The following is a 144,179-nucleotide window of genomic DNA, read 5'->3' as shown; positions in this document are numbered from 1 at the left end:
CCAAGGCTGGAGCCGGCATTTACCCATCATTTTTTTCAAGTACTTTTTCATCCCCATGCTCTTTCTTGTCTCTTTCTGGGACTCACATCTAATGTTGTAGTCCTATATATCCCTGAGGCTGTTTTGTGTGTGTGTGTTTTCTCTCTGTTGCCAGACTGACAATTTCTATTGTTTTATCTTTAAGTCATCTGATCTCGTCCTTCTCAATTCTTCTGTTGATCCCATCTGTTCAGTTTTCTGTTTAGGTTGTTATGTATTTTGGTTATAAAATTTCCATTTGGCTCTTTTTTATGCTTTATATTTCTTTGCTGAAGTGTTCTCTTGCTTCATTAAATGTTTTATGTTCTTGGTATGATAAATGATATCTTACTGAAACCAAAGCATTTTGGATATCATGATATAATACTGTATCTTATTTAGATCCTCTAACACCACTCTGGTGAGGGAAGAGGGTGTCACTTCATTTATGCCACATGGATGGGCTTGGAAGCTCTAACTTCTCCACTCAGCCTCAGTGTAAGCTGGAGGCCAGGAGAAGGGCTCCTCATTCCTGCTGAGGGGGAGTGGGAGTTGAGGCTCCCATTACACTTTCCCTAACACTATTGTAGCAAAACAGCACGGCATTGTTGCTTCCCATGTGGCCTCCACTCAGATCATGGGGAGGGGTTTGTTGGCCTTGTTAAGCACTGAATGATGATGAACATCCTGACTCTCCAGGCGGCCTCTCCTGACCTCACCTGGCTGGGCCATTAGGGCATCCTGTTATAACCCGGCAATGATGGAAGTCTGACCTCTCTCCTTTGTCTTTCCTGGACACTGCCAGATGTAGCCACAGTTTTTTCTATACTGTTTGGCTGGTGAGAACCTCTGTAGTATGAAAGTTTTTGGTCTTGCAGGACTGCACCTTTCCCAGTTCATGGCTGGAGAGAACAGCCATTTGTTGGGGTCTTTTTTTGTCTGCACCAGTTAAGTGTTCTGCATTACGAGTTTCTTCAGTTCCAAGTTTGGGACATATCAAGCAAGAAAGGAAATTCAGAGGATTCACAGCAATGTTGTTCCTAGGATCTTGATGTCCCTAGCCAGCCCACCTTCTCTTCACTTTTGAAAGTCTTCTCCTATTTCTTTTCTAGAGACTATTCAGGATTTTTAGTTGTACTTAGCAGGAGGAATAGGAAAATATATATCTGCTCCAGCTTCCTGGAAGTAGATCTCAAAACTACAATAATTTAAAAGTATAAGATGTGGAAGTGTTAACTGTTGTCACAGGAGTGGACAAAACAGTCAAACAGATGAAAACACACTTTAGAAAATCAGTACAAATTTCAACAAATGTTGAAAAATTACCTAACTAACTAGAAAAATATTGAACCAGAATAAGATCTCTGGACATATAGTATTTCAAAATAAACTCCAGATTATTTGTATCATTAATCATATAATTAATAATTATATAAAGGATTATAGAATTAATTGTTTGATTTTTTAAAAATTCTCAGCTGAAGATATGTTTATTATTATTTTTTAAAATTTTATCCTTTACTCCCAGCTCAGCCCACCCACCCATTCCTACCCACCTACCTCCCATTTCCACCCCCCCCAGTTTTTGTCCATGTGTCCTTTATATTTGATCCTGTAAACCCTTCTCTTCTTCCCATGAAATTCCCTCCCCTCTCCTCTCTGCTCACTGTCAGTCTGTTCTCTATTTCAGTGTCTTAGGTTATGTTTTGCTTGTTTGTTTGTTTTGTTGTTTAGGTTCCTATTAAAGGGGAGATCATATGTCTTTTTCCACCTGGCTTATTTCACTTAGCATAATGCTTTCCAGTTCCATCCATGCTTTTGCAAAGGGTAGGAGCTCCTTCTTTCTTTCTGCTGCATAGAATTCCATTGTGTAAATGTACCATAGTTTTTTGATCCATTCATTTACTGATGGGCACTTAGGTTTCTTCCAGCACTTGGCTATTGTAAATTGTGCTGCTATGAACATTGGGGTGCATAGGTTCTTTTGGATTGGTGTTTCAGGGTTTTCTTAGGATATAATCCCAGCAGCGGAATTGCTGGGTCAAAAGGCAGATCCATTTTTAGTTTTCTGAGAAAATTCCATACTGTTTTCCATAGTGGTTGTACCAGTCTGCAATCCCACCAACAGTGCACTAGGGTCCCCTTTTCTCCACAACCTCTCCAACACTTGTTGTTTGTTGTTTTGTTTATGATGACAATTCTGACTGGTGTGAAGTGGTATCCCATTGTGGTTTTAATTTGCATCTCTTTGATAGCTAGCAATATTGAGCATCATTTCATGTGTCTCTGGATCCTCTGTGAAGGTATGTTTATTGATTTGAGAGAAAGAGAGGAAGGGAGGAGAGAGACAGAGAGAGAAGAGAAAGAAAGAGAGAGAGAAACATCGATCAGTTGCTTCCTGTACATGCCCTGATCAGGGATGGAACCCACAACCTACATACGTGCCCTGACCGGGGATCAAACCTGCAAACTTTTGGTGTATGTGATGACACTACAACCAATGGAGCCACCAGCCAAGGCTGTATAATTAATTTTAAAACAAAACTATAGAAGTGGATATAAGCTGACTATATAATCAAGGTATGAATAAATTTGTAACATTCTATTCATAAATGTATCTGTCTTTAAAATATAAATAACTCTAATAAATTATTAAAAGATATATGAGAACTATATGTTAAAAATGATTAGGGAAAGGCCCAAAAACATCATTTGCACAAGGAATACAAGTAGCTAACAAATATGCTTGTTGGTTCACAGTTACAAGATGGCTATTGCACTGCCAAGCATTATACCAACATGCCAGGCCAATGAAAGGAGAAAGAGAGCCCACATTCTGCATTTAGACCCCCTTCTCCTCAGGACTGTTTCCCAGAAACCTCCTTCAACAGATGCACTTTGGCTCACATGGCCAACCAAAGGGAAGCCGAGGAATAAGTATTCAATTTTCCAGGCTCCAGAGTAGACGATGCAAAGAAAGAAGAGCCTGTGAATGTATGCCAAGTGAGCCAACTGCAGTTTTACATAGTATTTTTATGTAGAAAATTAAAAGCATATTTTGTAGAGTGTATTTTGATTGAATGTAGTGACAACCAAAATATGCAAGAACTGTGTTCTGCAGGCTCTCTAAAAAGTATCTGTGCCATCTGATCATTAAAAGGAATTAGGAGATGTACTCACAAACTATTCAGGCTCTGATCCCTACGTTGCAGGGGTGTGACACTATAAATTCTATGTCTCTATACTGAGGAAAGATTAGAAGGCTGATATCCAGCGCACATATCTCTGCCATAAAGTCTTTGGCAGGCACTTTGTTGTATGCGACAGGGAAGAGCACTTTCAAGCTGGTTTGGTTACATGAAACCCGAGTCAGCTATCCAGTGACTGAAAAGGAAAAAATCATCCAAAAGCAGGATTGGTCATACATGTGGAGGCAGCTGTTGGACCAAGAGCAAAGTGTGGTGAGTCAGGAGATCTGAGGGTTCCATCACACTTGCTACCAATCAGCTATATGCCCTTGGACGTTTAGTTAACCCTGAGCAACTTTGGTTTTCTCATTCATATATGAGAAAGGGGAGAAGTCATTTAAGAACCTTGAACTCAAGATGATTATGTCCTGTTATAACTGACATCTTCTGAAAATTAACAATGTAATGAATCACACTAAACCTCTCACTGTGAGCCAACAGCAAGGAACACAGAGAGATCTGAAGGAACAAAGATAATGGCTCTTTCTCAGCTGCCATCATTCATGGTAGATGGTACAATCCACAGGAAATATAACAGATATAAACCCTTAGAACCCAGTAAAATTCTGGCAATGTTATTTCTGTACAACTGGAAAAATGACTTAGCAATGTAATTTATTGGGCCCACAATCCATCTCAAGGCTTGGAGTCATTGCTGATTTCCTTTCACAAACTAGAAACAATACAGCTCAAAAGTGAAATGAATCACTGGTCAGGAAGTTATCATGATACTAAAATCTTTCAGCTCAGGAAGCAGAGGCCACATGAGGAACCCTATATTGGTACCACTGAAATGTATCAGCCTTCAGGTGCAGGTCAAAGTGATGACTTTACCAAAGCACAGACTGTAGTAAAGATAGAAATCTGTACAACGGGAGACAATAATAGTACCCACTCCTTCGAACTGGGTGAAATTTAAAAATTTGAGTCCAGTGCCTAGTCTCTAGATAGTTATTATCAGAGGTAAATTTAATTCTTCAAATAAATCAATGAATTTGCAACTAAGTTTGTAAACTGTTATGTACCTAGTAATTTGTGGTGGATTTCTTAATTAGGGAAATAGAGTTTCTCTACGCAAAAATGTACGTCAGTAGCAAAAGTTGCAAGTTTACCATAAAGCTTGTGGAAACTTTTAAGGAAACACATTCCAGAGGATTTGCGCAGTTCTGCTAATAATTGTTGCAGCTTGGGTCCCTCTGCTCCTGGGAAGAAGGCAGAGAACAAGAGAGATACAAGGCCTGGGCAGAAATGCACCTGTGCAGGAGTAGAAATGCATCTTTGTCTTTCAGCGAAGACTGACAACTTAACTGTGGTCATGGAAACAGAGCCAGGAGCATTTTCAGTTAGTGCTGATTCCCATTTCTCTTGTTGGAAACTTCTCCTTGGTCCTTCCAGTCCTCAATATGAGGTGTTAAAACAGATTTTCAATCAGTGGGGAAAGGCCAATTCAGTTGCTCATTAAATTATGTTGTGACAGCTGGCTAACTATTTAGAAAAACAAAGTTATGACCCTATCTCAAACCAAAATAAACCATAAATGGGTTAAATATGGAAAGTAATAAAAAGACATGAAAATAAGCCCTGGCTGGCATAGCTCAGTGGATTGAGCGCAGGCTGTGAACCAAAGTGTCACAGGTTCGATTCCCAGCCAGGGTACATGCCTGGGTTGCAGGCCATAACCCCCAGCAACCCCACATTGATGTTTCTCTCTCTATCTCCTTCCCTTCCCTCTCTAAAAATAAGTATAAATAAAATCTTAAAAAAAAAGACATGAAAATATCAGAAGACAATACAGGTGAATAGTGATAGAACAATGTTATGGGGAAAAGCTTTATGACTAAAATGCTTGGAGCAGAAATTATAATGGGAAATGTGACTGCATTTAACATTTTTAAAGTGTCCTTTTATAAAAAAAACATAAAAAATAAGGAGAACAATAACTTAAGAAAAATAACTTTGATATATCAGATTAAAGAGTTAATTCTTCTCAGTACAGAAAAAGCTTTAATAAATGACTTAGGAAAGGATGACCTGTCCCTTCTTCTCCCCTGCCCTAATGTGGCCATGACCATTAACAAGATGCTTTACAAAGAAGAGAGATGTGTTGCTAATAGATATGAAGGAAGTTCAGCCTGGGATGGGGAAAGGGGGCCGGTTGAGGGGCTGGGTGGGGGTATGGTAGAGGGATTCAGCAAAAAAAGAGAGAATCATGGACACAGACAACACTGTGGTGATTGCTGGGAGGAGAGGCCTGGGGAGAGGTGGGAGCAGGCATGGAGGGATAAATGGTGATGGACCAAGACTTGACATGGGAAGGCAAAATGCAGTACAGTGTACAGATGATATGTTGTAAAATTGTGCGCCTGAAACCTATATAATTTTGTTCACCTGTGTCACCCCAATACACTCAATAAAAAGGAAAAAAAAGAAAGGTCAGCCTCACATGTAATCAACTGCTTTTCACTGATCAAGTTGTCAAAGATAAAAAACACGAATGCTCCATGTAAGAAAGCCCTGGGTAGGCAACACGCAACGTGTGTGTGCTCTGGCAGCGTGACCACACAAAAACTTTCTGGAGAACTATGGGCCATTAGACAATATTTTAGTGAAATGTCTTTGAAGACTTCTGACATATATTGTTGGGAACTGCCCTGCCTGGTTTCAGAATCTGTAACCGCCCCCCCCCCCCCCCACCACCAAGGTTAAGGCTAAGTGAGTGACCTTCAGACCATAAGCCACTAAGGAGACAAAGCTTATCTCCCTGGCAGAGGCACTGGCCACCTCTGCCTCTTTTACTTCACCCTGCCTAGCCTCCAGTGCTTGATCAGTTAGCCAATGATGGGTAAGGTTCCTCATGGGAGGGACAATCTAAGATAGGCAGGATCATGTGGGAGGGCCCCAGGGAAGGACTTGGGGGCTACAGAAAAGGGGCGATGGTCCCTCACCCCTTGGCTCTGACATAGTCTGAGTCCTCATTCTGTCTGTGAGAAGTCTCCTAATCTCCTGGCTGCCTTACTTCCCCTGCCTGACTTAAGCCTGAAACAATGCTGGTGGTGGGGGCAGCCCTGTGCTGGAGAGCGCAGGTTCCCTAGGGTGGTCAGGCCTAAGAAAGAATATGTAAAATCCTGTGAAATCTGCTTTGTTTAGAATGCTCTCAATTAAATGATAAGGGTCCAAGCAGGGAGTGAGTTTGTTCCCCAAAGTTTTATGGCCCTTTAACTATCTGACCCTGACTCAAAATAGGCCCTCTGAGTTCTTTGTATGTTATCTATTATTTGATCCTTACTGCCTGATAATGATTAATGAGCTTTATGTATACACCCCGTATTCCTCTGCAAATTGAATCCAATAAAAGCTTCTCAAGGCAAGGGTTGGGGCACTCTCCTCTTGAGAGGGTGGCCAAGGAGCTCAGAGGTTTGCTTTCCCCTTGAGAGAAAAATCACGCCATCCCTTTTCCTTCACAGGACTTAGTAGTCTTGTGAATTTATTTAGTCTCATCCATAACACCGAGGATACTGCAGGCCAGTGTCCATGTCAATTTATCCTTTGAAAACTATTGACAACATGCCTGGGTATTTAGATCAAGGCTGTTCATTGCTGCATAGTTTAGCATTTCAATATCCAAAGTTAAGGAGACATCTATCATCTGAGCTTGGTTAATAATTAAGGTGTTTCCACAATGGAATACTATGAAACTGTTTTTCTAAGTAATGTGCCACTGACAAATGACATTGCAATTAAAAAAATTACCCTGGCTGGCATAGCTCAGTGGATTGAGTGCGGGCTGGGAACCAAAGTGTCTAAGGTTTGATTCCCAGTCAGGGTACATGCCTGGGTTGCAGGCCATGACCCCCAGCAACCACACATTGGTGTTTCTCTCTCTCTCTCTCTCTCTCTCTCTCTCTCTCTCTCTCTCTCTCTCTCTCTCCCCCTCTCCCCCCTTGCTTCCCTCCCTAAAAATAAATAAATAAAATATTTAAAAAAAAGAAAGAAAGAAAACATCAGTACAATTTAAAACAAAATTATAAGACAGGAGTAAAGTATAAGTCACATTTATATAAAAATTCTGTATCTTGTTATGTTTAGCATGTGAGCACCCATACATGGGAAAATTAATAAAAGGTTAAAAACAAGCACCCTGAGGCCAGTCCTCCTTGGGACTGTCACGACCGTGAAAAACAAGAGATGACTGAAAAGCTGCCACAGGCTGAGGAGCTCAAGATGATGTGACATGTAAATGCAACATGTTATCTGGGACTGGATGCTGGGACAGAAAGAGGACGTGAATGGAACACTGATGACATGCAAATGAAGTTTGGAATTTAGTCAAGAGTAATCTATCAATGTCAATTTCTTGGCTCTGAGAAACGTGCTGCAGTAAAGTAAGCTGTGACAATGGAGGTTGCTGAGGGACATGTGGGAACTTACTGTACCATCCCTATAGCTTTTATGAAAATCCACAATATTCTAGAATAAGAAGTTTATTAAAAGTATCAAAACAGTTTCAACAAGAGTGTATACCTGAGCAATTCAATTAAGATGTGAGACATAAAGACTTCCAGACTCCATGAGTATAATGTTTATAATGACTATGCATACTATATAGTGAAGGATAAGCTGGTTTAAAAATGAAATGGTGCACTTCTATAAAGAGGTATATTTGTGAGCATGGTCTAATAAGAAAAAACAAATCAGTGTGATTCTATCTAAATGTCTTTTAAGTTGGTGATTTGTTTGCTTATTTTTATATTGTAATTTATAAATCAAACATATATTAATTATAAGATAAAAAATAATTAAAGATTAAAACATCCCCAAAGGTGAGTGTGGGGCAGGTGCAGTTCTCCAGTCTCTGGTCTTAAGAGTTGTGTTAGGGATTTCTGGGCCACGTGCCTGCCCCTGGAAACTTTGGGGCCACAGAAACTTTGTGCCTTCTTCTGGTAATTAATTTTAATAAATATTTTTTAAATTATGATTCAACATGTCTTGCCATTGCTTAGGTAAGTCCATTCAAGATAGAAGGGTAAAGATGAGAGTTTTGATGTAAATAAATAAAGAGAATAGTTTAACAGCATGAAACATAACTTCCTGCCAAACTGGTTATTTGTAACATGATTTTCAGAGGAAATGACAGTCAGCTGATGAGAGAAAACAATAAAATCACTCAACTTAAACACTGCTTTTGGAAAACTGAAGACAAAATATAAATAACCATTTTGTCTTGTTCATGTTTATCACACAATCACAGCTCCACCATATTTGGGATGAAGAGACTAATAACTGATTGCAAATGTGACTGATGTTTATTGTAATGCTTTGGACATGTATCCAAGTAATGCAATCTTCTCACATGTTTGTCTTGCCCAGAAATGAATTTGCTGGATGGTTTCCAAGCTGTAATTATACTTACAAAAATATAAATATCACATTCTCATGGATGTGCCAGTGGTTTTCAGCTTGTGGTGATCGGGCGATGTCCAGAGGAGGCATTGTGATATAGCTGCACACATCACTTATCCCAAGGGTCTCCTGCCCTCAGGCGCTTTGTTGAAAAATATACAAGAGGGGACTTCAAAGATGGAATTTATTTATAAAAAATTGTATGTTTATTATTATATGTTTAAACTTCAGTCACCTTCAAAATACTCCCATTTGATGCATCACACCTGTGAGACATTTCTTCCACTGCTCAAAATAGTCTTTGAACTTGTTAATTTTGATGTCCTTTAGTGCTTCTGCCTTTTTGTTTTGTTTTGTTTTACCTCTTCCACATGGGCAAAACGTTTCCCTATGAGAAATTGTTTTTATCCAAGAATCAAAAAAAGAGTTGTTTGGGGTGAGATCAGGAGAATAAGCAGGGTGAGGCACAGGGGTCATGCTGTTTTTGGTCAAAAACTGCTGAGCACTCAGCGCAGGGTGGGCAGGTGTACTTATAAATCATGCATCCTGAAATGGGCAAGCGCATTGAAAGGGTCTTTAAAAAAATTCACTGAGGCTGAACACAGCCTCTCACAACAATGCCAGCTGGTACGCTGATACAGATAGGTTCCTAGAACATTCACTTAGTGGGTGAAGTCTGTACTATAAGGGCCTTTCAGAAGATAATTCAGGTTTCAATGATTTATACCAGATTACAGTTACCAACAAGTCAACTGGTAATGATAACATAATATGTGAAGTACTGTAATTGGTGAAATTATAAGGGTTCATAGGAAATCAAAAGAGAGGCACCTCAGAACATGGATAGCTGGGTGCACAACAGGTAAGGTAAGTGGTACACCTAAAGTGAGGTTTGAAGGATGAGGAGTCATATCTTGGGTGAACACCAGATCAGGGAGAAGGAACAGTGTTCTGGGCCAAGACAGCTGCATGTGCAAAGGCCAGGCAGGCTAGAGAAAGCATGTGGGGGCCAGCATGATAGGGGAAGATCCCTGGGGTCTAGAGTGCCCACTGAGGGGTGAGAGCTGGGGCCACAGAGGAGGAATGGTCCATTATGAGGGGCCCTGAAAGCCAGAGTGAGGAGGTTGAATTTTATCCTGAGAGTGTTAGGGGCTGAATTGTGTCCTCCACCTTCTAATATGCATAGGTTGAAGCCCTAACCCCACAGTACCCCAAAACATGACTGCATTGGGAGATAGGGAACTTAACAAAGCAATTAACTCAAAATGAAGTCATTAGGATGAGGCCTAAGCCAATATGGCTGCAATCCTTAAGAGTGGCAATGAGGACACACAGTGGAAGACCATATGAAGACACAAAGAGGCCATGTGCCAGCCAAGGAGAGAGGCCTCAGAAGAACTCAGGCCTGCTGTGTGAGAAAATCACCTTCTGATATTCAAGTAACCCAGTCCCTGGTACTTGGTTGTAGAAGCCCTAGCAAACTCATACTAAGGGCAAGGAAGTGTTTTTGAACGGACAAAAAGGCAGGAGGAGGATGGTTAGACTTATCTTTCTGAAGAAGCACTCTGGCTGATGGACACAGGGATGGATAATGGTTGTGGCTGCTCTGAGGGTCAGTGCAGGCCATGCCTAGCACAGTCAGGAGGGGCAGCTTCCAAACAGATGATGTGCCCTCATGTTGTATACTACAAACTTCACAGTGCACAGTAGACAGGTAAATGAGTTGGAAATAAGTGAATAGATTCTAGAGAGATTTAGAAAATAGACTCAGTGGTTTTTTGAAGATTGGTTGGAAACCAGTAATAAGAGAAGAGAAGAGGTAAAGGACAAAGATATTTTTCAGCAAGTCGGTGGGGGGGGGGTCAGGGGAGCACCTACCAAAGACATAAGAAAACCAGAGGAAGAGTTAAATTAGGGAGAATGAGTGAGTCCATTTGGCTCAAGTTTGAGAAACCAAAGGGAGGTGTCCAAGTAGAGATTTTTCAAATAGGGAGTGGAAACATGAAGATATAGACTTTTATAATATATGGTTCACAATTTTGAAGGCCACTCTTTTAAACCACAGAGGTTGATAACAAGTTGATAATAGCACAGATGCTGATAAGAAATAATGTGTAAAATAAGAAATCAGTGTAGGAGAAATAAAAATAAGCATTGCTTTTAGGATCCAAACTACTCAGCTGAAAGCTTATTATAGGAGTGTAGTGCAAAGTAAGAAAAATACTGTCAATCACTCCCCTCTCCTTTTCTCCCCCTGCCCCCCTATCCTGCTCATGGTTCCAGGCACAGCTAGGGATCCTGGCCAGCTCCCTGAGGCTCAGGAGTGCCCTGAGTATGGAGACTGTGCATGGATGGGATTCCCTGTTTGTTCAGCAAACATTAGGGAACCTATAGTATGTCACATACTTTGCTAGGCTTCTGTTGATCCATGAAAACTGTCATGTTGCTCCCCATTCTCAGAATAATCCAGATATCTCATCTGTTGCGGGGCCCCCTGGAATTGTACTTCCAGTGACAGCATTTGGAAGAGCAAGGCTAAGCCTTTGCTGAATGCCCAGCTGAAGTTGTTTCAAGAATACATGTAGCTCTGGAAAAGAAAAAAACAAACACACTGCCCTTCCTCCTTTATTGTCTCACTTAATCAAGGATTAGCCATAAGGTACTGAGGTACCTTATGGTGTGCCATAAGGTGCATAAGGTACTTGGCATTTGGCAGTATCTGAGCTGAAGTTCAGACAGAACTACCTATAACATACTCCCCAAATATCTTTTTAAAACTTCATTAATATGTCTAAATCCTTTGGTCTAGTTATTAAAGAAGTTGGGTTTATGCATTATGCTTTGCAACAGGAAAAACTAGAATAGAAGAGGCTGCATAGAAACCACAGCTGACTGCCCAGTTTCTCTGTTCCTAGGAGGAGCCCTTTTAGGACCACAAGAAAGTAAGTGATGGACAACAGGACAGGAGACTTTTTTCTTGCTTGAGCTCGAAGTATTACGATTTGAGGACAGATGTAAATGTAACCCTTTACCAGCCCCAGACTGTGAGGCCCAGAAACACTTGGGCAATGTGAACTAAGCAAACATGTATTCAAATCCTTCTGAGATCTTGGGATAAGACTGCCTTGCTTTTTAAAAAAAGAATACTTATAATATGAAATAATCATTTATGTTGATCTTTCACTTTAAGATGAAAGTTTGTTCAGCTTAGCAACTCCAGCAAGAGCAAAAAATTCATATGCAGGAGATTACAGAAAAGCAGGAAGCTTTCTTTTGGCAGAAGAAATGGGAAATAGCCAGCCATAAGCATAATCGAGTAGTAAAATCTAGTCTGGAAGCAATGGGGAAATCCACAATCAGCTGCCCAACCACGTCTTTGTGATGGGTGGTGACACCAAAGGAGGAACTGGACTTGAACGGAGAAAAGGTTTAAAGTGATCTCTCCCAACTCAGGTAGAGTTACACCATCAAGCAACCATGGGACCATTTCAAGTCCTTTTATTATTTTGATTTCAGTCCAAATGGGAAGTCATCTGGGGCTGGAAGTTTTTGGTTATAGAGATATGAGAGATGTAACAAAATTTTATCTAGAAGAAAAATCCACAAACTGAAATTAATTCTCAGAAATATAGTCTGCATAGATGGATGCACCACTACCCAGTGTTCCTTGCCCTTGTCTTCCCGTCATATTCAACATAGACAAGCCGCCTGAAAAACAGCCAGATGTCTTTTTGAGTGAACTGAGATTCTGCATCCAGTTCTTACAAATCAGCTATGAGGAGGGCAAAACTGACGGTCAGAAACCCACTGATAACAGGCAAATTCTTCTGAACCCTTTTGAACAGTGTTCTTAAAGGGGATGTGCATACAGACAGTCCAGGACATGTAGGTAAAATGCAGATTCTGATTCAGAATATCTGAGGTGGGGCCTGAGGTTTTCTATTTCCAAATGATGCCAATGCCATTGGCCTATGTCACACTTTAGGGAGTTGACATTTCCTATAACACCCCATAAATATCATCACCTTTTCCACCCAGAAATGCAAGAGAAGACTATCAGCCACAGGGCAGTGGTTTTCCTGGGGTTGGGCATGGGTTTAATTTTAGGCTGCCTATACACCATGGTTGAGCTTTAGAGATAATTACCAATTTAAAGTAAAAAAAGATCAGTGTCAATTGTTGTAATCCCAGCTATCGTGAGTTTTAAAAACATCATGTTTTAAAATACCAACTTTTCTTAGGACTCTACAATTATTATTAGGACAAAGCCTGGTGTGTGAAAAGTATTGTCAATACATCACACAACAACAATAGGAAGAGCAACAACAATAATAAAGTTTGGTGTGTTCTAAACCTTGAGGCATTGGGCAAGGTTTAGACATCATACATAAATGGTTTATGTATGAATATACATACCTAAATACATATAAGGTTTATCACACATACATAAATTTAGAAAGAAAACATCCTTTCTTCCGGAATGAAAGTCAGAAGACTAAGCATTTAGATAAGACACATTAATATGGACAAAGGTGGATCAGGAAACCACTATCTTTGCCCCACATGCTGTGTATTGCAGAAACCAAGAGAAAGAAAGTATATAGTGGTGAGCATGTGACAGAAGTCCCTGCTATCACTGGCCTGGAAGAATGTTCAGATCTTGAAACATAAGGAAAATGTCAGCATCTCTAAGGAGGTTCGAGTTGGAGTTATTTGTAAAGTTAAAATATGAGAATCAAATTATGAACCTGGGAGACTTGTTTCTTTTTCTCCATAAAAGCACCAGACAAGAAGTTAGGTTAAGACTAAACTGGAATGAAAATCAAGCTAAAGAATGAAAAAAGATGCTCTTTTTTATCTTAATAAAAATAACTGGGATTTTTCTATACTGTTAGTCTCATATATGAAACACCTTTAAATTGTGGTTAAATTTGGAATTCATTTGAATCCAGTCTTTTCTTGGCCACTCAAGAATGATTCAATTGGTTACTGTTTCTCATTTCTTTGAACTTCTGATCATGCCACAGTACTGTTTTAAAGAATATTCATGGATTTCTCCTGCCTAAGAGATAAAGCCCAAAGTCTTCACATTAAAGGCTTTCATATCATAGGGCTACTTTCTCTTCAGTCTCATATCTTTATGATCTAGAAGCTCCAGATTGTCCACTAGTTGCTAAGCACACCCTTTACCTTCTACCTACTGTCCATTTATTTACCCTCAATACTACCTTCTTCATGAACTTTCCGAAGAGCATAGCCCCAGGCAGAATGAATCACCTTCTTCTGCTCCCAAATCCTCTGCTCCCAGAATCATTTGCTCCCATTACTGGCCCAGCATGGATCCCACTTCCCCTCATAAGCTGTATGTGTGACTTGCTGTGTAGACCATGAGAAGCGTAAGAACAGGAACTGTGCCTATTCATTTTTATACCTCTGACAGCTAACATAGAGCCTAGCACATGGTAGATATTCCAGAAATCTTAGTAGAAAAATTTTGTTTAAATGAATGAATTTTTAATGGCATCTACAAATTAAATGACTAAGCAGCCCTCTAAATGGTGGATGCTTTTTTGTCTGTTTTATATGTGTAAGCTTATTTAACAGGTCACAAATAAAGAATTTTATACATTTTTTAAACCTAAGTCTTTCCAGGTTAGGCTGACTGATTAGGCATATGTTTTTAATATCCTCCCCTTCCAACTATCCATACACCACCATTCTCCCACAGAGAAAAATTAGCAATAAATAAATAAATAAATAAATAAATAAATAAATCTGCATCAGGTTTATAAAAGGGGAAGGGACTTATCTTCAGGAAAACAACTGTGAAGGATTTCTGCTAAACATAATGCAGATATAAGGGGTTAAATGGAAGCCACCCACAATTTAAGAGACATGCAATGCAGCTCCCACCTGAGCAAAAACTGGAAAAGCACCTTGAAGTGAGCATCAAAGGCTCCCTGTACAAGGCCTTAGTGGACTACTCTATAAAGGGTGCTAAAAGGGTGCTGGAAGAAATGAGAAAGTTGAGACCAGTTGATAAAGTTGACAATATCTTTAAATAGTGATTCAAATAAACAAACTACATGTAAAACAAGAATCATGAGACAGGGAAATTTGAACATGGACTGGATACTTAATAATTTCAAGTAATTACTGTTAGAGGGACTTTGGTTATGATTTTTTAGAACAAGTTTTCATTTTTCAGAGGCACATGCTGAAATACAGTTCTCATCACTCCATCTTTGCAGATTTCACTACTGGCTGCACCTATCACTCATGGTGCTCCCACTGTCATCAAGGATGGGAGCAGAGTGGTGAGAGCTTGGAGCCACCCAATACCCATGGTCCCACCTGAGGTCCACACAGTGATGTTCTGTCTTCTTGTTTGACCTCTTGTAATGTAACAAGTGCCCCTTTCAGTGTTTAGTGTCATGTTTTTGCATTGTGCTCTTTGCTGGTGACTTTCTTCTTTAAAAAGGCCCTCAAGTATAGTGCTGAAGGACTATCTGGTGTCCCTCAGCACAGGAAAGCTGTCAGGCACCTTATGGAAAAACAAGTGTGTTAGATAAGGCTCATTCAGTTATGAATTATAGTGCTTTTGACCATGAGATTGATGTTTATAAATCAACAATTTATGATAAATAAGGTGTCATTAAACAGACACATACGTAAAAGAGTTGTGTGTTAATTGGTTGACAAAAATCTTGTGACCAGAGCCTCCCAGGAACTTAACCCTGTATTTTCCCAAGAGCAATGATTCAGTGCTCATGAGACTTTAAGAACATAGCTACCATTAATAATAAGAATCAGTCATAAACATGGATGAAATAAGACGAGTTTGAAATTTGCTTCAAAATAATTTGAAGTACTGAAAGTGAAAATATAAATGAAATAGATTGGCCATAAATAAATTGTTGAAGGTGTGTAAAAGGTATATGAGTGTTCATTATACTATTCTCTGAAGTCTGTATATATTTGAAATTTCTCATAACAAAAAGGTTTTATTTTTAAAAGAGGGAGAGAGAATAGCATAGCAGAAACATAAGTTTGGCTTTTCTTCAGACACTAAGAAAATCATTTAGTGCATTATATAAAGAAATATAATTATTTAGAAGTGGAATAAATTAAATTTCACATTAAGTATAAACGATCAAGTGCCATGTAAAGTTAAGTATATACAAACCTGCAAAGATAGTGAACGAGTGTGGGCTTTATAAATTGTAAGGTAATATGGAAACCTACATGTTGTTTTTAGAAAGTAAAAAGAGAGGCAAGAGACATCTAAATAGAAGACTATGTTCTGCCATTTAATTCTAATAAAGCTCAGTTTCTAACCTTCCCTCTTATTTATCCCATTAATAAACCTGTTTCAAGCCCCTGGGGCAGCTGTGCTCCCACCTGCCCCCACTCGGTCTCTGAGAGTTCATACCAGACAAATGCAAACACTAATGCCCCATGTTATCAGTGCCTATTTCCACTACAGTGCCTCCTTACCTTGCTCTTAAGCCCTCTGACACTAATTCAACAGTTACTTTTGCCAAACTAAAACCTCTGCATCATTCTGTTCTCCCTCACTGCCTACAATGGTGTTTTCCAAATGCATTCTGAGGGGAAGTTCCAGAGAGATTTGCCAAGACATCCAAGGGCAAGATGAGCTAAAGGACCCAGAGCTGCCACAGCAGCATAGAGCAGCACCACTTCTAGGATTTGGGTTTGTAAAAGATTTTGCAAGGAGGAAAAAAAAGTCCTGCTTCTCAGGGAAAAAATAATTCAAGGAAGGTAAGCTTCTGAGACTCATTTTATAATGGGTGAATGTGAGGGCTTGATATATACATGTCACAGCTGTTCGTGATGAGCCCAGCTCACTCAGGTGAAAGACACATGTTTCATTAGGTTTTCTTCAGAAACTAGGCCCTTCTGCAGCCAAAATCAACAGTTTTCTCCGAAATGTTTAGCACTGGCCAGATTTTTTTCACAGAGGTCTGTGTTGTTTAAGAGTCTTCAACTTGAGAAAAATTTGGAGAACCCTAAGAGATCTTTGAATCATCATCCTCATTACTCTTTCTTGAGAGCCTTGTGTATACCAGTCATGCATGAATTACTTTGTATTATTGTTTTATTAAGCCCTCTCAATAAACTTGCAAACCAAACGGGAGCATCCTCATGTGTTAGCCCACTTTCACAGGCAAGTGGCAGAGGTCCAGCTCTAATTAGCTTAACCCACATTTGCCAGGTGAAGAAATTCAGGGAGGATCCCATCTCCAGAAAAAGGAAAACCCAGGGCTCCAAAGCCCATAGAGTATTAATTGCCTTCTCTCCTCTTGGCTTCCATCTTTACTTTAGCTTATACCCTCTAGAGATGGTTGCTTTCCACGCTCTCCATGAAAGCAGGGACCTTGCTTTTTTATTGCAACATTCCCAGCAGTTAAAGCAATGCCTTGCGCATGGAAGGTGCTAAAAATATGTCTGTTGAATGAATGGATGGGATACAATCATTAAGTCCCATGACTCTCTGCTCATGGCAAAGACACTGTGTGGTTTCCTGGTGTACAGTGTATCACTTCGAGCACTGAGCAGGCCCACCTCCACAGCCTCCCTCTAGCCAGCTTCAGAATGGCCTCCATTATCACACCATTACTGTTGGGAACTGCCCTGCCTGGTTTCAGAAGCTGTAATTCCCCCAGGGCTAAGGTTGAGTGAGAGACCTTGGGACATAAGTCACTAAGGAGACAAAGCTTATCTCCCTGGCAGGGGAGCCAACTCTGTCCCTTTTACTTTACCCTGCAATGCGTGATCGATTCACCAATGATGGGTAAGATTTCTCAAGAGAAGGACAACTTAAGATAGGCATGATCACAGGGAACCCCAGAGAAGGACTTGGGATGATGTAGCAAAAGGGGGTGATGGACCCTCACCCTTCGGCTTTGACATAGCCTGAGTCTTCATTTTGTCTGCAAGGAGTTTCCTAATCTCTTGGCTGCCTTACTTCCCCTGCCTGACTTAAGCCTGAAACAATGAGAGGGCAATGCAGCCCTGTGCTGGAAAGGGTGGGTTCCTGGGGGATCAGGCCTGAGAAAGAATACATAAAATCCTGTGAAACCTGCTTTGCTAAGAATGCTTTCAATTAAATGATAAGGGTCTGAGCAGGAAATGAGTTTGTTTCCCAGTTTTGTAGCCCCTTAGCTAACAGACCCTGACTCAAAATAAGCCCTTGTAGTTCTTTGTTATCCATTGTTTGATCCTTACTGCCTGACAATGATTAATGAACTTTATCTGTATTTCTGTGCAAAATGAACCCAATAAAAGCCCATTAAGGAAAAGGATCTTGGTCCTTCTCCTTTGAGAGAATGTCCACTTTCCTCCCCAAGCAGATCATGTCTTGGTAGACTTATTCTCATCTGAGGCAGGTGGGGGGGCTCTGCGGGCAAAGCTCCCCCACATATTACATCTTCTTTCTCACTTGCAGCTATCACTCCAAAAGTTCTTTGTTTGTTTGTTTGTTTGTTTTTGATGTGGTATTTGTGAATCTAAAGGTAAAATGAGAGAACATTATCTCTCCGTGAACTGCATGGGCAGGTATGCACATAGAACTGTCCTGACTTTTGGTGATCACAGAGGCCCTTCCGCTTAGTTAGTGGCAGTCCCCTTAGTCGCAGTCCACTGAGGAATCTCACCACACATCTATAATTTTCACTTGAAAAAGAAGCATCCTCCCATGGGCTGGGTCCTGAAGAAATTCAAGTACTTAACCTTGGACTGCCCAGATAAAATGAAAGGTTTGGACAAAAAAAAATTAACGCATCATCTGGTTTATTATAAACTTCTGATTACCTATTTTTATTGCTCATCTTCACTGACTCCCAGCACTGTCAGTATTTGTTCACTGCTGGGGGCCAAATCCAGGGTGTTCCTCTACGTTGGTCTCAGGAAAGCATTCCAATACTGCTCTTAAGAAACTATAAGACCCCAGCAGGCTTTCTAGAGAAGAAAACAAACAATAAATAATATCTAATATTTATATTGTATAATGTAGAACTTATTAAAATATGTAATGCCAGGTAGAAAAAAGGAATAGAAATAGAGCAATGTTGTCCAGTAGATGTTTTTAATTTCTTTTTTTTTTAAGATTTTATTTATTTATTTTTAGAGAGGGAAGGGAGGGAGAAGGAGAGAGAGAGAGAAACATCAATGTGCGGTTGCTGGGGGCCATGGCCTGCAACCCAGGCATGTACCCTGACTGGGAATTGAACCTGCAATGCTTTGGTTCGCAGCCCACACTCAATCCGCTGGGCTGTGCCAGCCAGGGCCTTAATTTGTAATAGTTACCTTTAAAATGTAAAAATAAAATGGTGGCCCTGGCTGGTATGGCTCAGTTGGTTGGGTGTCATCCTGCAAACTGAAAGTTTGTGGGTTTGATTCCCGGTCAGGGCTTAAGCCTGGGTTGTGAGTTTGGTCTATAGTTTGGGTGCATGTAAAAGGTAAACAACCAATGTTTCTCTCTCTCATTGATGGTTTCTCTCCTTCTCTTTCTCCCTTCCTTTCCCTCTCTCTAAAATCAATAAAAGAAAAAAAATTTAAAAAAAGAAGTGGTGAAATTAATTTTAATAATACATTTGATAAAAAACAAATACATACAAAAATAGCCAATGTGTAGTGAATATAAACAGTGAGATATTTTACACTATTTTTCATAATAAATCTTCACAATCCACTAAAAAAGTTTTGAAACCAAAGTGTGTTTTACATTTACAGCATATTTCATGTTAGAGTAATACTAAATTTTCAGCAAAGTGAAATGTAGTCCCACCAAACAATAAAGTTGTTCAACAGGACAACTTTTCACATGCCTTTAGTCTTTAAATTTAAATTAAAAACAATTAAAAATTCAGCGGCAGTAGTCACATATATCAAGTACCCTATGACCACATGTGACTAATGGTCAGCACATTAAATGGGGAGCTCTGGGGCCAAGGGGGACACTGTCATGATGAAGTCAGGATGGCCTTGTGTGACAATGACACACTCAGCAGACCCATGAATGGAATGAGAGAGGGTGTCTGCCGAGAGGCGAGGAGGCAGCATTCCAGGAAAAGAGATTAAAATCTGCCAAGGTCCTAGGAGTAGGATGGTGAACATCAAACCACGTGGAAACTTTATTGTCACGACCTTGGGAGGCTAACGACTGGTTCTAAGGACGCCATCATTGGGCAGTATCTTTTTGGTGTTTGGGACACAAGGTTCCTGAAATATGCCTTGCTTCCCCTTCCTGCTGTTCACTACAACAAAGCATGAGACTCATCTCTGTTTGAGAAATAAGTAAGAAGTTAAAGGCTCTGGGTCTGGTCTTAGGGCAGAGCCAGTTGCCTCCTGATGGCTTTGTGGTGTGCTCCACTAGTGAGACATTAAACGGACACAGTTTCTGTATGACACCTGGCAGATAGGTGCTGCTTGCTCGCTCTCACCCCGTCCCTACCCTCCCCCCCAGCCCCTGCCCTTGAGAAGGGTTCATGGTGGCCGGCCATCTGCATTTAGCTAATCTCAGTGGTATTTTTCTCTTGGCAGGCTTCTAGACAGCTGACACCTTTGACAGCGATATCAGAAGTAGGTTCCCAAACAGCACTGTCCAGAGTCCACTCAGAGAATCTGAGCAAATGGATGAAAGCCTTTCTTATCTTTGCTCTTTCTTAGGCAAGTTAGACAGAGGTGTGTAAGCTGCTGAGTAATCTCAACCAGGGACAAAAAGTCTAGAGGAACCAGATGACCAGGAGCTGAAAGGCCTCTCAAGTGAGCCCTGAGGCAGGGAGCACACAGAGCACGGGTGACAAGTCGGGGCACAAATGATACCAACTTCATGTATATGGAAGGCCTTCTATACCCCAAAATACCTAAGAGTGTCCGGTATTGCTGCAATGAAGAAGGAAGATCCAAGGATGTAACATAACAAAAATAGATTTTGTTAGGGTATTTGGTTGAAAGCTTTTTTACCTTTTATCAAAATTATCTTTGATTATTTATGTTAGTTAAAAGTTGCAGAATAATAAAAAGAGGCTTAATATCACTAAACATCAGAAAATGCAAATCAGAGCCAGAGTAAGATATCACCTCACACCTGTTAGAATGGCTTTCTTCAAAAAGCCAAAACAAACAAACAAACAAAAAAACAACAATAAAAAAACAGGTACTGGCAAGGATGAGGAGAAAGGGAACTCTGGTGCACTGTTGGTGGGAGTGCAGCCACTATGGAAAAGAGTGTGGAAGTTTCTCAAAAAATAAAAAATAATACTACCGTAAACAATTCCACTTCTGGGTATTACCTCAAGAAGATAAAAATCTCCATCTTAAAGAGATATCTGCATTTCCAAGTTTATTGCAGTGTTAGTTACAATAGCTAAAACATGGAAATAAATGGTGTCCGTTGACGGATGAATGGGTAAAGAAAATGTGCCCTGGCTGGTGTGGCTCAGTGGATTGAGCACTGGCCTGCAGACTAAAGGGTTGCCAGTTTGATTCCCAGTCAGGTCACATGCCTGTGTTGTGGGCCAGGTCCCAGTTGGGGGTGTGTGAGAGGCAACCACACATTGATGTTTCTCTCCCTCTCCTTCTCCTTCACCCTCCTTTCCCCTCTCTCTAGAAATAAAAAATAAAAGAAAGAAAATATGATACACAGAGGAGTAGGCAAAAGTAGGTTGACAGTTGTGAGTACATGAGAGTTTAATCTTGTATTATTATTTATAATTATTGTATTATTTTTCATACAAACAGCTGTATCAAATCAATACATTATATACTTTAATACAATGTTACATGTCAATTATATCTCAATAAAGTTTGGGAGAAAGTTGTAAAACCAAAAAGCTTGTAATTTTTAAAGTTTAACAGTAGTACTGCCCCACCTCTCAGTCCTCATTAGCCTTGATGAAGATGGATCCAGAGATGGTTTGAGCAGGCCTGACCCCAACCCACCCCCATTAATTAAAGCCCTGCGAAAGTGAGCATGTGCCTGTCTTGTTCGCCAGCTAGTCCCCCAAACCTCAAAAATGTTTGTTGAATATTGAAGGGTCAGTGTCATGTAAGAAGTCTTTGCCCAACTACTGGACGGAAGAAGAAATGCAGAAAACAGAACCACGTGCCTCAGAGAGAAGAAAAGGCCTTTACAAAATGAGACCCTGGAGGCATTTCTGGAGTCGCCTGAGGAAGGAGGTTCTGGGCAGTATAGAAAGCTACTTTGCAGTACCTCCAGGGACACAAGGGACGGGGGAGTGTAATAGCACCTGCCTTTGTAGGTTGGAGATGCTTTAACCAGCAGATAAGTCCACCTTGAGGTTTGAGAAGTTAGACAAACCAAGCACTGGACTCAGCCCTGTGCCCTCCTTGACCATTTAGCACTAAAGGTGATCACTAGACATTCCCCTCCAGGACAAGCGGCTGCAGGCTGGGAAGAGAGCTCAGAGCCACACCTCCTCTCTGCCCTCAGGGGACAACTGCAAAGGTGGGAAGCAAATGGTTTCCCTTGACCCTCCAGTCCAATAGTGTGTTTCTCTCTTCTGACCTCCCAGGATAATATCCAACTGCTGTCGGGTAAGAGGGTGAGCAGACTACCTGCGCCCCTGTGAGAGGAAGATTTCCCCTCCAGCTTAGGAAGAACTTGTTAACCTCCATAGATTTGCATGCCACAGGCAGCCTCCTGAAGTGAGGTCCACGACCAAGCCTGAGGGACCCTGTCCACAGCCTCATAGAGGGAAAATCACCTGGGGAGAATTCCAGCTCAATGCTCTACCTCTCTGTTAAGAACACACCTTTGTGGCAGAGCCAGCATCTCTGGCCAGAGGCAAATGGCCTGGGCACAGGGCACTCATGGCCCACTCGAACCTGTAAACTGAGTCCAGACCACAGGGCCTGGGGTTCCCCTGCAAGTAGGGTATTCATATAACTTACCATGCAAACTAGGACACTTTTACAAGTGAAAGGGAACCATTACGATAATGGGCACAACAGGGCTGATAGGCAGTTGTGCTCCCTAACTAGCATACACCATTAGTAAAAATGACCAGCCTTATAGAAGAATCTATAATTCTAAACAATAACATTTATTAATGGGCTTGATATCTGCCTGGAGCTATAAAAGGATGGCCAAGGACTCTAGCAAGATATGTAACAATGTGCTGTCACATAGAGACCCTAGGCTGGAACTCCAGTGCATAGAGAACACCTGATGGGGGTTGTGGTTAAGGGAGGCTCAGGGTGGAAGAGAGAGGTGAAGTACCAAGAAAGTGAGGGTAGGAGGAGGCATGTTTCAAAACTGCATTTCCATGCACACTTTCAAACACCCTTAAAAATAAGACTAAGAAAGTCTCAACTGCCATAGCAAATTCTGTAATTTTCTTTTATATGGAGTGATTTGGGGAGTGTCTGGAGTAGATGTATGGATCCCCTGCCTCCACAGCACCATCACTAAGCCACACCTCCGTGCTGGCACAGCCAAGATTGACAGACATCTGGATCTCAAGTCCTCATCTGTAAAGCCAAGCAGACAGGCCTCTGCCACTGGGTTTCCATCCAGCTTGGGTCTCTGTGACTTCACTCTTCTCCTGACCTACAGCAAAGCAGCTGGCATCATGCCAAGCCTTTGCAGCCTACCAGAGTGATTCATTTAGTAATATTTGTAATCTTTGAAAGATGAGGTTGCCCCATAAAAAGGAGTTAGAAAATAACCATGACTTTAGTAATGTGTTAGCACGCATACCTAGGAGTCTGTCCTGTCCAAACAATTTTATGATCGCCTGCCTTCTTACTTTCTTCCACTGGCTCCCTATACCCCCCTTCTGGGGCTCCTAAAGTCAGACTCACCCTGGAATAGTTTGCAAGTTCTGTCCTTTCTGATTGGGCCCATCTGAATGGAGCCGTCACTACTGTCTTTACAAATGGCATTTCCATTAACATTTCTATTTCTGTCCATTTGGGGCACCTAAAGATTTCCCACCAAGATTTACATCAACTATTTTAAGAAAGTGCTTTTAAAAAGCCAATGCATTGGCTAAGTTTAAATCTGACTTTCTCAAGGGATGTTTAAAAGAAATACACAAGGTTTTTTTTTTTAAAGAACCTTGTAAGTTCAAAATAACATTCCAAAAAGAGTCACTAGAAAAACATTCAGAGTAAGAGGAAAAAAATCTTTTTTTTTGCATTTGTGGCAGGCAGACCTAGCTTCATCCTAATGTTCTATGTTTGCTTTTTGACACAGAAAAGTCAAATAGCCATAAGAGTCCGATAATAATTGAAAGAAAAATGGGTTGTGCTTCTTGTATCTAGAATACTTACAACAGAGGGAGGAGTTAAGCTTTTCTAGACCCATTCAATAGGCTAGGAGATTTTGACAAACAGCAGAATGAAGGCAGAGCTTTGGAGATTCTCTTAGATCTTACAGGAGCAGTGTTAGGGCTATTATTTGTTTTCCGATCCTCACTCAAGGACATTTTTTCATTGCTTTTTTAAAGAGAGGAAGGGAGAGAGAGAAACATCGATGAAGAGAGAAGCACTGGTCAGTTGCCTCCCCCGTTACATGCCCAGACCAGGGATAGAACCCACAACCTAGGTATGTGCACTGATTGGGAACCATACCTGAAGGATGCTTCAGGTATGGGATGATGCTCCAACCAACTGAGGCACACCAGCCAGGGCAGAGCCATTCTTAAACTATGCACACTGGAACTCTCCATCAGGCTGATGACCCACAGGCTTCTGATGCCAAAGACTGATGGAGTGACTGATAGGATTGGACAGCTGCCAATCAGGAAGATAAGCTGTGGGTGATTACATCACTGATGTGGTTGCTGCCCTGGGCATAGAGACAGATCTCTGTGGGCAGAGCAAGGTGAGTGGTACAACAAGGAGAATTAGGTCTTGCTGCTAAGACTAAAAAACCCTCATAATAGTGGGCTAATCATAAAGAATCCAGGGGGAGCCTCAGGGGTAGTATGATGGGGCTATAGTGTCATCAGGGACCTTGGCTCTTTACTATCTCCTGTGCTGCCTTGAGCACATGACTTTTATTCTGCAGGTGATCTCATGATCTTAGACAGCTGCCAGGCTTCTTACTTTTGGCATTCCAAAGTAGATGGAGAGCGGAACGAGGGAAAGTATGCCCCCCTCTCTGTTAGATGTCCCAGGAGTCTTGTGCAACATGGCATTATGCCTCATTGGTCATAGTTTGGTCACCTGCTAGCTGCTTAACTACTAGCTGCAATGGAGGTTGGGAGTTGCTAGTTCAGAAGCATCCCCAGCAGTCTCTTTCACAAACAGAGACTGCAGTGGGCCTTTCATATCTTCCAGAAGTACCCACTTGTCTAAAATTAGCATTTTAGACTGCAAAAGGCTCTGTTTGCTCACCATGGAACATTAAAAAATAATCTGGAAGGTTGAAAAGAATACCATTTTCCCAGAACTATAATAAATAGTGAGTGTTTAATCCTTAAAATAGTAAGCAAGAGTATCTTTTGTGCTTTCCCTGGAAATGAATGAGAAAAGAAGGCCCACGTTATAATGTACTAACTATGCGATGTCCTAAATTCACATCTGAAGCACAATGAGAAAACCACTGGCTTCTAGAGAACCTATGGCCAGTGCTTCAAGCACTCATACTAGAAATCCCCAGTTGCTATAATCCTACCCAGAATGTCGGCAGTGGTGTGGGTCTGGCTGGGAGGGGTAGATGCTAAGGGGGAGGTGATGGTGGTAAAACTTGTCTTCAAGATACATTTCCATAACAATATGATGTCCAGGATTTGTTCAAAATCTAGCGAGTTCTAGTTTAGTAACCCGTACTCCCATGATGAGGCAATGTTGTCATATGAGGCGGTCCAGTGCTGGAAACATTTTTAATTTTCCTGCACAACCAGTGCTTACAGAGCAGGTGCCACCCACAGGATTTGGCTGTATTCACGCAGCATTCCACATGGGGCTGCTGCCCAGGGGGCCTGAGGTCTTGACTGCAAGGGTTCAGTGGGTCTTTCAGCTTAAGTGTTCCTTTCCATTTTAACAGATGACATGGAGAGGGGTTCTTTCACACCAAAATATATCCTGATGAAAATGAAGAAGCTATTTGAGAATGACTATGTCTGTTATTTATATGCAATGGAAGAAAATACATGCTGGTCACAAAACCATTGACCAAAATCATCAGAAGAGACTCCAATGATCAGGCATTGGTGGGGTTTTATAAATTGTTTCTCCAGCTTTATCATGGACAAATAAAATTAGAAGATGCGTAAAGTGTACAGCATGATGATTTGATATCTGTATACATTGTGAAAGGGTTCCCCCCATTGGGTTAATTAACATATTGAACATCTCACATTTACCTTTCCTTTTTTTGTGTGGGGTAGTGGTTGGTGAGAACATTTAAGTTCCACACTCATAGCAAGATTCAGTTATATGACACAGTGTTATCAACTACAGCCACCATGCTGTGCATTAGATCCTCGGACCTTATTCATCTTATAACTGAAAGTTTTACCCTTTTTCCAAACTCTCCTTATTTCCCCCACTCCCAAGTCCTGGCAGCCACCTCTCCACTCACTGCTTGAATTTGAGCCCACATATTTCACACTCTCTTCAGTAGGTAGGTTGTTGATGTGATTAACAGGGAAAACCATCTCGGTCTTTTCTCATTCCTAAGACACAACCTGATGCACACAAATAGGTTCAGGGACCTCCTGAAATTTCACATCTAGTTGTGTATTTGCCATGGGAACAGGAAGCTCATCAGATTCTCAGACAGGTCTGTGGTCCTGAAAACCACACCCCTGTGTTTTATACTTCAGCAATGCAGGTCTCCCAAAGGCCAGACCCATGAGGTTCCCTCCTCCCTCCACACCTGCCAGAGAACAGAGCAAAGAGGCATTCCAGGTGGAGAGAGCAGTGCTGTGACCCTGTAAACTCCTGCTGAGTCTTAATATTCCAGCCTTAATATTCTCTAAGACAAAGCCTGTCTTAGAGAAGACAAAACCTTCTGAGTCCTTTAAGCAGATGTAGGCCGCCTTCCCCCAGGTTGTGCTGTTGGAACCTTATTTTGTCATATCATGCTGTAATTGTGTGTATGATTGTTCCCCACTTGTCTGTGAAGCCTCAGAGGCTCAGACTGCATGTCTGTATTGCCTAGTACTGCCACTAGCACATTACAGACAAATGGATAGACTTCTTTCATTGTCATCCACTTCTGCCCCCTATAAGATTATTCATTGCTTTAACCTAGAACTAATATTAATTGCAATGCCTAAAACTGTTGAATGTTAGGCTCTAAAATAAATAATCTCGATTAACTGAACTCTAGTCTATCTATTTCAGTTTTCTCTGGATAACTTCTAGAGCTGCAACTATATTCTGTTAGTGGGCCTCACTTGGTTTGTGAGTAACAGTGCTTTCTCTTTGATGGGGGCTATTTTGTGCTTTGGCCTTATTGTAGAAAGAAAACTTCCGGTCTCAGACTTCTCTGAACCTGGCCCTACTTCTCACAAGTTGTTTTGCTCCCGCTCCTTTACTTGGCCTTCTGTCAATTGCAGATCCCCATGCTCAACAGTAACTAGATTTAAAAAACTGTTTGGTCTCCTTGGGATTTTACTAATTTTGACTTCACAATGCTGACTTGCATGTTTTAAATTTGTGTGTCTCTAAGCATACTCCCAAGAGCTGATAACCCTCCTTTGCCATGCTGACAGGTCATCAAAGAGGGAAGAGTGGGGAGAGGAAAGAGTTACTGTCCCACATGCTGTGGGTTTGCCTGCCCAGATCAGTATTTTGGATGAGGCTCATTATTTGTGGAAATGGTGTGTTCCACAGACAAAAATAACTTTTTTAAAAAAAGAACATCTCTGTACCCTCTTGAAATCATCTCAGAGTGAATTCAAGATTTCTCATGAAACAGAGAAACCTTTAGTATGGCTCAAAGGGGTCCTTATGTACTTGGCCATGGCACATTAAGTCTAATCTAGGCCACTTGAGGGTCCAGAAAAAAACTGGTAGATGCTTAATGGAGAGGTATTGAGAATGCAGGTCGAAGAGGGAAACAGGTTTTCTGTTTGGAGTCATACAGCCATGGGAAATTCTCCCTTAAGGACCATAAACAACCAAAAAGAAATAATTGAAAGAGAAGATTATGAGACCTTTCCCTTACCTGATTTTAAGCTACATAAAAAGGATAGCACATTTTACATAATAAATCAAAACACATGTCAACATCCCATGAAATTCAGTTAAGGGAAAGAGAAAGAGAAGAAGAAAAAGAAAGAAAAGGGAGGGATGAAGAGAAAACAGCAGAGAAAAAGGGAGAGAGAACAGACATCTGGGAAAAATAAGCAGCCCTTACTTTGTGCTGGACACTATTCTAAATGATTTAAATACGTCGATTGCTTTAATCGTTATAACAATGCACAAGGTCCATGTTGTTACCCTCTCTGAAGAAGGGGAGCACAAAGAGATTAAGTAACTTGCCCAAAGTCAAGACAGCCTATGGGTAGAGAAAATGGAATTGGAACCCAAGTAGCCAGACTCCAGGGCTGACGATGGGATAATGTGACTGTCGGCAGGTGTGAATGAGGGATTGGGAAAGCTGAGCTATCCTGACCTATGCTGTAGACTGACTATTTACATTTCCTCAGAATTCATATGTTAAAACATAACCCCCAGGGTAATGGTATTAGAAATTGGGGCCTTGGGGAAGTGATGAGATCATGAAGGTGGTCCCTTATATAAGGGGTCCTTTATATAAGAGACCCCATAGAGCTCTCTTACCACACCCCACATGTGATGTAACAGCCAGAAGACAGGACCTATGAACCAGGAAGTGGGCCTTCACCAAATATCAAATTTGTTGGTGCTCTTGGACTTGCTCTTGGACTTCCCAGCCTCCAGAACTGTGAGAAATAGATTTTGTTGTTTGTAAGCTACACAGTCTGTGGTATTCTATGACAGCAGCCCCAAGTGAGCTAAGACACCAAGGATGACCTATCACAAATCCCATTCAGAATTCAACCACCTGCAGCCCTGCTCTATACTTTCCACCTCTCTGCTCACGCTCATGGGCTCTTCATAAAACATTTCTGAATGCCCAACTCAGCCAATCATCCTTCACCCAGGTACAACCCCTGCCTAAGCCTTCTAATCCATGTGACCCTATATCATGTCCCCATGGGACCTGATACTCTTGAGGAGGCAAGCTCCACAGCCCAGCTAAGGGGTTCTCCATTCCCCTGATCATACCTACTATTGAGAGTTCGTTTCTGTTTCTGATCAGTTCATCTCCACGGTTTGGTTCTGATGGAGTCCCAGGCAGGACATAGCGAGGGGAACATGTCTGAACTTTGATTGCAGTGCCAGGGGTTCAACAGAACCTACTCTGAGAGAGCTTGGAGAAAATTGAGCAAAACTGACTTCGCTATCAGCAGGGATGTGCATGGTGCAGTTGGAGGTGAATGCTGAATGGATTCAGACACTTCTGATCCTGTCACTGTTGAAAACTAGAAGTTTCAGCTAAGCCGGTAAACTCTGTGGAGCAGATAGTCTACCTTATGGCAATGATCTTTGCCCATGGAAACAGCAACACAAAATATTTTCTTAAATAGATGTATTAATATTTCCAACCCTGAACATCTAATTTGACAAAATCATAGTGTAATGATACATTTTATTTTGTGGACAATATAGCTTTAAATAAAATTCCTTCCCTAAGAGTTCTAGTTCAGAGGACACAGTAGGAACAGCCCTGGACTTGAGGCAAGTTGCACTGAGGAGTGTAGAGAACACAGCAATGTGGCCCGCAGAACCCCAGCTGCAGGAATTGCTGGGTTTGGTGGCTGTCAGCTGAATCACATTAGAAGATTTCTTCCCATCCAAAGAGATTTACCCAAGGAACATAATCTCCCCAGGGGCAGATCTACCCAATGAATGGTCCACAGCACGGTGGATAAACAGGACCAGCCTCTTTACCCAAAGGCAGGACAACTCTGAAGGACCATTCCAACTTCTGAGCTGCTTAGGATTCAGGGCCAGAACCTGGTTGAACAGGAACGGCTCTTGCCCTGCCCAGGCACAACATTTAAGGGGGCACCAAAAACCTCAGTAATTACAACAGAGAAAATTTTAATGCAATATATTTTTAAAAATAATGCAAAAATATCGAAGTCTTAAACAAAGACAGACCTCAAAGGTTGAGTAAGGTGAGGAGAGCAAGGTGAGTAGGCAAGTGTAGGGTTGGATTTCATCTTTATTTAAATTGTTGATATGTGGTTCATCATGCATTTTTTTGGATTAGTTCAAATTTTCTTTAATGTCACCTTAAATTAGTACATGTTTTGACTACTTTGTTTTCTGGCACCCCTAAAATTGTGCCTCAAGGCAAGACTTGCTTCACCTTGGTCCTAGCATGACAGGAGTGTGCTGAGGCTTCTCTTCCAGACATAGCATAGTTGAACTTCACCCCTTCTTCAGTGCTGCCTAGTTTTTCACTCCCTTTCAGGAATTATCCCCAAGCCATTCCCAGTAAACCTTCTATACAAAAACCTAAGAATGTCAATCTGCTTCCTAGCTGACCTAGGGCAGGCAGACAACCTGGTAATATGTAGGAGATTTGCATGGTGGGTCTGCCAGAGATGGCCCGTAGCTTACTGTAGATGTGAGCCTGGACCAGAGGCTGCAGCCTCCACAGCTCAATCTTCCTCCAGTGTAAAATGGGAACAGCAATGCCTCTCATTCATTTAACTCTGGTTTCTGTGAGGAGTCAATGAGCTAATCTAGGTAAAAACTTTAATGTCTAGCAAATAATAGGATTGAGGGAGGTGCCCCCTGTCCTTGAGCCCTTAAACAGACTGAAATAAGCACCCTGTCCTATCACAATAAGACCAGAGGCCACAAGAAAAGACATGAGACCCTGTTACATCAGTTTTGCCAAATCAGTCAGGGTTCATCCTCTTATAGTGGACTCTTTATCAGTGGGCTGCTGATAATCTGACCCACTGCTTCCTGGTAAATTGTGTAATGTGTAAGGTCTTCCTCCTTGGTTGTTTCTAAACGTCTGTGATTAGGGACAATTAGGGACTGCTGTGTCTGCCATTCTTCTCTTTTCAGCTGAGGAGGAAATCTTGACACACCATTATCACCAGGAGACATCACCTGTCAGCCTCAGTCTCAGGAGTCCACAGGCTCACTCAGACCCACACCAATCTCACTTGTTTTATCTTTAATCCCCAAATGCCTCAGACTGTTTGCTGCTCACTGATAGAGGAATCTGGCATCTTATTTCCTCAATGACCAGAACGAGGTTCTTAAATAGCAAGAACTAAGATATGTGTCGTGGATTTCAAGGAAACCAAGAAAACCAAAGAGAATATACAGTCCTCTCCTCTAAGAAGCTTCCAGCATTCCAGTAGAAAGAGAGAACAAACACATGCTCATAAGCACGGACTTCTGGGGGGATGCACCCATCTCCTACTGCCCCCTGTCAAATCCTGTCAGGGCCCGTGTGACAGCTTCTTCATTAGGCATTCCTCTCTCCTACATCCCCACACCCCGCCAGAAGGGACCTCTTTACTCTCTTCCCATAGTTTGAAATGCTATTCTGATTTCTAGATGTTTGGCTTTAAATTTGCATGGCTGCAACCACTCTTGTACATTTTTAAGATTTCTGTCTTTTCTATAATATTTTGTGCAAAACAAACAAGGTGCTTAATAAACACTTGGAAAGGAGTGGCTGTGCTAGAAAAGGTCAGGAACCACAAGGAAGGAAAGAACAGGTTTCCAGGTGAGGTGTTCTTCATGAAGCAGCTTTTGAAGGAATGAAAAACAAGGTCATCTGGAGTAGGAGTTGCGAAATGGAGCTCCAAGGGCCACCCTCCACCAAATCACATGTTTGCTGGGCTGCCACGGGGGTCGGGGGTTAACAACAGTATAGGAAATGGAGAAGCAAAAAACTTACAAGTATGATCCATGGACATGAACTAAGGGTGGGAGAGACACCGGAGGGAGGGGCCATGCTGGGCAGAGGGAAAGGGGAGAAAAAAAATGGGAAAACTGAAATAGAATAATCAATAAAATATACTTAAAAAATCAGAATGCCTGTGGCTAGCATATACATTCCCTACTGCACTGCATCTTCCATCACTTCTGGTCTACTTACAACACTACAGTGCACACTTGGTCCCCGAGGCCACTTCAGTGTGTCTTCTGTTCTGCAGGTACTTGTTTGTAGCCACTTTCATCTCTAGAGTTAGATGGTCCTGGACAAAATGCATGCAGATTAAGGTAATGTGTGTGCTTTACTCCATTTCACAGCCATCTCCCTTAAATGTAGATTAAGACCTTTTCTTTCAGGGCCAAAAACAGATCTGGAACGATAAGGGACAGAGCAGCTATTAAGTGCCTACCATATAGCAAGGCTTTATTCCATTTAGTCTCTACAAGCACCTTAAAATTAGGTGTTACTTATCCCCATTTTACACATGAGCAAACAGGCTCAGTGAGATTAAATAACTTGCCCAAAGCTACAGAACTGCAAAGTAGCGGGGTCAGAATTCAGACCTAGGTCTTTGTGTGCCCCACACACTCCATCTGCCAGGTAGGGGCAGGTAACCAGGACCTGCATTTCCATGGGCAGAACTGTGGGAGAAAGGGTGAGGCATGTTCCAGGCAGCACAGGGGTTTGCTTGCAAGTAATTCCTGTTTATCTGCAGTAAGGCCAGCGAGTCATGTGCAGATAATCCAAAAATAGTTTCTAATTTTTCTTGGGATAAATATAAATTTTTGGCAATAGACACCCTTTCAAAGTGTGTTTTGATTAGAGTTACATAAAAGGCGTTTGTATTCTCTGAGGATTTGCCAACTAAAGAGCAAAAGGTAACAAAGGAGCGTGCCAGCCTGACCAACCTCCTGCCACCACAGGACTATGTTCTGTCCACAGAGCTGTCGGCAAAACAACCCTGGTGGTGGTGGGACGCCCAGGCTCTGCCGAGGTGCCCACCACCCTTAAGCGTGAAACCCAACTCAACTGTCCTCATTTCACAAACACATTTTAGGAAACTATGATCTGCTTGTGTCTTAGCCAACCAAGGACACAAGCCAAGTTAATAGAAAATTGGGATTCAGAATCTACAGCCCTTGACATCATCTCTTTTCAGTAGTGACTGCTTGCCCTGATCCTAATACTGGACTGTTGCAGAGTCAGGAATAAGCAGGAATTGAGATCAAAAGATGTTTGCATATGATTCAAAGTATAAGCCCAAAAGATGAGGGGAGAAAACAGTGGGTGAGCAATGCTCTGCTCTGGGCCCAGAAACTAGGGTTCCATGAATAATCTACTTCTGAAAATTGATGAGGAGCTCAGGGATGATAGTGAGGCAATTTGAATAGAGTAGTCAGAGCTGAAGTGCGAAGTCAGGCAGATTCATGTGATTTGGGGTATTTAAACCTCTCTTGGCGTTTCCTTAACTTAAAAATTACTGTGGGGACTCACAGAAGCACCTGGCATTTAGAAAAGATTCAATTAATGCAAATGAGTAGTCTTATTGAGGTTGAAGGGCTAGTCTTTCCAGGTGAATCTGACTTCTGTTGACTGATTTATTGTTTAGTTTATTGGCTTAGTGATTTGCTGGTGGGTCTCTTTCTTCCAAATGTCTGTAATAGATGAAAGAGAAGTTAATAAATTTCCATGCAAATAAAAACAAGATCTATATTTCCTGCTCCTCAGACTCAAATCTATGTCCTTCTGTCCCACAATTAGTTGAAGATGGCAGAATCTGTTGCCCAATGGGTCAGGGCCGTGGGAGGGGGAGAAGCAAGAAGTGAAGCAACCCTAGACCATCCTCTCCTGGGTACACAGGCTCCAATAGACCAAGGCTGACCCAAACTGTCTAGTGTAAACCTGAAGGCCATTCTGGCTGGAAGAGCCAGACCAGTGAGTACCTAAGCTTCTGTCTCTAAGATGAGACCTGAGAAGGCCTGAGAGGTAGTTTACCATTAACATTGTCCTTAATGTTCCCATAACTCAGCCTATAACAAGAGGGTTGTGTTGATACTTGGGAATAACTCAGGAATAGAAACTCAAGAATGGTCAGACAGAATTTAGTAATCCCATTTTATAGATAAGAGAATTGAGACTTGGAAAAGTTAAATGTCTCCTTCAAGTGTACACAGTATATAGCAATGGGCTGCTATATTAGAAGTGTAAGGGGGGATTGTTTCTATGCCTTGAAACTGCTTGAGGACAGAAGCTATAAATCATTTACCTTTATGTCTTCAGTGCCTAGCAGACAATAAAGCTTCTTCAGTAAGCATGTGTTGAAGGAATGAATTTCCTCTATGTTATGCTACTATGCATGTATTTGAAGAAATCTAGTGTTATGAATCATCATGCCATCTCATCCCAAAGAGCACATGACTTCTAAAAGTCTCTGTGATCAGAAACTAAAGCATGCATAAGGTAGTGAGACAAATATTTATTTAGCCATGTTAAAGAATCTTTTAGTACAAAGTTTTTTTGCAAAATCGTAATTCATCAATCATTTAAAAATCTACTACTTTCCAACTTTCTAAATATAATCAATAGGACTGAATTACCATTCTTTATAAGACATTGGAGTAGCATCACCCAGTGATCATTTTGGCTAAGTGATGCAATTTGATATAATTATATGGAAATAGGATAAGGAGCTGAGACAACTGATCGTGCCGTTGGAATTAAAGATGCCAATTTTAGCATGTCCTCTGTGAGAAGCTCTGAGCCCACCATTTCATAGTCCCCTAGACAGTCTATTTTGAAAGAAGTTTCTTTCAGCCAAAAAAGAAAAAATCCTTTGTTTCTCATATTAAAATAATTGTATGTGTCCATTATCTTTGACCCCACACCCCTGGATGTTTCACTTGCATTTTCATTCCTGTGTGATGTTTCACAGTGTTCCATCCATTCCCTTGCCTGGCTCTCTGTAGACAAAAACTCTAGGGCCAAGTGTAGGAAGTCAAGGGGAAAGGAGAGGCCAGTTGTTTTGCACTATAAAGGAGGACTAATCTGACCTTCCTTAGAACTGGAATCTTTACCACCATCAACTGAACATGTGAACTGACCAATAGGAGCGGCTTCATTCCAGAATCCTCTGCTATTCTCTAAGGAATTACAAGAGACCCTGACCAACATTGTAGCAGGACAGAGGCAAACGTGGAATATGAGATGGTGTGGGATGACCCGAGGGAGTGGATTGGTTTGCCAGGGCTGCCATTACAAAGTGCCACAGACTGGTGGCTTACACAGCAGGTATTTATTTCTCACAGGTTTGAAGGCTAGAAGTCCAAGACCAAAATGTCGACAGAGTGTTTTTTTCTGACAACTCTCTCCATGGCATATAGGTAGCTGTCTTCTCCCTGCATCTTCACTTGGTCTTTCCTCTGTACATCCTTGATATCTCTGGTGTGTCCTATCTCTTCTTATCAGGACTTCAGTGAGATTGAATTAGGGCCCACAGTCACAGTCTTGCTTTAATTTAATCACCTTTTTAAAGGCTTATCTCTAAAGACAATCTTATTCTAAAGTGCTTAGTATAATGGCTTCAACATATGAATTTGGGGAGGATATAATTAAGCCTATAAGAAGAGGAATGTGTAAAAGAACCAAAATCATTTTTTGTTTTCATCACAAATTTTCTCAAGGCAAATTTAGACATTTGGGGCAGGAAAATGAAAAATGAATATGTTTACTAAGAACATTTGTATTCTGATAAATATTTAACAACCATCTGTCAGAGAGGGAGGAAGCCATGATTTACAGTGTTTGCCAATTTCTGTGGTGTATATATTCCCACCATCTATTTCAGGTTAGCCCTGCAGTGTCACTGAGCATGGAGTTGGGAAAAGAATCAGTCAAACCTCATAAGCCAGTGTGAGCTGGCGCCTGTACACATGCAAACAATGGGAAGGTATAGGGATGTTGTGCTAGCAAGACTCCTCCTTGCCATACTTGTGTCTAGTTTGAATTCCTCCTTACTCCCCACAAACTACTGGATTTCTAATCTGGCAAGCTAAGGATCTGAAAAATCTAAACATTTCCCTTTTCCTTTCACCTAGACCTGAAATATTTTAGTACAAATACACATAGAACCATTTCAAATATATGTATTAGGCAAATCATTCATAAGAGTGATCTGGGGGAAAAGCAGTAGAAATGTGAAAATATTCAACAATCTTCAAAAAAGGAATTGATCTGGTAAATCAAGGTAGATATCCCTACTTCAAATAATCCTAGGCAACCTGATTTCTAATATGTATTTTTCAATGTTCTTCAGGAGGATTTTACACTTCAGAAGCTGCTCCTAAGAAGAAAGCCATCTGACATATGAAAATACTTATTGGTGATTTTAAAAATGACAGAGATACTTTTAAAAGTACAACAAGTGCAGTACATAGCAAAAGGATTCTGTATGAAAACTGGATAATTTAATTACAGTTCAAGTTTAAGAAGTTTCTCCATAACTTGGAGCATAAGACATTAAAACAATGAAACATTTAAAAGATGAAAACATGAGAGGAATGATCCAGAAGTTCTAGTATTTTTATAGAACAATAATTCCAGAAAGAGAGATCAGAGTAGTCAAAGATAATAAAAGTATTTTCAATAATAAAAGTATTAATGTGAAATTATTTCTGAACTAAAAAATGTCATGAGTACTTTCACTATGTACCACATCCATTAAATGACTAAGACACATATCAAGGCATATCTTGTTTGCATTTTTTAAAATTCAAATATTGGGGAGTTGGGAAATCTCATTAGCATCCAAAGGTTTTTTTAAAAATTACCTACAAAATAAAAAAGTCAATTCTACATCAAACTTTTCCTTTGCAGCACTAAAAATCAGAAGACAAATCTACATATTTTAAATGAGAAAATATTGCAACATACAGAAATGTTCTTCAACATGCAGACTTTAAAACTATACCAGGACACTTATTCCTGAAATAAAGACCAGAGAAAGTGACTTCACAAAAACAAGTAAATAAAATTGAAATAGATAATGCAAGTAAATAAAATTGAAAGAGATAATGCAAGATTGAAGAGGGCAGGATACAAATAAATGGTGATGAGGAATTAAAACAGTAATATTTTGACTAGAGTTAAGTTTAATACTTTGGTTTAAAAGGGTTTTAAATTGCATGTAAATGTAAGAATAATTCTTTTCAAAAATACTTTATAGTGAAAAAATAAATTATTTAAGTCTGATTATTAAGTTTTCTGCATTTATTATTCTTGGCCATTTCAACAAAAACTAGAAAGGGGAGAGTACAGAGATTAAATTAGACTCTAGTTTGAAAGAATCAGAGAAGGTATCCCAAAAGACGTGCCAATTAACTAAGTCCTGGAGAATGTCAAGGTGAGGAGAAGGAGAATATTGTCCCCAACAGAGGGAACATGTAAATGAAAGATCATGGCATGAATAGAAAAACATATGTTCAACTTGTTTTAAAAGATACAATGTAATATTAAAAGATTAAAAAAACTAAGATATAGAATTTGAAAATCACTATTGAAAAGAAAAATAGAAACAGAAAATTAAGAACTATGGGACATAGAAAATCAGAAAACAAACAAGATGAGAGAAATAATACTAACCAAAAATTTACTACAATAAATATTAATGGGTTTAACCTCTCCCATTCAATGACTCTGGAACTGAATCAGATTGAAAATCCAAATTGTGTTTTTTATTAGATAAATATTGAAACAAAATGACTTAAAAATTAAAATAAATTGATATACAAACAAAAAATGTAGGGATAGTAATACTAGCATTAATCAAAGAAGAATTCAAGGCAAGAAGTGTTTAATGACACAAATTTATGTACCTGTTACTGTTCCTTCAGCTGTAAAATGATGAAAATTATAAGGTATAATGAGAAAACAATGGAAAAAATAATAAAAATAAGTCCTGTATGACTATAAAGTGAGATGATGCTTAAAAGTATTTTGACAATGCTGCCTAGCACATAGAAAAGGCTAAATAAATGGTAGTTATGTAAAACTTATGAGGTATCATTAACCAATACATCAAATTTTTCCTCAAAGCCCTCCTTTGATTTCCATTCTCATTTCTACAGTCCTAGCACAGTCTCTCATTGTTTTTCCACTGGATTACAAAGATATGCCCCTAACAGCTCTCCCTGTCTTTGGTTATATACACTTCCAACCACCCTGCCCAAATTAAATGTCTCAGAACACTGTTCTTAGTATGTTACTCTTGGGTTTAAAATGTATATACAAGATGAAATCCAAACTTCCCAGCTTGTTATTCAAAGTCTCTAAAATCTGCCATGACCCTACCTTTATTTACAGCCTTCTGCTGGACTCCTCCCAATGTGAACTTTTTGTTGCAGGAATATCTACCTTTTCAATAGCCCTGAAATGTGTTTCTGTCACTCTGTCCCTGTGTCTTTGTTCACACTTGAAACTTCCTTCCACCTGTTTATTTCAATGTTGACTGTTGACCTTCTGCTTCCACCATCAGGCCCCAAAATATCTTCCTTCACCTCCTTAAGTGTAGCCTAGCTTGGTCCAAAAACAAAAATAACAACAACAACAAACTTTCTTCTTCTGGCATCCAAGGATTTAGGTGTCATACTTTAATATTTAAATAAATCCTCTTTTGTGTCATTATTGATCATATACCACCCAATTTCAGTGTTGATTGTAAGATAAAGCATTATTTATGAACTATTAAGAAAAAATGCCAATTACAATGGAAATTTCACTGATTTTTAAGAAGCATTACTTTTTGGGTGATAGTAAAAGATGGAAAATTGTCCATAAGATCAATAAAATACAGTAGGCATTCCAATATTCATTCATTGATTGATTCAATAAATGTTTCCCTATTGCCCACCATCTGCTCAGCACTGCACAGATAGTATCACCAAACAATATCAACACCGACAAGGCAGTTACATTCTAGTTCCCAAGGGGGGAACCCCAAAAATCAGAATTATCTTCTGAAGGATGGGCCCTTTTAGTACAGTCTTCCCCCACTAGTTGAGTTTCTGGAACGCATCTGTATCAGTGTACCAGCTGGTGTTGTGAGAGGCTGCATTCATTTCAGTGAATTTTTCTTGCAAACTCTTTCAAGGTATTTACCTATTTCATGATGGGTGATTTACGAGCACACCTGCCCACACCACTCTGAGTGTTCAGCAGTTTTTGACCAAAAACGGCATGACCCCTGTGCTCCACTCTCCTTATTCACCCGATCTCAACCTGAGGGACTTTATTTTGTTTCCTTGGATGAAAAAAGTCCTTAAAAAAACATTTTGCTGATGTGGAAGAGTTAAAACAAACAAACAAATAAAAAAAAATACAGCAGAAGCAGTAAGCAGCATCATAATCAATGAGTTCCAAAACTGTTTTGAGCAGTGGAAAAAATGTCTCCATAGGTGTATTGCATCAAATGGGAAGTACTTTGAAGATGACTCAAGTTTAAGCTACTAAGAATAAATACACAATTTTTTATAAGTAAATTCTGGTTTAGGGGGGGTCCCCCATCTATAACTCTGCTGCACACATGACTTTTACCTTCCCCACCCTCACCATACCCCTGCCTGAACAAAAGGATGGGAAGGTCTTTAAAGGTATAAATTAATGTCTCATATTTCACCTTGCATAGGAGGTAGCATTTTTCATATTTTGCACATAGTAGGCACTCTAAATATTCAGTGAGAGTGGGGATAAGTGAAAGGAGGGAGCACATAGTGTAATAAAATCAGTTCTAAGTTCAGACACAAGAGAATATACGGTCTGTTGTAACTAGCTAGATGTCAGCCTCTCAATGTGAACACCTTTTCACTACCTCACAAAACATAGGGAAAACATTCACGAAGTGTGGAATGAAGCAATCCCTCTATGTAGATGTGACTGAGAGCTGTCCCAAGCACACTCCTAGTGAAACAAATGAGCACAGAGGACTATAATGAATGCATTATTCACACTGCTTTATAAAATTATTTTCTTGCCAATTATTTAAAACAACAAATCTGCAGATCTTTGTCATTTACTCATTAAGATTCCTGGTTTCAGAAATGAGGTTACCCTAGAATCCACAATGTCTAGAAATTTGCCATTTTCCTAAGAATTCCATTCCTTGGGGTGTTACCAGGCAAAAGAGAGTCACCAAGCAAGGAGTGAGCACTGTCTGCCAGCCAGCATTTCTGCATCACAGCACAGCTGTGCCCTTTTCCACTTCACCATCATTCCAGAAGTCGAGGATTCTTGAGACTGCAGGGTGCAGCCCTGGAGAATACCAAAGGTCCATTGTGGCTTTGATGAGCAGGGGTTCCTCACTCTTGGAAGTCCATCCTCTTTGCCTCCTTGGAGAACTGAATGGGGAGAGACAGGTGCCCAAGCTGCTCATTCATTCAATCCATCAACAAGCTTGTAAGAGATTTACAATGGATCAGGCTTGGTGTTAGACATTGGAGCACATACAGCATGGCATACACTCTGAAGTGAATGCAATGCTCCCTTCAACTTGAACCATGTTTCATATGACTTTTATATTTTTAATTGTTCTATCTTGTTTACATTTTGATCCTCACAACCACCCAGTATAACAGCCAGGAAACTTGTTGGTCCCATTTTACCAATGATGAAAGTGAGGCCCAGGAAGATTAAGAGAATTGCCTACATTCAGATGGCTAGGAAGGTCTCCCACTTTTAGTCCTCTGGGCTATAAATCTAATGCTCTTTGCAGATTATACATGTAGAGAGTCAGGAATATTAATAGGGTGGATGGAATTCCAGAGTAATCCACATAAGTCCTGGATGATATTCCAGAAACAGCAGTCAGCTCTCCCCCGCTCCAAATACAAAAATCAAAGGATCACACCAAAGATAGCTGACTGAGTTGAACATTTAAAGATCAAAATATAAAAGATATGGCGAAGCTTCTGTGCAAACTGAATTAGCAATGGAAAGTGATGGGGAAATTTTAACAGTCCCTGCACCTTCTACCTAACCCTCGGCTCTTGTCCATGGCTCAGCACTGACCATGAAGCACCAGCTGGAACGAAGAGGGTCTGGGGCCAGCTCAGGGCTGTGTTTTGACTGCAAGTTGGCAACCCTCAAGGCTGGGCCCTCAATCTGTCCTCCCTTATGACGCTGGCCCACTTCAGCTGGCTGAATCATTTAAATATTGTACAATACTAGTTAATAGACACAACATATTGAAAGTTTTACAATCAAATATTTATGCTGCTAGAAAACATTTTACATGATTTTTAAACAGCCATGTCATCTATTTATTTTCATTCTCTGATCTTTCTGTTTTGTATCAGAATAGGAGAATTTTGCCTATTTACCCAGAAGTAAATATTATGATGGAAACATTGGGCAGCTCAGAAGTAGACTTAGTAAAGTGCAGAAGTGTTTTTTGTTAGTGTCAATTGCACAACAGCCCCTGCAGGGTAATAAATTAAGAAACTCCTTCAGGATGCTTGAAGCATGAAGATTAATATTTCATGGCTAGACACTGCCTCTACCTGCTTTGGTTTCCTTGATAGGCCAGCCTAATCATTCTTTCTGGCCATTGATTCCTTCTCTGAAGTAGAGGGAGTTCTGGGGCAATGTGAGCATGGGCAGGTGGCTTCCATCGAGGGAGTACATTTAGTACTGAACCCTGGGCTGCAAGTAAAAATTGACACTTGATGGTCTAAAGTCTCACATTTGGCAGTCAAAGAGCACCCAGCCCTCCGATTGGCCTCCTCTGTTTTTGCCAGACACTCTGAACTTCTGAGCACTTTTCCCCACCTCTGTTCTGTGTTGGTGCTTTATTAGGCCTCAGAAGCTACTGAAAAGCACAACTTATCTCTAGTCTATAAAGGGTCCCACCAACATCTTCTCTTATCACTCATTCAGAGAGAAAGACCCTCCTTGAATATCAGCAGGGTTTTCCATGTCATTTCCAAAGAATACTCTTAAAGGCATAGGGAAGATGCCAGAACATCCAAGGCCCAGAAAGCACCATCTTTATGATAAGCCTTGACCCCATTTTCTGACTCCAGAGCTCAAGATCTAATGCATGCCCTTCAATTTCAGTTGGCTCTTCTGTGCTCTTTATCCCTTGAATTTCATTTCTTCACTCAGATACAGTTTTTCAAACTCTGGCTGAACTCTTGATCAAGATCGTACTTCTGTCTCATTCCTCACTTTGGAAGCTGAATAACCTGCAGCTCCCTGCCCTCACTAAGTACAGAGTGAGTATTCATCAATTAAGTATGGTAACTGAATTATTATTTTACTTAATTATTATTTTTACTACTTGTAGTACAGTGCCCTGACTTCTCAACTACCTCTCAGTTCTTGATTTTCCCAGTTGCTCTCCAAGACCAGCTTGGTTGTTGCCCAGTCATTATCCTACCATTCCCCCTTAATCAGTGATTCACAGCTACAGGAAGTCAGGGGAAGTAAGATATGTGAATGGATGAGAAAGAGAGAATAAAGAGAGATTGAGGGAAATGCAGGTTAGAAAATCCATGTCCATGCTTTTGAAGAAATTACTCATAGTATTAAAAATGCATATCCAGTAAATAGGCTGCAAAGAAAAAGGTTTTTCTCTAACCACCCCCCAAAAAACATGATAAAAATGAGATGGAAATTTGAAAACTGGAAAAAGCAGCTCTGCCTGGGTCACAGAAGCCTTGGTTCAAGTCCCAGTATGAGGACCTAGACACAGTCCATTTCCACAGGTCTCAGCCTCCTTGTCTGCAAAACGAGATGGTCCAACAGACTCATTCAACAAATACTCAGCAACCACTTCTTGAGCACCTACTATGTTCAAGGAATAGTTCCAGGCACTGGAATTAAGGAGGAACCTGGGAGAGGCAAGATCCCAGTTCACACTGCAATCATGGAGACCAAAAAATAAATAAATAAATAAATAAATAAATAAATAAAAGACAAGTACATGACTTAGATGAAATCAATTCTTTTCATAGGGAACTTTAAGAAAACAAAATGTAGAAACTGATTGTTTTTAAAAAAGTGTTTTGGAGGAGTGGGGTACCTAAGGTAAAAACGTCAGAGAAGGCTTTTCTGTGCAGGTGTCCATGTTTGAGAATGGAGCCCAGGTGTGCAGAGGCCTGGACTGAGGCAAAGAGCACAGCAAGGGAGCTGAGCATAGGGTATGTGTGGAAAGAAGAGGTCAGTGTGACTGGAGGTCACTAAACAAGGAGAGCCTGGGACAGGCAGGGGCCAGTCTTGGGGAGCTTTAAGCCCAGAGAGGAGCACATGGCACATGAAAATTGGGCAAGTTGAAATTTCATTAAGAGCAATATTTACCAAGATGTGGGTGGGGCAGGAAAACTGCAAAGCACAACACTATACCCCCAGGGCTAGAAAGAGCAGGACACCTTGATCACTCCTCCTACTTCAGGGAGAGGATGGAGTGATCCCCAGGAGTCACAGGGAGGGAGCTGAATGGGGAAGACTGGTGAGATCATGGGACCCTGGGAAACAAATGCCCTGGCCTCACTGTCCCACCTCACGCTAACCCATGCCAGATCCCCACAGGCTGACCATTGTGGCCAACCTCCCCATCACCTCCCATATCACCACCCTCAAGTGAAGGGTAGGATAGAGGAAGAAGGAGAAAAAAGGAAAAGAAGTTATCAGAAGAGACCCAGAGTGGCCATAATATGTTTGGTTTAATTCTGAAGGCATTGGCTAGCCACTTGAGTTTTGAGCAAGAGAGTACTTTAAACCAATTTATGTTAAAAGAGTCAATCTAGCCCTGGCTGGTGTGGCTGAGTTGGTTGGAGTGGTGTCCGGTAACTGAAAGGTGGTGGTTTGATCCCCAGTTGGAGTTAGACCCCCAGTTGCGGTGTGTACACTTCCTGGTCTGGGCGCTTATGGGAGGCAACCAGTCAATGTTTCTCTCTCACATCAGTGTTTCTCTCTCTCTTCCTTTCTCTCTAAAATGCAATGAAAAAATGTCCTCTGGTGAGAATTTTTTTTTAAAGAGTCAACCTGGCTTCTGTGTAGAGAATGGATTTTAGAGGGATAAGGGCAAAAGTTGGGAGAATATTTAGGAGGTTATCACACCAACTAAGTAAGAAATGCATGCTGCTGTGGGCCAGCATGCTGGCTAAAGATACAGAAAAATGCATGAATTTAAGATAGACATTGGAAAAATGATATTTTAAGTTCTGTCGTTGCCATGGGCTTAACAAATCCTTTCTACAAACCTGGTGGAAAATAAGAACATTGATGCCGCACCCTCTGGAACATTGCTGCACCAGTGCCAACTAGTGCTGCTTTTATAGGGCCGAGTGCACGGAGATAAACTCACCATCTCTGTGCTTGTTTTCATTTACAAGAAGGGAAGAGAAAATCAAGTTTTTCAAGCTCGCATGTAGGAAAATGATTTGTTCAGTCAACCTGATAAATAACAAAGAGTAAAGTCTTCTAGTTTTATTGTTGGCATTATCATAAAGAACATGCTGTGCTTGTTATCTGGTTAAGGGGTTTTTATTCTTTGCGGTGTTGAAGTGAGTTATAATCTTTAGTAAACAAATAACGTCAGTAATTTTTAAATTCCACAGCCATGAATGTGGATTATTGTTGTTTTTCACTCTCTCTCTCTTTGGTGATACTTTTGTCAGACATCAAAAAAGCTTTTGTTGTGTTCCCACATGTGGTATCATTTCTAGCTAAAGAGTTGAGGCTGTTTCTAAAAATCCACCAATGTCTCTTTAAAAGTCAGCCTACACCATTGATGAGGGGCTTGAAGGATGGTGTCATAATACCAATCCCAAATTGTTACTTCAATCCTGGGAAGCACCAGTGTCCCATAAATAAACCTGGGTAGATTATTAAATTCATATTCTTATCTATGGTGGGCCTAGCATGGAAGGTGGTCACAGACAAAATTTTGGAAGAGTTGTTTGTCATTATGCACAAAAATGACTTAATAAATATTATTGAGGGGATTGATAATTTTGCAAAATGTATATATAAGGATAACAACTCCTCACATTTTTTAAAATAAAGAACAAGTATGTGAGTACTTCACACCTGATGCCAGGTAACAGCCCTGCCACTTAAGCTAGAAGATATTGATTGAATAGCTCCACCTCTCTAAACAGGGCTGCTGAGAGCAGGGGATTTGGGAAATATTCTTCAGGACACTTGTCTATATAAATAATTTGAGTAATTGAAAATCAGGATGTGAACACAATCTGGCAGCCCAATAACACACCTGTCAGAGGAAGTTACCCACTCCTGAGGCAGCCCTCCTGCAACCAGCACTGGTCGTGAGGCCTCAGGGCAGCCCCTCAGGCTCCAGTTCTGGAGCTCCTTTAGGCATCTGGTCAACCCCATCACAGGCATTGGAGAACAACCCAAAGGGGAGAAACAAAGACCAGGAAGTATGTCCCACACTATCGGACTTGGGTTTGGAGCACCTAGCCCAGATGGCACAGTTGACCTCCACAGTTCCCAGGTACCACAAGAAAACTTAGATAATTTCAAGGGAGACACTCCAGAGCACAGGAGGTCCCTGAGAGGTGGCATCTGGGGTGATGCCCCTTATCCAAGGATGGCACTTTCTCTTATAGTTCCCTATCTGTAAGATGGGAATAAAACTGTGCCTACTTCCTGAGGCTATTGTGAATATCACATGAAATAATGAAACCATTCAGATCCTTAGTCTAGCGTAAGTATTCACTTAATATCAGCTAATGTGGTGCATACATCGATGTATGTACAAACATGTACACATTAACATGTCTACTGCAAGAAATTTTTGACAATTGATGTGTGTATTAGCATTTAACACTTGGCTCTACTCTCTGTCTTCAAGATCACGAATCATCAAACTCTACAGAGCAAAAACAAACAAACAAATAATCAAACAAAACCAAAAGAGGACACAAAACCTTTAGAATCATTAGATCTAACTTCACAAAGCTCTACCTAAGTAGATATCAGTTTACAGAGTTTTATCTTTTCAAATAGGGCAAAAACAAAACTTCCAAAATCTAAATGCCTCAAAACCAAATATTACTGTTCTCATTATTATGATCAACCTAAGCATGGGTCATCACACACTTACATTTCCAGTGGGATCTTAAGAAAACCTCAGATGCCCGCCCATCCAAACCTGCATTCAAGGGTCTGACTGCGGCGTCTCTGGTGTTTTGCCCCTCCTGTGGCTCCATGTCCATTCTCCAGGCACAGATTTCACACAGGGACAACCAGGTCTGATATACCTAGAGACTGTTTAAAGCATGCTGACTTTTTCCCCCACACTTGCTTTGGAATCACCCTGGCTATTCCCACCACAGCAAATAGTCATTTCCCAGAGGACTCTAATATGTAGCACATATAGAGCACTTTAAAATATACAAGGTGCTTCTCTGCACTTTGGCTCTGTCTGTAAATGGATTTGTCAAGGGACACTCACGATCATCATTGCTGCCATCACCACCACCTTGCATTCATCACCACAGATGTCCTTCAGTGGGAGCTTCCCAGGCACCAGGCTCTGTTCTGAGGGCTTCCTAAGGATTTATTGACTCCCTGAATCTTCACTAAAACTTTATGAACTAGATACCCTCACCTTACAGTTGAGGAAACAAAAGCACAAAGAACAGAGCAGTTAAATAACTTGCCCAGGGCCACAGGTAACAGCAGGTGGGCATCTGGACAGAACCCACATCCTTTGCATAGCCAGCCCCAGTGCTGCCCTGTCCCTGCAGGCCAGAAGAAGGATTAACCACCAACAGCGCCACATTCAGTAAGCTTCTTTCTAAACTCAACCCATCTGCTGACATGTACATTTTATTGGATCTTCTAGGATTCCCCTCTGGTCATGTTTAATAAGTGTTCTGTTAAGCATGCTGGAAGGTACCCCAGTTTCATGTGTTGAAAAGATTAGACACACAGTTACCATTCTTTAGCTTTAAATGACAATGTAACAAAATCCTGGTTCTTGTGGTTTCATTTTTTTTATGGCATGGGTCAGTACCAAGGTCAGTTTGTAATAAAGAATTTTCCAGAAGAAAAACAAAAATTGGCCATGTACTGTAAGAAAATACTGCATGTGCCAGGAAGCAACGTAGAGATGTTTAAATTTTCCCTGACATGAATACTGACCGGAGAGAAATAAAAAAAAAAACACCAGTTGAAGGCAGTGTATACCCAGAGACAGAAACCTGAGCAGGCCCGGAGTCACCTGTCAAATGAGAGGCTGCATGAGCTTGTGCAAATGATAATCACCCAGAAGCCTTGAGATGCGAGCCTGGTCTCACCTCTACCTAGAGGGACAACTCCCCACAAATCAGTGATCCTCTATCTCACATCAGATACTTCGGCTGTCAAAAGTGTCTCAAATGCTGCATGGGACTGCTCTGAGGGTCACAGAGGAACATATGCACAATGGGGCTTAAAAAGCTAAAAGGGCATATGCCATTGGAGAAAAGAAGCATGACAATAGTGCAAGTGTAGAACAAGAAAGTCTCCTGGGGCTGGGGGATGAGTAAGTGGAGCGCGGAGCATTTTAGGGTAGTGACAGGACTATTTGGGACACTGTAGTGATGGGCCCACATCATTACACATTGATCCAAAGCCACAGAATGTTCATCACCAAGAGTGAGCCCTACTGGAAACTGTGGACTGCATGTGATTATGGTGTGTTAGTGTAGTCTCATCAATTGTAATAAGCGTACCTCTCTGGTGAGCTGTTGATAATGGGGAGGCTGTGCCTGTGAGGGGCACAGGTTATATGGGAACTCTGCCTTCCTATCAATTTTCCTGTGAAGCTAAAAGTGGCCTAAATTTTTTTAATAAAAACAAATCTTTTAAGAAGAGGCATACCAAAGTTTGCAGCCCCTGACTGGATAGCATATGGGTTTAAGTCTGAGAGGTGCTGGGTCAATTTCTATAAAACTGGCATATCCATTCAAACCATATCCATAAAAAGAAATTTTGCTGTAGAAACATTCATTGGATCTGAATGGCTCTTGGCCATTTGGTAAACTGAATGATTTTTTTTTTAAGTTACCTTTTGCTGAGCACTGGGTTCCAGAGACCACTGAGAGTATTGGTGCTTAACAAGCCCCCACCAGGAATCTTCTTTATTGTTATCATAGCTGGATTTAATAGCACTTGGAATTCTCCCTTTTCAGACATTCTCACTTGGAATGTACTAACTTTAACAGTCAGATGTCAGTTTTAGCTAAGCTGTTCTAATTCCCTGAGAGAGCCATGTTGTTTTCAGAGTGAGAGAAGTACTCTTCCCAGACAGAATCCTCCAGAGCTGAAAACTCTCCTCTCTGACTCACAGCCCTGGAAATTTGGGCTGAGGTGAAGAGGCAGTTTGGAAAGCTGTTGAGCAATTGTGGTCCACTAAGTAGTGGCGGTGGCCCTCCCCCACTCCCAGCCCCTACCGCACTCTGGGGTAGCACTCTACCATTCCTTAGCCATAATAGGCATGCCGGGTTAATGAGACAAGACATGCATGATTTGTAAGGTCACCTGAAGCAGGTCAGGGATTTATGGGCCTCCATTCTGTTTTCTGGGGAGCGGGGGAGATGGCAGGCATGCTCAGTGAAGGGAGGAGTTAGGAAACAGAATGTGACCAGTTGCACACACACACACAGGTTTGGAAGAGAAAGCAGACTCCCAGATCTGCTCACACTTTATGAACCACAAGTGGTTTCATCATCATTTCTGGAAAGTGTATAATATTGTAGCAGGCCCTGAATGGAGTGAATCTAAACAAACCAATCCCTGCACCCCAGGCACCATCCAACAGCCCCCGTTGCATCTAGTCTTTGGAAGCCACATGTATGATGCCTTGGTAAATGTAAAGAATGTAAGACACAGGCAAAGCCCTCAAAAGGGTTATACTCTATTTGCAGATGAAAAGATCAAAACCAAGAAACACTATTTGATATGTAATAATTTGAACACAAGTTACATCAAAGGCCAGCTTATTATATGATGAGTAATATAAAAAATTAGCAAAGTAGACTTAAAAGAAAAAAATAGATAATGAGGTAGAGACATAGATGAAAACAATATGTTTGTCTCCCAGTAGCCCATAAACTAGTGGAACGATTTTCATATTAAGAAGCCATCAAGCTCTGGCCAATGTGGCTCAATTTTGGAGCATCATCCCATAAACCAAAGGGCTGCAGGTTCAATTCCTGGTCAGGACACAGGCCTAGGTTGCAGGTTCAATCCCCAGACAGGGCATGTACAGGAGGCAACCAAACGATGTTTCCTTCTTACATTGATGTTTCCCTCCCTTCCTTCTCCTCTATCTAAAACAAGCATGTCCTCTGGTGAGGATAAAAAGCAAAGTAATTGATAATACCCCTCAACAAATGCAGTAACAGCACCTACCAGATACTTTCAGTGGGAAAGCAAGGGCAGTGTGTTGAACTCTGCCTGGGCTGTCAGGGAAGGTTTTCTGAATAAAGTGAAGTCTGAGCCACGTTTTGAAGTATGGCAAGACAGAGAAAGGCAAGAATGGAGCTGGGACAACTGGTATAATTGATTCAAACCCTATCAGAATGTACACTCCTTGTTTCTGATCTTTGCTCCTCCCCACTGTTACAGTCTCAGAAAGACACAGAGAGAGATTGAAGAGGCAATACATGGATGCACGACTTTTTAACACAGTGACCCTGCCCTCCGGCACATGTGGCCCAACCCAACAGCTTTAACCCCGGAAGTATCAAGTGGTATTCTCTTTTATTGAGCGGGAGTGAGAACAAGGACACTCAAAGAGAAGAGGAAAGGTGAGAGGAGCTGCTGGCAGGCAAGGGAAGAAGGAGCTGGTCAGATACTTTCAACTGAAACTACTTTCTTTACATTTGTTTGATGTCAGTCTTTGTTTAGATTAGGCAAAAGTCCTTTTATACTCATTTTCATTAAAAAACAAAAAAAACCCAGGTTGTATGAGGGTGACTCCCATGAGTTCCGTGTGAGGTTTCGTTGTGTCACTAGTGTAATGATGGCACTGGGTGTCTGGTTTTCTAGGAGTGTGGGGGTGCCTGTCACTGTATTCATAGCCCCTCAAGGTCCATCCAGGATTGTATCTCCTATATCTTTGTAAACCCTGCAGTGCTAGGATACCTTCTGTGACTGATAAACTTTTCCAGAATTGAAACAAGCTGATAGACTGAGGTTGCATTCCTTAACTAGGTAATTCCCTAACAAGCGACCTGGAAGTACTTATTTCACCCTTGCTCCTGGAGTCTAGATGATGCTTCTTGGAGACCAGAGCACAGATGTCATAGCAGGGGTCGCAAAACAGAGCTGTATGAGTCTCCCTCGGTTTGCATACATTTTCTTAACACCAGAGATGGATTTAGATTTACCCTGATGTTAATGAAAATTTAGCTTCAGGGTTCCCTCCAACCCCTCCCTCTGGTACTGGCACTGTGGGTGCTGGGAATAGCTTGGAGTTCTAGTGAGTTCCAGGTGGGAAGAGGAAGCCAGAATGTAATTAGGAGACATGTCTGCATTCTCATTTCTGGACAGTTGACTGAAGGATCTTATGAGAAAGGGAATGAATCATCCATGCTCCAGTTCATTGTACTTCGATTTATCATTCTAAGTCAGTGGTCACACTTATACTACCCATCACATTTCTAATTTTGCACTTGTTTTATGAAAGGCCCCCAACTGTATAAGGCTCAGGTCCCAAAACCTGGATCTTCTCCTGATTTACTGATACTGTGTCTTAAAAGTTACTTTTAAATTATGGATAGTTGCTCATATCTTTTAAAATCAATACATTGAACATTATAACCTGGATTTCCAGTGTGTTTGGACAACTGGAGGGAACAGTGAATGTCTGTTGTCACTCCCAAAAAGGTACAGTCAGCTGGAGCCAGGTTGTGGCTGGCCCACGTGGATGGGCTGTGTGCTAAGAGTTTGCTGCATACACCCTCTCCCCACCAAGTTTTCTCTAACTCTGCTCCTCTCATCTGCATTTGCAAACTTATCTCTTTATTTTATGTCTACCAGGGCACTTGCCAAAGTGGTTTACAAAGATCCCTCAGTACGTTACCAATGAACGGGTGAAAGAGAAACAAATGTTCCCCTGAACACATGAAGACATGAAGCAAAAAGAGAAGAAATGCTCATCATGACATGTGAAAGAAAAAAGAGAAACAGGTGAGAGGTAATACCAGGAACAGGCACTTAGGACTGGAAGATGGAGAGACCCAAGAAGATGGTGATGACCTTGGGCAGGGTGAGCATCTTGTGCTCAGAAAGGGATAGCTGGAGGCTCTGAGGGCAACAGAGGTGAGCTGTCTGTCCCTCAGCTCACTGTGCCCTGCTCTGTCACCTCATAGCTCACCTCATGCTGACCCCTAAGGAAGTCCACAGGAGGTCAGAGTGCAAGCTGAGAACCCTGAGCTGTGCTACATACACACCTCCATACAGCATCACTCTCAGTTGGTGGGGAGTGACAGCTGTGGAAGTCACCCTCAATGAGTTACACTCTTGTATAATCCTTCAGCATGGGATGGACTGCTGAAGGAGGCACACGACACTGTCCTGACTAGGTGGTGTTACCTGGCTGAAGTAAAGAGATTTTGCAGTTATCACTAGGGTTCCTAATTAGCATGATTTTGAATTAATCAAAAGAGAGCTAATCCTGGGCGGGTCTGACTAATCAGACAAGCCCTTTAAAAGAGACTTTCTTGAGGCAGATTATCTAGCTGGCCCTGAGGAAGCATCCATGGTGGGCTTTAGAGCTGCAAGGAACCAAATTCTTCCAACAGCTAGTGAGCTGGGAAGAGGACCCTAAGCCTCTGATGGTGTTACAGGGTGCAGCCAAGAGGGGGGACCCCAAATGGGCATTTGAAATGCTGTCCAGAACTTAAAGTGTCCAGGAGATTTTAAGATGTCTCCATCCCCCACCCCAGGGTATGGGTTGGGGGAAGGGACAAATGGAGCAAGGCCATTGAGGGCTGTTTAGCATAGCAACAGCCTTGCAGCTAAGCTCTGGCATGGTCATTTAACATATCTATAGCCTTTGACTGGTTGCATAGATATGTTAAGTAGCTGTGATCGGGCTCTAAGCCAGGGGAATGGAAGTAACTTCCCCACCCAGATGTAACTGGGGGTGGGGGGCAGGTCCCCTGAGTTACAGCGCCTGCATGGGAGCTCAGAGAGGATTGGCACCAGGACATGGGGCCACACCTGCCCAGACTTAGGGTGGCAGCCCAGTAAAGCTGGAAAGATACGAGTTCTGGCTGTGAAGCTGAGTGTGGGAGGAGTCGGAAATGGGGCTGCAGAGGAAGATTGGCCGCGGGGATTTAAAACCCAGACTTGGTGGCCATTGAGGAAGGAGAGCCATGCGCAGCCCTGAGAAGGAGAAGAGCCATGCGCAGCCATTGAGAAGGAGAACCACTCGGACTTGACAGAGTGGAGACTCCTGCAGCCCTGAGGGAGGGAGAACCACGCGGCAGCCCTGAGGGAGAGAACCATGCGTCTTTAGCAGAGTGGGGACCCCCACAGCTTTAGAAGGGGGAACCACCACCTGGTTTTAGCAGAGATCCCGGCGACTCAGCTGAAGGTGCCGGGAACCCAGGGAGGTCTCCCAGTCGAGATGGAGTACTAACTGGGAGGAACCAGAGGACTGTCTAAGCCATGGACTTCTATTTTCTTTCTTGAGATACGGTACTCTGGACTGGGCAAAGGGGGAAGGAAGGAAGGACTGTGTGTTTGTGGGTGTTTTTAGGGACTTTAGGATTTTTTTGATAAAGACATTAGGTCACTACTTTAAGTTAGTATAGCATTAAATAAACATTTCCTTTCCTTTTCACGAATCTCTGGCATTGAGAGACGTCTTTCCTAGGGCAGCGGACATAACGGACCCGGGGCCTTTTTTCAATAATAGTATATCATCCCAGGCCCCCCTTGTTGTGTTCTGTAACAATGGGACCACAGCCCCAGCCAACACCTTGATTGCAACTTTGTGAGATACTGAGAAGAGGACCAGCTAAGTCAAGCCTGGAACCCGGGCCCATGGGAAAATAAGCGTGTGTGCTGTCTTAGGCTGGTAATTTGTTAGACAGCCAGAGATAACTGATGGCAAAGGAAAGGAAAGCCATAACAAAAGAGAAGGTGCCAGGATTGCTTGAAATCAGTAAGAACAGTTGGAGGCGAGAAGAGGGTAAAGAAAGGAGCTTTAATTGTGCCAAGAATTGTTCTGGGTGCTCCAAATGTGTTATTTCATTGAAACTTTCCAAGTTTTCTGGAGAGCATTTCTAACTCCAACTTACATGAAGATGCTCAGTGTCTCACAGGACTTTAATAACTCACTCCAGGTCATGGTGGTAGCGGAGACTCAAATGAAACTCTCCCTGCTGCTAGGAGCTCCTGTGTCTCCCTACATCACATCCAGGCTCACTCCAGACCTCAGGAGAGAAGGTCACAGGGTAGCGAGGCAGATAAGTGATGCTGAGGTGATCGATCTGATGTAGGACAGAGCCTGGCGGCCTGCTCTTGCACTGGCCTGCTGCTCCCAATGCACTGCAGGCCATGCTGCTCCCCTTGGAAACATCCTCATGAAATCCCACTAATTTTTTTTCTCAAAAAATGCCTACATAGAGAGGGAGAAGGATGAACTTCTATATGAGCATATTTATATCCATGGATATTCCATGCCATAGGGGGTATAAATCCCAGGGGGCAGCTCCACAGTATGATGGGAAAATTGAGGAAGGCTATGATTACCAGCATTTCCCAAATGCACTGAAAAAAGAAACTTGCTTCCCTTTACACACACACACTTGCACACATGCAGGCCATCAGAGGAAAAACAATTAACTCCTGTCCAACTCATCTAGGTCATGCAGACCCTCATATTCAATGCTGTCTTCAGCTGTTTTTATCACAACTTTCACTAAGAAAACAATTCTCTGCCAAGCTGCCTTCTTCTCATCTCCACAGTCCTCAGGATAACAATCTGTTTGTATTTCTTTTGTTTTTAAAGTTTCTCAGAATAGTTTTTTTCTCTACTCAGATAATTCAGCAATGTTCCTTATCCCACCAATCTCTTCCCCACCCAAGACCTCCCTACCACAGGCATCTCCAAGCTTGCCAGGGTTCCTTCAGGCTCCTGTGCATCCCCATGGCCAAACCTCCTTCCATTTGACCTGTTTTCATTGAAGACCAGGAGTCTGGGGATTGACTGAGGACAAGAACATTCTGGTTTGAAAGACGGGTCATGCTGTCTCACGGGCAGAATAAAGCCCCCTCTTCCCATGTTAACATCTTAATCCCAGGAGTCTGTGACCATGCTAAAGTACATGGCAAAAGGAAATAAAGTAACAGATGGGAGTGATTAAGGTTGTTCATCAGCTGACCTTGCACCAGAGTTTATCCAGGTGAGCCCAAGGTACTCACTCATGAGGGTCCTTAAGTGTGTAGGAGGAGGTAGAGGGGTAGAAGTGAGAGCCATGCTACACGGCAAGAACTTGACCCGCTGCTGCTGGCTTTGAAGATGGAGGAAGGCTGTGAGCCAGGACACATAGACGGACTCTAGAAGCTGGAAAAGGGCAAGAAAACAACTGTCTTCTAGATCCTTCTAGACAGGACCCAGCCCTGCAAACACCTTGATTCCAGCCCATTGAGACCCATCTCAGACTTCTGACTTTCCAGACTGCAGAATAACTAATTTGTACTGTTTTAAGCCCCTTGGCCTGTTGCATACAGCAGGACTAAGAAAGTAATACAGCCTGAATGGGAATGCTGTACAACGATTGGAACACTTGTGCACACGACATCAGCCTCCACACAGGCTCCACCGCCAGGCCACTCTTCCCAAAGGGAACATGGGTGGGCTTGCGCTGCCTCCTTTCTGACACATCCGGAATAGTGGTCTCTCCCAGAAGACCTTAGTTAAATGAATGTCTGCTCAGATCCAAAGAGTGGACTCAAGAATCAGAGAATTCGGGCAGAGGCCCAGACTTGGGACATTAAAAGTTGTACCATGAGTTATTGTTATATCAGGTCTTCACCTGTCACCCACTGATCTTTTAAGGGTTTAGGGGCCTCTTAAGACACAAGCAGTTGCGTATGTAACGGATGATACCTGGAGGCCCACGCCCATGTAAGAGTGCAAAGAAAATTCAGCCCTACTTTACATACATACATAGCCTGGTTTTGTTTTAATTTTCTGTGCTGCTAACTTAATGCCAACATAAGCAGCTTCTTGAGAGCAGGGTCTTTATTTTATTTTTTGATGAGCTGATAACCCCTGGCACATTCTGGGTGTGCAATGTTCTGTCTTCAATTTGGAATGGATTTTGCCCTTAGGGGGGCCTCACTCCCTCCTAGGAAAAGCCCTCGAGCCTCTCCACCCTAAGCCCAGAGAACCCCTGCTCGGACTTGCCCCTGTTCCAGACACCCCCGTCCTCGAATCTCACCCTACTGAGAGTACAAAAGGGCGTTCAATTCGTGCGTCTTCTCCAGATGGAGAGCACTGTGTCCCGCTGGATGTGCAGACACTCTGAGTCAGGTTGTCCAGAAAGGGCACATCCCGAAAAATGAAAGGCTTTTCCTTTTCTCCGTGGACATGTATCCAAGTCTGATAGTTGAGCTGCGAGATGTATAAAGTCTGTAACTGTGACCCTCAAACGGGGAAAGAAAGTGGGCACTTCGCGCTATTAGAAGCTTTGTTAATCGGCAAGTGGTCCAGTTTATCTGCAAAGCGCGGTGAACTGCGAGTCCCGCAGGCGCGCGCGCCCCATCTCTGGTAGGAGATTCCCGTCTCGCCTGCCTCCCAGGCAGCGGCTCAGCGGCGGGGAAGCCCCGCGGCTCCAATCTACCCAGGCCCAAGCCCTCTACGTGCACCATCTGAGAGCCCAGGTGCTTTGCAACCCTCCTGTCTGTCCTTCCGGCTTCTTAACTTTGCCCCTCGCCAGTGCCGGACCTTCACCCAGCCTCCAGTCTCTGCGCCTCGGTGTTCTCTCAGCCAGCTGCAAAGAGTTAAGACCCGGCTCAGAAGACGCTTCTGGCTGCTCCAAGTCCCTGGCCCCCGCTCGCCGCTCCTGATTGGCTGAGCTCCTGTCAGTAGTAAAAAGTATCAGATAGCAAACTTCGGACCTTGATAAAGGCGTGGTGGTAATACTCCGCAAACGCTAGCAGCCTATGACATCAGCCAAGAACGCCTGGGATGCCGCTGCTCCTGGCCAGACGCAGGAGGAGGAGGGTCCTGCCGGCTAAGAGTTAACCAGCCCCGCACAGCGAGGGGGGAGACAACCAGTTTTCTGGGGACACTGGTTTCGGTCACAGACTGCCACTGTACTCCTACCCAGGGGAGCTCCCAGAGAGTTGGATGAATTCTGGGTTGTTAGCTGCTGTCAGCTGGGCTCCCAAAAGCCTGTTCCTGGTGGAAAGCAGGGGGCGTCTGGCCAAGGGACCAGCGGCTCGCTGAGACAACATGACCCTCCTGGGGGCTGAGCACTCTTTGCTGATTAGGAGCAAGTTCAGATCAGGTAGGGCTGAGGCATTTAGCATTCCTTCCTAAACTTTCCTCTTCTGCACTTCTCAACTCTAGATTGCTTTCCAGTAAATGTCTCAAAGCCTGCTGTGGCTGCTTCAACCTTGTTCCCCAAGAGCACATTTTGGAGGTGAAAATTTTATTTGACTTTGGGGGCCTTTCCTGTCTTCCGTTTTTAAGTCCTTTGAGTGCTTGAATGTGGTTTTGTTTATGAAAAGGCCAATCCTTTCATTTTATTTTTTCTCTGTATTTGTGAATAAAAACTTTGGAGATTCGCCCAAAAGGAACAAGTTTTAAAATGAACAAATAAGGGATTTCAAGATTATGAGCTGCATAATATTAGTTATAATTGCTGAGAAGATGAACCTGATGCTGCGTATCAGATTACAGGGGTCACTTAAAATGTAGCTAATCCAAACAATGTATTTCCCAAAAAAAGTCACTTGGGGAAAGTAAAAATAGCAAATTTGGAGCACAACAAGTATTTAAAATGACATCACTGTAGAGGGAAAAAAAAGTCCAGTGCCACAAATATTTTTTCCCAAACCATCTGATATTTATAAATGGAGAATTTTCCCCCAAATTTCTGTGTCAGTAGCGCATAGAGAAACTTCTCAAAGGACGCTGAGTAAAGGTGAGTGAGAGAGATGGGAACGCTGAGCGCTGCTCACGAAGGGTTGATACAGGCACCCATGGCGGCTTTGAATGTGTGGGGTTCCACATTTAGACCCTTGCCTTCTCAAGTTCTTTCTCCATAACTCTGTGTGTAATATTGGTTTTATAAAATCAGTAACAAGACTCTCAATAAATGGCAGAACTTTTAGTTAGAAGATGAATTCATCTGTGAGAACTCTGATGTGAACATTCCTTAGAGCAGGTACTGGAAGGATGCTGGCCTAATTTGCTGAGTGTTCTTTCCCCTTCTAATAGGACCACTCAGTGTTTCACTCGGGATGGATGTTTCAGGAATGAGAAAAGTGGATGCAGGAAAGTAAGGGTTATCTGTGATTGCCTTAGATGTTCCTGGCTTTGAGATGTCTCTGGTTCCATTGGAGATTTCCTTAGTCTCTGTACTGTTGGAACAAGATGAAAACTCGAGCTTAGCCGGCCATAATACTCAGGGCCCTGGCACTCTGGGGCCCGTCTGCCAGCCATTGGGTTCAATGTTGGTTAGTTACATCCTTCCTCTCCTTCCCTTGGTGAGGTGAGGTAGTTGGTCTATTAATCCACTAGAGACTTGGCCGCTGCTTTGTAATTTGGTCAAAACCGCAAGGCAACACTGCCACCTTTCTGAAGAAAAGAGGATGCAGGTTTGTTTTGCAAAAAGCTACATTCATGTCAAAGGCACCCTTGCCAGTTCATGTTGGGAGCAGGGGAGGGGCTGGTTTGTCTCTCAGAGGATTTGGTACTGGGTGGGATTGCAAGGACAGGTTTATCAAAGAAAGCCTTCCCTCTGGGATGTAGCCCAGAGGGAAAACAATGGCTCCCAATTCCTGCCTCCACGGACTGGTGTGGCTCTGGGGTCTCCCAGGCAGATCCTGGAACTTCTGAGAATTCCAATTGCTGCCTCCCCCACCCCACCCTGCCCCTTTAAAGTGTGGACAGGCTCTGGTGCCACAGGAAGGATAGCGTCAGGGAACAAGGTGTCAAAGCAGATTCAGGCATGCTCAGCCCTCCACCTCTGATAAGCAGGGAAGCTAGGTCTGGAAATGGACTGAGCAGATTGATCATCTGTGATGCGAGGGGTTGATCATCTGAAAGGCAGAGAAGAACAGCAAGCAGAATGTAAAACTAAGGAGACATAATATTGAGGATGGTGATTATTCATTCTGGGTATAATTACAGCTACAGCTGCACTGATGTGGAAGCCTGGCTGGCAGTGCATTTACACAGGGGCCCAACTCTTCCTGAGAAGACTTGGTTTATTTGGTGACTAACAGTGGATTAGGAAGCCTTCTTTCTTGTTTTGATTTCTCTCTCTCTCTCTCTTTTCTTTGTTCCTTCTTTTCTCTCATGAGCTACTCAGAATGTAAACTCATAAAATTCCATCTGACTGCTAATGTTTGCTTTGACAGTAGACCATGGTGTTTCATATTTCATTAAAAACATTTCAAAAAAATTAATGAAACTAAATTGCTCTCTGGTCATAGTAGACTCCTTGTAATATGGGGCTTGTTTATTAGTGAGCAGATAACTGCTTCGACTCTGAAGGTGACAAGAATGGCAACAGCATCCAGCCAGCTTCCTGTGAGCTATATTCGAGTGACATTATGATTAAGGAAGATGCATGCCACAGGAGCAGTGACCTGTGACAATGTGCATGTATGAACATGTTTGATGATATAAATTCATCTTATCCGAGAGGCTGGCTGCAGTTTCATGGTTGAGTGTGTGGGTCTAGACCAGCACTAGCTGGGATTTTAGCTGGCGTCTCCACTTGTTAGCCATAGAGCCTGGAACCTTAGATAAGCTATAGAATTCTCTCTGTCTCCAGGTGCCTCATTTGACTAATGAGAATGATAAGAGGGTTGTTGTGAGGATTAAATGTGATCATGCAAGTAGACCACTAAGAAAAATGCCTGGCACTTAGTAAGCCCTCAAAAAATATTGTTCTACTATTAATATTACTAAGAAGCCAGATTCTGTAGTAGTCACTTTCTCTCTGAGTCTTGTTTATTTCATGTGTAAACGCCAAAGTCGGGCTAGATGATTTCTCAGACCCTTTGGTAACATTTTGTGTTTCTCTGAAAACATATAAAGATTGGGCACAGGCAAAACTGAGACTGGGCTGTGAGGCAGTTGGGCAGATATGATAGGCAGCTCACATAAATGCAATAAATAGTGTTACTTTTAAACTAACTACATTTTTACTGTTTTTAATCTCACTGTTGTTTGGTCAACATCAATAATCAGTATCACTGTCAACAATCTTCCTCAATACCACGATCCCATGTCAATGAAACACAAGGATTTATAGTGTGCACACACACACCATGCACGGAGGATCAAAATGAGAGGGGTGGGGAGCACTGATGGATTTTTCTTCTAAAGAATTATTGTGTTTTGTTTGTTTCTTTCTCTTTTTCTCCTTTCTTCATTCAAACAGCTCAGCACTCTGGCACCTACCAGGACGTGGTGTCTATTCCCCACAAATTGGGGGCTGTCAAATTTAGGAAATGAAAATACAGGAGGCCCAGTTAAATTTGAATTTCAGATAAACAATGATTATTTTAGCATACTGTAATATTGAGGGTGTGTTTTTATCTGACACCCAAATTGAACTAGGCATTTTGTGTTTCACCTGTCAACCCTGCCTACAACCTGAGTGGTCTTTGCTCAACACTCTCTGCTGCCCCATCTAGGACCCATCACACTCTCAAAATGTGGGTGCCCAAAGACTCCCCAAAATGCAAATCTTGCTTTTCAGGCATGAAAGCAGAGATTTAAAATAAGGGGGGCATGTCATGAGCATGAACTCTGGGTCTCTGGGGGTAGAGCCAGCATATGGATTATGGAAGACTATGACAATTTCCCTTTTAGCTTTCTGGGAAAATAAGTTCAGCAGTCTGGCTGCTCAGGTACAGGGGCTTCCAGATTGGGGGCTTCCAGACTGAAAGAAGCCGAAGGCCATGCAGAACAGGCATGAAGAGGCAGTGGCTGAGCTCAGCTCAGTGTTGGGTGGTAGAGCACACCAGCACTGCATTCATCAATATCCAGGGATGGGCCTCCAGTGTCTGTGATTGCTGTGTGTCCTCTCAGGGAAAGCAAGGGATGTCTCAGGATGCTGTACGCCATCCTCTTTCTGTGTGTTCTCTATCCTCCAGCCTTCAGATCAACCAGCAGGACAACTGAGTTCAGCTTTAAGCTAGATCCTTAACATCTCTGAGACTGAATGTTCCTTCAATGAGTCAAGGAGACTGGACTAAGAGGTTGGTCCAGAGGTTTTATCATATGGACACTATTGAAGAAAATTCCACCAGGATCTCAAGAGAAGTTCAGGCTCTGTCCTTACCTTCATCATTACTTCGTTTTATAACCTAGGGTGAATATGTTAACCCAGTGCCTTGTCATGTCTATTATGGAAAAGACACTCGTCTAGGTTAAATTATTTGTCCTGTAAAACTAACTATATAAAGATGTAGGTATAGATATATAGATATACATTTTTTAGTCTAATTTAATTGACCTCTGTATGCCTCATTTTTTTCATCTACAACATAGAGGATTTTGACTGGTTTATCACTGAAGTTGCTTCCAGCCCTAACATTTGGTATTTTTCCAAATGAATGGCCCTAAGTATTTTTGTAAAGTTTTAAAGACTATAAGCTTTATAAAAGCATTCCTGAAATGTTTCTGAACTATTGTATTCTCAGGGAACTTAACATATGCTAGATGCACAATAAATATTTCTTAAAAGAATGAATGAATCATTCATACCTACCATTTTCATAATTAACACAGTAGCATTCAAGAAAATTATTTCAATTGTTTCATACGTTCAGTCTTCTTTTCAAAATTTCTTTCACAGCTTTTGGGTGTGAAGCCTACTGAAGCACAAATAACTTGTCTTCAATTCCATCTTGCTATTGAAATAACCAGTAGAATATTTTTAAAGTTCGGGAAAACGTGTTCCATTAAAATCTTTCAGGAATTTCTACTAGACATCACCAGAACAGGGAGAATTTAAAGGCAAATTATCCCTCTGCGCTTTTCTACAAACTGTCCACAGCTCATCATCTCCTTCCTTTCTCTGCTGACAACCACTAATTTCCTTCATGGCGATGGCATTAGTTTCCTACTTCTGCTATAGCAAGCTGCTACAAAGTAGTGGCTTAGAACAGCATGAATGTATCATTATCTTATAGTTACCAAGGTCAGGAGTTTAAAAAAGGTCTCACTGGTCAAGATGTTGGTAGGGCTGTGTTCCTCCTGGGGACTCTAAAAGGAACCTGTTTCCTATCCTTTCCAGACTGCGGAGGCCACCATATCCTTCGGCTTGTGGCCCCTTCCTCCATCTAAGGCACCAGCGTAGCATCTTCAAACGTCTCTCTGACTTGACTCTCTGCTTCTGCCTTCCACATTTAAGGACCCTTGCGATATCATCAGTCTTACCCCAAATCATCTTCTTAGTTTAAGGTCAGCTGATTGGCAACCTTCATTCCACCTGCAGCACTGGTTCCCTTGTGCCATGTGTCCTAGCCAGCACTGGCTGCTCTAACAAAAGACTGGTGGAAACCAACAGCAATTGATTTTCTCACAGTTCTGAGGCTGGAAGTCCAAGAGTAGGGTGCCAGCAGGGTCACTGTCTGGTGAAAGCCCTCTTCCTGGCTTGCAGGCTACCTTCTTGCTATATCCTCATTTTGCAGAGTCTAAGAGGGAGATAATAGCTGGTATCTCTTCTCAAAAGGAGACTAATCCTATCACCAGGGCCCCATTCCCATCACCTTATATAAACTAATCACCCCCCTCAAGGCCCATCTCCAAATACCATTACATTGGGGATTAGAGCTTTGACATGAGTCACAGGTTGGGGGATACAATTCAGTCCATAAGGTCATGTGCACAGGTTGCAGGGATTAAGACATGGGTACCTTTGGAGTCTCGAGGGACATTATTCTGCCTATGACAGCAACTTCTAATGTGGTGTTCCCAGCTTTCACCTCCATAAGGCCTCTGTCCTATCAACTTTGCCCTGTAGATCTTTTCTTATAACATGGGTTACCAACCCATAATTCCTGTGTTTTCTCCAGGGTGATCCACAAAAGACTAAATCCACAGTTGTTTAGCGGGATATTTTTTAATTGGGAGGCAGAATATACTGAAAAATTACATTGTATTTTTTAACTTCAGGATTTCTCCAAAGCTGTAATATTTCTAATGTACAGTATGAGCTTCTAAAGGACAGTGGTTCCCAGACGTGTTGCACTGTATTCGCATGGCATTTCCCAGGGCATGTCTAGCTGGGCAGACACACTGTGGAAGAGTCTGCTCCAAGCAGAGAAGCCATCAGTTTTCAACAGTCATTCATTTAATGGGGTTAATCTTTATGTGGATATTGCTGGCAAGCAAGCCCCACCCCCAAGTAAGAACTCTTTCCTTCCTGGCTGCTTATTTATCTTTGGCTCACCCTTCGCTCCTCAGATCTATTATTTTGGGTGCCAGGACTGATTCCCCACCCCAAAGATATCCTTCAGAGGATTCTACTCCCTGTCCTCAAGGAGCTCCCAGGCAATCTGAAAAATTCAGTATGAGAGTTACATATTAATTCATTCATTCATTCAACAAATATTTCTCTCATGGCTCCCTGTAACAGAGACTGTGCTGGGAGCCGGGGAGAGGGTGGGGAGCAGAAAAGACATATTCTGTGTCCTGGTGTGGAATAAGAGAGCTGCTCCCTAACACCCTGTGCATGGTTCCTGCAAGCCGTACCTTCAGACGTCCACACTGGAACACAATTAGCTGGACCTGAAAAGATGAGTGTATTTTTTCATCTTAAATGGGAATTTAAAATCTTTTTTTTTAAAGCCAAAGGAAGCTTCAGGGTCTGACTCAGGCCACCGGCTTGATCCTGACTCAGGATCACTGCTCTCACCCAAGGCCCAACTGTGTTAGACTTCCTGAGGTACCAGGTGGCCTTCCCCCACCATCTTACATGTAAGAGCCCCAACCTTCTCTGCCCCTAAACTTTCCCTGTCTTAGCTCTGACCATTACTGGACATACTAGGCATTTTATTTGTTATTCCACGAGGGTAGGAACTTTTGTTTATTTATTCATCTTTACTGGTGATTGTCAGAGAGAAGGCACCATTTAATATATGTTAATACATTTTATCCTGTGACCAAAGAATACTGAAAAACAGTAAACAACATATATTTTCATCATCTTTAGGCATTAAAACTATAGCAAAAGAAAAAAGAATCAGTGAATAGAAATACAAAGCTCAGACAAGTACTTTAGGCACCTCTAGAGCAGGAGGGGAAAGTTAATTACAAAATCTTCATTCATGGACCGATGATGATAGTATGGCAATGCCACATGGACCAAGAATTATGAGTAATCTCATTTTGTGTACTTGAGATTCATAAAAATATTGTTTTCTAAGACCAGAAAGAATGGTGCTCATCTTTATCTGCTATGGTATATGATACGATTTTGTTAAATTGGGTCAAACCAAACTGAAGGGATTCTGATTAAGAAGATTAGACTGGAGACCAGCAGAAGTGCACGGCAGAAGCAGCAGTGCTGGAGCCCAGCTCTAGCTTCATATACTTCACAAAAGCCCAACCTGAACAGGCACTGCTAGAGCCTGAAGTGCTCATTCATCTCCCTTGTTTCCATCTCATCAGCAAGAACTTGCTGGTCAGATGCTGACCAGGTATTTAGCTTGCATCTCTGCCCAGATCAGGAAGGAGGAGCCAGCAAGTGTGTTTTTTTCACAGGCACCTGCCTCCTGGGTCTCATTCCTGATCTCCAGCGAAACCTCCTCACACCCCACTGTTACCCCATGACCTTGGGGAAGTCACCTCAGCTCACTGGGCCTTTGTTTTCATACTGATAAAATGATTCATGTCATTTGTGAGGGAAAGAACTTCAAGAGTCATTGAGGGTTTCTTTTACAGAAAACAGTCCCTGTTCCCCACGTAGCATGACAACTGTGTGAGAGGGAAGCACAGAGTAGTTAACAGGTTTCTGTGGACACAAAGAGAATTTTTTTTAAAAATTCAAAAACCTTTAGCCAAATAGTAGTTTTGCACCCTTACAATTTTAGTACTTTGATTCTCAACTTTATTAAGCAGGTAGTGTTTGTTTCTTTTTTAAGTCAATAATTTGCACTAACTTTTATTCTGAGATCATCCAGAATAGCTACTTAAGCCAAGCATGACTTAATCAGACTTCGATCATTATTCTTACATAAAATACCAGGGTCTCCATGTTCTTTTAAAGTAAAATGTATTGTTTATTCTCTGAAATTTAAAATAAATAAGGGCAATTATTGGCTTTTATTTTTACAAGGCCCAGGAAGGTGCCCTCTAGAACCAGAGAAAAAACAAATTTCTTGTCTCCTTTTGGTTGAGAGAAGATGCATTCTCCCATTTCCTTACAGACACTATTAGAGCACTTCCCTTATCACTTCAGTCACTCCAGGTGGCATTCGCTGTATTCAACAACCTTAGTTCATTAGAAAAACCATAGCATTCTAGCAGTAGCAGCAGTGGATTAAGCCACTGTAATATTGTAAAAGGTATTTATTCGGTTCCCTCATGTATAAGAACTTAGCCATCCTGTGCTATGTGTAGCAATAATGAGTAAATATGCAACTTCTCAAATACTTAGTATGTCTTGCTTAGCACCTCTTGTCTGGCATACCAATTTGAATTACCATGTAAGTTTTCCACCCTTCAGTCTGTATCTCTTTCCCCTCAGCCTCTTAGTTGTACAAAAAGTCATCAGTTTCTTTCTTATAAAATATAGACAAACAACCCTAGGGGGAAATGACTGGCCTGTAAGCTGTCCTGGCTTTCCTAATTCCAGGAACCCTCTCCCTTTAGGAAGCCATTCAACTTTGTTCTCTCAGGACTGACTGGGCTGGGTTCTTGATCTGAAATAAAGTTCCACGTGGAACTTTTTGGGACTCAAGCTCCTGACAGGGCAGTATGAGGCTCCAGAACAGCAAAATCCAGAAAATGCTATTTAACATTAATTGATTGAACAATAATCTCCTCATTGCTTTAAATATTTCTACTATTTTATAGAGGTATTTGTCCAGATGCATAAAGATTTTTACAAGGTTATATCTGAGTGTATGCATAAATTTATACTCAGCCTTTTTATCAGTCAGCATAATATTGTATGGACTTTTTCAAGCTGACTACATAGCAGCATAATTCTTGTTTTAAAAACTGTACTAAAGTCCACTGAGTGAGTATATAGTAACTTACTAAATCTTTACCACCTGTATTGGAAAATTCAGCCCATTATAATTTTTATATTAAAAATAACACTAATATGAAAATCCTTATGCATGTACTTTTGTTCTTTCTCTGGATTGCTTTTATAGAATACTCATTATTTAGAGTAAACTTCTAAGTGTGGGGATAATGAATATAAATCTTTATGATCCATTATGGTAGCTAATACTAACAATGGAGTACTAACAATGTACAAAGCTTAACCATAATTCTATTTCCATGTGGCAATGAACTCTTACTCCTATAACAGAACTAGCTCAGAGTCACCTTTGGTATCTATCCAATGGTAACTGATATTCGATGAGCTTTTCACACCTTTTTAGTCATAAAGGAAAAGGGCATGGTTACCTAATAACTTTGAGAACTTGTGTGTCATCTGCTATGTGGGGACCACCTGTCACCAGATATGACTGATGACTCATCATAGGAGAGATGAAGAGAACTAGGAGTTCTTGAGAACCCATTGTCTGTGGCACTTTTTACTCTTTCATTTAATCCTTATCAAAGTGCTATGATTATCCCCATTTCATAGATGAAGAAGCTGAGGCTCAAAGATGTAAGATGTTAAACAACTTGGTCAGAGTAACATAACCAATAAATGTCAGAGGCCAGATCTGATCCCATTTGTGACCATCTCTATAGCAACCTAAGGCCCCCAGCTTGCATCCCTCTCTCACCCCTCACTTACATACACCTGGCTCACTGGGTCTGATATACCTCGTTCCAGACTACGACTCCAGGCATACACCCCATTGCCATTATTGGGCTTGATTTCCTAAATAGTGATTTATCAAGACACTTGTTTCTACTACAGATTAGCCTATAAATTATACATGTCATCTCCCCCAAATCCTAAGACTTTTAATGAAAGTTGATTATTTCAATCTCAGTTTATTTGAGAAAAAATATTCAAGAAATTTTTGAAAACTGACAATTGTAAAAGTAGACTTGCTCAAAGACTCTAAACATAGCTATTCAAGGAATACAGATTGGGGCAAAAGTAGGTTTACAGTTGTGAGCATGCAAAGCACAGAGTTTATTGTTGTATTATTATTTATTAATTATTGTATTATTTCTTCATGCAAACAACTGTAAACTTTTGTCCCATCCTGCATCTATTAACAGAGAGTAGAACATGGGTTACTAAAGCCTGGAGGGTGGAGGAAATAGGGAGAGGTCGGTAAAAGGGTACCGACTTTCAGTTATAAGAGGCTCGAATGTAGAACATGGATACTATAGTTGATAGCACGGTATTGCAGCATTGAAATTTGCTAAGAGGCTACAACTTAAGTGTTCTCACCCTTGCCTCCCCAAAAAGTAAATATACGGGTGATGAGTGTGTTAATTAACTTGATGGCGACAAACCCTAATGGTCATATTATAAACTTTAAATACATTACAGTTTTGTCTATCATACCTCAATAAAGCAGAAAAGTAAAAAAAGAAACACTAGGGGTTAGTATTAGGAGTGAAACAGGCAAATATTATCAGTGGGTCAGAATTTTGTGTATGTGTATACATATATATATAGTTTTATGTGTATATGTATTAATCTAATCTCTAATTAATTATTCATCTTTAATAATAATGGTGGCTGTTCAAATAGCAATAAAATATGTGAGAAAAGGTTTTGGGGGAACTTGATTATCCATTACAAAATAAATGAATTTAGCTATTTTATAATATATCTTAAAATAAATTCCATATGGATTAAAGAGCCAAGGGAATCTATAAAATACTGAAAGAAGCCAGAGAACAACTTTATAATTTTGTAGTGGGACAAACCATCCCCAGCCTGTCACCAGCATCAGAGGAGAAATAAAAATTGGCATATTTAGCCACTTACAAAGTTTATAATGTTACATGGAAAAAATATCACCCCAAAAATTTAAAAGACAAACAGTAGATCGAAAGAAAATACTTGAAGTGAGAATGCCAAAGTTATTATAAGGAATTCTATAAACAATAAGATTAAAAGAGTATAACCTAAGAGAAATATAATTCAAAAAGGAAAAATAGTCAATAAACCCATGAAATATACTCAACTCACTAACATTCAAGAAAATGCAAATTAAAATAGCAAGAAACCCTTTTCTTCAAACATCAGGTTACAAAAGTTTAAAATATTCATAACATCAAGTATTGGACAACTGTGGAGAAATAGGCGCATGCATCCTGTGGACCAGCACATCTGTAAGGCTTAAAGGATACAGTCTGACAGTTTCTACTGAATTTTAAATTAGCCTTATGAACAATCAAGAAAGTTCAATGCGTCTACTCTAAAGAAATAATTGTATGTACAGGGATTTTCTTTGTATCATGGTTTATAATGCTAACAAGTAGAAAGTGGAGAAAAACATTCATCCGTAGGGTGTGGTTGATTAAATTATGATACACTCACTCTATGAAATATAATTCATAGCAAAAGAAAAGTGACAAATTCTTATATGAACTCACATGGGAAGATCTCTGAGACATACATTAATTTTTGAAAGCAGATTGTAAAACAGGCAACACAATTACATTTATGCTTAAAAATTATTTAGACATAAGTACACAGAAAAAAATCCAATGATCTAAGTCAAATTGCACACAATGATGTTCAGAGTAGGAGGAGAGCAAGAACCTGTCTTTACTATTTGAATCTTCTAAATTGAGAATGTATAGGTACTTATGAAATTTTTAAATATCTCTAAAAAGAAAAGAAATTGACATCATGATAGTAGCAAAAAATATACTTCTATAAGTCTAATCACATAGACAAAAATTCAAATGAGGATATAGGGGATATGAAGCCAAAGGTTAATTTGATTACATATTTTAAACTTACTGAAAGAGGATTTTAAATTTAACACCCTCTCTCAACACACACAGAAATGCCAGTAAATTTCTAAATATCAGGCTAATATCTTGACCATAAGACAGAAGAAAGGAAGGGAGGCAGGGAGGGAGGGAGGGAGGAAGGGAGGAAGGAAGGAAGGAAGGAAGGAAGGAAGGAAGGAAGGAAGGAAGGAAGGGGAGAGAGAGAAAGAAAGTTTTAAAATTCAACAAGTTAGGGATGAAAACACACCATGAACATACCAAAAGTGTTAAAATATTTTTAAAAGCCTGGAAAGATGCATTTGTAATGAGATTATGAATAATTTATATTTTTATTATATTCTTTTTCATTTATTCTTTATTTTGATTATTTATTCAGTGTCTCCTATTACCTTCTTTAATAAATAGGACTAACTTTGGCGATAGACTAGTTAACAATGACCGTCATTTGCTCGTTCACTTTTGTCCTGAAGAAATAGGGTATGAAATACACCTTCTCTGAAGAACAACTAATCTGAGTTGGCTGAACACCTGGGGGGTTTAAGTTGTTATTCCCCCCAATTTGAGAGCATGCTCACCTTCAGACTACAACCAAGAAAACTTGATCCTCAGCTGAGACTAAAAACCCATAGGCCCTAATATTAACTTACATTGGAAATTTCAAATGTATATATTGTGATATAGGCTGCTGTTTGGCTGACCTGGGTTCAAATCCTGGCTCCACCCTTTCTGCTTATATAAATTTGAGCATATGTATTCTCCAAACTCTCAAACCTCCACTTCTCCATTTGTAAATGTAGGAACAAAAGTACCTCTCTGTGGAAGTTTGTGAGACTTTAGGAAAAGACATATAAAAAGTGTTTGTCATAATGCTGGGATGGGTTTATGTACCCCATAAATAGTAGTAACTTTATTTAAAGGTTAGTATAATTACATATTAATTGTTATATTTATTTCAATATGCTATGGAATGTTAATTTACAACATTTTAAAATAATTTAAAAGTTATTACAAAATATCATACTGGTATGTTTCTAAATTAGCAACAACAGCAACAACCAGCCTCTCATTATTTATTGTCCCTTAAGATTTGCTGCGAGCTATTCCTATTTCTTTTTCCCCAGGCTATGTTTGAGTGAAGAGCATAATTATTATCATTATAGAATTTACAGTGTTTCAATAAAGTGATTTACATACATATTATCACTCATTCTCTCCCTTTGAAAAAAATGTCTGAGGAAGGAATTTTTCCTACTTTCATCCTCTAGAGAGGAGGGGTGTCCAGCTCAGGTCTTCGTGCATTTCTGCAGAGAGAAAGCTCCGGCCTTGTCTGGACCCCTGCAAGGTTACCAGTGGCTATAAGGCTCAGCAAAGGCTCATGACTATTTTTGAGGCTCTGCTGAGAAACCCAAACCCCTACCCATATAATTGAAAATACTGTTCTGTCTGAAACTAAAATTAAGCGGGAAGCTCTCTCCAGAAGAAACAAAGTTTGGGATCAGGCAGCTACTAGAGCAGTCTGCTAAATTGTAACACCTTTTTTTTTCATTTTTAAATATTTTTTCTTTTTCAATTATGGGTGACATACAATATATTAGTTTCAGGTGTACAACCCAGTGATTAGATATTTATATGACTCATGAAATGATCACCCCAATAAATCTAATACCCATCTGACACTATATATAGTTATTGTAATAGTACTGATTGTAATTCTTATGCTGTGCTTTATATCCCCATGGCTATTCTGTAACTACAGATTTGTACTTCATAATCCCTTTAGCTTCTTTCCTCATCCTCCCAAGCCCCCTCCCATGTGGCAAACATCAAAATGTTCTTTGTATCTATGAGTCTGTTTTTGCTCTGTTCTGTTGGTTAATTTGATGTTGTTGTTTTTTAGGATTCCACATATAAATGAAATTATATGGCATTGTCTTTCTCTGCCTGACCCACCTCACTCAGCATAGCACCCTCTAGGTCTGCCTGTGTCATTGCACATGGCAACATTTTATTCCCCTTTATGACTGAGTCATATTCCTTTGTGTGTGTGTGTGTGTGTGTGTGTGTGTGTATACACACCCACCCCGCTTCTTCTTTGTCCATTCACCTATTCACCTACTGATGGACACAGGTAGTGTCCATATCTTGCCTATTGTAAATAATGCTGTAATAAACATATGGATGTATATGTCTTTTGATTTAGTGTTTTGGATTTCTTCAGATAGATATCCAGAAGTGGAATTGCCAGTCCTTCTTTGTCTCTTGTTATAGACTTTGTTTTAAAGTCTGTTTTGGCTGGTATAAATATTGCTACCCCAGCTTTTGTTTCTTTATTTGTTTGTTTTCATGTTCAAGAAATATCTTTCTCCATTACTTACCTTTCAGTCTGTGTGTATCTTTCAATCTGAAGTGAGCCTCTTGTAGGCAACAGATGTAAAGGTCTTATTTTGTTATCCATTCAGGCACCATATATCTTCTGATTGAAGCATTTAATCTATTTTCACTTAAACTAACTGTTGATAGCTATGCATTTTTTTGCCATTTTATTATTCACATTTTTGGTCTTTTCCTTTTTAAAGAAGACTATTGAACAGTTCGTGAAATACTATTTTGCTGGTGGTGAACTTCTTTAGCTTTTTCTTGTCTGGGAAGTTCTTTATCTTTCAGTTCTTAATGATAGCTTTGCACTGGATGGTGTAGCTCAGTAGATTGAGTGCTGGCCTGTGAACCAAAGGGTCGCTGGTTCGATTACCAGCCTAGGGGCACACGCCTGGGTTGCAGGCCAGGTCCCCAGTAGGGGGCATGTGAGAGGTAACCACACATTCATGTTTCTCTCTCTCTCTTTCTGCCTCCATTCCCCTCACTCCAAAAATAAACACATAAAATCTTTAAAAAAATTAAATGATAGCTTTGCTGGGTAGAGTGATTTTGGTTATATGTCCTTGCTTTTATCATTTTAAATATTTCATGCCAATCTTTTCTAGTCTGCAAAATTTCTGTTGAGAAATCAGCCAACAGTCTAATAGGAGTCCCCTTGTACATAACTAACTGCTTTTTTCTTGCTGCTTTTAAAATTCTCTTTTTGTCTTTCACTTTTGGCACTTTAATTATGATGTGTCTTTGTGTGGTCCTCTTTGGGTTCCTTTTATTTGGGACTCTCTGTGCTTCCTGGACGCGTATGTCTATTTCTGTCACCAGATTAGAGAAGCTTTCTGTCATTATTTTTTCACACAGGTTTTTAATTCCTTGCTTTCTCTCTTCTCCTTCTAATACCTCCATGATGTGACTGTTGGTACACTTGAATTTGTCCCAGAAGCTCCTTAAACTATCCTCAATATTTTGGATTCTTATTTCTTTTTACTATTCCATTTGGGTGCTTTCTGTTTCCTTGTCTTCCAAATCTCTGATTTAATCCTCTGCTTTATCTATGCCACTCTTGATTCCCTGTAATGTATCCTTCCTTTCAGTTATTGTACTCTTCATTTCTGACTGGGTTTTTTTTTTTATGATTTCTAGCTCCATTTTTATGTTTCCTATCTCTTTGTTGAAGTTCTCTCTAAATTCATTCCCCTCATTTCATTGTGGATCCTTATAACCAATGTTTTGAACTTTGCATCTGGGAGATTGCTTGTCACCATTTTATTTGGTCCTTTTCTTGTGTTTTGTTCCGTTATTTGAGAAATATTTGTCTCCTCATTTTGGCTGCTTCCCTGTGTTTTTTTCTATTTAATAGGTAGAGATGCTACATCTCCTGGTTGGTAGAGTGGCCTTATGTAGTAGGTGTCCTGTGGGGCTCAGTGGCACAGCCTCCCTGGTGTCCTGATCTGGGTGCTCCAGGTATGCTCCTCCCCGCCATGGGCTATGTACACCCTCCTGTTATAGTTGAGCCTTGACTGCTGTTGGCACCTCAATGGAAGGAATTTATCCTCCAGGCTAATTGGCTGAGAGAACTGGCTGAGACCACCATGGACATGCTGTGCAGGGGCCCACCCCACAGAGTAGGACTGGCTTCAGTAGGGGCTCTGGTGCCTGCAGAGTTCACCCCTTGAGTGTGCTGCTGGTGCTGGTAGTTGTGTGGGTACTCCAGGGTGGTCTAAATCTGTCCACTGGTGGAGCTGGCTCTGGGGCCTTCCTAGAGGTGTAAGCCAAGCCCAGCCACCACCCATGCCTGGGGCCAACCAGCATGAGCTACAAAGTGATCTGGATATGGCTACTATTTGTGCTAGGCTTGGACTTGCTGGGAAGAGGTCAAGTTTCAAACCAAGGCTCGCTTCCACTAGTGCCAGGCCTGGGGCCACTTAGCAAGTGGTATGGGGCCTGTCAAGGCCAGGTGCTACTTATTTGAGAGATTTTAAGAAAGTCTGCAGCCTGAGCCAGGACAAGTTATTCATATCAAAACGCCACTGGAAACAGCTTAGATGGGTGGGGTTGGGCCTCAGGGAATCACCAGCATGGAGCAAACAGTATAAGCCAGGTTGATAGAGACTCAGATATGGTGCCTGTCTGGTGGCTCTGTGGGGGAGGGCTTAGCAAAGGAACAATGACCTCTGCCAGCACTTCTATCTGGGAGAAAGCTGCCCCTCCAGCTCTTGCCCTGATGTCAGACAATTCAGTTCCTCCCTGTATGTCCCTGGTGCTTTAACACGTTTTATTTTTATGGTGCATTAAACTCTCCTCACCAAAAAAATAAAATAAGTCATATCATTTAATGTGCTTTTATTTTCACACAGACTCTGAGATTGTAAAACTGGTTATACAAATGAGGAGACTAACAGTCAGAAACATTAAGAAATTTGTCCAAGGTCACTCTGTAGATTTAGCACCAGAACTTTGGACTTTGGGCTCCCAGAATCAAATTTCCTACATGACCCCTCTGAGGAATTTGTATCCAGGGAGTCACAATGGTTGCAAAGTGCAGATGCCTGGCTTTCAAACCAGAGGCTCTCTCACAAAGTGGTCCTCCTGCTTCAAGCTTTCTTTGCATGTTGTAGCCATCTGCACTGGCTTTAAGACTGAAGGAAACAGATTAGAAGAACACGTGAAAATTCATCCAGGTCAACACAGTGTTGACTGGGAGAGGAGACCTGACTGAGGGCTAGGCTTTGCAAGGGAGCCTTTGGCTTAATGGAATGTCAGTGTCTGCAGAGGGTCTGGTCTTAACACATAGGTTAGAACCTGATACTGCGGAGTGCCTCAGAAATGGAAAATATTCTTTCATGTTATGTTTGGGTGCTTTAAAACCTTGTTTAAAAAAACAGGCCAAGATTATTTTCTAACATTTCAAAGTAATTTTAACATGCATGCATTAACTATTTTCCCAAAATTTAAAGGTATAATAAATTAATGAAATGTACATACTTTCATAGATATATACACACATGTATGATATATAAATGTATTAATATATACAATAGTAAAATATATTAAATGATAATGTAATAATAGTACATAGAACAGTGTGAGTGTATAATGCATAATACATATACATGTCTATTGTCTATATACACACACATATAATCACATGAAGGGTCAAAGAAATATGTACTTTGTAGTCTTATATATACTACAGAAAAATTGAAGGGAAAATACAATGTTTGACAAAAGGAGAATGAATACATTGAAAATGTAATATAACATGTACTTTTTTGAAAGCACTATTAAGTGGTACTTTCAAAGAATATCTAATGAGATGAAACTATGTGTACAATGCAAAAAGGAGTTTTTAAAATCACATATGTAATACAATCCAAATTCTTGAGAAATTGTAGAGTAGATATTTTTATATACATGCACATGTTTGTGAGTTGGAAGAAAGAAGGCAAAGTATTAGCAGGTGTTGGTCATCCCTACAGGCTTGAATTACCATTAGTTTCCTTTTCCACCCTGAAACTTTTGCCCACTTTCTAAATTCTGTATAATGAGCATGCATTTGTGTTACAATCAGAAAAGTTAACGTGCTCTAAACGCTATCATAGTACATAGGCTTAACCAAGACTCTCACAAGAACTTAATTGATATTTAAGGACTACAGCAATGTGGAAAGAAAATTTCCCCCTTAATTCACAGGTAATTCCCTTTCCTTGCCCTCATAAAATACACCCTTTGTTTCAAGTTCTAATTCCCCTTTTTTTCCAATTCCCATCCAATTATTCACTGAGTACCTATATTAACTTCATTAATATTTGTGTAGTAATGTATCACTGCTAAAGGAGTATTGTTTCGATGTCTACAATTACCACTTAGGTATAACAGTACCTTATAACAATATACTCCTAATAGGGATGAAAAACTAATGTTCAGAAAGGGTTAACGACCTGGTGAAATTCAACACACACACACACACACACACACACACACACACACACACACACACACAAATGGCAGAGCAGAACTGGAACCTGAATCTCTGGGCCCCAGGTTTCCTGACCTCTCTCAGTGAACAGCTGCACACAAGGAGGCATCACTCAGAGTCCCTTTTCTCAGACCTCCCCAGCAGTAGCTTTCAAGGAAAGCCAGTCAGACAGCAAGTTCTTCCCCTCTCAGGCTCCTCCTGTTGTGTCAGGGCGCACACGCGTCTGCTTAATTCACTTGTGGCGCTTAGCCATGGAACACATAAACAAGCAGGGAAAGCCTCAGAGAGGAATCTTGATGCCCAAATGAAGTGATTTGTCTTCTGAGATTATTGTTTGAAATTGTTTATGTCAGTTGCTGAGTTTCTGTTCTGTACTTCAGGGACCTGTCTGTGGTGGAAGAAAAAGTTCCTACAGCTGGAGAATGATCCGCATGGGGCAGCTGTCATGAAAGGGTGCCCTGAGCTTTCCTGTCCTCTTGATGCAGGCAGCAGTTGGGGAGGTTCACTGCAGGCCCAGCAGAGCATGCCAGAAGTTCTCTGTCGCTGGGCACACTCTAAACATGTGTAACTAATTTAACCCTCACAACAATCCTAAAGGGAGGTACTGTTGCCCCCCCCTCCAAGATGGAGAAACCAAAGCACCTCCCTGTTAAGGAAATTTCACAATTAATAAATGGAAAAGTTGGGGCTTGAACTCAAGAATCCCTGGCTTCAGAGCCTATGGACTGCTTCTCACAGGCACCTAAAATGGCTAGGGCTGGCTGGAGCCATCTGATTCGGCCTGTCCTCTCAGAGAGCATGCACACTGTTAATCCTGCCCCCTCTGCAACATGGTGAGCCCCAACACATTTCCACTTCAGGTCCACGTTCCTCTCCCTCTAGTGACTTGAGATATTGTGATATAAAAGCCCTAAGCTCACAAACCTGGCAGCATTGTGAGTGAGAGAGAATTCCTTTTGAGGCATGAATTAGTTTTCTTCAAATGTTTTGACAAACAGAGTGTGGTGCTTAGGGAAGGAATGACTTCCCAGTGTTTGTGTGAACAGACATCCTCCTAAAACAACTTTAGACCCTGCCTGAGGCCTGATCATTGAAGTAACTGCATAATGATTCTGAGTTAGGGCTCTTCGTATTTCAATATTCTCCTGATTTTTACCCTCCAAACACCCAGTGCCAGGAGCTGGCCTGAGCTAATGATTCTCAGTTTTGTTGGAAGCAGACTCAGAACATCTCTTAGGGTGAAGAAAGAGCGCTGTGTGCCTGCCAAACCTCTCCCATGCAGGCCTGCTCACCTGTGGGGCCACCATGGCCAGACCAGCTCCCCTCTGGCTCCTTCTTCCTCCCAACTATGAAGGGCTCCTTCAGTGATAGGAGCATCATTTTTGCTTCCTCTTCTCTAGCTGCTGCCAGCAATAGATGGGTAGCTAATTGGGCCAATGTCATTCTTGGTCACTGCAACCATTTGGCTGTGCATCAGCACATAGGGCAATGGTTGACCAGGGAGCAGTTATTATTGGTACCTGGACTCAGAAGGCAAGGAGCAGAGTGTTCTCAGGCCTCAGCACTGCACACAAAAATAATCTCTGGTTCTCAGCCTTGTTTGGGAAACATGGCCAGGATTGGGGCAGAAACAGCATAGACGACAAGACCTATTGGGCCACATTCTCCCAGCTTTATGTCAGTGGTGGCCCTGTCTCCTCTTCACCAGGTGGCTTGATACCTGTGTACCCCAAGGAAGAACAAATCAGAATGCTGAGTGGCTCAGGCTACTCATATGGAAGGTGACTTTTTTCCCAGATTCAGATAATACCAGGTTGAGGAAAGAATTTTGTAGGTGGGCCGTCCTTTGGGCAAGAAGAGGAAAGTTTGAGCTATAAATTTGTGTCCCACAATATTGGCTCTCAGCTCTGGAAGTGGCCTGAAACCTCCAGTCATGGTCCTGTTTTTTACTTTCCAGGATATCATTCATCCCCTGGCCAGCAGCTTTTTCATGGCCTGCGTCTGACAGTGTCCTTAAAGGCAACAATGTCAATGTCAGGGTTTGTGCATAAAGGTTGATCCAGCTAAAACCAGGGTAGGATTCCACAAAAAAGAAGTTCAAGGACTAAATTATGCACAGGTACTACTTCCCTTCTAAGGGAAGAGCCTTTAGCTGGCTGATGCTTTGTTGTGTCCAGAGCTAGTGGTGTTTACCTGGAACTGTATAGAGAGGACACCATATACACAGCCATCCAAGCTAGTTTCCATGACATGCTTAACCTGGTTCCTGGGTGTGCCAGTGTCTGTCTCCGGTGTATATGTTTCAGCCACCTTTACAAATTGTAAGTACACATACCTAGGAGTCTTTGGCAGGACGGGATTTGAAAATAGATCTCAAAGCTCTGGTTGTACTCATAGCTTTCCACCACCACTGGATGCCCCTTCTCAACACTGAGCAGTAGGGAGCCTCTGGGTTTGCAAACAACTGAGAATTAAATAATAGAAATTTTGAACAAGCTTAAGCAGAAAAGAGCACTTACTATGGAGATATGAGCATGTCTCGTGGAACTCAGCAACAGGAATGTGGTTGGGATGTGGAGGAAAGTAAACTGGAACTGGGGACTGGACACCTTCACCTCCCTGGCTCTCAGCAATACTCCATTCTTCTCCCTCTTTCTACACCAGCTTTCCTGTTTTCCCCAGTCCATGTGCTCAGAAAGGACCACCCCACAGCTACTGAGGTTGCTCTCTCCCAGGCCCACTTCTAAAATCCCTGGGGAAAAGCCCAGTGTGGGCTGGTGGATACCCATCTTTGACACCAAAACTGTGGTAAGGGAGAGAGGCATCCCAGGGGGAACATCTTAGCTACATGAAAACCACATCCATGACAAATTTTTAAAGGGGGGAGGGGCATTTCCTTATAAACCCAGTGGGAAAAAAACTACTCAGAAGAGAATAAAAGTCAGCTATCACTAGTCACTTGTTTCTTTTATTCCTCACTCTTCTGGTAACTTTGCTGTCAGCATCTCCCTCTCTCATAGGGCACACTGAGTCTTTAGGAAATAAAAATGACTCGTACATGTGCACGTGAGCTGTTGTTGGGGGGAACTAGGAAGAAGCAAATGAAGTGTTGTGGGCTTAACAACATCGTTTATTTATTTAAGTTTCCTGGGAGAAAGAGCCAGAACAGCCTTCTGTAATTCCCAAACCACATGCAACTCTCTTTTCATGACATCCCACAGTTGTAGTTGTTTAACACCCTTTTCTCTCTCTTGCCTTCAAAATTTACATAGGTAGAGCCCCAGCCAGCTTTATTCACAGCAATCTTCCCTGTCTAATACAGTGCCTGGAAGAATAGTTGGAGATCAAAAACTATTAAATGAATGAATAATGTTAGTAGGTTCGCCTTCCTGTCAAGTCTCCAGATAAAAGCATAACCTCAAAGGCTCTTGGCAGCCCTCCCAATTTTGCTACGAAAAATCATAGTAGCAATCATTTTGTTTGTTGTTTTACTTTTTTGCAAAAGTCTGCTTTAAAAAATTGTCATGTAAATTTGATTCACCTGTCCCTGTCTCACCCTCTCTCCCTCTCTTTCTTTCCTTAATTTATTATCAAGACATAGTAACTTTTTTCATAGTAACTCATTTCTCGAATCTTCCCTCCTTTCCTCATTCCCACTATGTCCAAGTGGACTTTTTTGTCTTATGCATGGATCATGCCGAGTCTTTAAGCCAGCAGTGTTGTCCCCATTCATGTTAGCACAAGATTGGTCATCCTAAAATCTTGGTATTACCATATTACTTGGTAACTGTCTTGACCAAGGTCACATAGCTATTTAGTGAGAGGCCTCCTGAATCTTATGTGACTTTCAAGGGACATCCCATTGATACATTGTGTCAAACAGAAATTTGAGAAACCTTCTAATTACTACTCATAAGTTTTTTGTGTATGTGTGAAGCCAAAATTGAATTCAGATGCAGGTCATATTTTTAAATATAATTCACATTGATTTTCTATGAAATTCTGGAATTTAGCATCTTATTGTCCAACATTTAAATTATTAAAATTTACATTTAGACATAGGGCTTATTGTATATGCAGAATATGGAAAAAGTATAAAGCAATGAAACTACAAGCAGTATCATGGGCCTGATGGAATGATTATTGTGTAGTTACCAAGGGGTGCTGGTTGCTAGGCAGGGCATAGAAGATTCTGACAGTTTCCAAGAGTCCATTGTAAGAAGGTAGTGGAAGCCCACCACCATCTCCTGATGTTAAAGTTGGCTTTCTTCCACTGCTGTTCCTAAGGGACCTGGGCTTGGTCCTCTGCTGAAATCGGAGACTCTCCTGTGCTCTTGAGGCTTCACTCTCCTACAAGGAATGTTCAAAGATCAAGATGAGTTGGGAATATGGGGTCATGTTAGTGCAATGGCACCATAATCTACCCCCAGTCCTTGCTCCTGGATAAAACCACCCCATCTATTTCTAAGCAATATCTCTTTGGAGGTTTGATATTTTTTTTACATCTAAATCATAAAAATAATATAAGTCAGAGGGGATTTAGAGATCATGCAATCTAATGATTTTCAAACTCTGCTCCATGGGGCTTTGACATTTTACAAGAAGTTCTGCTTTCATTGCTCACCCCTTTGCTATTGCTTTTTTCCTTTCATGTTATATTTCAGTTAAAAAATGTTTCCAGTGCTTTTTTTTTAAAGTTTGAAAACACCTAATTCTAACTTAGCCTTTCCTTTCATGGGTAGAGGGGCTGGAGCCCAGAGAGATAAAATCCTTGTACTATTATTTTGAAGTGTTGGGGGAGCATGACACTTAAGTTTAGTTAGTAGAATTTGGGGAGTTATTTTCATCTCCCCACCTCATCAAGGAAGAGCCATTGCCAGAGTCCATGGAACATTAGAAGAAAGAGAGGAAGATGACTCTGTGGATGATGAATATATGGTTAGTTACCATGAGTACGCATTGTTTATTTTCTTTACCAATCACTATTTTTCCATAATTTTATACTTATTTCTTCTCCCAAAATATGATTTACTACATATACAGTAAACATAAATTATTTTATGACTTTGGCAAAGTTTAAGTACACATTAATTTATAATTAAAAAAAATGTCTTTTTAGACCAGACATTCTGGTGCTCCTTGAAAAAGTAGGACCATTCTTAGAGGCTGCAGAGGTTGTGGCAAGTAGGCTGCAGCAGGCCAAGTGAGGCTAAAGGAAATCTGTTTAAGGGAAGTGAAGGATTTGGTAGAAAAAAAAAGTTGAGTGGAAGAGGGTAGAATAGAAAAATTAATCAAATATGAATAATATGGTCTTCAGAAAGCAGTGTATTTTGCAACATGGAAGAAGTAATGGGTAAGGGTGATGCTCTTAGCAACGACAATTTGGATGAATCAAATATAAGCTTAACACACAGATCCCAGTAACTTCTCTGAGATTCTTTGGATGAGTCTATGTCATCTAGATCAAAAAGAATCAACAAGAACTAACAATGAACAGAGAGTTGGGAACCACTAATATATCTTGTATTATCATTTGGGGACAATAATATTACTGGAAAATTGGAAATTTTCCTACAACCAAGAGGGGAAAAACAGCTCTTCTCCACCTTGAGTGACAATAGGAGAGATTTCTGGGTTTCAGTTGGACCCACCAGCTTTGTCAACACAGCCCAAACTGAGGTGGGCATAGGCTGACTTGGACACCAGTCCGCAGTGTCCACAGCATTAGAGATGAGACGAAATAAATTCACACAAACTACTGAGTCCTGTGGAGGAAAAGGGATGGCATGACTTCCCTCTCAGGGGGAGAGCAAGTCTTGGCACACCTTGGCCACCCTCTCAAGAGGAGAACTCCTTGACCTTGTCTTGAGAAGCTTTTATTGGATTCAATTTGCAGAGGAATACGGGGTGTATACATAAAGCTCATTAATTATTATCAGGCAGTAAAAATCAAACAATAAGTAACACACAAAGAACTCAGAGGACCTATTTTGAGTCAGGGTCAGATAGTTAAAGGGCCATAAAACTTTGGGGAACAAACTCACTCCCTGCTTGGACCCTTATCATTTAATTGAGAGCATTCTAAACAAAGCAGATTTCACAGGATTTTACATATTCTTTCTTAGGCCTGGCCACCCTAGGGAACCTGCGCTCTCCAGCACAGGGCTGCCCCCACCACCAGCATTGTTTCAGGCTTAAGTCAGCCAGGGGAAGTAAGGCAGCCAGGAGATTAGGAGACTTCTCACAGACAGAATGAGGACTCAGACTATGTCAAAGCCAAGGGGCGAGGGACCATTGCCCCTTTTCTGTAGCCCCCAAGTCCTTCCCTGGGGCCCTCCCACATGATCCTGCCTATCTTAGGTTGCCCCTCCCTTGAGGAGCCTTACCTGTCATTGGCTAACCAATCAAGCATTGGAGGCCAGACAGGGTGAAGTAAAAGAGGCAGAGGCAGCACCCCTACCAGGGAGATAAGCTTTGTCTCCTTAGTGGCTTATGATCTGATGGTCATTTACTTAGCCTTAGCCATGGTGGGGTTACAGCTCCTGAAACCAGGCAGGGCAGTTCCCAACAATGGGCAATAACCTGGCTTATTACAGCAGGGGACATAGCCCAGGTGAAATACCTTGCCACCACCACCTCCTCTCTGCCTGAATTGCTGCTTCCGATTATCTAAACAGTTGACCAAATAGCCAGATTCATTCTGAAGTTTTTAGAGCAAATCTTTCATGCATAAGTAGGTTTCTTTTGTCTTTTCTTTTTCCCCTTCCTTCCTTCCTTCCTTCCTTCCTTCTTTTTTTAGAATTAGGATCACCTCCATGTTGGGCCCAGGGAAACAGCTCAAGATGAAGGCAGAGGTGTAGCCTTATTAATTCAGAGTTCTGCCAGGACACTTGGCCTATCTCATGCTTCCCTCATGGAGCAGGACCTGGTGTGCTCCTGGATTAATGCGTCTTTTATCTTCTATTAAATATGTATGAATTAATAGCCATCACTGGAGTAGATATTCTCACACACATATTCACACTCACAATAAAGAAATTAAACCTTTTTTCCTAGTTGTTTTCTCTTTACTTCCTCCTTCCATCTCTCCCCCATTGTTGCTTTCTCTATTGTCTGCTCCCTTTTCCCCTAAAATCATCAGTACCTTCAGCACTGATTCATATTCAGATTTCATCTGATGAAACTTTCCCTTCCTGTTGTATGTAAACATTCAGGCAAATACATAACAAACACTTAAGCAAGTTAAAATACTATCTTAATGTGACATGGTGCCTCTGTTGGGCCGAAGCTACTTTCTCCTTTTTGGTTCTTTGAATCTTTGGAATTATTTGGAAATCATTCTAAAGGCTTGGTTTAGAGAATCTAAACTAGGTTTGTGTAACTGGGAGATTCAGGGAATTCCAATAGACTCCCACACCCTATAAACTATATCTTTAAGTCAAGTATCAACCCAGCCTTCCACTAAACAAAATAAATATTTAGGTCAGAATATAAAGAAAAAGTAAAAATAGATTCAAGGTATTGTAAGTATGTATATTTATGACATACACAATATCTAAAATCCATTTAATATAAAAATTGTTAGAATAATTAGTTAAGAATTTAACTAATTAAAGGCTTAACTTTAATTAGTAATACAAGTCTTTTCTAATACTATATATAGAATTAATTCCAAATGCATTGCAAAGTCAAATGCAAAAACTAAAAAAAAGTATAATAAGAAAATTTAAGTGAATATATAATCTAGATATGGAAAAGATATTCTAAGTATACACCAAAAATAGAAATCATAAAAATTTTCTAATGGATTACATATAAAAATGTTAAATGCCAAAAATTTTCACAAACAAGATTGAATGACAAAATAAAAATCAGTGGAAATTTACAACATAGATGACTGTGTTTAATGTGCTCGAAATATAAATAGCTCTCCCAAATCTACAATTAAAAAATTTCAATGGAAAAATTTGCAAAGCATTTTATCAGGCAGTTCATAAAAGAAAAGATAGTAATTGTCAATAAATCCATGAAAACATGTTTGGTTCATACAATGAGATATTGTATAACTTATTAGCTTTTTATTCTTCTTTACTGGCATCATCTATTGCTAATGGTATATAGTGAAATTGTATAGTCCTAACAGAAGTATAAAATGATACATCATTTCTGGAGGAAAGAAATTAAATATATAGTAAAGGGGCATTAGTTTAAAAGATATTGGATGAAATACTTGGTGGCCATTAAAAATGAGGGACGTTCACACAAAAAGTAGTAATATATTGTCAGTAAAAAAGCAAGGCACAAAACACTATTCAAATGTGGTCTTGCTTTCACACATTATATCCTTGCTTATTTCTATTTCTTAAAACTATGTTTTCCTCAAAATTTCCCATAATGTTTGTTAAAATATAGTTTCAATATACCCTAGGCCTACTGGACTACTATCTCCAGGAAAGGGACAAAAGAAATGGTGGTTGTTCTTTATTTTTTGGCCCAGGTAATTCCCATGAGGTAAATTGGGGAAATACTGACCTAATCTATAAAATGTAATACCTTCTTTGGGTTTATATTGAAGCTGAGATACAGAGAGATTCTAGCACCTGTCTAAAGTAACAACTATGTAGTAGCAGAATGGGGTCTAGAATCGCATGTGCCGTATTCCAGAAGAGCCCTCTCTTTTTAGAGAGTGGAGCTTCTTCAGGCCAGTAATCTTAAATTAAATTCCCATCAACTTCTTACTTCAGTTAGACAGGTAACTGAGCTTCTCTTCAGCTCCATTGTTTCACATTCGGTAATGATCTTTCTTTGTTGATGACAAATGGAAAGTTTTCCGTTTCCACCGTTCCCTAGCAATGTGACATTTCAAACAGTAGCACAGAACTCTTTAAATAGAAAAGATCCATTTCTACTCTATCGTGACTCAGTAACAGCCACAGGATTCTTCTCAAACTTTCCTAAAAATGTCATCTTTGGGCTGGACTCAAGAGGAACATTTCAGCCAAGGAGACACATTTTCCACTCTGTCAGGAATGAGCGAGCATGGGTTTGGAACATAAAGTGTTTTGCAATCCTCAGAAAAGCAATACTTCTCATCAAAACCATGGCAACAACTCTGTGTGATACGTCAGAGCCTGGGAGCATTCAGGAGCCTCCTCCTAATTGGATACTCAACTGGGCCTGTAACCTATGTCTGTTAATAACAGTCACCCTGCTGCCAGAAAGAGAATGATATCCTTCATGATTGTTGCTTTGGAGACACTGTGGCAGTGATGCTGAACTGAGGGTCCCTTATGTTGAGTTACCTATAAGGGAGGTAGCATGAAATGTTCCTCTTGTTCTAGTGGATCCTAATTCTTCATGAAAAGACCGACCCTTGCCCCCAATGTGTTCCTTGCAAACACAGGGTATGACATGGCAAAAGTTACTCTTTTGTCATTCACATAGTTCCATTTGGAATTTGTACCCATGAGGCAAAATTTTAGAGTCCAAAGCCATGGGTTTAAAACGTGTTTCCCTCACTTCTAACTCCGGCCTTGGGTGAGCTATTTACACCCTCTGGGCCTTACGAGCTGTGACACAAAATAATAATTCACACTCTTTGTGGGATATGTGGGAGGTTTCAATGAGATGATTTGTATAAAAACTTCTGACCCGAGACTAGCACTTTTTATTTTGTCAATGCCAGAGAAGTGGGGAGGAGAAATAAAAGAAACAAACAGGAAGACGAAAGAAGTGATCTCCATGAGCGAATGCCTCAGTTTCTTCTGTCACTCCTCTTTTGTCTCCTGCCTTTCCCATCTCAGGTAACCCATGTGTTCAGTGCCCTCTTCATACAAATTCCTCTTTCCCAAATTGCACCACCTCCCCTCAGAGACAGGAAGCCCTGGGCATGGCTGACATTTTGTAAGTTATACATCAGTGCTCCCGCTGCAACTTAAACTCCGTTTTTTCTTCAGATTCTATTACCAGGACCAAACAGATGGGCTTTTTCTTGAAAGAGCCACTATCAATATAAAATAGAAAGGTAGTCTCGTATAGTTTAGGGCACAGGTGGCAAACACAAGCCTACGGGCCAAATCCAGCCCTCCACCTTGTTTTATCTGGCCCAGCAGCAGCGCCGAGCTCCTTGCCCCTAGTTAAGGAGTAATTACATTTACACAGTCCTAAAATTATATTTGGCCCTTTGAAGGCCACAGTGAGGCTGACGTGGCCCCCAGTGAAAATGAGTTTGACACCCCTGGTTTAGGGAATGGTTAACTCATTAACTCCACAATGATTCTGTGAAACTGTAATTGTGATATATGGCTAGTATTAATATTATGACAGTACACAGATGAGCAGGCCAGGGCTCACAGACATGGAGACAACTTGCCTCAGGTCACACAGTGCAGTGGAGTCAAGGTTGAGTCTATGTTTTCCATTCCCAACACCCTTGCTTCATCAAGCTGCCTTCCTTCTTCATTAAGAAAGTGCTACCCACCAGCTCTGGCACATAGCAGAGGGGCTGTCTATGTGATGAGAAATGTGACACTGTCCATCAATCCTGATATCTCCCCCCTCTTCAACCTGAAACTCTTAAGACACCTGCACCATTGCACCCGGATCTTCCTCGCCTGGCACCAGCAAGTCAAACATTCTGGCTGTAACCAGTGGTATGCAGAGATATTCTAATTCCCATTCTTGAGCTGGGTACCCAGCCTAAGCCCCAGCCGCATATAGGTAGTCTATTTCTGGTCCTTCATTATAGTGGATCCAGAAGTTTCTATATATTCTTTAATAATCACTAAGTAGGGGGCTGCTTCTCTGATGTACTAGAGTTCACAATTATAATTATAAAATATTAAAGTAACATATTCCCTCTTCTTTGGGAAGGTGGTGCTTGGGGTGGTGGTGGAACTTGCTTCTCTGGTCCTGAAATTTATTTGGGTGTGGGGAGGGGAGGGTGGCAGACCAGAGTAGTCAAGCAGCATTTATAAAAATGGATAATATAAGATTCTCTCTACCAGACAAATCTATCATGAGTCTAGAATAATTGAAATAATGTAGCACTGAAAAAGTATAGCCAGGCAAATGAGGAAATCACACTCAAGAGCCCAGAACTTCCGAGTAAAAAGAGGTGACTTCAGTGCAAATGAATGACTTAAAATTCTGACAAAGGAATACAAAAGTAGATTTGAAAAAAAAAAAACTTTTGTTCTGGAAGCTAACGGAGACTGACAGCTGAGTGTCAGAATCATAAAGGAACACACTAGGATGAAGTGGAAAAGGCACCAAGAACTCACTTGCCTTCATCACCCAGAGATGACCATATGGCCTCACAGGACGTGAAGCAGAAACCCCACAAATACCTGGCATATGTAGGTGGCTAGAACTGAGAGTGGAGGCAGGGACCAAAATGCAACCCTCCCCTCAGTTTTTTTGTAGACACAGTGGGTCAGTGAAGGTTTGCCAGCAGGTCCGGGGCCACAAATGGCCACAGCAAGCTGAACACAGGAAAACAGGTGCTGCTCAGCAAAGCCCAAAAAGACGGACAGGGAAGGAGGCCAGGCAGGCACTGAGGACAGCTGTGCACAGAGGCAAAGGATGCTTCACCCAAGCACAAGCTGCTTCCAGGCGTGTGGGGCCCCTCCCAAGCAGGAGGGAGTAGCCACAGAAAGACATGGGGGTCATTCATGCTCCACCTCTGGCATTGGAGCTTTGCCAGACCTGGAGAGGAAGCCACCCAGGGACAGATCACACTGCGAAGATCCTCCTGGTCCTGGATCTCTGACCACTCTCTTCAGGCAAGGAGCACCGCACTGGCCGCCAAGCCACCAGCTTCCCTGGAGAGAAGCACAGCAGCTTCCAGGCGAGAAAAGTGGTGGGGCCAAGGGCAGTGGGTGAGCCAGCCACTTGCTAGCAAGAAGAGAATTGGAACAACCTCCAGGGTTGTGGTCGGAGCTGTTTGCCTTCCGACCACAACCCTTTGAATCTGACACTTCAAGTGGGACAACTCCACTTCTAGGAGGTCATCCATCCTATAGTAATGTTGAGGGTGTGGGCTGAAATTAACTACCAAGAGTACCCATTGCTGTTTTTTCATAGTAAAATATTGGAAACAAACTAAATATCCAATAATGGGCATTTGGTTTAATAACTTATAGAATAACCAAAAAATAAGATACTATGCAGCTACTAAAATAGTATGTTTTGAATGGCATTAAATAACATGGGAGTATATCTGTGATATATTACTAATGATAGAAAGCAGCTAGTGAAGGAAAACATAATATGATCCCATATAAACGTAGAAAAAAGGGCCTCAAGGACACACATCCCGTATTAAGAATAGTTATCTCTAGTTTGGCAATAGTATTTTTTTCTGGACGCTTTTCTATATTTCACAATGTTTCTTCCTTGAATACACACTGATCTGCTTTCTCCTCCCTTTACACTCTTTCTCCCCTCCCCCCTCACCCCCCCGTACCCCCCCCCCACCTCGTGTTACACTCTAAGAGAACAGCTCAGCTCAATCCTCTGGCTTAGTAGTTTGTTTTTAACTCTATTACTTCTGATATTCAGTTATCCATTTGAATTTGTTTATTCTAATGAACTAAGTTTTACATTGATCTGTGGTTTTATTTTTAAAAATTTTAGAAAACACATAAATTAAAATTTACCATCTTAACCTTTTTAAAAATTTTTAAAAACTTTTTAGTTAGAATGTGTTTCTAACTAAATATGAATACAGTAGGCAACAGACTTTTTCTATTTCAAAAAATATTATAGTTAATGCCATTACAGTTTTAACATGCTAACAAACAGTTTTGGATGGAGTAGTTCCTTTAAAAGCCATTCATCATTCACTCGTGCTCATTGAAGAGCACAGTGTTTATGCTAGTTTGCAAATAGATACCTAAGAAACTTAATGCTAAACCCATTTTAACTGCAAACCAAACACAAATTTCAACACTTTCCACTCACTCTACTGCAAACTTAACTTTAATTCAAGACTCAAACCAAACATTAGAGTCAAACATGGTGGTTGTACAAGAACTACTTCTCCTTCTGACCATAATATTCATTTATATCTTTAACTTAAACTAAATTATAAAGCCAAGTATAACTGCGATTCTAATGTTACAACAAGCAAAAACACTAAAATTCTAACTCATTGGTTAATTCTAGGTCTGGCTTAAAGCTTCAACCTAAGACTAACACAATCTAAAAGTTTATCTGTCTATAAACATTCTCATGTCCAGAACTAACCTGAATTTTAACCTCAACTCAATTCTATTCTCTAACATTAGGCTAGTCCTAAGTCTGTCTTAAACTGAAAGATACCGTGAAATTCATCATACTTTATGAAGATGCTAGCAGATATCTTTTAAAATAATGGGGTTTTTTTTACATCTGCATTCACAAATGTTCATTACATAATTAGAAGTGTTTGATTTAGGGGTTATAGCTTCTGCTGAAGAGTTTTCCATCTTAGTCATTTTTTAAATGTACAGCATAGTGGCATTGAAAACATTCACCTTGTGTGACGACCATCACCACCCACCTTCAGAGCTTTTTCCATCTTGCAAAACTGAAACTCAGCACCAATGAGAAAATACTCCTCATCCCACCACCACCCCCATCCCTCAGTCCCTGGCAACCACCACTCTACTTTCTGTCCCTATGAATCTGACTAATCTAGGTACCCCATATAAGTGGGGTCATATAGGATTTGTCCTTTTGTGACTGGTTTATTTCACTTAGCATAATGTCCTTCAAGTTTTGTCTATGCTGTAGCATGTGTCAGAATTTCCTTATTTTTTAAGGCTGATATTCTGTGGTATATACAAGGTGGGCAAAAGTAGGTTTACAATTGTGAGTAAACAAAGCAGAGTTTATTCTCATATTACTAATTCATTGATTATGTAAATCTACTCTTGCCCACCCCTGTATATACCATATTTTGCTTAGCCAGTCATCTGCTGACAGACCCTTGGGTTATTTCAGTCTTTCAGTTATTGTGAATAAGGAACATGGACATACAAGTCTCTGCTTTCACTTCTTTTGGATATATACTCAGAAGTGGGAATGCTGGATTGTGTGGTAGTTCTATTTTTAATTTTTTTTGAGGTGTGCCATACTATTTTTCACAGTGGCGATGCCTTTCTACATTCCCACTAGTAGTGCACATGCATTCCAATTTCTCCACAGCCTCTCCAACACCTGTTGCTTTTTGTACACATATAGTAGCCATCCTAACATGTGTGAAGTGGTGTGGTTTAGTTTAATTTTAATTAATGAATATTCTTTTGCTTGTCTTCAAGAAAGGGCTGTTGCATTTGTTCACACTGTAACCTTGAGTATATGTTCTTTCACAGTTAAGTTTGGAGTCTTTCCTTCGTGGTGCTGGCATGTCTCCCAGGCTAGGTCATTCTCAATGGTACCCTCCCAATGTGCCTTCATGGGTTTCTGTTAGACTGAGTGATGCACAGGTGAGCCCAGCCTACAGGGAAAAGATGTGTTGCTGACACTTGTATTTTGATCTGATTCTAGGGATTGTCAGAGAGGTACAGGATGGCTAGTAGCTAGCTTCAGACAATGAAGGATTCTGAACTCTCTTGGATATCGCTAACAATCTGAACAATCCTGTGGTCTCCCAAGATGCCATTTTGTGCTCGCACCTGCAGAGAGACAGTCCCATGCCCATAACCAGTGCCTAGTCCACTGTGAGGAGGACATGGTAGAGACTGACCTCCTGCTTTGGTACCCAAACCAATAACCCTGTTAGACTGAGCCTTAGGCCCCCTTTTGTTCCTGGGCAAAAAGGATTCTTGGCACAGCTTTCAATTAGTTACCCTTGTATGTCTTCGGAGGTATTTTTTAAATTCAATCCCACGTTCCTTTTATGTCTCATAGATTATAGTTTTGAGCCCCTGAGAAATCCCCTTCTTTTCCAGTGTAGGTAACTTACACCCAGAATCTCCCTGAGAAAATGGAATACCTGTAAGAAAGAAAATAGATATTGAAAGATAGAATGTGTTTGGGATAGAGGGGTGAGAGGAAAGAGAAAAATCTCAAACAATACACTCATATATATACACATATACTCATTATATATATACTACTTATATGTATACATGTATATGATATAATCTATTTGTGCTATGGATAGTAACATAAATATTTATAAAATAGAGTATAGTTTGGACAATTCACAATGTTGTATTTTCTCTAAGCAAAGCATGATTCCAGTAGCACTTCTTTGAATTTATAAATGGATTCCAGAGTCTCAATGATATCATTCATAGATGACTGACTTTGTTCCAAGCACTCTGCTAAGCCACCTGCATCGGTTGTCTTTTCAAACTTCGTGGCAACACTATATGCAGGCGTTGTTCCCACTTGCAAATGAGGAAATCAAAAGTCAGAGAGGTCTTACCTAGTGTTTCTCACCTGTGAATGGGCTAGGGATGGAATGTAAACCCATGTGAGATTCCAAAGCCTATGCTTTCTTTACTCTGTCCTCCCTCTTGAAATTACAGGACAATTCCAGGAAGAACTTGATGGTATTTATCTTCCAAGTGCATAGTGGGGACAGAGGGAGCATGGTGCTGTGAAAATAACATTCACTTTAAAGAGGAGACAAGTGTCCTCATTCTAGGTTGTTACCAACTTTCTGAAACACCCTGCAACTCTCTCAGCTCCTCTTCTCCTTCTTTCTCTATGTCTGTAACAGAGATAAAAAGATGCATAAACTTTCACAACTGCTCTGGAGATAAAATGAGAAGAGCTTTGCAAAAAAGTATGATGTAAATATAAGTGGTTATGATCACATTTGGCCCAACTCACAAACTAACACTTCTTTTTCTAAGTTTTGCAGTTACGACTTCAACAGAGAAGGACCCAGGAACAACTGGCCAACCAAGGCATAATACCATGTGAGTAGCTGCATGTCCTATTTATTGATTTACTACAGTGGGACTGTGGGTGTTGGGAACTAGAAAGCACCTCAGAGGTCATTTAGTCTAAGCCCATGGATCTTCATATAATCCGTGTCATCAGAAATCCCAGATTTTGGATGCTTTGGCCCAAATGCTCCTCACCCACAAGGGGTTGATTCCCTAAAATTTCACATTGTGGTAGGTTTGATTTCAGTGTAAGTACAATTCACTATGGGCATCCCTCACCCTTTTCTTACTTTTAAAATTGGATATAATCACTATTCTTTCCAGAACCATTAATCATATCACCTTTTCCCGCCTCCTAGGTTTCACTTCTATTTGGGATACTTGTATCCACAATTAATTCAATATTGCCAAGTGCTTCCTTTCTAGATTACTGAATAATAATACCATTCTAGCATAAATGGTATAATATTAAATACCTGGCCATAATGTGGGTCAAAGAATAAAGATTATCAAATCTTTTAGGTCTATTTGATATTTTCTACCAATTTAGCAATTAAAGTTCACTTTTTTAAAAGGAAATAGAGATAGAAAAAAGAGTGCTCTGGATGAATGAAGCACAATTTAAGCTTATTTAGATAATAGCTTCTAACTTTCTCCAACAAAATTTAAAATTTAAGATTCATAATGACTTGCAGAAATCCAGGTCCCTGTTATAGTTAGTACTTTAGAGTTTGGTATGAAACAAGTAGAAATGTATTCCTGACAAAATGTCCTGCAGTTAGTAATATCAGAGTTCCATGATTTAAGGTCTAAAATTTTTAAGTATAATTCCGTGATTCAGAGTCAAAACACAACTAAGGATTTTTCAGGACTTTTCCTTTGTATTTCAAAAGCAGCTCTGTGTTAACGGCTAAACCCTACAAACAGCAAACAGCAAGTGAGCTTATAGTGGAACAACCTTTTTAGAAGTTTGCTAAACACAAAAGAAACAGCTCACCCTGCTATTTCAAAGCTGCTTAAACAACGTGTACAACTATGATGAGAAAGCACAGGAGCTCCCTCCTGTGTACGGCCTGCTCATGGTGGTCAGACCGCCTGTGCCCGTGCTCAGGATGGAGGAGAGACAGAGGTCTGCAGGCTTTGCACAAATTCCACCCAACTTCACTCAACTCTGACAAGGCCAGTTTTTAGGAATCCTACCTCAGTGGCAGGATTTATTCACTAAGATTGTAGACAAACGTAGATGCGCTAGGATCCTTTCAGCAGACCATAATCTATACTATGTGCCCTTAAATAGGTGAGGAGCCACAGCTTTGAATATTATTAAAATAATCTATCCCCTCACTGGTTTTCTTTGTCTTAATTCTATAAAGGCAAATGAAGGGGATAGACCAGGACCTTCAAGTCAGCTCCAACTGTTCACAGCTGACCTAGAGTTCCACCCATGTGCTTAAATCCTCTGAGTCTGGGTCTTACAGCTGGCATTAGGATGAGAATAAACTTTTCTTTTGGGGGGGTGGGGGTTGAGGTTAATAAGATTAAATCTCTGGAAATTGGTAAAAATACATAATAAGATAGGAATTAACCCTATGCTACACTTTAAAATAACACCTATATGTCAGTTGGGAAAGCCAATGTCCATTTGTGTAGTAGGGTCCAATGAGGATAGAATAGTTTGTTCCCCAGGACTTTTGGAATCAGATAGTGTGCAAATTAATGAAATACTGCTTGACAGAAATTTTATATGCATAGTCTATTGTATCATTAAAATAATTACTGGAAAAAGTCCTATGAGTAAGGAAATGGTTTTTTTTCTTTTTAGTTCAGCAAAATGATAGAAGTTAATTAAACATAAGTTTTCCATAGTCTTCAGCCACCTGCTCTCAACCAGGCTTTCCCAGGGTGTAGATTCTCTGGGAAAATGTCCCAGCCACAGCAGGCGCATGCCACAGGCCCAGCCTGGAGAAACCTTGACTACTGAGTTCTTCTCAGGAAGCTGGACCCAGAAGAATCTCCACCTGCCAAGAGGTGGGGGTGAGGAGGAGAAGGCTGGCCTCTTCAACCCAACTGGAGATTAACAGGAAAGCTAACTCAGGGCAGGGCAGGGCAGGGCAGGCAGCGTGTTTACTTAGGCCCTAAGGGTATCTGTGTCAGCCCTCAGAGGGGAAAGGAATGAGAATCTAACAGTCTCAGGGGCTTTCCAACTTAGTTGAATTCAACCCATTTCAAGCACGATTCTCTGCAGGACAGGGTGCCAGGCACTATAGGTACAAGAGTGAGCAAGACAGCCCTTCAGGGAAACACAAAATTCCAGGAGAAAGGGTGACAAGAAATACTCATATGAGTCCAGGTGGAACTCATTACATTCACAAGAGGGCATCTTGTTTCTTCACTCTTTTATTTGAATTTTTTAAAACACAACAAAAGAGATAAGGTGGAAGGAAAAGAATAGAATGAAGGGAAGAAAATCTGATAATCCTTAGAAGTTATCTAATTCTGTGATTTTCAATATTTTGAATTGTTATAGACATATTGTGTATGCATATACTGCCTGAAAGAGGGTGGGGGCCTCTGCCCCACTTACTCAGCACCCCCATCCCTTCTAGACGCCCCCAGTTGTCTACCCCAGAGAGCTGGTTCTCTTCAGAACAGTATTTGAAAACCTCTGACCTAGTCCACACCCCCAGTCACTGTCTTTCATGTTCGTAAAACTGAGGTTGAGGAGGCCCAAGACATATTTCAAATATTCCAAAGCCCAGACACAATGTGGTTCTAATTTCTGCAAATTAGACCTGTGACAATTTAAGTGTGTGTACAACAAAATTATTAATAACATTTTCAACAACGTGCTTAAAATTCACTTTATCAATGAATTTTAAATATTTGCAATCTTCACCCAAATTTTAAAACATCACAAATTGCCAAAAGTGAAAGTTGATAGCCAAGTGAACTGTTAGTTGTTCTTATGTTATTATTATATAGCACTACTGCTTTTAGCTGGTGAACAAACACACCGGTATCGTTGGGCAGAATTAGTCTTGAGTTTTATATTAGGTTACATCTCAAGGGCCTGTCCACTGTGAAAATGCACCCTTCCTATTGTGCACAGTGGAAGAGCTGAGGCCAGAACCTGTCTTCTGATCTCTACACAGCACTCTTTTCTCAAATATTCAAAAGGAATCACTTGAACTTTTATAGTGCTTACTTAAATTTCTACGATAAAACATTTTGTGCCATTTTATGGCCAAAGATTTTATATATATATATATATATCATGACAAGAATAAACCAATGTTTCTTGAAATGGCTTCAGGTTCTACATCATAATCTATACCTCACTATTACCAAATAGAATGGAAAGTTCCACTGACTTACCTATATCGCAGATCTTAATTCAATTGCATGCCAAATCAATGGTTAAACTGTTAAGGTTCCCCCCACACCTCTGACTCCAGTGAACTAAATAAACCATGTGTCGTTTTCAGTTGACTAGTGAAACTAGTCCAAATGGATTTAATTTAATATCTTCCCTGTCCTTGGCTGTGTATCCTGTAGGTTTTGAGTTTGCCAATGAGTAACAGAGTCCTCAGCAAATTCTCTTGTATGACCCCGCTTAATCACTTCATTAAGCATTGCCTTATTTCTTACTTTTGTGCATTATAGATTTAGGATTTTCCCCTTCTGGTGCTTTGAATGGATTTAAAGACATTATTCCTTGACTTTTAGTAAAGAAAGGCAGTGTTCTGGGGCCAGCACTGAACCCCTAGAATAACTTTAAACAGTGGGAAAGGGGTTCTCCAGCCAGCAACATGGACCTAAGCCAGAGCTGAAAATCACTTTTACATTTGTAATATCAGTTGTGAAATTCACATTTTCACAACAGTCTTAATATCTCAGTGAAATAATCTTGAAGTTAGTTTAGAAATACTTAAGAACTTATTGTTCGGATTTACCTCCAAAATCTTACCTCTGATTCCCAAAATGGAGATTTCACATTGCCTTCTTTGTCACCATCAACTCGAATTCACAGGGAACGGCTTCCCTGCACCTCCCTTCCAGGCTCCAGGCTACAAGAGCACAGCAAGGTTCTCTGCTTTCTAAAGGATGCAGGACAGAGCCAGCATCTTCCCCTTGTAGACCTTGGATCTGCTCATCATTTCTCACAAAAATTGTCTCACCTACAATTTTTTCCTTGGGAATTCCTCTCCTGGGTAGAATCTTAAATGACATAATTTTATTCCAAACACTTCAGAAGCCTTAGTGCAAAAAGATGCCCAGCTATATGGATTAGATGCAATCAGTGATCAGAGAGCAATTTAGTAAATATTTGGACCATCTGCTGTGAGGAAGGCCCCATAGAGCACAGAAGAGTCAGACATAAATTCTGTTTCAAAGTGCTTACAGCCCGGAAGGGGCCCCGAATCACTCCTGCGTAATCAGCCCCATTAACAATATTGACATCACTGTGTGGGAGTGGGTATCTGGGAGGATCGAAGGAAATAAATTACACTTTCTTTCTCTCTCCCATTGCTGTGTAAGTGGGGCTAATTTATATGCATCCAGGGGAGAGAGGGGAGAACATTTAGTTTCTTATCCTGGAACACAGAAAACAAGCTTAGAGGACTGAAATGGACTGTGGAGGACCCAGGGCTCAGAGAGGCTGGGACTCCTCTGCAGAAACTCCTAGAAAGCCGCCACTGGCCAGAATGAAATGTCTGGGTGGCCTGGTTCCATGGTCTGATCGATGTAAATGAATTTAAAGTTACAATGAGCTGTCTATGAATGGTGCTGCCTTTATTTGTTTTGCAGACTAATCCAAGCCACAGCAGCCACATACTTACTGCAAAGCCTTGGTAAATCCCTGAATTCTGTGATTCTCCTCCTGCATAGCAAGAAGAGTGACGGGGGCAATTCCTGTTCCCACACCACAGGCAGCTTCATGATAGCTTTGAGAAGTGGACTGGGCAAAGCCTTCTTCCTTTCCTCAGCGCATTCATTTGACTTGGCTTATCCCTACAGCACCCTAGCACACACTGCTGGCTGTTGAGCAGAACACAGCATGAGGGATTAACCTGTCCGCCTCCTCCCTTCTTTCTAACATCTCAATTTCAGAGATAGGAAGAGGCACATCCCGGATTTTCATGGCAAACCCACTATAGGTCAACAATCCTAAATTCCTTCTTTTCTTCTTTTTTCCTTCAGTTTTCTGGTTTCTTGTTCCTTTGACACTAGTAAACCAGTAATTATAGACATACTATGAATTTTCCATTGTACCCTTCTTCTGAGAAATTCCAAAATTTTCACTTCTGGCAGGCCCCAAGCCAGGTCTTCAGTATTACAAAGTTACATTGAGAAGACCCCTAACACTATCAGCTGGTACTGAATTGGTAATATATTGTCAACCTAAAAAAGAGAATAATTCAATTTACAGAGCATTATCACAGCTAGCTCATTTACTTGGAATAAAAATATTCATGATCCAATTTGTCTTTAAAAGTGAGGCAAAGAGAGGGCAAGCATTACTAGATGCACTTTATAAGTGGGAAACTGAGAACACAGGGAGACTATTGGAATTGTTCAAGGCTATACCAGAAATACGTGGCAAAACCAGGACAGAGCCCAGATGGATGGTTCCCAAATGTTAGTCATCCAAGACTTCTTTAATTACACCTGTCACTGTCATAGATCTAATCTTTGAGTTAGTTTTGTCTTCCTCCCAAAGGACCTTACATACATGAATTATTAACCCACGTGTCTGTCTTTGACTAATGAATGGCACATAAACTTACTGACCAGTGCTTTCTCATGAGGACAACCACTATTAAACCATGTTGTTACAAATCCAAGCAGCAATCTTGAAAAGTGATAGTTCACTTTGCCTAAGCAGCCTTCTTTTCCCTCTGGGCAAACATACCACTTTTCTTTAGGTTTTTGAAATACTAAAAATCACTCCTAGAAATCATTACTCCCATTTTCAACTCCCAAGGACCCTACATTAGGACCCTACATTAGGACCCATGAGCCTTATAAACTCTGGAGCAGCTCTCAGACTTGTGCCTCAGAGTCAGCTGGAGGGCTTGTCAGAACATAGACCCAGAGTCGCACAGCTGGATTGGATTCTGTAGATCTGGGGTGGGACCCAAGAATTGGCACTTTTGACAGGTGTCCAGGTGATGCTGAAGATGCTGGTCTGGGAGCCACACTTTGAGCACCACTGCTCCAGCTCCTGTCCCAGAACACTGGTACTTTGATTCTGCCTCTTGACCCTGATCAGAAATACCGAGGGAGCCCTCCAAGCCTTGGAGTTCTCACCCTCCAAGCCTAGGGGCAAGCCACTGGTGAGAAGAGGTGAGCTCTGCTTCAGCCACAGCCCTGTTCTGCTATCAGAGCTGCCATTGACGCCAGGCCCCCACCCTGTGCTGGCCCCTTACTTGTTTACAGTGCCCTGTGGTCTATTTCCTTTTTTTTTTCTGGGATTCAGATGAAGATGTGAGGTTAGAGTGCAGAGTAGGGCTGCAGGAGGTCTCTTCTCACCTGGGGATCTTTACCTGAACTCTATGAAAGCAAATGTTTGTACACACAGCTGACCCAAGTTAGCTGGAGCTGCAGGCACCTAAATGGCAGGGCTGGGTAACTAAACTCTGAGGTGAGAATGTGAGTTCCCTTGGGAGAAGCGATTAGTCTCTCTCCAGGGGGAATGAGTTAGATGTGTGGCTGACTGGACTAACAACCATATTTTAATTTGAAATCACATCGACTTATCTTTTTTAATTTAGAAATTCAAATTCTTTTTCAATGTTAAATGTCAATGTCCCTTAAATACAAATTTTTGCCATTTGATACCCTCAGGGCTGGCAGCAGAAGAGGTCCCTTTATGTGTTTTCCAAAAAGTGAACTTGGGTGGCTGCCTCACGGCTGGTGCTGGCCCTCAGAGGAAGTGGCTAAACCCATGTTCTCCAGAGTCACAGAAAACGCTGATGTCTGTGGCAGGGCCTGGCAGGGTAATTTTCCACAGAGTAACCTCCAGCCAGTGCCCTGTATAACATCCCTTGACCTCTGAGGAGATCAGCATGTGGTAAAATGCAGGGCATTGACCTCTTTGGCTTTCTTCCCAAGTCCTTGCTAAATGGACATAGCTTCTCTACCCTGTGTTTTCTAGAAGGTTCCAGAAGACCTTTGTGCTCCTGGGATCAGAGAACCAGACTGTATGAGTCATTTCACAGTGGAGTTATTAACACCAAGAAGTGATGAATTATAGCTCGACAAGCTAAGATACAGGAAATGCAATGTTTCTTAGAACAATTAAACTGTGCTAAAAAGAATTGAAGAACCTCAGGGACAAGAGAACCAGATAAATGCCACCCAAGTTTTAAGCCCAATTAAAACCATTTGACTTTGAAATGTAAGAGATATCTCAAGATACATACTGTGCCCTTAGGGGTTGCTTCTTAAGGAAAAGGATGTGTTATTCTTCTTAACCACCTAATCAGGCCTCACTAATATCACTTCCTTTTCTGGACTATAAGTGATTAAACTACACCAGTATATAATATCTACTGAGATGAACACCAGCGTGTGGGGCACAGGTGAAGACCTATCTGTTCAGCTTGTACAGACCCACCAGGGTCCACTGGACTTCAAGCAGATGTGTAGGATCTGGTTGCCTAGGGAAACAGGAGTTGCTTTTAGAACTCCATCAATATAAATTGCAACTGTGATCAAATGCAGGAAAAGGCAAGCCTCCTTACTAAGGATGGGGCTAGACCCAAATCAAAGAAAATGCACAAACATCACAATAGAATTGCACATGTCTCCATATGATTTCTTGGAGTCACTGAGTGAGGACAAAAGGAGGGAGGGAGAGGGGCCATTTGAAATGACAGGTTTTACAAAGAAGTGCATAGTAAGAGTAAAAGTAGCCAAGAGAAACTGTTGTTAGATCTATAGAAAATGCGATATTCAATCAACACATTTATTTTTTTTCCTATGTGTAGGGAAGCCTCTTCATCTCCTCAAAGTAGTAGAAGGGGCTTGTCCCATATACTTGGCACAAGGCAGCCAGCTGGGACTATTCAGCATGCTCCTCTGGATAACATTGTTAATGCTGGAATGAAGCAGTGAGAGTTAGAGACAGCATGCTTAGCACCTTCCCAAGCAGTGTCCTCAAGAGAGGGTAGCATAGTCTGGACTATGAAGGACTTGACTTAATGTCTTTTGAAAACTGCTCAAATCTAGCTTGATCTTAAAGACTGAATGAAGCACAGATACACACATAAATGCACACACATAGCCCCAAGCACCAATTTGGCCAGAAACCAAGTTTTTTATTCTGGCCAAAATTTGGAAGAATATTTCATTGCCTACAGCTTAAAAATGGACACTTGTTGGAGTAATATTAGAACTGTGGGTCACATGACTCATCCACTTGTTCAGACTTGCACAGAAAAATATTCAGTGCAATTCTGTAATCTCTGATCAACCTCATCACTTGTAATGAAAAGTGATTGTTTGTGGCTCCTGATTGAGATTGTTGCAGGGGATCAAAAAGCCTAAGGAAGAAATGTAGAATTTTGCTGAATGAGTCTACTTCTGTGCTAAGTCCAAAGAATTTATTAAATCCTGGTGGTGAGGAGCTGGGGTGTGGTAGGAGAAACAAGAAGTAGTGGGAAGAATGGAGGCTGGCATTCGGTCAAGGTTGTAAATGGCTGCTGTGTGCAATGACTGACCAATGCCTGTGTCTACTGGTTGTTAATATCTTGGACACACACCCTGAAAGAAGCCAGGTTGTCAGAGCAAGTAGGCTGCTAGCCCTACCTGTGTGACCCTGGGCAAGGCAACCAGTTTTCTTGGGCCACAGTTTCCCCTTTCTGTTCAGGGTTGGAGTTGTATTTCATTATCTACAAGGTCCCTTCCAGCCCTCAAAGTCTGATTCTGTGCTTCTCACTCAACACTCTTGGTTGCACATTCCTACCAAGCAGCCACGTGCCCCATCCAAGGGACAAGTCCCTTCTTACAATATGGGACCCCTATCCACAGAGTGTGTTACTGACCCCAAGTCTCCCCTTCCCCTCAAACTAGAGCATTGCTTCTGCCCCCAGTTTCCCATAGACCTGTGTTTCCTCAGGAACTTGGAATGCCCTGTCGCCTCTTTCTGTCACACCTGCCTCTGTTGCTCCTTCTCTTTTAGGCCTAAATTCCACCTTCCTCTGTGTCCTGTGGCTTTAGGGACACTGGTGTCCTCCAGGCCTTTCCTCTTCAATTGCTTGTGGCCTAATAAAGGCGACCACGTTCATACTGTGCACAGCTCAGCCAGCGCACCAGCAAATGCTACAATGCTGCCCAGAGCTCTGGGGCCAGCTCTGCTCACATCTTTGTCTTTCTGTTTCAGCACTGAAAAGTCCAACTGTATTCCATGAGCAAAGAAAACATTTGGATAGTAACAAGGTAATTTTCTGCAAACTGCCTTCTTCCTGAACTTAGACTCTGGGGTATAGGTCCCTCAATGCTAAGCTTTGGCTAAAGCCAGTAGAATTCTAGAGGAAGCTCAACCAGTTTGCCAGTTCCCTACTGGCAAAAAGTCTATGGGCAGCCCATAATTGCCCTACAAAATCTTACACCTATAAACTGAAAGCTGTGGAAATGCAGTCAGCTATATTAGCTTTAAAAATGTTATTTTTTAGCTTAAAATGTCCCCAATCTTTCTGATGTTGGGGAGATCACTGCAAGGATGCAGTAGAAGTCAAAGGGCATCGTCCCACAGGGCAAAAGTTTGCTGGTTCAGTTCCTGGTCGGGGCACATGATGGGGTTGTGGGTTTGGGCCCCAGAGACAACCAATCAATGTTTCTCTCTCACATCCATGTGTGTTTCTCTTTCTCCCTCCCTTCCCTTCTCTCTTAAAATAAATAAATAAATTCTTTTTAAAAAAGAGGGCAAAGAAATTTTAAACAGGGAAGTAAAATTGGCTTGCAAGGTGCTTTGCCTTTTATTACAGTCCTTTCTTAGCAACAAGCAGATTTTTAAATGCAGTTCAGAGCTAAGGTAGAGCCTGTGGATACAGACCTTATTTGCAGTTACTTAAGGCAAAAGGCATTGAGTTTATTTCTCTTTCTGTTTCTGGGAGAGGGTTGGCATTTGAGGGGGGAGATCAACATATATTTTGCACCTTCATAGCAAATCTCTGCCACCTGAACATCTCAATAATATAAATACTGTTTAGCAAGCATCTGCACTATAAGTGGGAAGGAGACACAAAGCAGGTGTCTTTCTCCCAGGATTCCTTTGTCTAAGAGTTCTAGCCTTGCAACTAATCTGAGTGGAGGAGGAAACAGAGCTCTGTAACTCTTCAGAGTGCTCACTCATGAGAGGCTGTGGTTCCTACTACCTGGAGAATAACTGCATTTGTTTGTTTATTTGTTTAATCAGAACTTGAGTGATCCCCAGGCCCTTCTCAGGGGCCAAATCAGAGATCCAGTATAGTGGGATGAAAACCCAGAAGTGGAAATCAGGGGCCTGAGGGGCAGTGTGGCCCTGCTGCAGCCCACCTCATCCCCACAGGCAGCTCTGTGACCAGGAAGGGATGAGACTGTCTACAGCCTGTTTCTAATTGTCTTTCCAACTGAGGACGGGTTTGAATCTGCAGGGTTTACATTTTTACTGAAGAGAGGAGTCAGATGAATAACAGGAGGAGGGCGTATGCTGTCATGTTGTTCCAGATAGACTCGGGTTACAGGTCACTTCTAATCCCAATTAATGCTGTGGCCATTTTAAGAGGCAATGGGATAGGGTTAAGAATAATACAAGCAGCTTGGTGCCATCATGATTTCATTAATATTTTACTAACATGTACCTACCTGGCCTTTGGCTTTGTAGAATTGATGTGGACCCAAGCTTTTTACCTCTTTATCTTATCTCTCCATCCTAAAACTATTAAAGAGACTTTTGTAAGTGTATCTGCATGATATTGTAGGAGACCAGGGATATTTCCATGTTCCATTTGCCATAAAAAGCATACCCTCCCCTTTGAGAAAGTCAGATTTCTCTTAAAATTGAAACTAGGTGACTCAGCTATATGTGGTCGATAAAAGAATGCACTCTCTGCTTGCACCTGCAGGCTGAAGACACCCTGAAGCGCAAGGCCAGAAACAGGTCCAGTGGTGCTGGCTTGGTTACTATGCACATACTCCAGGGTAAGTCTGCAGGAAATCATGAACCAGGGCACCCCCCAAATGGCGGCCATTTGCAAGAGTTGTTTGTCTCTGTACAGTGGCTAAGTCCTCTTAGAAAGTGTGCTCTGCCATTAGAAATGGGTGATTTTGAGCAGCCACCTAGTCATTCTGGGTCATTTAGACAACCAATGTGGAAAGCCATATAATGGCTATAAAGGTATCAATCAGACTTGGGTTCCGATCTTAGCTATGCCACTTCCTAACTCTCTCTGAGCACATAGTGAAGGTCCAACATATAGCAAATTCCTTTAAAATGTGCGCCTCCCTTGAGCCCAGTAATAAATTTCTAGTACAGGCCTACCTCAGAGATATTTCGGGTTCTTTTCCAGACCACCACAATAAAGCAAGTATCACAATAAAGTGAGTAGTAATCTCTTCAGTGGTGGAAGGTCTTGCATTCAATTTGTAAAAATCACATCTGTGATGTGCAATAAAGCAAAGAATGGTAAAACAAGATCTGCCTGTATTTTATCCAGAGAAAATAATCGACATGCAAAGATTTATGTACAGTGATGTCCATTATGAAATAACTTTAGGTACTGAAACATTGCAAATAATGAAATCTCCAACAATAAAGGATGGGCTAAATAAATTATGCATCCATCATATAATTAAATACCTTGCAGCCACTACAAATAAGGCTTTAAAGAATAATTCTTTCATGACAAAAGGTTCACAAGATGATGTTTAGTGAAAAAAAAAACAGAAAACAAAACTATATTTGCGATCAAATTCAGGGAAGAAAACCCATACACATAAACTATATTTGCACTCAAATTCTGTGATGAAAAGATATAGTCCTAGCAATGTGTGTGTGTGTGTGTGTGTGTGTAATTAAGAAGGATACCCACTTATGATTCTCCGTAGGTTGTTTCCTGGTGCTTCTGTCTCACATGAAGTGCTTTGCAGATATAGATTCTTAAACAAGTCTGGCCTGTTGCAACAGTCAGATGTCCCGAGGCTGCTGCTGTATGGAGATTTCTAGATCAGACACTAGGCCTGTGTTAATAGGATGAAAGTAACAGAACAATGGGGTTGAGAGGCTTGTCTGTAAATACCTCACTTTCTAAATTTGCAATGTTGAGAGTTAAGCCGCAAATTCTATAATTCTGTATCATAGCAACACCTGGTTGACTAGCTCCTCCTCCATTCGTCCACAGGAGTGAGTCAGGGCCTAAGTGGCAGAGGAACACAGATGTGGTCTAAGGCTCTGTCAGCAGCCTTTCTCACCCACCAAAGGATCATCACCTGCTCATTGGATAAATTCAATTTTTAAAATGCCTTGGTTTAATTAAATAACTGTTTCAAAGGAATTTTTTTCTTTTACAACTGACCTGGATATTTGAATCAGCATCACATTGGCAAGTACAAAAGCCTGAAGAAATCATACTACTACAACTAATTATAACAACAGATAGTATTTACTGCAGGCTCAGCCTGCACCTGGGAACCTACAGACAGGGTTCCAAATGTCGTAGCTTAGGGTCAGCAAGCACTACAGTCCCCAGGGACTGCTTGCTTACAGAATCACCAAATCGCACATTTCCTCAAAAATCCTCACAAAGCAAGTTTCTCTAACTTTTCTTTGCGCCTGACTTGCTATTTGACTTTATTTGGAAGTGTCTAGTCTTAGCTGTTAATCCATGTGAATTGATGATAATTGTGTTGAAAAATTATTAGGATGGTAGAGCACAGTGTGACACATGATTTTGGTTACAAAAGCAAAAACAATAAAATAAAAATACAACATTCTACAGCTGATCCTTTTCCTGCCAACCCCTCAGCCTCCACTGCAGAGAGGTCCATTCCAACTGCTCAGATGAAGCTGAAGAGAGCCCGACTTGCAGACGATCTCAATGAAAAAATTGCCCTCCGTCCAGGGCCACTGGAGCTGGTGGAGAAGAACATTCTCCCTGTTGATTCTACTGTGAAAGAGGCCATAAAAGGTAGGAGAACACATGGCATGCTTCCCTCTGTGCCCTGAGATGTGGGGCAGCCATGGCTCAGATGTGCTCGGGCCCTGGGGCTGCAGGCCTCTGCCCGGACAAGATTCATGCCATGAGTTGCTGTCCCAGAATATTCCCATACCCAGAGGTCCTGGGAGTGAGGACAAATTCCCACCCACTCACCCTCCAAGGGTAGGTAAACATAGATGAATTTTGTTCTAGTTAAGCAGGTTAAGAATCCGACTTGGTATAAACCTCAAAACATGTGCTCTACAAGCATCCATCACTTAGGGGCCATGGCTCTCTTGAGCCTTCCTCTTGTACAGGGGAGTGGACTGCAGAGTAGAAACAGCCAAAACTTGATGAGAAGGCCTGAGCTCTAAGCCCGGCTTGCCTGCGGTGTGTTGGGGTTTCCCCAAGTTAGTTCACCTCTCTCAGAAACCTGCATCACTAAGCCTGCCCAACTCCTAGACTCTGGGAGCAAAGTTCAGGCTCTGTAAGTTTGTGAAAACTCTTTGACAACCCTCATATGTATTAAAAAGGAGTACAAACACCTAAACAAGAGACACAAACATTAATTCTGTTACAAACTGTTTAAAATCATTTCGTAGACTTTTTGAGCAATTGAGAACAAATGGACCCAAACAACCTGAGCATACTGAATCTACTCATAGAAGTGTTGGTTGGGGTGAAACTGGGAAAATATGGTAGAAGGAAGAAAGAAGAACTTAACATTCCCATAGACAAACTTATTTTCTTCCAGTTATGCCCATAAAGAGTTCTAAGGATTATGTATTTAACAAGCAATGAACATTTAAATGTTTCAACATGTTTTGAAAAAGTAGTCATACCTTCGTACTCACTGGCTTCAGAACCCACCAAACACTGACCTCATCACATTTTGATGAGAAAAAAATGTTCCAGCACTTGGTGCTTGATCAGGAATAGTCACACTTGCTTGAACTTGTATGAGTCACAGAGCTGCCCTGCAAGAGAAAATTCTTCATTGCTCAGTACTCATTGGTTTTGGCACTCGTCATGAGTCCCGGAACAAACTAAAGATGAGTACCAAGGTACCACTGTATATGTAAAGATGTTTTTATCAAACACTAAGTTTATTATCAAACTTACCATTAAGTGTATTATCCACATTCTAAAATCTTGCTCTCAACCAACCATTCAAAGGCCACATGGATTTTATATTTAGAAGTTGTAAATATAAAAATATCAACTCTAGGAGAGACAATATGCTAACCTGTCAGTGCCTGTAAATATGCCGTTGTGATTTGCCATCTGCTACACTCTTTCCCTGCACACTAAGTATCCTGTGCCTTTGAATTAGGACTAGTTCACTCAACCACACACTACCTCCTCCACCTTTACTCTGATAAGGTCCAGGACAAGAAAAGCTCTCCACCGGGCATCTCTCATCATTTCTTTGAACATTCTATTCCATGTATGTAAATTTATTATTGATTTTTGTGTGAAAGGCAAAAGACCTCATTTTAATTTGCATTCTTTGGTTTATGGTGAGATTCTATTTTTCCACGTGATTTTGTGTCATTGCCAATTCATGGCTACTCCTTTTCTTCCTACTGAGCATCTTCTTCCTTTACTGCTTTGTCCAAGCTATTTATATAAGAAAAAAAACTAATCCTCCACCTGCCTTAGGTATTGCACATTCTTTTACTAGTTTGTCCTTGGTCTTTGTGGGTGTGTATGTAGAGTATATTTTACCTATAGCAGTTTTTAATTTCTGCGTAGTTAAACCTATTAGTCTTTTTCCTTATGGTTTCTGAATTTAGTTATTGAAAACATTTTTAGCTAGAGAATATAGTTGTTTCTTCTATATGGTCTTCTAACATTTTATATACTTTATTTTCATATTTCAATCTTTAGTGCACATGATATTTTTAAGTGCATGGTTTTAAGAGAAAGACCTAGTTTTAGAATTATACAGTTTTGTTGATATTTTACAATTTTTTTTAATATCCATCTTCATGAGTTTCTTTACATTGGCCTGATCTTTCTAGTATTTCCTGTCTACTCTCACAAGTATGTGCAGGGTAAAATTTAAAATCAGTTTATCACATGCCAATTTCAGTCTTATTAGAATTTTCTTTGGGATTGCAGTGAATTTACAGGTTAATTTATAGTGGATTCATATGTTTAAAATATATTGATTCTGAGGCAAAAATATAGTATCTCTCTCTCTACCTATGCAAGTCTTTCATTTCCTAAATAGGTTTTTTAAAGTGAAGTCAATTACTGCTGACATATGGAAAACCTATTGATGTTGCACATTTATTCTGTAACTTTGCAGATTCTCTTAATAATTTCAGTAGTTTCTCAGTTTACCTCAGATTATGTAGGAACACAATCATACTGTCTGCAAACAATGAAAATCTGCCTCCTGCTGCAGGTTTTTCTGCTTTGATGCACTGGTTGATACTTGACAAGTGACATTATGGTTTTATTAATAGAATGTATAGTTAATATATATTTTTAAATTATATGCAGAATATTTATACATAAATTACATATAATTTTTGTTTATAAATTATATATCATATACTTACTTATAAATTATATGAATTTTGCTAAATTTTAAAAATTATGAAGTATAACATACTATATTATATAAATCAAGTTAAATATGTTTATGTATAAAATATTGACATTATATGTAGATGCATATACTACATAAATTATATGTATGAATATAAAGCACATGTAATTCATATTACCTTATATTGTGCAAAAATATTATACAAGTTAATAGTTATTAGTACAGCACATGGTGGAAAATTATTAGTATTGCTGCATTGCTGGTGCTTCAAAAGCAGCCTGACATTGTTACATGTATGGTACATCTTTGTTATGTTGTTGATGATGACATTGGTTTGGTTTTGTTTCTATCATGAATGGGAATTTCTCTAGTCATTCACCTCCATATGTGACATTAGTTGTTGGTATAAGTAGCTATTCTGAGGAAATATTTCTCTGCTCTGTTCCACTAGGAGTAGTTTATAATATGGAGACTGTTTTTAAATGTTTTTGACATGCATGAAAAGATCACATGGGTTTTCTTCTTCAACTTAGTAATGTGAGATTGCTATCTTTATTGATCACCTTGCATGTCTGGGGTTTTCCCGGACATGGGAAAAAAGAATCTTACAAAAATTCTTTTTTAAAAAAGATTTTATTAATTTATTTTTAGAGAGGGGAAGGGAGGGAGAAAGAGAGGAAGAGAAACAACAACGTGTGGTTGCCACTTGAGTGACCCCTACTGGAGACCTGGCCTGCAACCCAGGCATGTGCCGTAACTAGGAATCGAACTGGCGACCCTTTGGTTCATAGTCCAACGTTCAAACCTCTGAGCCACATAAGCCAGGGCAGATTCTTTTTTCTAGAAGTTGCTAGTATTTTATTTGAGATTTTGCATCTCTTGTAACATTAGTTGGAATAATGGTAGCTGCTAAACAAACCACAAAATCTTGGCAGCTTAACAACAGAAGTATATCTTATTTATAAACAACCCAGAGGGTTTCTCAATGACAAATCTTTGAGGCACCACGGGCTCCTTTAGTCTTACTGCCCACCAGCCCCTAGAGCAGGGTGGCAAACTTCCTCTAGAAGGGCCAGATAGTAAATAAGCTAAGCCATCTCAGCTGTCTGTCACAACTACTCAGCTCAGTTTCTATAGCATGAAAGGAGCTGTAGCAGTAAGTAAAAACATGAGCAAGGCTGTGTTCTAATAAATCTTTATTTATAAAAACAGAGTAGGGCCACAGGCCACGATGTGCCAACCTGTACCCTAGAGCTATATTATCCTCTGAGGGGAAGGGGAAAGAAAGAATAAAAAGGACCACATACATATTTGAAAAGCTGCAACCTGGAAATGAACACATCACTTCCACTCACATTCCATGGTGCAAATACTACAAATAGTACATATGGCTGGGAACATTCTTTTCTGTATGAAAAGAGATTTCCCAGCAATGTGTCTATGCTGTGGCCAGGAGAACATAAATTTTTGATGAACAGCTAATCCTCTCTACTACAATGTTCCCAAATAATATTGGACTATATTGTTGCTGTTTTATATTTCTCAGGTTTAAATGTCAAAGCTACATGTGCTTCACAAAGTGTTATAATTACCTTTACATATTTTTTCATGTTTCGGAAATACTTAAATATGATCACAATGATTAGTTGCTTGGAAGCATTGCCTATTAAAATCACTGGGGCTCAGTACTTTTCTTAGGAGTAGTTCTTTGACAGCTGTCCTTCAGTTTTGTTCATAGTTCTCTGTGTATTCAAATTTTCTCCTTAAAGCAATTTGTACAATTTAAACTTTTCTAAAATTCTCACCATCCTCCCTGAATTTCAAAGTTATTACCCTAAAGTTGCATAAAGTATCGGCCTCAGTTGTTCTGAGCTTCTCTGAACCAGGGGTTACGCTCCATTTTTCATTGCAAATGTTGTAATTTGAGTATTCTCCCCTTCCTCCCTCTCTTTTTCATACACTTGCTAAAAATCTTTTTCTTTCAATGATTATTATTACAAAGAAGCCATTCATAAATTTGTTCATGAATTTTTTGGTTTCTTGTCTTTCTTTGAATTCTTTTAATTTGACATTACATCAAGGTTGTGACTGTCCACGAGGAGAGCTGAGGGGCAGGCGTAGTAACTGGCTTCACATGCAGGCGTGAAGAGAGGATGGAGGCAGAGGGATGGTTAAAAACAGTGCACCCTATCCAAGTGAGCAGTCAGGAGGGCATGAGCAGGAGCAAGGTCAAGGTCATGGGAATGGATAGAAGACAAAAAATATCAGGGCTATTAAAAAAATAAAAGTAATGAACAGGATGCACAGGTGCCTGAAGGCAGGAAAGCAGGACCCTGATTTTCAAAGCTGGACTCTGTGACTTTGGCCAAATGGCCACTGAGTTAGGAAATGTCTCTCTGGGCCTCAGTGGCTCCTCTCTGAAATCCCAACAATAATAATGGTTGTCTCATGGGGATTTTTTCAAGGTGTATTTAATTTTAAAATGTAAAGACTAGGCCAAGCACTGCAGACATGTTAGCACACTTCATCTCATTTCTGACCTGCAAGACTTTGCACTTCAGCAAGAAAAGAGGCATGAAAGAAGAAAGTTAACTCTCGTGATAATCCTTAGGAAGGGAATAGGTAAAAATCACAATGCAGTGTAATGTGTGTGCATCCTGGGAGACATGGCTTCCTCGATGAACCCTGAAAGAAGAGGGCAAAAGTGAGTAATAAGGACCAAGATGTAGCACTGATCAGGCTATAAAGGCATTTCAAATTGTATCTTAAAAGCAATAAAGAAGTTCAAACTTCTCTCATCACTTAAGGGAACAAATTCAAGTACTCTTCTAATTACCTAATAAGGGAAAACATAATTTAAAATGCAAGTACTAACAGCGAGCCATGAGGAGCCATTGGAAGGGTTCCTAGTGGGAATCAGCGCTGTGCTTTGCATGAACAAGGCAGCAGTTTTGCATGTAGCAACATCCCTCAGCTGCAGTGTGGGCTCAGTAGGAGTGAGATGGAGTTACAGAGCTCTGTGAGGAGGCTAATGGACTTCTTTGATGAGGATTGATGAGAGTCTGAACCGGAGTCATGGCTGCAGGCGTGAAAAAAAAAAAGAGGATCTGAGAGGTCATTGATTTTGTATGATTAAATGATCAATAGGCTATATCAATTTGGACAAAGGGAAGAGGCAAATGTGACATCCAGGTTTCCTTTGTGGGCAGTTGGGTAAATGGCAGCCATTCATTAAAATAGGGACTGTGAGTAGAAGAGCAGATTTGGGGAGAGATGATGAATTCTTGTTTAACTCTTGGATTTGAAAGTCTCACAAGAGTTCCATAGGCAGGGATTAATTCAGCAATGCATGCTGTTAAACCAGGATTCAGAAGTATCAGTTCAGAGCTATAGACTTGGGAGACTTTAGCATGTATGTTAATTTAAACTGATGGACTACATAAGTTTGCCCTCTGATTCATTTATTTCTTAATATGTATCAAGCATCTTCCATGTGTCAGACACTATTCTCAGTGCTTGGGATATCTCAGTGAACAAAACATACAAAGATTTCTGCTCTAGCAGTGGGGGGAGACAGACAATAAACAAAAAGAAATAATTATATATCATAATAAAAGACAATAAATGCTGTAAAAAGTAGAATTAATCCAGGGTACAAAGAGTCAGAAGTGCCCACTAGAGTGTGGTTGGGGGAATGGAGGATGTATAAAAAGAGGGCTAAAATGAAGTTCTCGTGCAGTATTTGGGACAGAGGCAGGGTTTCTGTGAAGAACAGAGAGGAATGGCTCCTGAGAGAGGTGAAGGATGTAGGTTGACCGAATCCAAGGAGTTGAGTAGTAGGCTCTAGTAACGGAGAACTGAGCATCTGCTGTCAACCTGCGCACCAGCCTCTTTACTGGTAATCTTTCAAAGTGCGTAAGTTTTTGAGGGCGAGGTGATATCATCATACAGAACGTCATGAAGGCAGGAGTTGCTGAGAGGCCAGCTGCAGAGACAGCACTTTGTGTAGCCTTTCCCATGGCGATGAGGGTCCAACCACCTTCCTGTCACTTCTTGTGATCAGATCACCTCCCCCGATGAAGCAGTGACTCAGGCTGAGGTTTACTGTGTGTCACTCTCCTGGTGTCTGTCTATTTCCCCCTCCCTCTATCCACGTGCCTTTCCAGATGTGTTTGCATTCTCCAGCTCTCTCTGCAGCTGTGTTTCTGTGTTTCTGCCAAGCTCTCAGCAGAATGCTTAGTCACTGTCTTGCTCCCTCCAGATTTTAATAAAGGCCAACTATTCTCCAGTCCTAAGATAAAAAAATATATAGAACTTCTCCCATCACAGAGGAGGATAGTTTTTGACAGAGAACCAGTTGTTGCCCTGGCAGTTATTTCTCATTCCCAGATGTCAAGTCCTGTTGCAGTCAGCTGAATGACAGCAGTGTCTTTTCCCCAAAACTTCCCCCTCCTTTATGGAATCAGCTAGCAATCCCAGTTCCAGCCTGGAAGTACATTTCCTGAGTCAAGTAGAATTCTCATGATTGCAGCTGGCGGAGACATGGTCTAGTGTGACTGGAATGACGTAATGTGGACGAACAGGGAGCTTTCCGATTGGACTTCCATATGAGGCGGGGCTACATCTCAGAGCATGCACCTGACTCCCTGTTTTAAGTCCATAGATCCCTGCCAGCCACCTTCTCTCAGGCCGGCATACCGCACACAACAAGCATGAGGGTATGTGGGAGTGATGATTTACGGGAAGAGAAATTCTATGCTGGCATTTAGGTTGTTCAGCTTAGGCATGGGTCATTGTTACTCAGTGATCCCTCAACTTACTCCAAGCTTGTTCATTCTCTTTCTAGTTATCTAAATGTTTTCCCCATGTGATAGGAGCGTCCCTTAGCTACCAAGGAAGCTGTTTCTTGTCCAGAGTCCTGGTTTGTGCTTGAGGAAAACAGAACCCAGCTGGCTTTCCCAACTCTCCAATCAGTGGAAGGGTCCTGGGTCTCTGCTCCAATTGACAAGCACCTTCTCCCCAGGGGTCCTCATCTTGGCCTTGGATTGAGCCAGGCTTCCTACCTGAATGCCTGAGTCAGCTTTTCAGCTGCTTAAAAAAGAAAAATCAGATCTGTGATTCTGGATATATAGACTCAGTACCACAGATAGATGAGTTATTTTTATCACCCTAACCCTTTAACACAGGAAACAACATTTCTAGTCCACCAGTGCTGGTCCAGAAGTCCTCCACTCACAACTGTCACGTCACCTTTTTAAAAGGCACTGCACTAGTCTTTGCTCACCCTTATCTCCAAGGCTCAGACTTCATGATAAAACAAAACTAAAAGAATCATGTTTGCTGAAAATCCAGTCATCTTTGAGACTCTGGAAGTCCTGACACTCTCCTATTCACTTTTAAGGCAAATAGACAATAAGCCCAATCGTAGTCATTTGCATTGGCTCAAAAAGTAAATGTTTGCTTCAGAGTAACTTTCTCATGGACCAACTCTATCATTCCATAATGAGAAATAATTTTCAAAGTGCACATCTTTGGGGAAAGAAACACACTGAGGCATACATGAAAAATATTTCTCAGAGGAAGGTTCTGGGAAATGGGTGGGAAAAGAGAATTAGAGGGCCAGGATCTTTGGGTGGAGGTGGGAATGGCAAGAAGGAAAGTTAGCTAGCACTGAGCAAAGGTGTTTGTGCTGGTGTTGGCCTTTGCTGCCCACTGAAATGATCACAGGCATCTTTGAGAGTGGGCAGGGCATGCCCAAGTGGGGACTGCAGCTGGGAAGAAGTTTCTAGAAACCTTACAGGTGCTTTGAGAGTGTGGGGTCCTATAGAGGGAAAGTGAGAGACAGTGCTGAACTATCTCTATATCCCTGGGGATCTTGGTGCCAAGAGAATCAGCCCCAAGAGCTATATCAAGTGCTTAAAGCCAAGTTAACTGTCTTTCCCAATTTCTGTAGTCCTAGGATCAGGATCTGCCTAGAGACCTAAAGCAAACTTCTAGCCAGGAAACTGAGGAAAAGGAATCTTTTTTCCGTCAAAAGTCCACTAACATCTGTTTCCATAATGAAGGCTCTGATCCCCTTCCAGAGCAATGCAGTCAGTCTTTGCTGGACGATGCAATCCATCCTCTGCAGAAAAGGGTATCTTCAGTATACTGAAACATCTCGAGACAAAAGCTACATTAAAACTATACCTTCACCTAGTAGCCTTTTCACTGAGGGGATGGATTTGGTTTCAGTCTCTTCCAGGAGGATGTGAGGGGATGGTCTGCCCATGAGTTAAAATAGCTCTCCTGCTGCTCTGCAGCAGGACCAGGCTCCAGCTTGCTAGCAGATAAGCAGGCACAGCCCATTTTCACATTCCACTTTGTGGTTTCCAGCTCTTGGTGTGGGCCCAGCTGAAAGGTAACTAGTACTCCAATTATCTCACCCTAATCTTGGAATTTTAAATGTTTATGCAAAGGAAAGTACAACTGACTCATTCATCTAATCACTTGCAAGAGGGAGAGGGAAAGCTAAGAGTCACCAGGCCAAGATCCCCAAGGGGCCAGTGCCCAGAGCCAGCCCTGGAGGCATAGCTGGGGGATGATATCAGGGCTTCCCAAAGCAGGTCCTTGTCATCACACCCCCGAAGTGTCTACAGGGACAATAGCCAGGGCACAACACTCCCAGAGAGCCTAGCACCAGGGAGATTGGAGCAGAGGCCCAGACTCACAGCACCAAGGTGATAGACTTGGTTGTTCCAGAGGCAGTGAGATAAGCTGACCTTTGTCCTGGTCCACATGTGTCTGACTTGAACCAGGAAGGAGAGGAGAATGTGGCACTCCTTTCCTGTGACACTCCTCCTGCTCGGGAGAAGGTCTGTCTCTGCTCTCCCAGAGTGAACCACTCGGGAAGAGCCAGTTTTTCTGTCCCTGGAGTTGTGCTGACTTTCGCAAAGCTGACCACAGAATAAACTGCCTCCCGGGTGGCCTTTTTTATTTTGATAATGGTAAACTGGAGACAAGCAAATACTCCTAACAAAAACAATCTAACAATAACAGGAGCTAGAAATTATTGAACAATTACACATCAGGGACTCCATTATAAATAACATACAATGTGCTTTATATATGTTGTGTTATTTTCATCCTCAAAACACTGAAAGCTAGCTATTATTATTCTTCTAATTTTATAGATAGGGAAACTGAGGCCCCAGAGATCAAATAACTTGCCAACAGTCACTTTATCACTGAAGTGGTAGAACCAAGAAACAAACTGAGTCTGTTTTACTCCAGAACCCAGTTTCTCATTGACCACACTGAACACCATCTACGGGTCACCTCAAAGGAAGCCACTGCCATTGGGCCTCTCTGCTCTTACAGTCTTTCAGTATTTTTACGCAGAGTCTGGGCCAAGTGTGTAGCTGTGTGTGGGCTCCTGCCCTTTCACCCCCTCCTGCCCTGGCAATCACAGACTCAAACCGCTGGCAGCATCCAGGGAGTGGTGAGTGGCTGGGGTCCCCTGGTGGGGCCTTTTGGCCTGGACAGCCCTTGGCGGATCTCAGTGTGCTTGTCGGCATATTCTGACCTGGCACGTTGTACATTTTAGATGCCACACAGGAGTCATACTTGGGGCTTTGGCCTTCACCCTTTTATTTTTTTATTCAGGTGTAAACAAATACCCTACATGTTTTTGCACATACTAATGGTTTCTTCACTGGTTTAAGCAGAGGAACCTCTTTACATGATTGATGTCACTTGATAAAGTAGACTCTTAGAAGCCATGTCTCTCCAGGGATTGGCTCCCAAAATAAACCTCTGCCCTGGCTGGGAGAGTTTCTCCCTCACCCTTCCCAGCCCTGCTCTGCTAATCACCACTCTGTTGCTTCCCTTCCACTCTCCCCATTATTGCCAACCCCCTCCCCTTTTTAATTGCCTGCCCACAGCTGACAGTCATTTCAGGCTCCATTTAATCCTTCCTCCTCCAGGAGTCTGTTTGGACAGCCCCACACTGCTGGCTCCTTCATCCAACCACCAGCAGCGCTCCCCAGCCTGGTCCTTGATGATTTTCCCATTGTGTCCTATGGCCACAGCTAAATTACCTTCTTCTCTCAGTTTGTCATCTCTTCACCACATCACACTTGATTGTGTGTCTGCTTCTCTCTATTAGTCTTATAGTGGGAAGGCTGGAAATGAATAAAATAATTGACGAGTGCTCTGCCTGGTGCTGGGGAAATGAGACTGATTACTGACTCCTTTATTCCAGATACTTGACTTCTAGACTTTTCCATATGATCCCAGTGCCTCAATCTGAGGTCACCCAATGCCAGATGTTCAAGTGCAAAAGACATACTGCTGTACTGGTAGCAACAACAGGGCTTCCCCAACCCTTCCAGCCTTTCTCTGAGACAAGTCCCAGTGAGATCATCACAATCGCCCTTCCTAGAATCTCCCACCTTCTCTGTTCTCACAATCAAGGTGTCACATTCAGCCTCTCAAATCATGAAAACTCAAGCAAAATACATGGTGGGATATAGAGATGTCCTTGGGACAGGTGTGCAGAAAGAGGGGAGACATTGGCTCTTTTCTTTGTTCCCTCCTTCCAACCAGCCAGCAGATCTTCCAGTGTGTTCCTAACATGGTCCCTGGTGGCCTCCAGGGAGCAGCACTGACTTCCCACCCTTCTGCTGTGGCTCTTGAGAGTCCCGAGGCTGGGCCCTCCATCAGCCTAGCCTCAGAGCAACTGGACGGACTGGACCCTGCAAGGTCCTCCAAAGAGAGATGAGAAAACATCCCCCCTGCTCTGATTTACTGGTCCACATGAGCCCTAACAAATGATTATTTTTATTATTGATACACTATTAAGTGAACTGCTGACACAAACTACTGTTCTTATCATTTGCTGTCACTCCACTTAAAAAGGGGGTTGGCTGGGAGCTAAGAAGAGTCACCATTCTCTGTCTTTCTTTCTTCCCTCCCTTCCAACAAGCCTTCTTGAAACATTTTTACCCATGTTACACTACTTTGACAACTTGGCAGTTTGGCTAACTCCCTCTAATTCGTACACATTTGGGATGTGATGCTCTGGGTGTGGCAGGTATGGGGTGGGAGGAGTTTGTCACCTGAAATATCAAATTGCTAAGAGAAGATCTGTACTCATTTAGACTGAAGAAGTGGGGAGGTGGGATATATGATAATGAAGCTCTCAGATGGGGGCCCTGTTGGGCAGAGAAAACCAGCACCTCAAGGGGCCAGCACAGCCATACTTGGAGCCCCCTGAGGACGGGAATGGCATTGGCTTCAGGTGCTTACCAGGTGGGTCCCCATGAAGTTCTGTGATTCCTGGGCTGGGGAAGGCATAGCACCCACCTGCCACCACCAGCACCCATGCCCACCTGCCCCCAGCAATGCATGTAATTGTTCTAACAGGAACAAAGCATTTAATCCCACACATGTAAGTAGGATTTAGAAATTTCAAAAACAACATGGTTTCTAAAGTGAAGAAATTTATAGATTGAGTTTAAAATGGAAGTATATTCAGGGAGGCAACTGGAAGAACCTTCCTGGGAAGATCTCAGGCCAATGATCTCCTGGAGAAAGAAATATATACATTTTTTTCACATTCCATGGAAATGACAAATACAGCTTCATTTGTGAAGTGCAGCCTTTGTTGTGTGAGAAAAAAAAAAAGAAAGAAAGGTTGTGAGCTAATTCTGGACTCTTAAAAGAAAGAGGGAGCTATTTGAGACCAGAGTACTAATGGGGTGGAGGGAGAGTGACCCCTGACCTCAGAGAAAAAGCTGATATTTGTCAAATACCCAATGAAATGCCCCTGTTGAAAAATGAATAGGTTTCTGATGCACATAAGAACATGATAGGTTGTATTTATTTCAGCTGATATATAAACAGGTGTTTTATATTATTCTCCATACTTGTCTATTATTTCAGGTATTTTTATAGTTAAAAAAGTGTGCTTTACAAAATAAAAGTTGTAAAATAAAAGTTCCCATTAATGCAATGAAAAACTGTAGCTGCTACCAATAAAATAATGATTTTTAATTGAGGAAGACCTCTTATGTGCTCACATGGAAAGATCACCAGGAAACACTTTAGAGTGAAAGAAAGCAAGTTTTAAAATAGTATGTCTTACCCAGTCCTATCTGGATGAAATACTTTTTAAATATTTGTGTGTATATGTCTTGTTATGTGTATAGAATGAAATCTAGAAAAGGAAACAAATTACTCCCATGAAGGGGAATTATTATGGACATTCCATATGATATGAATTTTTATGATAAGCATTTATTACTTTTATAATCATAGAAAGCAGCAATATGGTCCCCAAGCTGTTCCAGGACAGTAGGCTGCCCAATGGGCCAGCGTCTGGAGTTTCCACCTGCCCTGTCCTTGTCTAGCCTCTTTCCTGATTTGACCCTTGGATGTCTGAGTGACGGGCCGTGACAGATGCCAGCAGTGGTGGTGATGACAAGCCCCAAACCACATTTGTTCCATGACTTCCAGCTCCTCGCTGTCTCTCCAGCCTGCACGGTGAAAGCGCCTCTCTCTTATCTGCTCAGAGCAGGAGTCAGAAGTTCTTGTCGGTGTGACTGCAGAGTACCGGGCTGGAAACTTCCTGATAACACCCAAATTCCTTCAGAAGAGCTAGGCCTGCAGTCGGGCCAGATGAGTGATACAGCCCCAGCACATGTTACAAAGTGCAGTTGGATAATAAACCAGATGGAATTGAGTAGTTAAGAACCATAAGGGACATACAAAGATGTCATTATAGTCCTGTCTGGTCTGGGAACCCCTCTCCCTAAGCTAAGGTACCTGTCCTGCCCCAAAGTCCACATGGGCTGCTGAGGAAGCAGTTCTGCATGTGAGCACCAATGTGGATTCTAAAATAGACACAGAGATATGAGGAATTGAAAGAAAATTTAAATACTAGACAATTAAAGGTGATCCTGACTTTTCTGAGACACATTTATGGCTCTTATAAACAGATATGCATTAATTGAATGGGGCTTTGGTACACCCTGGTGACATTAACTAATCCTGACATTCAGGAATTTAAAGTTAGTAGCTGTCTTACTAACTTATCCTGTTAGCAGAATTTGCTAAACATTTCCTGCTGTGTGTGCTCTGCTTTGTACTGAAGATGATGCACATGACACACTGTCATCTCAATTCTTCTCTCGTTGTGAGACTGAGGGAGACAGGCATCCTCCCAGGGCTTGCTCCATTGGCCTCAGTCCATGTCCAGTGGTCCCTTTACCATCTTTCCTCTTCCCTGATTTGGTTTCAGAAAGATACGGGTTCACAAAGAAAATGTTCAGGAATGGATAAACCTGAAAATAAAGTTTAACAAGTAATGTAACTCATTCTTTCCCTGCCAAACATTATGTTTAAAAACCCAAGTTTCCATACAGAGTAAATAGAGGAGAAATGAAATAATTTAAAATTCATTTTCACTCTTCCCTTGAACTGGATACAGAACGAGGAGCTAATCCTGATGGGGAGGGGAGTAACCCATTGAAACATTTGATGTCCCTAAGCCACTGACCCAGTTTTGGATTTTATCCCTCAGGTAACCAGGTGACTTTCTCCAAATCTGCAGATGCATTTGCCTTCGAGGAAGACAGCAGCAGCGATGGGCTTTCTCCAGATCATACTCGAAGCGAAGACCCCCAGGGCCCAGCAAGATCTCCTCCAGACACTAAAGCTACAGAGGCCTCTTTGGCAGGTCCTCCGGGCGCAATACAGGTAAACCAACCACACCTCAGCCTGTCATCTCTTCAGTCTTAAAATCAACACAGTTTTGATTTGAGATTCAAAAGTATCTCTTGACAGCCTATTACCTCAGTGCCTCTCCTCACACTTTTGTGTCCAGGGTTCTGTGTATAGTGGCAAAAACCTCCAGAAAGCCCTGAGGGAGAATCCCAGGGCCATCTCCTTTGACTTAATTTACGAGCATCTACTCTGCCAAGTAGATGCCCTTTATCTCTATTTTTATAGGGAAAATAAACATGAGGTTTACTGAGATTAGATGCCCCACCAACCATGTCCTAAACAGAATGTGCATGAGCAGGACTGGTTTCAAAGCCCAGCCTTTTCACACAGGGAACAGTCACTAGAGGTGCTGGACCACAGAACGGAGGTCCACGCAGGTCCTGCTGTGAACAGGTTCCTACCTGCCAAACCGCTGCAAGGTCCACTTCCAGCCCCAAACCCAGCACGGCACTCACCTCTTTCTGGAGAGAAACTCTTAAAATGTGAAGAAGGTGTATTGAAAATATTGTGAAAAGCACATTTATAAAGAACCGTGATGATTACTAATAGCAGCCATGGCCATGTGTTAAGGGCTCACTGTGTGCCAGGGTCAGCACTAGCCAGTTCATATGCATTTTCTATTGGCTACCACAGGACCCCAGGCAGGGGGCACTGATGCTGATTCTGGCAGGAGAGGAAGTAAGGCCACTCTGCAAGACTATGGAGCTGTGTGGTGTGCAGGACACTGCCATGCCCCTGGCCCCTGGAGCTGGCCCTCTAGAAGCCACCAGGCTAACCGGCATTTTCCTCAGCTGGCATGCTGGTACTCACGGAGTCCTAAGAGCAGGTGTCAGGGTGCCCACACATGAGGGGCAGGACACCCACTGGTGTGGCCATGAGATGGGGGGCTTCCAGCCCTTGTTCTAGGGCACACCCACTCTGGAGAGAAGCCTCCAGACCTTCAGTTCCTGCCCTTTAGCCAGAGTTCACTCCTCCCAGCCTCACAGGAATTATAAGATGGACTGAAATTAGACATTACATCTGAAAACACTTTTTTACACCATAAAGCACCATTCAGTTATCAGGGACAGTTTGGTAATTATCATCCAGGGCCCTGTTTCCCAAAATGATGCCACTTACTGGTCACTGTCACACCCTGCTTTCCTCCATGGGAGCAAAGCTGAGGCTGCCAAGGAGAAAATGTGGAAAGGGAAGAACAGGGAGACATAAAAAGCAGAGCCAAAATATGCACACATCTACTGTGCAGGAGCTGGTAATCAAAGTGCTTTTCCTTGCCCTGTCTGCCACAGCCAGTCTCCACAGCCGGACCTCTCTGATAACATCAAAGAGTCTTTCAGACCATTTGTACTATTGTTCTGACAGCAAATTCCTTAGCCTCTGATGTAAGAACGGTTTGAGGAGAAGACAAGTACTTTTCTGCTGAACCCTAGAGAGGGGAAGAAGGGAACACTGAGTAAAGCCAGGCAAAAGGCAAGGATCATTTTGTCCTTTTACCTGGAAACCCCACGCGACAGATTGAGACACTGAGGCTCTGGAGGAATGGGTCTTGCAGACCTTTGCTTGCAGGCACCAGGGTTCAGGGAAGGGCTGTGCAGTCCCAGGCAGAGATCCTGAGCAGCCCCTGACCCTTTTTGTCAACGTCACAGCATAGGAATGAAGGAAAATGGGAGAGAAGATGATTATATTTCCTTCCAAGTCTTCTTCTTACAGAAGCATTCCTCTCACAAAGATTTGTCCTGACGCTACAGGCACTCACATGCACACACGCCTGCATGTATATGAGTGTACACATGTGCACATGAACAACACAAACACACACATGCATTGAGGCATGCACACCAAATACACATACATACACACAGAGACACACTACAGATACATACACACATGCACATGCACAGAACACATCATGCATCCATACATAGATATGTATACATATATCCTATATCTATACATGCACATGAATGTACACATGCACACTACACAGAGACACACAGCTATGCATAGAACACACATGCACACATACACACTTGTTGACAGAGATGCACATGCACACACATTTTTTTCTCCATCTGCAAATACCCTGTTGTCTACTTGTTGTCCCACTTTCCTCACTGTTCTTACACCCACCCATCCCTCTCCCTTTCTTTTAATCCCATCACCAAGTCCAACAGGCAGACCTTTTCGCAGAGAGGAGGAACCCTCACACAGGCTGACAAACGTCCCAATTGGTCAAGAATAGGCCAGTTCCGTACTTGTCTTGTGGATTACTAGTAATGACCCCTTTCTCTCCTCAAAATGTCCTCAAATGGTTGACAAGTTGTATATGTGACTTTTTCTCCTGGAGGAAGTAGTCTTCTATGTACTTGGATATGAAGCCAGGGTTAAAACAGTAGAGCTGTGGGTAGGGGGGTGGGGGGAGAGGCTGTGCTCTATCATTTCTATGTCACACAGTTGTTACTTTTATATTCTAATAATGCTAAAATTTGGATTTCAGGATCTTACTTCTGGCTCAGAAAATGACAGGAATGACTCAGTCTCACAGCCCAGCAACCAGTCAGATGCAGTGAAGCAGGGGCTTGGGCCCCTCAGCACCCCCAACCCTGTACACGCTGCTGTCAAGGTATGGACGGGCTAGCCTCTGAGCCCTGCATGAGAGCTTGCTCACTGAGCCATCTCTGAGCAGGCACTGAATTAGGTCTGGCAACACAAGGAGAGTCACTGTGACCCATGAATAGCTTAGTCCACTAGGAACATCGTGTGACTAGAGTTGAGCCATGGGCCACCAGTGAGTATGGACCAAGATCCTATTACCTATGCAGCATCACATGGGTCGTCTCTACAGAGGAGAAACCTGTGTGTTTGCATTTCTTTGGAACCACAGCTCAGCTAGTATGTTCCTGAGTGAAAAGACTTCATAAGCTCATCCTGGAGATGGACACAGCTGATTATATGCACACAGAATTTGTAAGGGCCATGAAATCAGTGTAGGGGAGCTGACTTTTATGCAGAGGAGGCAGACCTGAAGGCCTTGCACAGGTAAGATCTGTGTCATCCAAGCCAGTCTCCATTCAGAAATACAAGTAAAGGCAAGGATTTTATTCACAGAAGACACATAACTCAAGCATTATAGCATATTTTTGGTTTAAGTTTCTCATTACTATAATTAATAGTTCACAGAATGTTCTCTCCTCAATTAACTGTACAATAGTCATTTAGCCTTCTCCTTAATATTTTATGTCATAGAATTTCTCATTGACTTGGGAGCATGTCTTCTCACCTCTAGTACCACCACTTATGGAGTACTGAAATGACTCTTAGGAAATATTTTTTTAGTGATTGTAAACTGAATAAGAATCATTGTTGAAGTAATAGCCCCCTAGTCCCTTCCACAGCATACGCAAAGGTGACTGGCAGGTCTTTCGGCTGCCCGGTAGAGGACCCCGACCAAAACGCAGCATCTTAAACCCAGCTTACAATTCATTCAGCTCAACAGCTTTGAAATTATGTGACTACTGATGACATTTGTTCATTGCAGGGGGAAAGAGGGAAAGCTTCACATTACTTCCAATGTTGTGTACAAAGAAATTTTATTAACACTTCTACCATAGTATTAAAATTTCATGATTCACATTAGCAAAACCTTCAGCCTCAGTATAGTAAGAGAATGTGATCATTGCCCTGAGGAAGGACAGGTCAGCTTTAATAAAGAGCAGGATTGGCTGTTCATGTTCATGTAAGAGCCAATATTTTCTGATTGCTCAATGCCTGCGAACTCTCAGTTGTCCGATATTCATCATCTCCAAATTAGGAAGACACTACTAGGGGGCTTCTCAAAGAAGGAGGCAATCGAGCTGGGGAAACCACCCTGCCCTGGTGACTCCGTAAGGTTCATGTGAGGCCAATGATGGAATGAAGAGGAGTGCTCTGAAAACTGTAACATCTATTATGTGGTCAGTGAGCATCAAAGCTGCATAACACAGGACTCCTGCCCTCCAGGAGCCTGTAGTCCAGTTGGGTATCATAGCCACTCAGTGTTTTTAGAAAGTAAGAAAAATGTGCCCTAAAGGACTTGACATTTCTCCAAAGGTAAAGAAATTGCCAATAATCACATAAAAAGGTATTCAATGTCATTAGTCATCAGGAAAATGCAAACCAAAACCACAACAAAATATCATATCACACACACTAGAATGGCTATAGTCAAAAAAAAAAAAGAAAAGAAAAGATAAAGGAAAGAAAATGGCCAGTGCTGACAATGTGGAGAGGGGAACTCCCTTACACTACCAGTGGAGATGTAGAACGGTACAGCCACCCCGGAGAATGGTAGTAGTTCCTTAATAAATCCAGGTAGAATTACCATGTGACTCAGTTTCCACTCCTGGGTATGTGCTCATAAGAACTGAAAACAGGTGTTCAAACAAAAACTTGTACATGAATATTCATAGCAACACCATTCACAACAGTCAAAAGTTAAAACTAACTCATCAGACAGCAAGTGGAGGCGAGAGCTGTACATAGCAGAAAATTTCAGGGAGAAGAGGCAGGAGGAGTGAGTTGTTGGAGAGGGGAGGTTAGGCCATTTGGTGAACAGTCTGCTTTGGCAGACTGGAGTGTGTGGCTCTGCCTTGCAGAACAGAAGGCAGCCTGGCTGCTGTGCGGCATGGCGGCCCCAGTGTGTGTGTGCAGCTTACAATGAGAATACCTTTGAGATTGCAGGCCACATGGTTCCCTGTCACATTACTCTAACCTTCTTTACACATTGACACCTAGATCTTAAGCCACTGGACTTTGGATGCACCTCTGCTTTAGAAAAATGAGTGTTCTCTCCTTAGATCAGCCGTGCAGTTCTGGGTAGGAAACAGAGAAACAAATCCACAACCTTACTATCCTCTGGTCTCAGAAAGAGGGGAAACTACACAAGTCCATAAATTCAGAATTCCAGGTGTTCAGTAGACTTTGCCTCACTATGCAGAGAAAATGATCTGATTTTAGTATCTTTGGGATGGCTCAGTCCTTGTGCTAAGGCAACATGAAGAGTAAATCCTTTAGCAAAGCCCAGGGCTGCAGCTCCCAGGGACAAGGCAAGTCCTAGCATGAGGTAGAAACAGAAGCTGAGCTGGAGCAAAGCTGGCAGAGCTGAGACTGCAGGGCCCGCAGAAACTTTCCCAGGTGCAGAAGTCAGACTCATTAACTAAAATGTTCTTCAATTAATGAGCAGGGAGAAGTACATATGCTCACTATTTATTAGCCTCCAAGGAGTAGCCTCCTTGAAAAAAAAGAGGCTTCGGTGGTGGGATGTGCTGAGTCAGAGAAAACCCAGCGGTCTGCTCCTTTGGAGAGGTCACTTTCAGATGTGTGTTTTGTGGTTAAAATGGGGATGCTGCCCAGTCAGAACACAACTGCCAGCTATTCAGGAGCCCCCTCTTCTGGGCACTGCTGGTAACTCACTTTCCCTCCAGCTTTTCCCCAAAGTCTCCAGTCTCCTGTCCTGACATCCATGTTCTTCATTTCAACCTTCTGAAATACAGTCAAGGTTTGAAAATTTATATTTTTCAACTGATCACAGTATGGACCTATTGCTTCCTAACATATGCTGGAGGCCTTTTGATTTTAGGAGCAGGTAATAGATGTAATCACACTGTCTTCTGAGACCTATTATTATTTCAATGTTATCTAATATTGCCCTTATCTTGATCACTGAGATAGAAAGTAGAGAATGTTTTCCCCAACTTGCAGGTAAGGTAACTAATATGTAGTAATGTAATTGTACCACGTTCAGATATTTCTCTTAGCTTCCTAGCCTGTACCCTTCACTTCTTTCAATGTGTACAAATTATGCTCCACAAAGGGTAACTTCCAGAAGGACCCCGGTATGTGGTAAACCCTCTCTGTAGTGAATATAGTGTCATTAGTTCAGAGGGTATCACTTCCTGATTTTATACCAGGGTTTGTGGGTGGAGTGGGAGAGACATTCCATCTTACTTTTTAGCAACAAAGCTTCTCATTCTGGATTTTCAAAGACAAGATTAATGTCATCTAAGTTTATGTCATATCTAAGTCAATTTACTAAGTGCTTAAGTAACTGTTACATGTGTACATATGGAAGAACCTTCTTATGAGTCAATCCCAGGATCAGAATGCATTCTTTATTAGGCCATCAGCTAGCTAGAAGTGAGGAAAGTGTTCTTCCTCACTGAAACCCAGACTTAATCTCACTCTACACAAGGAAGAAAATACTCCAGGAGCCACTTCTGAGATTTAAGACTCCCCACCTAAGGGGTGCCCTCCCAGTGTATTACACTTGTAATGGGTTTGTTTTGTAGACAGCCTGATGTCCTGGAGATTGCACATTGTGCCTTTGCTGTTCTATATTTCTGAGATTCAAGAACATCTGTCAAACAAAACCTCCTTGCAGTATACCCATAATGCCAATCATTCCCACCTGAAGCACATGCGTGTCTTTATCCTTTTGCAGTCCAAGTCCTTGAGCGACAGTAAGAACCGCCACAAAAAGCCCAAGGACCCCAAGCCAAAGGTGAAGAAGCTGAAATATCACCAGTACATCCCCCCAGACCAGAAGGCGGAGAAGTCGCCTCCGCCCATGGACTCGGCCTATGCTAGGTTGCTCCAGCAGCAGCAGCTCTTCCTGCAGCTCCAGATCCTCAGCCAGCAGCAGCAGCAGCGGCTCAGCTACCCTGGGGTTCACCACGCACAACTCAAGTGAGTAAGGAAGGTGGGGGTTGGGAGCTGGGCACGGAGGGTGGGATGGCTTCTGTTCATCTGAGGAATTATGGGCTAGCACATTGAGATCCAGTGAGTTCCATAGTGCATCATGTCCTCCTCTGGTATGTGTAGGATATGACTGTTCAGAAACCACACACACCTTTTCAGGAATGTAAGGTCAGGAGGGAGCAAGTAAATCAATGCCACTGAATCAGAGGCCTGCTTGGGAAAAAGGGAGGTATGAGCACTTGCAGACTGAACTGTGGAACCAAGAGGAGAAACCATTTAAGAATGTATGCTGGAATTGTGAGCAATTCCAACACAGGTTACATTTCTTAAATGGGCTCAGCACTTGTGTTTTAGGAAGCAACAAAGCTGAGTGACTGAATGATAACCTCAAAGACTGACTTCCTTTTTTTCTTGTATTATAATGTTGTACACCTGAAAATTATGTAATGTTATTAATCAATCTTACCCCAATAGATTTAATTTAAAAATATACAAACTCAAAGAAAATCCATAAAATAATAATAGTTATCTCTAGCTAGTGACATTATGAATATTTTTTCACCACTTAAAATCTTTTCCTTTCCTCCACAAATTTTCTAAAATAAAGATGTATTACTTATATAATGAGAAAAAAAAAAAAAGAAAACCGACTCCTGAGCCCCAGGGTGTGACCTCCACACCAGGTCACCTTTTCAATGGACAGTCTCCTCCACTCTAAACCTGGAAGGTGGGTTGCAGCTGCCTCTCAGTTCAGCCTTGGGTGAGGTAGGTGATTATGCTGAGGACAGTCTCCTGGGCATGCTTCTGCCTCCATGAGAGTGCACCTGTTAAATCATACATGGATATGTCTTGCCCACTTGCCAGAGTCTCTACCACTCCCTGCTGTCTCCCCCAAACTCAGCTTGAGTCTCTTTTGCCATCTGCCATATCACCTGCTGGGGTTTTCCTCACCCTGTCTCTTCTGCTGACTTACTACTTTCCTGATCCTGGTAGACAATTAACCTGTGATCTGATCTAAATACAGCATCCTCCTAAAGGTCCTGGTCACCCAATTCCAGTGTGTGGGGGAGGTTTCCCTCACATCACCAAGTGATTCTCCAACATCAGCTGGGTGTCTAATAATTCAACTTAATTCTGACACTAGCTCCCTGAAAATAGTATCAAATTCCACAGGCTAAGGGCTCAGTCCTACAAGACTGCCACCCTCACCCCATCAAGATGCCAATTACAAGTCACCTGGGCTTATGGTCAACCAACTATAGATCAGAGTTTCCCATGACCTCCTCTTTGGGTTTGATTAGCTTGCTGGAAAGGCTCATGGAACTCAGAGAAACATTTTACTTACCAGATTATTGGTTTGTTATGAAAGAATATAACTGAGGAAACAGCCAGATGCACAGGGCAAGGCATGAGGAAAGGGTGTGGAGCTTCCATCCCTTCTCCAAGCCGGCCACTCTCCCAGCACCTCCACGTGTTCATCAACCCAGAAACTTTCTGACTCCCAAGCTTTTGGGTTTTTACAGAAGCCTCATTACAAAGTCACAACTGATTAAATCGTTGGCCATTGGTGAATTCAATCTCCAGTCTGTCTCCCCCACCTGGAGGGCAGGGTGGGTGGGAAGAAAAGGTTTAACCCTCTAAATGTATGACGGATTCTCTTGGCAACCAGCATCCCTCCTTAGATAGAGTCCAAAAGTCACCTCGTTAATATGACAAAAGATACCTTTGTCACTCACTACTTAGGAAATTTCAAGGGTTTTAAGAGCTGTAAGCCAGAAACCATATGAATACCAAATATATATGGTTATTTCTTACAAATCATAATATCACACCCACATATATAGATTTGACTATATTTTAAGTGCCTCTTTTTTGTTTGTTTTTCAGGGAACCAAATGAACAGATGGTCAGAAATCCAAACTCTTCTTCTACACCACTGAGCAATACCCCTTTGTCTCCTGTCAAAAACAGTTTTTCTGGACAAACTGGTGTCTCTTCTCTCAAGCCAGGCCCACTCCCATCAAACCTAGATGATCTGAAGGTATAGGATTTGGCATGATTTTCTTCTTTTTTCCTTTTTAACAAATACATCAATCAGTACATTGGCAATAACATTCTGACCAACTGATTTCTTGTATAGAAGAGCAGTTTGGAGAAGCACATGGGAGAGATTCAAGGAGGTGAGAGTGTTAACTGCTGGGGTTGAAGACCCCTCTCAGCACTATTGCTGGCCATGTGGCCTTGAGCTAGTTTCTTAACTCTATTGAACCTCAGATTCCTCATTTGCATAAGTGATTATGAAAATCAAATGCAATTGTATATACATGATACAGCCTAGCCCAGAGAGTAGCTGTGGGGCTGACATGAGCTCTCAGCCAGAGGTTAGTTCCTTGGTGACTTTTCACCAAAATGATGAAATTAGAAAATAAGAACAATGTGGATGGCTTTTCATAAATCTAAGTATGTTCAACAGATCTGACTAATCTTTATTCAAAGTACATATTTTCTCCCACTGTTTTGAATGCTAGAAGATGCTTTCCAGTAGGAAATGATGAGAATAGATGAAAGTTGAGTGTTTCTGGGAGAGTTGTGTTTCTTTTTATTAAAAGAAATGTCATTAAGTAAGGATGTTAATCTTTATTTATCAAGATAAAGATAAAGTATTGGTAACTCTGTGTCCATTATGTGACTGAACACAATGTACTATTTTAGGAAATCCCCCAAACTGAGACCTTCTGAAATGTGCTAGTGATTTACTCAGGCTCACAGAGCACACGGACTTCAGGTCACTGAAATGACCCTGAGCTTTAAGTTGAACCCAGTGTGCTTCGCAGCAATGCTCAGGACTGCATGAGTGTTCATCTACTGTTCACAGAAGAACTGGAAATGATGAGTGCAGTGCCTTCAACTTCTCTAATGTGCGAGCACCCATGCTCCCTGCAATGCCTCACTCCATTTTCAGCAATTACCCCTGTTTACCTGCTTTCCAAAAACCTAAATTCATAAAAGTCCCCATGGTCTTCACTGTGCCGATGTGACAGACCTTTCTCAGCCCTCACTTGCCACTCTTATTCCCATTCTCAGCCATTATTTTCTTTGGGGGGAGGTAGGATGAGATCATTTCAGAGGAATGATCCATTAAAGGAAATTCTATGGCTGTCAAGTGCCAATACCAGGAAATAAAATGTATCTTGGTTCCTCTATTCCTTCTACTTGAGTACAAGAGCTTAGGTTTGAATTTGTCACCCATAACCTGGAGGAAGGTGCCGAGCATATGATAATACTCTCCACAGCAATAGGTTACTACCTTCCACTCCCCAGATCATAAATCCATAGAGGTAAAAACAGACTCTCTCACCTTGAAAATAATATTACACTAAGTGAAATAAGCCAGACACAAATAAAAAAGACAATTATTGAATGAGTATACTTCTATGAAGTACCTAAAGTAGTCAAATTTGGAGACACAGAAACTGATGGTGGTTACCAGAGGTGGGTGAGGTGAGAATGGGGAGTTAGTGTTTAATGGGGACAGAGGTTCAGTTTGAGACCATGAAAAGGTTCTGGAGGGGGATGGTGGTGATTTTTTCCCAACAATGAACTGTACATTGAAAAATGATTAAGTGGTCAATTTTATGTTATATATCTTTACCACAATAAAAAAAGATTTCATTTTTAAAGTAGTCTACCTCTGGATGGGAACCTGGGTCAGGTAGGACTGGAGATGCCTTGGCCCCAGAACAAACATAGTCCAGGTGTGACATGCCATCTGTCAGAAGCCCCAGCATGGTATCCACAGGGTCAATGGCTGGTTGTAGCCATAATAATTAGCATAGGTATTAGGAGATGATGATGATGATAGTGACAACTACCATTTTTAATATAAACTATTAGTCATCCATTCTATTTAGATTTGTTTTAATTTTTATGCTGCAAGATAAGTTTTAAATGTGCACATAAAAATCAAAATCTTATAGAGGTTCAATAGTATGCAAGTTAACCAGTTAATAAATGACAAACCTGAGACTTGAACTTAAGTGACTGATTTCAAAGGCTTTGCTACTTCAAAGGAAGGGGACAGACAGAAGAAACCTTAACTGCATTTCACCACTGTGTGTGTGGGAGAGGGTAGAGGAAAAAACCTTCATCCAGTACACCTGGGAGAGTTACACCAGCAGCAAAAATTGGGAGGGTAGCTTGAGGAGCTTATCTGAAGGGGTGCTGGCAAGTTCATTCAGTCTGGGGAAGTTGAGTTGCAGGTACCAGCAGGACAATGTAGAGAAAAAGTTATCCGCTTTCCATCTGTTATGAATATACCAACCTGGCTGGGCTCAACAGTGTTGTCAGGGATAGGCACAGAAGTCTGAGGATTGTTTTCATAGTGGGGAGGGTTGAAACTGGAAGAGTGGATGAGATGGAAGAGCAAAATGAAAAGAGGAGAGAAGGGTGGATGGGGGAGAAAAGGAAGGAGAGAAGAGGAATAAGGGAAGCAAGTGATGTGATCACACTTTGGGAAAGGAAGAAATAAGAGAACTTAATGCAGGTGACCCTCCAAAAAAAGTCATCAGAAAGGTAAGACAATGAAGAGTTTGGTTTCTCAGTAAAAATTTGAAAGCAGTAATATCCCAGTCCATTTTTTTTTGTTTTTGTTTTTGTATCCAGTTTCTAACAAACTGGGAGAAGAGAGAGAGAAAGGGAATGTGAAAGTGAGTGGGAAGCTTAAAGACTGGAGTAACATTCGATGGGTATTAAGAAATAATGGTTCATATTTTTAAATGTAATAATGGCATTATATCTGTGTTTCTTTAAAGTACACAATCTTTTAGAGATAAATGCCAAAATATCTACAGATTAAATTAAATGATTTGCTACCACATAATTCAGAATGCATAAAGGAAGATATGGTTTGCACATAAATGAAACAAGATTGGGCATGAGGGCATGAGTTGCTGGTTGTTGAGGCTGGGTGATGGGTGTATGGGGTTTATTACCTTTTTTCATCTATTTTCATGTATGCTTGAAATTTTCTACTATAAGTGGTTTAAAATTTCAATGATTGAAACGCCAATGTATATAAGAAAGAGGTATGTACAAAACTTTGTCCCAAACATTCTGAAATTTAAGGTAAACTGCACTCAACAAGCATTCATTTTATTTTAGAATTTGAGCTGCAATATTTAATAATGTAGTTTAAGTTATTCAGCGCCAGAACAGATTCTAAAAATAAATACAGAATTCATTAATTTAATTAATTCAAAATTTAAACAATGAGTTGCCATTTTGTACTTTTTTAAGCCAGCAAATCTAAAAGAAAATAATAAAAACAATACTGGCAAGACTGGAGGAAGGCAGGAGAGCACATTTATTGCTTGTGGCAGTGTAAGTTGTTGCAGACCTTTTAAAATAACTTAGCTGAGTGTAAAGTAATATATATTCATTATTGAAATATAATAGGGTGTAGAGAAGTAAAGAGTATTTTAAAAGATAGTTGACTCATTTATAGCATTACAGATTATATTTCCTTCTACACTTAAAGTGCACATGGACATTATTTTGTTTTAAAATAATTGTGTTAAAATAATTATATGAGCATAAATTTCTGGCATGCTTTTTTGTTTAACACATGAACATTTTTCATAACTCTTAATAGTCAATAATTTTAAAAAATTTAATAGAAGCATATCATTTCAGTGATTCTGGTCCTGCTCAGGTTTGAGAACCACCCACGAAAAGGATGCTGGTGGGGAGAGTAGGAGACAGAGCACCAGAGCGTCAGCATGTTTCAGGATGACTGGTGCCCCTGATGTCTGAACTTAGGCAGACGTCTGTTTTCTCATCTGTAAAATGGGGACAAGGGCCAGGAGCAGCTTGCGGGGCAGTACAGTAGGTGCCTCTGTCATTCCTTTGAGCTCCACATTTCTGGGCTCTGTCTCTGATTCTGGAACCATGAAAATGTGGTATATGACATATTTTAAGAGCATTATTAAAATTGTGCAAAACTGATCTATATTGGGTGCAGGGGAGGAAATCACAAAGAATTACTAAAAAGAGACATGGACATTGTGAAATTCCATTTGTGATGTTTTCAAGTTAATGTAATAATAAATGCATTTCTTAAGACATCATCATTAAACAGCACACTAACAGTGTCCTGCTTTCTTTAGGTTTCTGAATTGAGACAACAGCTTCGAATACGAGGCTTGCCAGTGTCAGGCACGAAGACAGCCCTCATGGACAGGCTTCGGCCCTTCCAGGACTGTCCTGGGAACCCCGTGCCCAACTTCAGCGATATAACGACCGTCACTTTTCCTGTTACGCCCACCAACACCCTGCCCAATTACCAGTCCTCCCCTTCCACCAGCGCCTTGTCTAATGGCTTCTACCACTTCGGCAGCACCAGCTCCAGCCCCCCCATCTCACCTGCCTCGTCCGACCTATCGATGGCTGGGTCCCTGCCAGACACCTTCAACGACGGGTCACCCTCCTTCGGCCTCCACCCGTCCCCTGTGCACCTCTGCCCGGAGGAAAGCCTTGTGAGCAGCCTGAACGGGGGCAGCGTGCCTTCTGAGCTGGATGGGCTGGACTCCGAGAAGGACAAGATGCTGGTGGAGAAGCAGAAGGTGATCAATGAGCTCACCTGGAAGCTGCAGCAGGAGCAGAGGCATGTGGAGGAGCTGCGCATGCAGCTGCAGAAGCAGAAGAGAAGCAAGTGCTCCGAGAAGAAGCCGCTGCCCTTCCTGGGAGCCCCCATCAAGCAGGAAGATGCTGTCTCCAGCTGCCCTTTTGCATCCCAACAAATGCCTGGGAAAAGACAAAGCAACAACTCGGACAGCCCAGCTCAGGCATGTGAAGCTGCTCCACAACTCCTGCCCCCTGGGAGCAACCACTGTGTGGAGTCCTCTGGTCAAACCAACGTTCTTTCTTCCACGTTTCTCAGCCCACAGTGCTCTCCGCAGCACTCGCCACTTGGGGCTGTGAAAAGCCCGCAGCATATTAGTTTGCCCCCCTCACCAAACAACCATTACTTCCTAGCTTCGTCTTCAGGCACTCAAGGAGAAGGGCACAGGGTCTCCTCACCTGTCAGCACCCAGGGGTGTACTGCACAGGTAAGAACTCCTTGCTCCATGCCCAATGTACCCCTCCCACTGGAAATGGGATATAGATTTGCAACACTAAAGAACTGATGTTCCACTCTAACTGGGAGGGTCAATGGTTGAAGCGTCATCCAGTGTACCACAGGTTGTGGGCTCAATTCCCTGTCAGGGCACATGCCTAGGTTGCAGGTTCCACCCCTAGTCAGGGCACATGCAGGAAGCAACTGGTCAATGTTTTTTGCCTGTGTAGATGTTCCTCTCTCTCTCTCTCTCTCAAATCAATAAACATATTCTCAGGTGAGAATTGAAAACAAAAGAGCTGATGTTGGAACTGTCAATGGGAAGTGTTTATCAAAAGTGCAACGGCAACTCCCAGACACCAAGACTCTCAGGCCTTCAGAGTAGACCAACTGGTTTCTCTGAGACAGGGAAGTTCTGTACAAAGCTAAATAATACTTTTGGCTTTGTGAGCATTATGGTCTGTGGCACAATTACTCAACTACACCCTATAGCACAAAAACAGCTGTAGACAACTTATAAACAAATTCATGTGGCTGTGTTCTAATAAAACTTTATTTACAAAAAAACAAGTTTGACTCACAGGGCTATAGATTGCCAAAGCCTGTTTTCAGGATTCCTTACCCTAGGTCAAAGCAATGCATTAAGAGAGCCAAATGGGGAGTTAACAGACCTTACTGCTCTCTCAGTGTGGTGGTCTGTCTGCAAAGTGCAAATAAACATTTACTGAGCACCTACTGTGTGCCAAGCCAGGCCCTTTTTTAGTCTCTGGGGACTAGTACTGAACTAGCCAAAAAAACCACACACACACAAAACAAAACAAAACAAACAAAACAAAACAAAACAAAACTCTATCCTCATGGGAAGGCAGACAGCAAACTTAAAATAAGAACTAAAATACATAATGTATCAGAAGATGATATATCTTATGGAGAGAAAGCAAAGAAGGTGAATGAGGAGTTTGGAAGTTTGCAACCTTAAGTAAAAAGTCCAGGGACACTTGAGCAAAGCTTTGAAGGAAGTAATGGAGAAAGCCTTGTGACTATCTGGGATGAAAGCATGTCAGCAAAGGAGGAAGAGCTAGGGCAAAGGCCCTGAAGTGGGAGCATGCATGTAATGTTCAAGCATCAGATAGAAGGCCAGTGTGGCTGGAATGAAATGAGAGGAGAATTGTAGGAGATGGCCTAGAAGGGGAACTATTTCAAAGACTAAACTAAGGACATCATTGAAGATTTGGCTTTGTCTATGAAGCCAAAGAATTATTAGGAGCCTCTATTTGAGTGTATCTGAGAAAGAAAATTATATTATCAAAAGTTTCTGAGCTCTATATCATTAGAAAGGGAATAGGAATGAGACTCTTATTAACTGCATTCCTGCCATTTATATGTATGTCTATGTAATGTATGTACATCTATGTCTATGTCTATATATATTTATATCTATGAGGCATGTATATGAGCAATCTTGTTCATCATCACAACAATCTTTTGGGCTTCAAGTCATTATTCTTTACTTGCCACTGAGGAAAATGTAGTTCATGGAGGTTAAGCCAGTTGCCCAGGGTTGCACGAACCTGGAACTATCTGATTATAAAATACAAGCTCTTTTTACACTGAATATTCTCTATGCTGGGAGTATGAGGTGTGGCCATAGGTAATGAGAATATATTTTTACAGACCTAGTAGAATAACACATTCAAATTAATGATGCTCACCCTTAATTGGCACTTTGGGAGGTGTTGGGGCTTAAGTGTATCATCATCATCATTGATAACATTTATTAAATGTGTTGTGTCCTGGGCAACCAAGGCAAAAGAACTCATTTTACTCAGTGCTGGACCATAAGGCATTAGACTCTAATGATGTAGATACTCTCAAGAAGATCCAAATTTATACAGTGATTTATGGTTTACAAAGCACTCTTTGAAGACAGGAATGATTACATGACAAAAAGATGTTGAACAATATAGATAACATTACTGACCTGTGTTTATGACATTGTGGTGGAGGTAAGGGTGGCAGATTGATCATGAAGGCATAGAAAAGTCCAGGAAGGCTTTAGGAAGGGGTTGAACTTAAATAGGAGTGTAGAGTTGAAAAAGGAAAGTCGGGGAAAGGGCATATCATGAGAAAAAGGGATAAGGAGGTAGAATGTACAGGGCATGCTCAGAAAAGCTCATAGAAGAATTAGCAGAATTTAAATGTGCAGAAGGCACTAATACTTGATTGTGTAAAGTCTTGAACACTAACCTTGGCTAGAAGTGGAGACCCTATGCTGTGGATATGTCAGAGCCACTGCAAGTTTCTGAGCAGAAGGTGATACATACACAGCTGGAATTGAGACTTTGGTCATAGAATTTAAGATAATACACCAGAACCAGTAAGGCTCCTCTCAAACACACCACATGTGGGCATTTAATCTGTTGCTTCTTTCTTTCTACAGAGCTCAGGAGTGCATGAGGGCCATCCTCCAAGCTTCTCTCCGCAGCCTTCCAGCCGCCACCATCCTTTCTCTGGAGCTCCAGCTGACAGCAGGCATGGTACTGGGGGAGACCCATGTCCTAAAAGCCCAGGTGTACAGCAAAAGGTAGGCACATGAATAAAGGGTTAAACTTGGGGTCAACTTTGCATTTTCTTTCTTCTGTGGCCTTTGTCCTCCCAATTTTGAGGTTCAAAGCTGACATAAATGACATTTTAGATAGAAACAAGTACCCTTGAAAAGGTCTCAAAGGGATGCCCAGGTACTCCAATGGATCATTTCCTGGGATCATTCCAGAAGTCATGATGACTAAAAATGACCACCATATGTTTGTGACACTGCATGGCATGGCAAAGAAACCAGCTTCAGTGAAGCTGAAGATTGAATAGGGGAGTGTGGAAAAATAATGCTGGAGAAAGAGTGAGGTATGTGGATCTGTGGCAAGTGTTGGAAGGATACAGAAAGTTGGGGTCACAGTGCAGTAAAAGGAAGAGATGGTACATATCAGCAGATGGAAGAATCAGGGATGTGAAGGTCCCAGGATACGGGGAGTTCCAGGAAGCAATGAAGAGGTGATAAAAAGGAGCAAATGGTCATGACACAAAAGTCCTACATGCCACAAGCCAGACAAGGCATCCTTTGAAAACAGAGACCCCGAAATGGCCCAGGCAGAGCACAGAACCACCTACAGTACACAAGGCTGGTTCTTGAAGGGATTTCCCCAGCAGCACCCCCAACTCTCTGCAAATATACCCAGTTAGGAATGAAACAGCCTGGAGGATAAATTACTCCAGAAACCCCTGGGGTGATGGACTTCTTTGTATTGGACTCTTTTACTTTATTTCCTCTCCTCATCAAGCTTTCTCCTAATTGAAGAGGGTGTACCTTAGAGAGAGATGAATCTGTGAGGTTCTCATGAAAGATGCCCCCAGAAATAAGTGCACGGTGATATACACTATTGTTAACCTACTGGATTTGTTTTCTAAGTGCTAACTCCTTTCCACCCTCAAATCAATTTTTCCAAAATTTAGCATGTAATTCCTAATACAGAAGTAGTCCCATTTCTGACTCACGAATTGATTGTCTATTTCTGCATTTTGCTCACACAGATGGCTGGTTTACACTCTTCTGATAAGTCAGGGCCAAAGTTTTCAATTCCATCCCCAACATTTTCTAAGTCAACTTCAGCAGTTCCAGAGATAACACAGCCTCCATCCTATGAAGATGCAGTAAAGCAGGTAGCCACATGAATTGTTCTTTATAGAAGAATGGGTTGGCTACATGGGACCATGTTTTATAGGGTACGACTTCATGCCTGTAGGTTCCAATATCAAGTGCATCTGGTGCCTGCCCACCAGAATGGACAGAGTGTGTAGGTGCTAACTATAGAAGGGTGCTGATGTATACATAAGCTGTGTGAGGCTGAGGGAAGAGGTTTGTCTGGGCACCCAGGTGGCTGGACTTGGTGCCAGCTGGGCCACCAAACAGTTGCCTCTGCCACTAAGGCTGGGAATGCTCAACTTCTCTGACACAAAATAGGGCTGATATCTCCTTTAGAATGATTCTAGCACTTAGCACCTCTTATGGGTGCAAGGAATGTAGCACTTAGCACCTTGTCTGGGCACAACTCAAACCTATGCTAACAGTCAGAATGACATTTTGTAAGGTCCTTTCCTGCTTCAGATTTCACTGTTCCTGGCAAAATGTTGACAGTTATTGAGCTGGGTGACAATGGAGGTTCATTGTATCCTCTACTTTCATTTATGTGTGAAAAATTTCAAAATAAAAGGTAAAAAAAGAAGCAATTAATGATCTTACATTCCGAATGGCCTGAGTTGGTATCAAGTAATGGCTAGCCCTTCATATTTTGCAGAAAAAAAGATCTGCATTGTCTCCTGCATACTAGTACCCCACCATCACATCAGGTTTCACTTGGCTTAGAAAGTATTTTAAATATTAGGAGATTTTATGCAACATGTAGGCTTTTTATTTCTGAAAAATTAGGGGATCTAGCTATACTAAGGCCACAATTCTGCTAGAAAACAATCACCTGAAGCAAAGATTTGCTGCCTCCTTGAACCATAACATGCATTTTACAATCTACCCTTCTCCTTTGTTCTGTATTTGGACCATTCACATAACCTGTCAGACCGTGTAGGCATTGAATCCTCCTGGGCTGGCAAATGACTCATTCTCTGAGCAGTGCTCCCATCCATATTGATTATTGACACCTGTGTTTATTGGGACTGCAGCCTCAGAGGAGTGACATCAATCTGTGTCTCAACCTGATATCTGTGAACATCAACTGATCCTTCACAGTTTCAAAAGAAAAGAATAAGGCCAAGCAAAGTGGACTTCCATAAATAAGACTCCACTTAACTCCAATGAGCCAGAAGGGAGGGGTCCATTTCCTTCAAGTGTCGACAGGTTCCACAAACTATTCCAATGAGGAACTAGAGAAATATGAGCCACATTCTTGGGCCACATTCACTTCCAAGGGGGATGAAGGGCCAAAACCCAGTTACACCCATGTTCATAGCAGCATTAGTCACAAAACCTGAAAGGTAGAAGCAACTCAAGTGTTGCTTCCCAAGAGAAAGAGAATGTGATATAGACAGACAATGAATATTGTTCGCCTTTAACAAGGAAGGAAATTCTGACATGGATGAACCTTGAAGGCATTGTGCTAAGTAAAAAAAAAAATAACAGTCACTGAAGGCAAAAATACTATGTATGAATCCACTTATATATGTTATCTACAGTAGTCAAATTCATAGGGGCAGGAAGTAGAATGGTGGTTGCCAGGGCCTGGGAGAAGAAGAGAATGGGGAATTGTTGATTAATGGGGACAGAGTTTCACTTTTACAAGTTGAAAAAGTTCTGAAGACAGATAGTGGTGATAGTTGCACAACAATGTGAACATGCTTAATGCCACTGAACTGTGCACTCTGAAATGGTTAAGATGGTAAATTTTATGTTCTGTGTATTTTACCACAGTGAAAAATACAACTAACCAAGTCTAGTTCAAAAGCCTGTAGTGCTTATTCTAATGATCTATCTAAGAGGTAGCTGCCTTCTGACTTCTCTGTCCTCCTTCGGTTAATTTGTAACAGCAGATGACTCGCAGTCAACAGATGGACGAACTCCTGGATGTCCTCATTGAGAGTGGAGGTGAGATGCCATGTGCCTTGACCATTGTGATGCTCTGCTTCTGCATGTCCTCTAGGGAGCAAACTCGGATGCTTACTGTAAATAAGACTAAACCTCTGTGGGAAGAGTGATCTCTCCATCTGAGCTTCCTGTCCACTTTGAGCAGATGAAGGAAAGCATTAGTGAATGATTCTTCACTGCCTTTGTCTCTTTGTCCAGGGAACACTTTCACCAATCATTTTAATGGGTTTCATGTTTCCCTAATGTTTTTCTTGCTATACTATTTCTCTCTACTGTTCTAATGTCAATGTCCATACCTTCTTAATTAAGAAGAATAAGCAGATAAAGCAAGTTTTTGTGCCACCTACTCAAAATGAAATTCAATTAGTAATGTCCCATTGGATGGTCCATTCATGCTTAAATATCATTCAAGCTAGCAATAAAAAAATTATCAACATATTATTTTTGCCTTATTTATTTATTTAAAATTACATAGTATATGCTTAGATTTGAAACCATACTAATGAATAAGGTCACATAAGGAGTAGGTGTTGATAGAAAGGAAAAAAACTCAGGTCTGACCCTTAAATAACAACACAAAGTTTCAGAGAAAGAGTGTCCAGGTGGCTGGCTCATGCTGCACTGGACCAAGTTCCTACCTCTGTAGAGTCTGCAGTCTAGTAAGGCAGACTCACAGTGAGTGAACAGGGAGGTCCTCCACTGTAACAAGAGAGAAGAAGGCAAAGATGGGCACAGATGTGGGTATCCTTATAAGTTTTATGATGGAAAGGTGAGAAGGTTCAAAGCAGACACCTTTATATTTTAAGTAAAATGTGTGGTGAGGTCAGCAAAGAATACATGTGCAGGAAGGGAGCATGAGGGATTTGAGAGAAGGAAAGTTATGAATCATTCATGAATTAATTGAATTTTCTAGAAAAACACAGTAGATTCCTCCACCATAGATTTAAAGGAAAACTAGTCAGCTTCACTGTGTAACTTTCCTCTTACAATGTCCAACTGATCCAGGGCAGGCTCAGAAAATACAGATTGTAAGATTCACCCAAGTGTGGGATTTTGTCAGGGGAGAATGGTGGAAGGAGAAAGGTATAAAGATATAGAGGATATTTATAAAAGAATAATTATAAAGGTGGACCAGAGTATATTGCCTGGACTAGCACAGAAATAAAAACCAGAAGGGACTGATGAATGGTGATAAAATAGTGTCGGTAGATTGGAGTGACTCCAAGTGGTGGAGAAGTTGTTGTCCTTGGGTAAGCTGTAGAAAAAGGAGGGGATGGATTGAAGGTGGGAAATTTTGTTTGAAATTGAGCTTTCAGGGGAATGCAGTGTTTGGAAATGACAAGGTCCAGCATGTGTCCAAGAGTGAGCTTAAAGGACTCACTGAAATTGAAGGCAATTGTGGTATCAAGAAACTGAGAGGTGGATAATGGGTCACTTCTGAGGATGCTGAAGTTACATGGAATGACAAGAGTTCATGTGGGGAAAAGACAATAAACTAAGGAATAGTTTTCAGTGGATGAGGAAGAGTGGCCAGGTGGCTGGGGTAGGGTGGGATGGCAGGGAAGGCAGCATGACTCTCAAAACCACTGAGGAGTTATAAGAAGGCGGGGAGTGACAATCAGAGAGTGGCAGCAGGTAGCACCTAGGAAGACTCACTTTCTGCCTCTGAAGCAAATGAGCCCACATTGAGGATGTAACAGAGGATGCAGTGTCCTCAGGGAACAGCCAGGTGTCAGTGAAGGAGCAGGTAAAGGAAACTACTTTGAGAGTTTAACAAACATAGAGTGAAATTTCCAGAAAAAAAGGATTTGGAGAGACACTGGGGGCAGAAGGTGGGGAGAAGAATCAGGGATATATAGAGCAGCCTAGGATGAGACAGGGTGATGAGCAATGACCAGAGAAGCAGATCCGTCTCCTGTATCTAAGTGTAATTCATTCATTCCAAAGATTCACAGTGTGTGGTGTGCTCTATGTGAAGTGATTTGACACTTTGCATTGTGTTTTAACAACAGAAATGCCCGCAGATGCCCGAGAGGATCATTCATGTCTACCAAAAGTCCCAAAGATGCCCAGGTCTTCCCGAAGCCCTACTGCTGCCCTCCCCAAGCCCTCAGCTTCCTTTGAACAAGCATCTTCAGGGGCCCAGCTACCGTTTGATCACTATGGCACAGACAGTGATGAGCACCTTGAAGTCTTATTAAATTCCCAGAGCCCCTTAGGAAAGGTGAGCGATGTCACCCTTCTAAAAATTGGGAGTGAGGAGCCTTCTTTTGATGGCATGATGGATGGATTCTCAGGAAAGGCTGCAGAAGACCTCTTCAATGCACACGAGATCTTGCCAGGCCCCCTCTCCCCAATGCACACTCAGTTTTCACCTTCTTCTGTGGACAGCAATGGGCTGCCGTTAAGCTTCACCGAATCTCCCTGGGAAACCATGGAGTGGCTAGATCTCACTCCACCAAGTTCCACACCGAGCTTCAGCTCCCTCACCACCAGTGGGCCCAGCATCTTCAACATTGATTTTCTGGATGTCACGGATCTCAATTTGAATTCTCCCATGGACCTTCACTTACAGCAGTGGTAGAGTGCCTGATGCACAAGTGCTAAGAAAGACCAATAGAATTCCACAACCATAAATATTTATATAATTCAAACAGAGAAGCAGGAGGGGAGAAGGAGGAGGAGATTAAAAAGAAGTGATGGAGACTTCTGTGACAACCAACAAGCACAAATAAGAGTCATTATATATATATATAAATATTACAGTATATATATATACTGTAATATTTACCAACATTCAATGACTGTTAATGATTTTAGCAATGCTCTTAAAAATGTGCTTTTTCAGATCAAAAATGCCAAAAAAAAATCTTTCACTACCTTTTCAAACACCAGTATTTTTTTCTAGCCCATAATTTAATTAAGGTATTGTTAGGGCATAATCTCACATCATAAGCTTTTCTTGTGAGTTTATTGGACCTACTGTGGAAAGAAAATGTAAATTCTTTGGGGAGTACAGGGAAGTGAATCCATCAAAGGTTATGAAAGGCATACCTGTGATGGAAGCTGATCCTCATCTCTCCATTACCTGCCTTTCAAAATGCCATTAAAGCCCAGTTTCAGTTATGGAGTTCTTGAGGCAGAATAGAGGGACTGAACCAATTCTTTCCCAGGGAAGCAGAATCACCTCAGTGTCCCTCTGCCACAAAGCTGCCCCATTGGAGTGGTTTCCAATCTTCTACCCAGGACTCTGTGTGGTCACTGATAAAAACCAACCCATCCGGAACTTCCCTCTTTCTCAGCCAACTAGCCAAATCACTCCCACTCTCTGTGGTGATAAGCATTGCCAAACAGGCAAGAAATTCCTGCCATGGAAGGTTCTCCAATGCAATACCTTTTAGTTCCAAAGATTAGTGATGACTACCCAAGCAGATCAAAGGGTCTGTCTAGCCTCAGGAAGCCCTGTCAGGGACAATTCAGAAACACTAGAGAACATTGTTTCACATATCATGGGAATATGTACCAAAATACCAATCCTTTCTTGCTCTTCTTTTGAATATATATTTTTTCCTGCCCCAACATTGGGAGAAGAGGACTTCTTACATCTAAGAATCTGCCATATTCCTAGTAAAGCCATATTTTAAAAAGCTAAAACTCCAGGTTTTCCTGGAAAACTCCTTCTCCATATGCATAATTTGCTGCCAAAGGAAGTTGAAAGAATGTCCTTAGGAAGAAACTGGTGACTTAGCCCATAAGTCACAAAGCTCATTCTACCCTCATGTGATGTACAGCAATCATTGATTTGGGTTGCTCTGGGGAAGTTGGAAATCGTTATATTGTAAAGATAAATATGAAATACATTAACAAGGAGAGAGTATTTTAGGTATGGATTTCTGAAAGAAAACACAATTGTGTATTGAAGATGATGGAAGGGAGAACAGACAATGGTTTCATGTGCATTCCTTATCACCTCTCAGGCTTCGGCTGGGAGCTGACAAACTCAGATGTCAGGATGGCCTCCCTAAGGCTCACTGTGGCTTCACCCCACTGTGTTTATAGTGTTGCATGCTGTAGAAAATAGTTCCTGCTGTTGTTTTTATAATTTAAATCACTAAGGCACTGTTTTCTCATTTTGTAAAAAATGTTCACTGTGCACTTACAGAGAAAATAACCAAAAATGTTGTGATTTTAGTTCTCTTTTGATAAATCGAAGATTTAGAAGTCATTCCATTGTTACCTTGTTAACTTGTGTGAACAGAGTGTTTTTGGTGACTGCTACTCTGAAAGCTGCCAGATCTTACTGGGGGGAGGATATATATATAAAACACACACACATGCACATGTGATAAGTATATATATGTATGTGTGTATATAGGCACACATACATACATATACATATATGTATACATACACATGTGCATATGTGTGTGCATCTTGAAAAGCAGTGTTACAGAGTTCTACACCAAAAACCTTTAAGCCTCGATCTGCTGTGAAATGATACTTGGCCTTTCTCACTGCGAGTTCTAATTAACCAACCAGATTACACGTTGCCTCTCTGTGTATGACTAATGGCTCCAGCCTGATGACTCACAGCCACTTGCTTACCATGAACAAGCTCATCTTGACAATGAATATGGATGTGAAAAGACAGAATAGCTTCACCATTAGTAGCTGGAAATGGCAATACAGTCTCTCATAGAAGAGCATAAAAGGAACCTAAAAATTGTTTTACATTCCTTGATCGGCATTGTGCTTTAAAAGATCCAAATGGTAAATTTTTCATTTTGCCTTTATGTCAGTCATCAGAACCAAAAATCTAGAGGGAAAAATTATCAGCCTTCTCTCTGAAGCCGAAGCATGGGAAGAAACCCTATTAACACATTCCTCATATTGGTTTATTCCTCAGATGTTGAAATTCCATTTGGATCTTAACAAAGCTTGCTGGTCAGTACATTTTTTCATGTGTTACATTGTGTGTTTTGTATGTTATTCCCCACCCCCCTTACTTCCTTTGGAAAACAAACCATAGTGTCCCTACTATGAGACTGTGGTCTGAGTGTTAATTATTTTTTTCTTTGGGTATTTCTGTCTGAAGGAATAGACTTGGTTCGGAGGCCTCTGTACTTTGTAACTTTCTGCATCTTTAGGGATCCTTTTAGGATATTACCTTGTACTGATATACACGCCTCACAGTTGCCAAAAGATGGATCCTATTTGCTACTGCAAACCAACAAACTCAACACAAATCAGACCCCTGGACTGTTGGTTGCAACCTCCTTCCACAGTCTCCACACAGCATATTCACTCTGTCTCTTTGTAGCTCAGATGGGGTGTTTATGGAATAAAATTGGGGATAATTGGGAGAAAATTGATGAAGTTGGGTTCTCCCCATGGGGGAGATAATTCATGGTAAAAATTAATCTGTCTCCTATTAAGAATTTTTCTTTTAAGTTCTTTTAAACTCTTAGTTGTGTACTCTATTTTGGTGACAAGTTGGACCTGACAAAAAGGTGTACAGAGACTTATAAAGATGGCCATATTCATGTTTCTTAATGCCCTTAGGGCCTGAAAATAACTACCTGTGATTTTCTTAATGCCCCTGGAATCTGTGGTGAAGCAGACCTGAAGATCTGCAGCCACTGTGAATGCTGTTGTAGCCCCTTAGGTTCATACTTATCCAGCGGAGTCGGGAAATTCATTCTTGCAAATGCTTCCATTAAGCCAGTACTCATTAGTAGTAGCCCTGCTTCTAAAAATGTTATCGATATGATACACACTTTCTATTATAAGGGACAAAGAGAGAAAGGGAAAAGAAAGGAGGAAGGGAGAGAAGAAGGAAGGAAGGAAGGAAGGAAGGAAGGAAGGAAGGAAGGAAGGAAGGAAGGAAGGAAGGGAGGGAGGGAGGGAGGGAGGGAGGAAGGGGAAGGGAGGATAGAAAAAAGGAAGGAAAAAAGGTCCAAATTTCCTGATCTATGAGCCTTTCAGTTCAACTGAGACATTGCATGATGAAAAGTCATTCTTTAAAAAATACAATGATTGCACCATAAACAAGGAAATCAAGAGAGTCTCCATCTGAATAGTCAAGGGTCTAGGAACTGGAGACCTTTCCTATTCAAACATGTATTTCCAGTCTGGAGAGAAAAAGTGAAAGAGAAAGAGAGAGAGAGAGAGAATGAGAGAGAGAGAGAGAGAGAGAGAGAGAGAGAGAGAGAGAGAGAGAGAATGGAGAGAAACTATCCCAAGCATTTGAGACAATCCTTTTCAAAAATTATTTAAATTCTATCAACTCTCTTAGAAACAGATTGTGGTCTGGCTGAAAATTCCTGCATCAAATTCATTCATCCAGTGGATAATTACTTGATGTTTAACCTGTGCAAATCACAAAAATCCTCAGATTTCCAACACCACACTGACTCAGCACAGGTGGTTTAGATTTTGGGTGGCTGGGGGGTTGCAGTTGCTATGAGGATGGACACTGGGAATCTCTCCCAGTCCTCAACCCAGAAACCCTTTAGCTATGATAAAAAAGAGGGGTCATCATTTTTCCAAGAGGGAGAGCAAGGGGCTACTTTTTAGCTAAGAGCTGTCACCCACACAAATATCCTGTTCTTGTCACTTTCTCAATGATCAAACAGCAGCAGTATATCATTTGGAGATCTTTCATTATCTCCCACCACTTCAAACATTTGTGAGAGTTTTAGGGTTCATTTTTATCTCTAGATACAGGACCCCCTGAAAATCTGTGATAGGAGAAGAAAACACTTTTTTTTTCCCCTACCGCTTACATTCAGTCTCCACATCAAGCTCTCTCTACAACAGTGACACTTACCAGAGGGGAGGGGTTGCCCAAGGTGAGCCTCCACCTCTTGGCAGGAAAGCTGCAGAGTGCAAAGGCATGTGGGCCTCCCCTTTGAGGTTTGGCTGCATTCTCAAGG

General features: G+C 41.5%; 1 protein-coding gene across 1 annotated transcript; it reads left to right on the top strand.

Moving 5' to 3' along the window:
- The first annotated feature begins 55,149 nt into the window (after positions 1 to 55,149).
- MYOCD (myocardin) lies at positions 55,150 to 143,039 on the top strand. The gene is made up of 14 exons (XM_036032966.1): positions 55,150 to 56,207; positions 90,206 to 90,271; positions 99,630 to 99,685; positions 101,353 to 101,428; positions 103,252 to 103,413; positions 117,546 to 117,721; positions 120,246 to 120,371; positions 124,227 to 124,471; positions 126,371 to 126,524; positions 130,648 to 131,589; positions 134,038 to 134,181; positions 135,183 to 135,311; positions 137,187 to 137,244; positions 139,257 to 143,039. Exons 1-14 carry the CDS (start codon positions 56,153 to 56,155, stop codon positions 139,826 to 139,828), a joined length of 2,961 nt encoding a protein of 986 aa, XP_035888859.1. The 5' UTR covers positions 55,150 to 56,152; the 3' UTR covers positions 139,829 to 143,039.
- The last annotated feature ends 1,140 nt before the right edge of the window (positions 143,040 to 144,179 follow it).

Source organism: Phyllostomus discolor, chromosome 8 (genome assembly GCF_004126475.2).
Source record: "Phyllostomus discolor isolate MPI-MPIP mPhyDis1 chromosome 8, mPhyDis1.pri.v3, whole genome shotgun sequence".
NCBI classification, from domain to species: domain Eukaryota; kingdom Metazoa; phylum Chordata; class Mammalia; order Chiroptera; family Phyllostomidae; genus Phyllostomus; species Phyllostomus discolor.
Note: the sequence above shows the minus strand (reverse complement) of the source record. Positions and strands in the feature narration are given on the sequence as shown.

Bases quoted from the DNA above. Each gene is read 5' to 3' on its own strand.
- MYOCD (XM_036032966.1), top strand. From the start codon at position 56,153: ATGACCCTCCTGGGGGCTGAGCACTCTTTGCTGATTAGGAGCAAGTTC. The intron at 99,686-101,352 runs GTAATTTTCTGC...TTGCACCTGCAG, and splicing joins AACATTTGGATAGTAACAAG to GCTGAAGACACCCTGAAGCG. The intron at 126,525-130,647 runs GTATAGGATTTG...TGCTTTCTTTAG, and splicing joins CAAACCTAGATGATCTGAAG to GTTTCTGAATTGAGACAACA.